General features: G+C 41.7%; 3 long non-coding RNA genes, 29 other non-coding genes and 4 pseudogenes across 33 annotated transcripts; all 36 read left to right on the top strand.

Annotated features, from left to right (window-relative positions):
* The first annotated feature begins 10549 nt into the window (after positions 1-10549).
* LOC133068244 (uncharacterized) lies at positions 10550-78568 on the top strand. Its single transcript, XR_009695479.1, has 28 exons — positions 10550-10808; positions 17371-17456; positions 38288-38364; positions 43657-45874; positions 47646-47687; positions 50606-50664; positions 51952-52659; positions 53483-53542; positions 54448-54518; positions 54917-54975; positions 55909-55992; positions 56879-56962; positions 58844-58956; positions 59085-59156; positions 60994-61075; positions 61817-61894; positions 63057-63146; positions 63816-63901; positions 66353-66444; positions 66969-67046; positions 68126-69667; positions 70468-70551; positions 71139-71223; positions 71767-71829; positions 73841-73925; positions 75261-75334; positions 76007-76207; positions 76497-78568. It is a non-coding gene; the product is annotated as an uncharacterized LOC133068244 (long non-coding RNA).
* Positions 18182-18251, top strand: LOC133068705 (small nucleolar RNA SNORD113/SNORD114 family). Its single transcript, XR_009695660.1, has one exon. It is a non-coding gene; the product is annotated as a small nucleolar RNA SNORD113/SNORD114 family (small nucleolar RNA).
* LOC133068709 (small nucleolar RNA SNORD113/SNORD114 family) lies at positions 35227-35301 on the top strand. Its single transcript, XR_009695664.1, has one exon. It is a non-coding gene; the product is annotated as a small nucleolar RNA SNORD113/SNORD114 family (small nucleolar RNA).
* LOC133068699 (small nucleolar RNA SNORD113/SNORD114 family) lies at positions 41527-41601 on the top strand. Its single transcript, XR_009695656.1, has one exon. It is a non-coding gene; the product is annotated as a small nucleolar RNA SNORD113/SNORD114 family (small nucleolar RNA).
* LOC133068706 (small nucleolar RNA SNORD113/SNORD114 family) lies at positions 44320-44393 on the top strand. Its single transcript, XR_009695661.1, has one exon. It is a non-coding gene; the product is annotated as a small nucleolar RNA SNORD113/SNORD114 family (small nucleolar RNA).
* LOC133068703 (small nucleolar RNA SNORD113/SNORD114 family) lies at positions 46113-46185 on the top strand. Its single transcript, XR_009695658.1, has one exon. It is a non-coding gene; the product is annotated as a small nucleolar RNA SNORD113/SNORD114 family (small nucleolar RNA).
* Positions 50093-50167, top strand: LOC133068698 (small nucleolar RNA SNORD113/SNORD114 family). The gene has a single exon (XR_009695655.1). It is a non-coding gene; the product is annotated as a small nucleolar RNA SNORD113/SNORD114 family (small nucleolar RNA).
* LOC133068683 (small nucleolar RNA SNORD113/SNORD114 family) lies at positions 51014-51088 on the top strand. The gene has a single exon (XR_009695643.1). It is a non-coding gene; the product is annotated as a small nucleolar RNA SNORD113/SNORD114 family (small nucleolar RNA).
* LOC133068700 (small nucleolar RNA SNORD113/SNORD114 family) lies at positions 51980-52056 on the top strand (annotated as a pseudogene).
* On the top strand, positions 52949-53021 carry LOC133068694 (small nucleolar RNA SNORD113/SNORD114 family). Its single transcript, XR_009695653.1, has one exon. It is a non-coding gene; the product is annotated as a small nucleolar RNA SNORD113/SNORD114 family (small nucleolar RNA).
* LOC133068687 (small nucleolar RNA SNORD113/SNORD114 family) lies at positions 54624-54698 on the top strand. Its single transcript, XR_009695647.1, has one exon. It is a non-coding gene; the product is annotated as a small nucleolar RNA SNORD113/SNORD114 family (small nucleolar RNA).
* On the top strand, positions 55151-55225 carry LOC133068682 (small nucleolar RNA SNORD113/SNORD114 family). The gene has a single exon (XR_009695642.1). It is a non-coding gene; the product is annotated as a small nucleolar RNA SNORD113/SNORD114 family (small nucleolar RNA).
* On the top strand, positions 56330-56407 carry LOC133068688 (small nucleolar RNA SNORD113/SNORD114 family; annotated as a pseudogene).
* LOC133068716 (small nucleolar RNA SNORD113/SNORD114 family) lies at positions 57202-57261 on the top strand (annotated as a pseudogene).
* Positions 61471-61544, top strand: LOC133068690 (small nucleolar RNA SNORD113/SNORD114 family). Its single transcript, XR_009695649.1, has one exon. It is a non-coding gene; the product is annotated as a small nucleolar RNA SNORD113/SNORD114 family (small nucleolar RNA).
* Positions 62516-62589, top strand: LOC133068713 (small nucleolar RNA SNORD113/SNORD114 family). Its single transcript, XR_009695667.1, has one exon. It is a non-coding gene; the product is annotated as a small nucleolar RNA SNORD113/SNORD114 family (small nucleolar RNA).
* On the top strand, positions 63258-63330 carry LOC133068693 (small nucleolar RNA SNORD113/SNORD114 family). Its single transcript, XR_009695652.1, has one exon. It is a non-coding gene; the product is annotated as a small nucleolar RNA SNORD113/SNORD114 family (small nucleolar RNA).
* LOC133068686 (small nucleolar RNA SNORD113/SNORD114 family) lies at positions 65810-65881 on the top strand. Its single transcript, XR_009695646.1, has one exon. It is a non-coding gene; the product is annotated as a small nucleolar RNA SNORD113/SNORD114 family (small nucleolar RNA).
* On the top strand, positions 66749-66823 carry LOC133068692 (small nucleolar RNA SNORD113/SNORD114 family). Its single transcript, XR_009695651.1, has one exon. It is a non-coding gene; the product is annotated as a small nucleolar RNA SNORD113/SNORD114 family (small nucleolar RNA).
* Positions 69015-69086, top strand: LOC133068681 (small nucleolar RNA SNORD113/SNORD114 family). The gene has a single exon (XR_009695641.1). It is a non-coding gene; the product is annotated as a small nucleolar RNA SNORD113/SNORD114 family (small nucleolar RNA).
* LOC133068701 (small nucleolar RNA SNORD113/SNORD114 family) lies at positions 70003-70074 on the top strand. Its single transcript, XR_009695657.1, has one exon. It is a non-coding gene; the product is annotated as a small nucleolar RNA SNORD113/SNORD114 family (small nucleolar RNA).
* Positions 71550-71624, top strand: LOC133068684 (small nucleolar RNA SNORD113/SNORD114 family). The gene has a single exon (XR_009695644.1). It is a non-coding gene; the product is annotated as a small nucleolar RNA SNORD113/SNORD114 family (small nucleolar RNA).
* On the top strand, positions 73298-73366 carry LOC133068714 (small nucleolar RNA SNORD113/SNORD114 family). Its single transcript, XR_009695668.1, has one exon. It is a non-coding gene; the product is annotated as a small nucleolar RNA SNORD113/SNORD114 family (small nucleolar RNA).
* On the top strand, positions 74215-74286 carry LOC133068707 (small nucleolar RNA SNORD113/SNORD114 family). Its single transcript, XR_009695662.1, has one exon. It is a non-coding gene; the product is annotated as a small nucleolar RNA SNORD113/SNORD114 family (small nucleolar RNA).
* Positions 77850-77921, top strand: LOC133068712 (small nucleolar RNA SNORD113/SNORD114 family). Its single transcript, XR_009695666.1, has one exon. It is a non-coding gene; the product is annotated as a small nucleolar RNA SNORD113/SNORD114 family (small nucleolar RNA).
* On the top strand, positions 78122-78193 carry LOC133068710 (small nucleolar RNA SNORD113/SNORD114 family). The gene has a single exon (XR_009695665.1). It is a non-coding gene; the product is annotated as a small nucleolar RNA SNORD113/SNORD114 family (small nucleolar RNA).
* Positions 78569-79315: 747 nt separating the features above from the next.
* Positions 79316-79388, top strand: LOC133068715 (small nucleolar RNA SNORD113/SNORD114 family). Its single transcript, XR_009695669.1, has one exon. It is a non-coding gene; the product is annotated as a small nucleolar RNA SNORD113/SNORD114 family (small nucleolar RNA).
* A 714-nt stretch (positions 79389-80102) lies between these two features.
* Positions 80103-83118, top strand: LOC133068511 (uncharacterized). The gene is made up of 4 exons (XR_009695518.1): positions 80103-80190; positions 81007-81092; positions 81928-81977; positions 83051-83118. It is a non-coding gene; the product is annotated as an uncharacterized LOC133068511 (long non-coding RNA).
* Positions 80449-80522, top strand: LOC133068691 (small nucleolar RNA SNORD113/SNORD114 family). The gene has a single exon (XR_009695650.1). It is a non-coding gene; the product is annotated as a small nucleolar RNA SNORD113/SNORD114 family (small nucleolar RNA).
* LOC133068702 (small nucleolar RNA SNORD113/SNORD114 family) lies at positions 82339-82414 on the top strand (annotated as a pseudogene).
* Positions 83119-83772: 654 nt separating the features above from the next.
* On the top strand, positions 83773-83844 carry LOC133068704 (small nucleolar RNA SNORD113/SNORD114 family). Its single transcript, XR_009695659.1, has one exon. It is a non-coding gene; the product is annotated as a small nucleolar RNA SNORD113/SNORD114 family (small nucleolar RNA).
* Positions 83845-85054: 1210 nt separating this feature from the next.
* LOC133068689 (small nucleolar RNA SNORD113/SNORD114 family) lies at positions 85055-85126 on the top strand. The gene has a single exon (XR_009695648.1). It is a non-coding gene; the product is annotated as a small nucleolar RNA SNORD113/SNORD114 family (small nucleolar RNA).
* A 759-nt stretch (positions 85127-85885) lies between these two features.
* LOC133068696 (small nucleolar RNA SNORD113/SNORD114 family) lies at positions 85886-85960 on the top strand. Its single transcript, XR_009695654.1, has one exon. It is a non-coding gene; the product is annotated as a small nucleolar RNA SNORD113/SNORD114 family (small nucleolar RNA).
* A 1776-nt stretch (positions 85961-87736) lies between these two features.
* LOC133068510 (uncharacterized) lies at positions 87737-93714 on the top strand. 2 transcript variants are annotated; one of them, XR_009695516.1, is made up of 4 exons: positions 87737-87780; positions 88414-88499; positions 89397-89484; positions 93650-93714. It is a non-coding gene; the product is annotated as an uncharacterized LOC133068510 (long non-coding RNA). The 2 variants fall into 2 exon arrangements; XR_009695517.1 differs by lacking the exons at positions 89397-89484; positions 93650-93714 and adding an exon at positions 88757-88966.
* Positions 87864-88008, top strand: LOC133068734 (small nucleolar RNA SNORA79). Its single transcript, XR_009695685.1, has one exon. It is a non-coding gene; the product is annotated as a small nucleolar RNA SNORA79 (small nucleolar RNA).
* LOC133068717 (small nucleolar RNA SNORD113/SNORD114 family) lies at positions 88870-88943 on the top strand. Its single transcript, XR_009695670.1, has one exon. It is a non-coding gene; the product is annotated as a small nucleolar RNA SNORD113/SNORD114 family (small nucleolar RNA).
* Positions 93715-142160: the final 48446 nt, after the last annotated feature.

Consider the following 142160-nt stretch of genomic DNA (forward strand, 5'->3'; position numbering starts at 1 on the left):
GGGACTTAGCGCTGCAGGAGCTTCTCGAAGGCCTAGACGTGCGCGGGTTGCCAGCCTGGGCAGGGAGCCGCCGGCCAAGTACCGGCCTGCCTCTCTCTGCTCGGATGCCTCCCGTAACAGGGAGCTCCCTCTCTCCCTGAGCAGCCCGGTCGGGGCTCGCACACCGAGCTGCTTCGCCGAGCCCTCCCCGCTTTCTGCATCTGCCTCCGCGGCTCCGACGCAGCCCCCTCGCCCCCTCTGCCCTCGGCTCTTTGCGGGCGGCAAGCTCCTTCTTGGAGCTCTCCAGAGCGAGCCCCCCGTCTACGGTGTGATCAGGCTAGGGGTTCCCCAGCCCCGTCCGATCTCGGCCGTCGACACCTGTCCCGGGGCGCGCCTGCCCCGGCCCGCCCGCCCGCATCCGGGACGGAGCCCTTTGCCCTGCTGTTCTGCAAACAGCCCAGGGGAGGGCGCGGGTCTCCCCTCCCGGGTCCAGCTGCTCGGGAGCTATCTGTTAAGCGGCTTCCGAGCCCTCTCGGTTTTTTATGGCCCCTCTGCTAGTTGCTAGGGAGAACGCTCTCTATGCAAACCCCCTGCCTTTTCCGCAGGAGCCGCTGGCAGCCGGGCCGGCCCTGGTCAGCCCTCAGCGGCGGCGAGAGCGGCGGCAGGCGCCCGCAGCGGGGCTGGGGGCTCCCTGGCTGCACTTCCCGGCTCTCTAACTGGGAGACCACGCGATTCCTCTTACTTTTCAGAGCCTCGGGTTTTCCTCTGTGAAACGGAGATGAGAGGGCGCTTCCGCACCGGCTCAGAGGGAGGCTAAATGAGATAAGTGCAGCCCAGCACTCACTAGACAGCTCATCAGGGCTGGTAGGGTAGACCATGGGACTCAGGGAGCGACGCACGCATGCATGTAAGAAGTGTCGCAGCAAAGAATACCGCCTGACCTTCGGAGGCCCCGCTCCGAATACAGGCAGGGACCTCACGGGGCAGAGACCCCTCTGTGGCCTCCACCAGCACAAATTAACTCAGCCAGAGGAGGCCTGTAGGCCTGTGAGCTCACAGTAGATGCTTAGAGTAGGCCGCAAAAAAGATGGGCAAGCCCACATCTGCCTTTAATATGGCAAGCATTGGCGCTGTTTACAAACAGCACAAGGGGACCCCTGGGGTAAGGCAGAGGGAACATTTTTCTTGGCTGCTCCCTAGCAGGACCAGCTTAGACAAGGCAGGGTGTCTGGGAAGAGAAACCCAGTGGAGTCCAAGCACCCCACAAACTGTGGGGTGCAGCCATCCTTCCGGGCACTCAATTCTCCAAACCACTGCAGGGCACCTACCTTCCCGGGCCCAGACTTGGCTGGAAAGGCTGGACACAGCAGTGCCAATCGGCTGGCTTCTTGTTCTCCAAGCTCAGTCTGGTGGGGGAAAGAGAAGGGAGTCAGTCACTGTAAATCAAGTGATGCAACTGACATCATGGAGCCCTGTCTTCTAGGAGACAAGCCTGAGCCGGGCTGTCTGCCTAGAACTCAGCCCCAGCAAGAACTCAGCCCCAGCAAGAACTCTTGAGCACCAGCCTCAAAAATCCCCATTGGCCTGATGGAGACACTGAGGCAGGAAAAGATGAAGTCCGATACTCACCGACTCTCAGCTGGTGTGAGGGCCAGCTAGGCTGGAACCCCAGTCTGTCCGAGACTCCCCACCACACCCTGCTGCTGGAGAGAGCTCAGCGAGGCTGTGCTGAGTGCTGGGGGCTGTGGGTGGGCAAGGGACGGAGTGAGTAGTTATAAGCACCTCCCAGCAGTGGGTGCTTGAGATCTCAGCTCCTCTGTGGCCGAATCCGCTTGAAGGGCAGATTCCGAATTAGGTGGTAGCACCTATTGGCAGAGGCTTATAAAAGTGGCATTATTAACCTGACGTAGAGGGGGCCCTGCCCACGTCCAGGCAAATTGCAGATCGAGGGGGCTGGGCCTTGTTTGCGTGGACGGGGAGTTAGAGGGAGGGGCGGGAGAGCATCCGGGGGGCCCACTAGGGGCAGCTTCCTGGGCAGGACTAGCTGTGGCCGTGGATGAGGGCTTGATGGCTCAGGGCCGAGAGAGGGAGTCCCCTCCCCCAGGCAAATGCCCAACCTAGAGCCCACTCTCAAGGGCAGGGACCCCAGCCCCTTTCTCTGACACAGACTAGGTCGGGGGGCCCACCCTGCCCCTCAGAGTCCCCCTCATCTCTGTCGGAGAGCCCTTGTTCCCGTGCCGTCCCTCCAGCCCCAACCCCGGCCACAGTGCACATCCCCGGACACCTGTCTGCTCCTCTGGAGCAGTATTCAACAGGAGACTTCCACGTCCAGGAGGGAGGGAGCCACGGGGAGCGCTGTGGATGGGAGGAAGGAGAGGGGAACTGCGCCCCCCATTCAGAGAGGCGGCTCTGCAGCTGGGTAGGAGTTTGGGCCACTTGAGATTTGTGCCAACTCACGGTGCAGTGGAAGCAAGACAGTCTTGAGTTCTTCAGACACCAGGCAAGCGTCTGTGGCGCCCCCAAGTGCCACAAGGGGGCTGCCTGGGCCAGATTTTTGAGCCCGGAAAGTGAGGAGGGGGAGGCAGACCCATGGGGACCGGGACCCTGTTTGTTTTTTTTGTTTGGCTTCTGCGGAGGCGGCGATTTTGATTTTCCTTGCCAACTCCAGATACCTGCATGCGCCGTGCGCGCCAGGGGGGCTGGGGGCAGCCGGGGAGGGGCGGCCCACCCTACCTTGGGGGTGACTGCAGGCTCTGCCCCACCCTCACCAAGAGAGGACCGCGCTGCAATGCAGCAGGCTGCGGGGAGGGTCCCGGGAGCTGGTCCGGTGGCGGGCTTTCCAAAGTGGGGAAGGAAGGCTGAGGGAGGGAGCGTTTGCGGGCGGGGCAGAGGATGCTGAGGCGCCCAGGAAGCAGACTGCAGTCTGGCAGCTGCAGGAGGGCCAGAGGGGGGAGAGGCAGGGAGGGGGGCAGCGGTGAGGGGCCCAGGGGTCTGGGAAGCTTGATTTGGACCTGGGCTTGGGCGTCAGTGAGTTTCCAGTGATGTCACTGACCGGAAAGAGGAGGGCTGGGGTGGGGAACAGGGGGGCTGGTGATGGTGGGGCCAGCTTGGCACACAGCTGGAGGACCAAAGCCACCTCCTCTTGTCCTCCCCAAAGAGCCAACAAGAAAAGAAAAAAGAAAAAAAATTTGACAAGCTAGATAGCCGAATCCTATCTGAGCTGGTCCCAGGGAAGGAGTCATCAGGTGGCCAGGTCTGCTGTGGAGAAGGGAGGCTCCTGTGGGCCCTTCAGGGGTCAGAAGAGGGTGCACGGTACTAGGAGGACCTAGGGGGTGGGCAGAGGGGCTGGGGAGGGGCAGGGGTGCCTAGGAAAGGGATCAGATGGCTCTGAGGGTCCGGGGGAGAATGGGGATGTCTGAGGGATATAGGAGGGGCTGGGAGGGGTGCGTAGGAGGGGCTGGGAGGGAGGTAGGGCGCTGGGGTAGCAGGTAGGTGTCTTGCTCTGCACCCTTGCGCTTTTTCTCCTTAACCTCCCCACCTTAGAATGGCTTGTTTTCACCCATCCAGGCCCCTCTCTTGTCCCCTTTCCACTTTGAGGCTTTTTTTTGTTTTTGCCTGTGAATCAGCCCCCTCTGGCCCTCCAGGAGTCAGCTCAGACCCTGGACCCCTTTGCTCTTTTATGTGGCTTCACCTCTCCTACGTCCTTGGCTCCTGTATTTATTTTAAGATATTGTTTATTATTATTATCTTCATTTCATGACTACTGCGCTGTATTTTTTACGTGTTGATTTTAAAAACCTTTGATTGTGATTAATTTCCAACAACATAAAAGTGGAGAAAATGGTAACGTCTTTTCATCGCAGTTTACCGTTTTCCTACTGCTGCCGGCCAACAACTCCCAGCCCCTCTCCTTCCATCCAGACCCCCTACTGTCCTTCCACGACTCCCACCTGCCCCAGACTCCTCTGGAGCAAATTCAGACACCCCATACCTTTTCTTCCAGCCTTTGTCAGTGTGCATCTCTAACAAAGAAGGACTCTTTTCTGTTTTGCAAACATAACCACAATGCCATTATCACAGTTAAAAAATTAACAGCATTTTCTTAATGTCATCCAATAGCTATTCGGCATTCAAATAGCCCCAACTGACTCATAAATTTCTTTTACACTCCGCTTGTTAAAATCGGTGTCCGAATTCTTTCCTGCACTTTCAAGGGGGGCACCAGGATTATAGGAAGTAAGTGCAGCTGCAAATCCAGGGGTTTGCATAGCTACCTTCCCCTTAAGTGAGTAACCCGACCTCAGGAAGCTTCAGTTTTCTCACTGAAAGTGGAGCAAATTCTGGGTCTCCTCTGGGGTCATTTAGAGGATTTGAGATAATTGCACATGAAGCCCCCAGCCCTGTATTTAATACATAGCAGACATACTAGCAAACAGTGGCTGCCAGAGTTGTCCTCCACCCAGCCCCCCCGGAAACTTCTAAAGAGAGGCTGGGGTAGGCAAATCAGAGTTGGCAATCATCCACAAAACAAAAGGCTCCTGGCAGTCCAGACCCTCTGAGTGATGAGGAAAGTACGTGCACTAAATCCCAACAGAGCAGCCTGCAGTCAGGGAGGCTGGGACCTCCCAGCTGGCTTGCAACTCAGCTGTCCTACAGCAGACCGCAGCTGCTGCAACCTGGGACCCAGTCAGGACCCCACCGGTTGCCAGTCCACTAGGTGGCACTCTCCGCTCTGTGTCCAGGAGGGACCCCCACCCTCAGCTGCCCTGACCACTGCCCAGTCCCAGGGGCCACAGGGGGTTGCACGCGACAAAAACGTGGCAGATAATTCCTAGAAAACATCATGCAGGATACTGTGGTGTTCTTCCCACGTAAATCCTAGCCCCATCGTAGACACAGTGGGAATGAAGGTTTTAGGAGCCTTTGCTCAGGCCAGTTGCTGGTATGTCCGTGAGGTCTTTAAATCGTTGCCCCAGCTATGTCTGATGTCGCTTTATGCCACAGATGAGAGGACTTGGAGAGGTTAGTGACTTGTCTGAGACTGGCTAGGAAGCAGGACCCAGGATCCCAACCCAGGTCTGTTGGAAGGGTGGATGTATCAAGATGCGGGAGTAGAGGGGTGGCTGGCTGGCTGATGGAGGCTGGTGAGTTGAGTGAGTGAATTAAAGTGCAGGGGGCGGATGGATGGATAAATGAGGGGGAATAGTCAGTTTCTCATCAACACCAAGGGCTCACTTGATTTGTGAAGAGAGGTCTCCTCTGAGTGGAGCTTGCTGGGAAAGCTCCTGCCTTCTGTGCTGCTTCTGAGCACACTCACTGTCTCTGGGGGCTCCGGGCAACAGGGGGACTGCCAGCCCGTGGGGACCAAGCCCCAGCTGTGGTGCTCGAGCCACTCAGTTGCAGCCTTCGGTCCCAGCTGCTTTCACGCTGCACTGAGAACCAAAGGACAGTCCCCTTGCCCCTGCCTCTCCTGGATGACTGAGCCCTGAACCCAACCCCGTGCTCCGTCTCCTTCTAGCTCCTCGACATCGTCTTCGGTCATCAGAGCCACCCTCCACTGCAACAGTCACTATCCTCAATCAAGATAAAAGGAAGTTGAAGTTTAGAAGTGGCCCATGTCTTGCCCCACATCATGTAGGGGGCAATTGCAGAACTAGGATTTGATCCCTTGTCTGCTCTTCCACCAAACACGTACCCTCTTCCTGTTTTCTTTTCTCTCTGACCGTGCCTGAAAAAAAATCTGTATTCCTTGGGGTTCAGCCATGTCAGACTCAGCTTCCTGGACTGTCAGGGAGCCAAACTTCTGTCCCCCAGATCTTAAATTTATTTCTCAGGCAACTTCTTCTCTGGTTCATCTCACTTTTAATGATCACACATGTAGGGGTCAGCCTTATCATTGACATCCTGCAGGGCAGTTATCCAAGTTATAAGTTAGATTTCTGGGAGCTCCGATTCTGACTGAATGCTCAGGGAAGCAGAGCTAGACTCCAGAAGCAGAAAGGGTGCAAGGCTAGGAGAGAGGGAAGCAGACAGGGGGGGTTGAGGGGAAATCAGTGGTGTCCCTGGAGACCTGGCTAAAATTCAGCAGTTGTGTTTTGATAATCTGCTTAGGGGCTAAGTCCTGTTACACACCCCTCAGATGCTCAAATTTCAATCCCAGCTCTGCCATTGATTAGTTTTGTGAGTTCGGACAAAGTGTTTAACCTCTGTGCCTCAGTTTCCGCACTTGTAGTGTGGGAATACCAATAGTGTTCATGGTGAGGATGCAGTAAAAATTTCATTATAATTAAAATTGCAGTTGTTACGGCTGTTTTCCATGAGATGGCACTTAGTATGTCTGACTGGTAAGAATCTTTATCCATACTTTACAGGCAGCTGAATAGGTACCTGTGTGAGGCTTTGCCTTTGGAGAGGGCAATCAGTGAAATAGAAAAACAAATATGCGTCGACGATTTCATTTCTGGTTATGTACACAGGAGTTCTATGTACCCAATGGACATGATCCATCTGATGAAAGCTTAAGCCTTAGAATAGGTGAAACTGCCCTGAAAGAATTTTCTTGGGGGTCTTGAGAGTTTTAGAGAGACTGGATGGGAGCTGAGAAGAAGCTGAGTAGGTGAAGGGCAAGATGAAGAAATAAAATTGTCTTGGTTCAGTTTCATGGCTTCTAGAAGCAGTGGGCACATTTCCCATGCATACTCTCACCAAACTTCTTTCACTATGTGTTTTTTTGGGGGGGGGGGGTGGGTGGGTGCAGGGGAGCCTAGAAAATAGCCACATTAGACATGTTTCTTGTTTGGTCTTTTGAGATTGGCCGGTTGGCACAAAGAATGGTTCCAGTTGAGTCTCACACCATGAGAGACACGAAGGTCGGGTGACTTCCTTCCATTCCTGGGCAGAACATTTGCAGCTTAAGCCTAGGCGGCGTGTGGCTGCGCATGGGGCTGGCACCAGGGGAGCGAATGCATTTGGGTGCCCTGACAACCATGTGGTAGGAGATGGGTTTAGCATCTCTGCTGACTTGCTGGGTCGTGCTGGGCAGGTTTTCCCAGCGTGACCTGATCCCAGAATCCATGCAAGTCCTGTGGGAACTGTCAACCACTGCCATCTCCTCCAAGAAGGTTCACTTATTTGACCAAAACTCTTGGTACATCCTGGGAATGCCTGTGTGGGAGGGGAGATGAACCACACGTGCATCCACACTCTCACTTTATGGGCTGACAGTTTGGTAGCAGAGAGCAAGAGCTGCTGCAAAAATGAGGTCCTGGGGTTAAGTGACTAAGAAACACTGAGGCCAGGCTCTCCACCCTGGCTGCCTGCATCTTCCTAGCTGTGTGACCACTTGTAAGTCACATAACTTCTCTGAGGCTCAGTTTCCCCGTGTGTTAAATGGGACTAATCACGTCTTTGCTCAGATATCACCTTCTCAGTGAGACGTTCTTCTCCTTCGTGTTTTCTTCTTTTTTTTGGCCGTGCTGTGTGGCTTGTGGGATCTTAGTTCCCTCACCAGGGATCGAACATGGATCCCCAGCAGTGGAAGCATGGAGTCCTAGCTACTGGACCTCCAGGGAATTCCCTCTTGTCTTCTATCATTCTTTTCCCTGCCTTCTGTCCACCCCCCACCCCCACAGTTCTTATCAACATCTTATAAACTGCATATTGTACTTAACTTATTTTGAATATTATCTATTCCTGTCTCCACCTGCAAGGATGTTAGCTCTCAGATTTTGTCTGTTTCGTTCATTGCTGTCTTCCCTGGCCTGTTTCTGGCACCAAGCGCATGCTCAAAACTTTTTGGGGGGAAAAAAAGAAAGATGCTGTTGAATTGTTCTCATCCCAGAGCATTGCCAATGACTGCAAAGTAGGCAGCGTGGTGCCTGGAGGAGAGGGTCCATGCAGTAATTGTTGGCTCATTGTGATGATCATGTCTTATTCACAGGACTGTTGTGAAGCTCAGATGGGACATTGTATGCGAAGACATGCTGCGGACACTACGGGCCAGCGCTGGAGGTACAGCGTTAACGGTCCTCTGCCGCTTGGAGGAAACTTGAAGTTTATGCTTTTCATTTTCACACCCCCTGGGAGGGGAGGGAAGCCTGGGAGATCACTGACGCCTAGGAGCAGCAGGGTGTGCGCCCCGTGCCCCGAGGTGGGGTCGAGGCGGAAGCGGGAGCCTGGATCGGGATCCCCAGCCTAGGGCTCTTCCCATGACTTCCTTACGTAGGTCCCCACATGGGTACGTTTGTGTGTATCTATTACATCATATGCACAACTGCATAAGAGAATATGTTTTAACTTGTCATTTATTTTTTATTTTTCATGCCTCAGAGTTGCTCTGGGGCCAGCATGTTGGGCTCCCACCAGGCCAGTCTGGGAGGGCAGGAAGGAAGCTGGCTGGGTCTTGTCACTAAGGGTCATGGTTTTTCGGTTTCTGGGAAACAATGTGAACATCAAGAATTTCAGGGCATGGACTCCCCCGAAGGCAGGCCCATTTCATGACATGAATTTTAGTTTTACAAAGCGCATCCCTTAGTTGGATTTCTGTTTTCCAGGGCACTTGTTTAAGCTTTGATGCTGGGTCCAAAAAAGAACAGATCCCAACAATTTCCGGCCCGAGGCCCATCCTTTCGGAAACCCTCGGCTTGGCCTGAGCATGGAGATCACTCGTTTCTCTAATCAGATCGGGGGTGTTGGACCCGCGGGGTGGGCGACGCGGGGGCGGGGGAGGGGCAGGGTGAGCGCAGGGTGGGAGCCGCTTGCGGAAAGGTCTGTGGCCCAACGCACCCCCACGTTGGACCCTCCCGGGTGTCGCTGTCCGCAGCCGACCGGCCGCACGAGTCTGGGGCACAAGGCAGAGAAGCCAGGTCACGTCTCTGCAGTTACACCGCTCACGAGTGCCTGCTGGGGTGGAACCTGGTCTGTCTGTCTGTCTAGCACCACAGCTGCTGCAGACGGAAGGAAGATGTGGGGGAGGGGCTCAGAGCCGGGGAGCGAAGGGGGGTGGGCTCCTCGGCTGACTGTGGCAGTCGGAGAGTAGCTGATGCTGCTTAGGGACTGCTGCCGTGACTGCGGGTGGGGAAAACGGGCACAGAGAGGTTAGTTCACGTGCCCGATGTGGCCCAGCTAGCCAAGACTGGAGGCTGGGTGTGGAGGCAGCAGTGTGATGCCAGCCCATGTGCTTTAACCGCTGGGCCAGACAAAGAGCTTCCGGTCCTTTTACCACCCCTTGATGAGTGTGCTTATAAGTCCATCATATGTATCTAATTCTCCCCCTTGACACCGGCCCTGCAGAGGCCCAGCCAGCCACTGAACTGTGGAAAATACTTTTTAAGAATACATATGTGATACAATTTTACATGTATTAAAGGGGAAGGGAAGAGGACACAGGGGATATGGGGGTCCTTGTTTAAGGTAGAGGGCAGAAGGGAGCTAAGTGGGGAGGCGCTGAAGGTGGGGGCCCTGCAGGGTTATTGCTTTGTGTAATCAGTGAAATATGAGAGGCATCAGGAGGAGAAGGGGTCGTGAACCAAGGATTGCGGTTAATTCTTAACAACCGAGGGACATGAGAAAGAGATCAGAGTGGTTTGTGGTCCTTCATTTTATTATTAAAAAAAAAATCAAAGAATAAAGAAATAATGGCCTTGAGTAGCGCAGTTGTGAAAATGGGTCTGCAGAAAAGGTGATGATTAATCCAGGTCTGCTAACCTGACATTAACATGCAAAAAGTTCTGGCCTATTTTCTTCTTTTTCATGGGGGTTTGTGTGCCATAGAATGGGCACACTGGGGTTTGTGTGCCAGAAGAGATCTTGGCTGTGGGAAGAGAAGTGTAGACAGATAAAAGCAGGCATTAGTGAGTGTTCGCTGCATAGTTTTTGTACAAATGAATGAATGCACAAATTGAATTAAAGAGAGCCAAGCAAGTACCACTGATGACTGTGTTTTCAAACAAGCATTATGACTAATTTAGTTCTACCCAACAGTGGTTATTAAAAATAACAAAACAAATTCCTAGTAAGTTCTAGGCTGTTGGGACTGTGGGTAGGAGGTGTATTAACAGGTCTTGGGCTGAATGGTGGCTTCTGGTGTTTTTGATATATTATTAGGAGTGAATTAGATGAGTAAATAAAATACATGCCAGGAGGAGAGCCAAGTGTGGGCCACCAAAGATCACGTTTTATGGATTTTGGCTCAAGATTAATCCATTTATATACAATTGTGGACTATTTAAAACAGCAATACAGAAACTCTTACCTCTGTGGATCAGAAGCTTTGGTCTGTAAGGACTAATCGATATTTTTGTTGTGGATTAGTGCTGAGTTCATGTGTGCTTATTGTATTTCAAAAAACTAAGTAAAAACAAGAAAAAGGATAACCAGGAAATAAGGATGAGAATATGTCTGGAATCAAAGATCATTATTATCACAATTCAGCCTAGCTGAGTCCCATTAGGAAGATCAGGGCTGGTTTTTCTGTAAGGAAGAAGCGTAGAGACAGATGTTTGTAACAGTCACTATGCTTGTTTTGATTAGGGTGGTGAATTCATGCACGTTTATTGTAATAAATACAATTATTAGATGGAAAAATATGTACAATGAGAGCTATACTTGGGCCAGTGATGAGAATGTGTCAGGAACTAAAGATTGTGATTAATTCTGTGCTGCTCACCCGACGACCGTTAGAGAAGATCTCGGTTGTTTCACCGTTTTGAATATCTGCCTTGTGTTCCGCAGCGTGGAGGCCCCAGAGTGGGTCTAATGACACTGTTGATGAAGATCTTGGCTGTGACCTCTGTGGGAAATGAGCCATGGACCAACCAACGTGAGTGATGGTTAGTGTTGTTGTTTTACGGTTGGGTGGTTGGTTGATGGGTGCATATGTGCTGTTGAACATGAATGGGCACAAATAAAATCAAAGATGGCCAAGCATAGACCAGTGATGAGACACTGTCCTGAATGCAGGATGAGGAGTCTCATTTGGCCTGTCAGTGAATTAAAAAAGAATATAACTGGGCTGTTCTCCCTGTAAGAAATAAGCAAATAAAAAAGTAATTATATATGTGGCTCATTATGTTAATTTTATGTGTGATTATATTATACATTAATAATATATATATTTATATAAATATGATTGTTACTTTCCCTTAGCCTTCAGATGAATAGTGTGTCCTTATATGTTTATTGATTTATTGTAAAGAAATGGGTGTTTATATTAGTAAAATCAAAATTAGTAAAAGCGTGGACTAAAGAAGATGATATAGTATGAGCCAAGATTTAGGACTACACAGTTCTGCAATTTTGAGGGACATTGAAACATAAATATGCTATTTATTTTAGTAGCATTCTACTGTTATGCACTATGGTTTTAGCAACATTATCCTATTGGTGAAGTTTAGACTGTTAACTCAGTGAGAGATGAACATAGAAATGAAAAGAAGTGGTAGCTTACTATATTTTGTGTAAGATTCATGAATGTCCTTTTATTGTTTTTTTTTTTAAAGGGATACATAAAATTTAAAAGGACAAACCACAGACCAGTGAGGATAATGTTTCATAAACTAAGGCTGATTAATTCAATTCTACACAAGTGAGACTCATTAAAAATGATCCAGGCTAAAAAGTTGCTTTCTGTTGCATGAAATGGACACAGCATAGTTTATTTAATCATGCAGTTTTTATGAAAATTTTGACTCTTATTTGGATGATAAGGATAAGGCAAAGAAAATGTAAGTAGTAGTTGATGTTCTTAAATCTTCAGGTAGACAGTAGTTCAAGGGTGTTCATAAGTAAGTGAATGAATGAATGAACAAATTAATAAATAAAATGAGAGGGCAAACATGAGCCGCTAATAATATTTAATTATTCCAGAATTAAAATTTTTCTGATTCTGTACATGGGGCTTCCCTGGTGGCCCATGTGGTAAAGATGCCCCTTGCCAATATACACGGGTTCCATCCCTGGGTTGGGAAGATTCACTGGAAAAGGAAATGGCAATCCACTCAAATATTCTTGTCTGGGAAGTCCCATGAGCAGAGGAACCTAACTGGCTATAGTGCATGGATTTGCAAAAGAGTCAGACAAGACTTAGCAACTAAAACAAGAACTTCGTACATCCCAGGTCCATTTAAAGTATGTGTCAGTTAAGGAGCAGATATTCAATATTCCTGTTTTTGCATGATCGTGTGTTGGATGTTAATTTCAGTGCTAAAAAAATTAATAAATGTATTTATTTATTTACCAGAATTTCAGGCAGATTCTTTACCATCTGAGCCACAAGGGAAACCCGTAATAGACATAAGATACAGAGTATCCAAAATGTAGACTGGTGATGAGACGGACCCACAGATGAAAGGATTACAGTTAATTTAGTTCTGTGCTTTTAACTACCATAACCTAGCATGTTTCTTTTTACCAGCTCTTTTGTATTTCATGGTGTATATGTGCTTAGCTTATTTAAACAGCCCTCCATGGATAAAGATCTAGGCTATTAACTCATTGAGCAAGGAACACAAAGGGAGATGAGAGACAGCGTAGGTGTTCTACCTGTGGAGTCAGAGACTGGATTTATGGATGTTAATTAAAAGTCCTTTGGAAATGATCAAATCAGACCGAGGAGAATCAGCATAGACCAATGATAAAGAATTATGATCGGTCCCATTTAGCTTCATTAGAAACAGTTCTAGCCTATTAGCTAAAGGTAAAGAATGTATTTTATGTCCAACAGAAATTTCTGTGCTGCTGGACATGACCTGTAATTTGTTCTGTTCAATACGGTAGCCACGAGCCACATGTGAGTAGTGAGCACTTGAAATGTGGCTAATGAGGATGGGGAACTGAATTTTTAATTTTACTTTATTTTTATTAATTTAAATTTAAATAGTCATATATGACTATAATGGCGACTCTATTAGTTGCATTGGGTGGTTGGTTAATGAGAATTCCTTGAATATTAGGTATGAATAATTAAATACATAAATTAATAAAAGAGGGTTAATTATGGGCCAGAGATGAAAATGTACCATGTGAAAAAGATGATAATTAATCCAGTTCTGCATGGCTGAGATTCACTGGCAAAAAAGTCTTTGGTTCATGAAAAATAGATATAGGCTTATTCATTTATTGGATCAACTATTAAGTATTACTTTGAATGCATGCCCCAAAGTTTATGTGAACATTTCTCTAATGTTGAAGATTTGTGTATTTTGGTGAGAGAGTATCAAGCAGTTATTTTTAAGGTTGTAGTTGGTAGGTTGAATAGTCATTTTGTAGATACTCATTGTAAGAATATTGTTTATTTAAAAAAAAATGAGTAATAAATAATAGAGACTCCATGTATGATGCAAGGAAGAGAATGTGCCATGTACCAACATTTGTAGTTAACATATCAATAGTAACTGTTGTCCATAAATGAAAGATCTTTACATTTGTTGGTGAGGAATGTACAGACAGGTGTTACTAATTGTCAGTATGCATACAGAACTAAACAAGGTCCAAAGAAGAAAGTATATCATGAAGCAAATATTTGTATTAATACCTTTCTGTACAGTTGAAACTAATTTCATAAAGTAAGAGTTTATGGGTAAGAATTACAAAGATTTAGCTACATTTTATATCCATGCCTAGTATATATACATACATTACTGAGAAATCCCATGGACAGAGGAACCTGGCAGGCTAGAATCCATGGGGTTACAAAAGAGTCAATCACAACTGAGTAAACAACAACAACAAATTACTGAGATGGATAGAAATTATAGTTCTTGTTAGGTTTGATGGTACCTTCATGGTGATTTCATTGACTATATTATAAAAAACCAATAAATGAAAAAATTCTTAAAAATAAAAGGGAGAAAATGTATGAGTTAGTCATTGTGATAGTGCTGCATAAGTAACCCACAATTTCATTCTCTTACAGAATAAGACTCATTACAACAATAGTAGTGTTTGTTTCTAACATAGGTGTCTTGCAGCATTTGTGCTCTAGGCTGTGGCTTGACTTCACTTCTTGCCTTCTTATTCAAAGTCCTTAGATAAAGGAGTTGTAGTGTCTGGGTCATGCTTGTCTCGTAGTGAAAACCTGAAACTCCAGAGGCCAAGTAAAACCACCTGTGTGCATTTTAAGGTCTCTGCTTGGACATTGTTTGTGCGTGTGCTTGGTTGTGTCTGACTCTGCAATCTTGTTGACTGTAGCCGCCAGGCTTCTCTGTCCATGAAATTTTCCAGGCAAGAATACAGAGTGGGTTGCCATTTCCTTCTCCAGAGGATCTTCCTGACCAACAGCTTGAACATGTGTCTCTTTTGTCTTCTACATTCGTAGGCAGATTCTTGACTACTTTGCCACCTAGGAATACAATGCTATAAATATATCCAAAAGTTTGTTCTCTATTATCTGTTTCTGTTTTGCATATACATTTACTTATGTCATTCTTTATTTCCACACATAAGTTATATCATACAGGTTTTGTCTTTCTCTGCCTGACATATTTCACTAAGCATACTATTCTTTAGGTTCATCTGCATGGCTTTAAATGGCAGAAATTCATTCTGAGTAGCAGGGCTTCCCTGATAGCTCAGTTGGTAAAGAGTCTGCCTGCAATGCAGAAGACCCCAAAATTAATATTTTCATTTTTTACCAGATATATCCTAGGACTGGAATTGTTGGATGATATCATAGTTTTATTTTTTGTTTTTTAAGGAATCTCCATACTGTTTTCCATAGTGGCTATACCAGCTTGCATTCCTTTCATATCCTCTCTAACATTTATTTTTTGGTAGACTTTTTGATAATAGCCATTCTGACAAATGATACCTCATTCTCGTTTTAATTTGCATTTCTCTGATAGTGATATGAACATCTTTTCATATACCTGGTAGCCATATGTATGTTTTCTTTGAAAACTTGAAACTTGGAATGAACTTGGAAATTCAAATCTTTTGTCTATTTTTTGGGGGTTGTGTGTTTTTATGATATTGAGTTGTGTGAGCTTTGATTTACTCTTGTTAATTATCTTTTGAACAATAGATATAGGATTAAATTAATCCATGACTAATCAAATTAAATAATAGACAGATAAATACATAAAAAGGATCGAGGATGAACACTGGTGAAATGTGCAGTGAGCAAACTTTTAGATACACTTGACTTTGTTTTTCTTTCAATTTTATTTATTTATTTATTGGCTGTGCCTCGAGGCTTGTGGGGTCTTAGTTCTCTGACCAGAGATTGTACCCGTGGCCCCTTTGGTGGAAGTTCAGAGTCTTAATCACTGGACCACCAGGGAAGTTCTAGATTAACCCAACTTTGAATAATTAAGGCCCATGAAAAGAAAAGATAAAAGAAAACGTTTCATTCATTTTACAGTTGTTTCTATTTCACTTTATTTATTTATTTTACCATGGTTGATTTACACATTCTGCCAGGAATAAAAGATTTAGACTTTTAATCTGTTGAGACTATTGAGTTGGAAAATTGTTAGTGAAGTAAAATGAGGTGTTCCTGGATTGTTTTGTTGCACATTTAAAATTTTAACAAATTCAAGAAAGAGTAAAGAACCAAGAATTGCCATTATGAGTGTGGATTTGCGTGAAATCCCACAGTGAGGTCCCTTATAGGAACAGTGTTTTAGTTCTGAGAGAAATGAGCAAAAACCAGAAGTTAGTAATGTCCTTAAAGTCTTGCTTTATGGTTATTGAAGGATATTGATTAATTATTAATGAATGAATGAATGAATGAATGTATAAATGAATAAAGAAAAATGTCCCGGGCCTAGATCGTTGATGAGTACTCCGAGGTGTTCAAACCAAGGATTTTGACTAACCCCTGTAACACTGAGGTTTTTAGAAACAAGCCTAATTTACAGCTTTGGTGAGATACGAGGTTGTCACTGAAGTTAGGAATACAGGATTTGATAGATCTTAGGTGTAGATCCTTTTATTAGTGAATCAATAATAAGTAAATAAATAAACATATTATTTAATGATGACAGAAAGATAGAGTGAGATAACTACCAACAATGACAGTTCATAATGAGATATAGATTATTCTTGAAACATTTCTTTGAAGTCGAATTCCAATAAATAAAGGGTCCAGGGTGTTTAACATGTTGATCAAGAACCTGTGTATGTATGTAAGCTCTATGTAAGAGTCAATGTTGTTATGGGTTGGTGGTTGTTAATTTTATTAAGAAAGTTGAAAAATAGAAATACAATAATTGATTATAGAACTACCTAATTAAAGAAAATCAAGCATGGGCCATTATTAAGAATTCATGATATGAGAAAAGTTATGATTTAATCAGGTTGTCTCAACCAATATCATTTTTGAAAAATACGTTTAGTTGTTATTCTTTGGGTGTTGAGTTTATGGGCAGATGTTAGTGTTATTTTGGACTCTTACCTGGGGTATGTAGGTGATATTATTGTTAGCTAATGAAGGAGTGAGTGAGTGATAGTCGCTCAGTCATGTCTGACTCTTTGCAACCCCATGGACTATATAGTCCATGGAATTCTGCAGGCCAGAATACTGGAGTGGGTGGCCTTTCCCTTCTCCAGGGGATCTTCCCAACCCAGGGATCAAACCCAGGTCTCCCTCATTGCACGTGGATTCTTTACCAGCTGAGGCACAAGGGAAGCCCAAGAATTCCGGAGTGGGTAGACTGTCCCTTCTCCAGCAGATCTTTCTGACCCAGGAATCAAACTGGGATCTCCTGCAGTACAAGCAGATTCTTTACCAACTGAGCTATCAGGAAAGCCCCAATGAAGGAAGAGGTTATTTAAAAGAGGGCAGACATAGACCAATGAGGATATTGTATCATTAAAAATCATTTATTAATCTAACGGAACTCTTCTGATGTCCATATAAATAAAAGGGGATTGGGCTATGCCCACTTTAGGTAAAGAACTGTAGAGACAGTTATATATATCTATATAGATATATATCTAAAACACTACAATAGTGTTTTAGACCACTTTGCATTTGTTTTGGGGAAAAAATGGACAACTTATTCCATGAGTAAACAAATAAAAAATAAATATATAAGTGAAGTCATAAAGTAAGGTCAAGCGTGGTGAAAAAGAATGATGTAAGTTTCCTTCACTCAAATCAAGGAAGACCTATAAAGAAGGTCATGTAGGCTCTTAACTATGTGGGTAGGGTTTGATAGAAAGAATTAGGAACAGACATAGTTCTGAATTATTATACTGGAATATAGATGTAGCAGTTGTCATCATTTAGTACATTAATAATTTAAAAAATAAAAAGAGAGCCGTTCTTGGGCTAATTGAATGTGTTTAGAAGGAGATTTTATGACAGATTTGTTTCAGCAAGACTAAGGTCTCATAAAAAAAATCTACACTGCATCATCAGTTTTCTGAAATCCTTGTTTTACTCCACAGATTCAACATACCTAATCTGATTTATTCATTACCAGTGATGACGATCTTGTCTGTCACTTCTGTGGATAGAAAGCAAAGGGACTCATGTAAGTAACAACGTTTGTATTCTTGGTTTGAAGCTAATTCGTGTGGTCCATGGAACTATTTCAAAGGAATGAGTGGCTACTGCAGACAAAGTCAGAGGAAGCCACATATGGTCCACTGATGAGAATGTGTCATGAACCATGTATTAAGAGCGATCCCTATCAGTGCAACAGAGATCCATTAAAAACAAAGTTTGAAGATTTTGCATTCATTTTTGCAGTTGCTTAATATTCCATTTTATTTTTGTACCACATTGTAGGAGTATTTCTCAGTTGATGACAGTCTAGGTTGTTAAATCCTGGAGGAGGGAGCGCCTAGCAAGATGGAAAGTATTGTCAGTCCTCTAGTTGTTGGGTGAGATAGTAAGTTCGTTGTACTACTTCTAAAACATGAAGAAATTACATGAAAGCTGAGCAAGTAGAGAGTAGTAAAACACATGGGAAGGGCATGAAACAAGGTTGTTGATTAATCTACATTGAAACACTGAGATTCAATTAAAAATAGACCTCATTTGTTAACTCGGTGGGAAATAAGTAGTTGTAAACAGCTCTCTGCAATATTCAGAGATCTTGCTCTTGGGGTTTTGTGATTCACAGAAATCAATTTTTTAAAAAATCAGTGAAATCATGAATGAAATGATAAATAATGAATGTATAAACAATCCATGAACAATGTATAAGTAAATAGATGAAGAGTATTGAAGCAAATCAAAAAAGAGTATTGAGCTTGGATCAGTGATAAGCGTTCTGGGGTATATGAATCAAGAATTTTGATTAAACCCTAACTCTGAGGTCCATTAGAAAAAAAGTTGGTGTTTTCCCTTTTAGGGGATAGAGTTTAGGGCAAATTGGGGATCTGTTCTTGGGCCTTAGTGGTTCCTCATTATGGCTTTTATTGATGTAAATGAATCAGTGAATGCATGAGTGAATAGACAAATGTGTAAGTGAGTAAAGACAAAAAGGGTCACACCTGGGTATCCATGTTGGCATTCCAAGTTGGTGGGAGGATGATATAGTCATATATTTATGTGGGTTTTAAGCCTGGTGGCAATTGTTAGCATTTTTGGTGTTCAAGTATATAGTGTGTAGATTCTCAGGTAATTGAGATAATATGATTTATCTGGAATGATTATCTTAAAAAGGCAAACTATGGACAAATATGGAGCCTGTGTTCTGAAGTAAGGTTTATAGCGAATCCTGATCTATCCTACTGATGTTCATATGAAGAAAGTAGGACCTGGTTTCTTCCTTCTAAGTCACGTAGAGACTTACACATGTGAAAATAGTGTTTCAGTTGGAGAGTTTAATACTTCATATATATATATATAATTTTATTATGGAAAATAAATCGATGGTCAGATTGTTCCATTGCAAATTAAATAAATAAATGAAAGGCTTTGTAAAGTCATCAAGTAAGATAAAGCTAGGATTATTTGTGAGAATGTGCCATGACATTAGTTTTAAAAAGGTATACAATTCTGCACAAAGTTCATGAAAATAGTTAGTAGGCCATTAACTTAAGAGCAGAGAATATGCAACTATGCACCTGTGATATTTAAAAACTCTATTCTTGAGTTGGGTATTGGATTCAGTGATGCTTATTACTACATAGCTTAAAATGAAAAGTCAAATAAGTTGATAAATAAAAAGAATTGCAGCTTTTCTACCAATTATGAGAATGTGATATGATCCAAATTTATGATTAATCTGGCAGTGCAAAGCTCACACTATAGACTGTAGAACTGGCTTTTCCTTGCTGCATGGACATACCATAGCCAACTCAATCATTCTCTAATGACCAATCTCTTAGCAGTTGCCAATGTCAGTAAAAAGCACAGAGATCAATATAAATAACTGTTGAAGCTCATGTTCTCAATTTGGGAAGTTTGTTCATGGATTTTCAAGGAATTTTTTTTTTTAAATCTGGTTTTACATATATAAATAAAATTAAAGAACACCAAACAGTGATCAAGAGGGGATGTTATGTACCAAGGTTCATGATTAATAATTTTTAGAGCCACATAATGTCCCATTTTAGGATGACCCCAAAGTATATTTAGACATCCAGTCCTTGATGGATGAAGATCCTTCCATGGATCTTCCATGGAAGTCCATGATTGAAGATCAAGATTGTTTACTTGCTGAGGATGGAGAACATAGGAAGAAAATTACATTGTTTTAGTTGTAAGGGAAGATGGCAGTTCATAGTTTTTTATTCTACCACCTTTAAAATATGAACAAATTGGGTCAAGAGATAAGCAAAAACCTATTATCAGTATGGTTTTGCTTTGAAACACACCTCTTGATTATCTGTTTGTGCAACACAGAGGTGCATTGAAAAAAGACATTAAATGTATTAGTTCTGTGGGACAAATGTAAATAGACTTAACTTAGTAACTATCATTCATCTTGTTCTTGGCATTTATAATTCATGGATATTTATTGTATTTTAATTTATTCATGTAAAAATGATCTGGAAGGATGTGAATGAAGACGATAAAAATGCCGAGTCTGGATCCATGATGAGTGTCTTGGACTGTCTGAATTAAGAGTTCTGACTAAACTCTGTAGCCCTGAGGTCGTTGTAAGAGGAGATTTAGTTATTCCCTCTAGGTAAAGGTGCTTGTGGCTTAAGAAAGGAGTATTCAGGATTTTGTTCTTAAGCTCTGTGTTCCTTGAGTATGGATTTTCTTTATAATAACTGAAATGATGCATGAGTAAAGAAAGACAGGAAGGAAGGAATGAAGACAGGAAAACCATACATTGTTCATTTATGAGAATATGTTTTCAAATATTTCTGAAGCACTGAAGTCTAGGAAAATAAATAAATCAAGATTTTACCTCTTCTGGCAGGGAGCAAATAGACACATATGCTCAACATTGAATACTGTTATGGTGGATTGATGGATTGATAGTTGGTTGCCGATTGTTTATTTTGTTAAGAAAAGGGCGAAATGTTTGCACAAATAATTAAATATCTAATAGGAAGAAAATCATGGACCAGTGATGCGAATAAGTCCTATGACAAGAGTTATGGCTAATTTAAGATGGTTGACTGTGAGTATATGATCACATGCTAATATTATTGGAAAGTTTTTGTCCAGGGAGTTATAATTATAATAGTGACATGTTATAATTATATATTGCTGCTAGTGAATGAATGAATAGATTCATATTTTACTTGAAAGATGCAAATCACACACCAATGAGGCACTCTATTATGGAATAAACATAGTGATTATCCTGTTTTAAACAGTTGACTTTCATACTTTAAAAAAAATCTAGGCTTTTCCTCTTTTGCATAATGTGCACATAGACAGATGCACATAATAGTATTTTGTTTCTGGGCTGCTGCCCATTTTAGCATTTTCTGTTTTCTTTATATAATGAGCAGCTGGTGAACTTATTCCCTGAGTAATTAAATGAATGAATGAATGAGTGAGTGAATGAATACATAAAGACAAGTCAAGCTTGGGCCATGAAAAACAAAGATTAAAATTTATCTGATTTCAACAAGAAAGAATCATTAAGAAGAAAATCTGACTTTAAGGTTCTGACTTGTGGGTTAGATTGTGGATTTAGTGGTGTTCAGTATATAGCTTAAAATGAAAATTAAATAATTGAGTAAATAAAAAACAGTGATGTTCCTGGGTCAAAGATATGAAACAAGTTTTAGGTCCCATCTAGAACTCTGCAATTAGTATCCTCTAAACATATGTAAATTCATGATTTTTCATTATTTTTAAAGCCTCCTTTTTGACCTCAGAATGAATACGCTGTAACTGACTTAATCATATCTAATGAAGAAGCATTTGGGTGATATCACTCTGTTTAAGAAGCATATATACCAAGTTGGGTAACATTGAAAGTTTATGTTCTTGGTTAGGAGTATTTGTTCATTGTTCACTGAAATATTTCAAAAAAATTAGATAGCTACATAAAAGTATAAAATTAAAGAATGCTGTACAGTACCAATGACTAGACTAGCTAATGAACCGTAGGTGATGATGTTTAATTCAATTTTGCACAACTGATGACTCCTCCAAAAATTTGGAAAATGTTTCACATATTTTCAGAGATGTTTGCTATTCTTTTATATTTACATGACAGTTGATATCAAGATTTTCCTTTCAAAAGATCTCAGTGGGAGGGAGCACATATGTCCACACTGAGGGTCATTGGAAAAGGAGATCTAGTGTTATTAGTTCTATAGGAAATGAGCATATCGATAGATCTTAGTAGCATTCAAGAATCATATTTTGAAGATTTTATGATGTGTATGTAGTGATTGTGTTATTACTGAACTAGTGAATGAATCAATACATGAAGGGGTAAAAGATTGAGGAAAAAAAGTGCTGAGCTTGGACCGGTGATGACTCCTAGAGTGGGGGTTAGGTCTGAATCCAAAATTGTAATTAACTCCTATCTTGAAATTGGTGGCCTATCGAGAAAAAGGCAGAAGGTAAACTCTTTGGGAAATGAACTCAGAAATGGATAAATAAGTATGTAAATGAATGAAGATAAGGAGGGCCTCACAGAAACCAATTATGGAATTATGCAATAAAGCAAAGATTATTAGTGCATGTTTGAAACATGGGGTTCTGTAGATGAACAGATTAAAGCTCTGTACCCTTCTACGGGAACAATTCAGAGATAACTAAGAGTCCAGGTGGCTGCTTTCATTGCTGGTTTTGCTGTTTTAATTATAAAAGAACAACAAAAAAAGTTTATATAAAGAGTTGCTTATATAGTTGTTTTATTGAGAGAGGGCCAAACACAAAGCAAAATTACACTTTGTCATATGATCAGAGTTAAGATTAATCTATCTCTAGTCACTAAGTTTTATTTAAAAAACATCAAAAGAGGATTTAGTTAGTTACGTCAATAGGCTATGAGCATTAAGAAGGATATCCAGTGCTCTTATGTAGTACTTTGGTTTTTTTCATTGATCTTGATATATTGTTACAAGAGAATAAAGGAATGCATTTTATATATAGACTAGTTATTCAAAAGAAAGCCAAAGAGGGGCCAGGGAGGAACATGTGTTTGGAACCAGAAGTAATATGTACTCCTGATATGTCCAAACATTGTCAAGATAAAGAAGGAGGACTCTGGGTTCTTCCCACTTTGGCTAAGTACACATACAAAATTTACATGGAGAAATTCTTTAGACAAATAATCTATTTCATGCCTAATTATATACAGAAATCAATAAATGAACTACTAGACATTATAACTCAGAAAAAATCATGTGAATTGGTGAGAATATGCCATAAAATAAAGATCTACATTTATCCAATGCTGCACAAGTGAGGTACATTATAAGCAATCAGCAAGTTGTTAGGTTTATGGATAGGGAGTATGTAGACACGTATTTATGATAGATAGAGGTTTGTAGTCTCACACTGCTATTCACTGTATTACTTAAAAATAAAAATTAAGTGAGTCAATAAAGAGTGACATTCTTGGGCAATGAAGAGATTATTAAATGACCGAAGTTTATATTAATAATTAACATGGAAAAACTAGCTTCTGTTAAAGAAAATTTTTTGAAAGTCTACATTTTCACCAAGTGAACATACTACAGATGATTTAATCATTATCTAGTGCTGAAGATCTTGGCTTTTACACGCTTGGTGGGTAAGGACAGAACAGAGTGATGTAAGTGATAGAGTTTATGTTCTCGGGTTGGGAGGTTAGTTTATGGGTGTCACTTAAATTTTTCAAAGTAATAAATGGGTATATTAATCAATAAAACCACCAGCGTGGGCCGGAATTGGGATTTATGACGGATAATTTTTTAATTCTCTCAAAATTCAATAAAAAAGATGCAGGTGTTTCCTTCATTTCCGGGGATGAAACCTTGTGTTTTAGTTTTGCAGTGCGTTTCAAGCGCTGCTCGACTGGTAAAGATTTAGGCTGTTAATTTTTGACAGAGGAGCACACTGGAAGATGGACAAAATTGTTCTAGTTGTGGAGTGAGATTATGGATCCCTTAGTTTTTCATTGCATTGTCTTTAAATGGAAAGGGCCAAGCTAATGGACTAATGGGACTGATATGATGCAAGGGTGCTAGTTAATTTATATGTGCAAAAAGCAAATATGTAAGGATATTGCAAAAAATGTTGTCTGTTAGCAGAATGGGAAGCGGTCATATATAGACAGTTCTTAGTGATAGTCAAGGATGTTGTTCTTGGGGTTTTTGATTCATGAGGATGGATTATATTATTATTAGTGAGTCATTATATAAGGGAATAGACAACACATAACAGAGGAAGAAAAAGATATTCAATATAGACTAATGGTGAATATTCTGAGATGTGTGAGTCAAGGATTTTGATGAAGCTTTGTAACTTTAAGATTCATTAGAAAAAAGAAATCTTATTTCCTTAGTGGAAAAGGGACTTACAGCAAAAGTCAGGAGTAATCAAAGATGCGGTTCTTGAGCTTGCTTTCTTAGTGTCTGTGAAATGTGTCCTAAGCAATGCAAGAATAAATGAAGTGTAAATGAATGATGACCAATGATCCAAGCCAGCAGTGAGCAAGGATTATTAATATATTATTTGCTGAAGCACTAATCATAACCTGAATAGATCAGGTCTTACTTAACTGTTTTCCATATAGGATATATTCTAAGAATCCTTGTTGCTTTTGGATTGGTGTTGGGTAGTTGGTTGTTAGGTTATTTAGAAAAGAAACAAACCATTCACATTAAAAATAATTGTTTAAATAAGTGCCTAATTGAAAGAAGGCCAAACATAGATAAGTATTGAGAATATGTTAGTATACATGATCAAATCACTCTGTTTACTGTCTATTATTTAAAACAAAACAAGAAAGGATCTAACAAGTTGTCTGTGGAGAATGAGTGTTTGACCAGAAACTAGTGTGAGTCAATATTCTCTTTCAGGGTCCTGGCTTGAATTCATTTTGAATGTGTTGTTAAAAGTGAATAAATGAATGAGTTCGTATTTTGGTCAATTATTTAGGAGAAGGTAGTACATGAGTCGGTGAGGAGCAGGTGTCATGAAACAAAGGTAAAGATAAACTATTTTCAATGAAAAAGGAATTCTTGTCTTATCAAATTATTCTTGGAGTATTTAAATAAGAGAAAAATAAGAGTCAATGAAAAATTAAGGTAAATATTACACCATTTTTTCACAGCCTACTCTTAGCAATGCATGAATGTAGTCCTTTGAAAAAGATGAATGAGGCTGTGAACTGTGTGGTTAGGGAGTATATAGATCAATAGAATACCAGTTACATTAATTATTCTTGTGTTAGGTGCTGGATTTAACAGCATTTGCTATATTAATTAAAAATTAAGCAGTAAACAAGTCAATATATAAAAAATCTGTAACAAGAATGTGATAGGATCCAAGGCTTATGATTAATCTAGTAGCTCATGACTCCAGTTTGTAAGTTAAATTTATCCTATTACATTCTCTATAAATATATGCATCTTATATCACAGAATGAAAGCACTATAGCTGATTTAATTGTTCAATAGTCTTAAGAGTTTAATTTTTACCTCTGGGTAGGGTATTGGGGAACTTCCCTGTAGTTCATATGGAAAAGAGTCTGCTTGCAATGCGGCATACCTGGGTTTGATCCCCAGGTTGGGAAGATCCACTGGAGAAGGGAATGGCAACCTACTCCAGTATTCTTGCTTGGGAATTCCCATGGGCAGAGGAGCCTGGCAGGCTACATACATACAGCTCATGGGGTCGCAAAGAGTCAGACACGACTGAGTGACACAAGTTATCGAGAGACTTTGGTAGATGACAGTGGTCAAAATGCATGTCCTTGGGTAAGGAGATTTGTTCATCCTGACGTTATGTCAAAGGAAAACAACCAAATACGTAAAATCAAAGAATGCCACGGGCTGTGTTCTCCCACTCAGTCGTGTCCGACTCTGCGACCCTATCGACGACAGCTCCTCTGTCATGGGATTTTCCCAGCAAGAGTGCTGGAGTGGCTTGCCATTTCCTCCTCCAGGGGCTCTTCCTGACCCAGGGATTGAACCCGTGTCTCCTGCATCATAGGTAGATTCTTTACTGCAGAGCCACTGGGGAAGACCAAAGGATGCCATGCAGTGTCAAAAGTGGTAGTTAACCAAGTTTTACGAGTAATCTGAGGTCCTTTAAAAATGATGGGGAACTTTTATTCATCTTCAGTGTTTTTATTATTATATTTTATTTTATACCATGGTTAATTTAAACCTTTCATCAGTGATAAAGAGCTAGGTCATAACTCCTTGAAAGGGGAGTAGATAGGATGAGAGAATATAGTATCAATGTCCTCATTGTGAGATATGACCTTGGTGGTTGATCATTGTATGTATCAGTTTTTTTTTATTGTGTAACAAGTTACCCTACAACTGAGCAACTAAAAGCAACAGTAAATATTTGTTATGCATCACAACTTCTATGGGGCAGGAATCTAGAGAGGATAGTGGGCAGTTTTGGTTTAGAGTCTTTTTGTGAGCTTGCAGTCAAGATGTCAGGTAGGATTGCAGATACGTGAAAGCTTGGGCTGGAGGATTTGCCTCCATGAATCACTCAAAGGCTAGAAAGTTTGTGCTGGTCGTTGGCAGGGGGACCACAGTCCCTTCATACGTGGACCTCTCCTTAGGACTGCTTGAGTGTCCTTGCAACATGACAGCCGAGCTCCCCACGAGCAATCAGTACAAGAGAAAGGGAGGCAGAAAGCTCAATGTATGTATAATTAAGATTCAGCGGTCATACACTTGTCTGCCTGTCAAGTATTCTGTTGGGTGTAGAGGCCGGGCATGATTTAGTATGGGAGGAGACTGCAAGGCAACAAGTACTAGGAACCAGGAATCCTTGGTGCCATCTTGGAGGCTGGCTACCATATGTACCATCTTTAAAACATGGAAAAATTAAGTGAAAGGAGGACAGGCATAGTAGATAAAGTATAAATATGGGATTGACATGAAGCAAGTAAGCTGATAATCTCAGTGTATAATGTTGTGATCTGCTGCAAAAAAGATGTAGAATCTTAGTTTTGTGAAAAATAAGCCTATAGATAGACCTTAGTAATATTCTAGGATATTGTTTTTAGGGTTTTTTGAATTTTACACATTGACTTTATTATTATTAGTGACTTAATTAGGGGATCAGTAAACAAAGGTATGCATGAATAGAAAGGTGCAAAGTTTGAACCAATGCATATCTGAGGTGTATGTGAATAAATGATTTGGTTAAACCCTGTTTAACCAAATTCTGAGGTCAGAGACCTAGTTAATGCCTGTACAACAGAAGTTAATGATCAGGATTTTGTTCTCAAGCTATTAATAATCATAGATCTGGATGGGATTACTGTAAGTGAATTAATAAATGAGAAAGTATATCTGTATAGAAGACAAGGAAAGCCATATGTGGTCCAATTATGAGTGTTTAATGTATTTTTGCTATTAATACATTTCTAAAGTGCTCAATTCCAATATAAATCTATTTGGATAAATAGCATACATAGATAAATACCTGGAAATCAATGTTCTGCATTATTTGAGAAGTGCTGACTGCTTATTGAAAATAAGATATCCAATTGGTTATGTCTGGGAGTAATGAATACATGAGCAGCTGTTAATACCATTCAGATTTCTGATCCAGTCTCTATGTTCAAGGGTATTGATGATATTATGAGTGAACATAGAAGTCCACTTATCTTTCAACCAAGTATTTTGAAGAAGGTAAAGTGGGATTTCTCAGCCTTGAATTATTGAAATTTTGGGTTGGATGTTTCATAGATGTGGGAGACTCTCTCGTACACTGTAGAGTATTTGGTAACTGCACTGACTTCTATTAACTAGATGCCACTAGGTGGAACCCCCTCTCCCAGTGTGACAACCAAAACTATTTCAACATTGGCCAACACCCTCTGGGGACAGTTTGGCCCCTGTTGAGGACCAATAAGGTAAAACATGGGCCAATGAGGTTCATGTGTTAAAAAACAATGTGACTCACTTGTCCTGTTGTTCCTTATTGATATTCAGATGAAGAAAAAAAGCAACTAGGCTCTTCCCACTTTATCTCAGATTCACGTGTATAGTTGTATCTAATTGTATTGCAATTTGAGTTGTTCATGGATAGATAATACTGTGTTTTCTCTGGAAAAGTAAATTGAAGTTTAACTTATTCATGAGTACAAGAGTAAATGAATAAATAAACAGTGACTAGATAAACAAATATATAATGGAGGGCCTAGCATATACTATTGGTGAAGATGTGCCATGAGGAAGTATTTAAATGAATCCCATCCTGCACAAGTGACATCTGCTATTAGGAAAAATGCTCTAGATTCTTTTTTTAAAAACATATTTTATTGAGTTATAGATGATTTACAATATTGTGTTAATTTCTGCTGTCCATCACAGTGATTCAGTTACATATCTATCTATATACAAAAATATACATATATATTCTTTTCCATTATAGTTTATACATTGATGGATTCTTACCATGTTGGGAGAGAGTATACTGTGGGATTCTTTTAATCACCATTTCATATTCTTGTGTTGAGTTCTAGACAAGTCAATAAATAATATGCTAGCTGTTCTGGGCCCTTTGATTAAAATGTGTCATGAATCAAAGTTTATGATTGATCTATTACAGGCTTACTAATATTCCTTGAAAAATATAAATTGTAGACTCAGATTCTTTCTAAAATCCACTATTAACTCCACACAAAGGATCCACCACACTTGACTTAATTATTCTCCATTGGTGGAAATCTTGGCATCATTTCTGTGAGTCAGAGTGCTAAAACAGATCTAAGTAATAGTAGAAGTTCTAGATTTGGTTCATGCTTATTTTAGAAAAATAAAAAGTTCCATGCCTCAGCCAGTGATAGGAATGTATTATGAACAAAAATAAATTAGGTTACTCCAATTCAACCTAAGTGAGGCTGTGAAAGAAAATAAGAGGGAGGACATTTTCATCTGCTTCAGCGTAGATAACCACTTCACTTTACTTTTGTACCATAGCTAATTTAAATTTCCTCAGGTGACCTTGGTAACCGAGTCTTCAGTGATAGCACATAGGAAGGTGGTTGAGATTGTCAGGGTTCCAGTTGTGGGGTGGTTCATGATCATTCAGTCTACTATTTAATGTGGGGCAAATTAAATGAAAAGGAGTAAGCATGGATCAGCCATGACTACAGAATTTCCAAGAAATGAGGAAGCTAATAAATCCATGTGTGTGACACTGAGATTTGTATGTTGGTCTTAGCAGTTTCAGAAATCTTAATTTTGAGATTTTTCTTTGTTGACTTTCTTATTGTTAGTGAATCAGTGAATGATTCAGTCAATAAAGATGCAAATGAATGAAGGAGTGGAATGCCAAGCCAAGACGAACGATGAGTATCATACGGTATCTGAATCCAGAATTTTACTTAACTAAGCTTTATAGCTCTAAGATCTATCAGAAAAAGAAAATTACCCCATTAACTCTGTGGGACATGATCATATAGCAGAAGTGAAGAAGTGTCAGTTCTTATTCTTGGTCTGTTGAAGTTCTTGAGTATAGATTATATTTTAAGTAAATCAGTATGTGAATAAAATATGTAAACGAATGAAGACAAGGAAGGCGCTGAAAAGACCAATTATGAGAGTACATAATTAAATAAGGAACAAGACTAATACCATTTGGAAGTGCTGAGTTCCAATAAAATTAAATAGATCAAAGCTCTTGTCCTTTTGAGTAAGAAGCAGAAAAGACAATTTCATGTAAGAGTCAATGTTGCGTTTGAAGAGCAGATTTTTTTGTTTCTGTTATTTTTTACATGTCACTCCCTTTTCCAAAAGGCTTTATTTTTTAAGAGCAGTCTTAGGTTCATGGCATAATTAAGGAAAATGTACAGGCATTTCCCACAGTTGCCCTGGCTCTACATGTATGTCACCTCTCCTATTATCAACATCCCACACCAGAAGGGTACATTTATTACAACTGATGAACCTTCACTGACACATCATTTTCACCCAAAGTCCATGTCAACTTCAGGGTTCACTGTTGGTTGTAGATTCAGTGGTTTTGGACAAATATATTGGGTTGGTGAAAAAGTTTATGTTTCTCTGTACCATTTTATGGAAACACCCAAAGGAACTTTTTGGCCAACCCAATATAATGACATGTATCTGCCATTATAGTATCATACAGAATATTTTGCTGCCCTAAAAATCCTCTGTGTCGCTTCATTTTTCTCTCCCTTTAACCCCCGGCGATTTCAGCATGTAATAGTGTTGGAATTATACTGTACATAGCCATTTCATATTGTCTTTAAATTTAGTCATACTAAATTTGAGGTTCCTTCGTGCCTTTTTATGACTTTGAAAGCTCATTTCTTTTTAGTGCTGAATAATCTTCCGTTATTTTGATGTAAAACAGTTTATTTATCCATCTACCCACTGAAGGATGTGTTGGCTGCTTCCAAGTTTTGCCGATTATAAATATCCATGTGGAGGTTCCTGTATGGACATAAAATTTCAGCTCCTTGGGGTAAATACCAAGGAGTGTGATTTCTAGATAGTGTGGTAAGAATAAGTTTAGTTTCATAATAAACTGCCAAATATCTGCTGTACTAGGTGAGTAGTGGTACTTCATTGTCTTAATTTGCATTTCCCTCATGACATATAATGTGGAGTGTCTTTTCAGATGCTTATTTTCCATCTGTTTATCATCTTTGGTGAGATGTCTGTTCAGGTCTTTGATTCATTTTTTAATCAAGTTGTTTATTTTCTTACTGTTGATTTTAAGGATTCTTTGTATATTTTGGAAACAGTCATTTATTAGACATGTCTTTTGCAAATACTTTCCCCCAGTCTATGACTTGTGTTTTGTTCTTTTGAAAGTTACTTTGCAGAACAGAAACATAATGAATTGCAGCTTATCAATTATTTCACATAGTGTGTCTTTGGTATTGTATTTAAAAAGTCATTGTCAAACAAAAGACCAGCTAGATTTTCTTTTATGTTTTATTCTAGCAGTTTTATTGTTTTTTTATTTTTATTTCGGTCTGTAATCCATTTTGAGATAATTTTCGGGATGGGTGTAAGATCTGTGTCTAGATTTCTTTCTTCTTCTTTTTTTTAAATGTGAACATCTAGTTGTTCCAGCACCATTTATTGAAAAGATTATCTTTGTTCCATTGTATTTCCTTCGATCCTTTGTCAAGGATCAGTTGCCCATATTTTTGTGGGCCTTCCTTCTGGCTCTCTTCTGTTCCATGGATCACTTTATGAGTTCTTTGACCAGTACCACACTGTCTTGATTATTGTAGCTTTATAGTACATCTTGAAGTCAGGTGATGTCAGTCCTCCAACTTTGTTCTTCAATATTGTGTTCACTATCCTGGTTTTTTTGCCTGTTCGTGTAAACTTTAGGATCACTGTGTTTACAACCACAAAACACCTGCTAGAACTTTTATCGGAACTGCCTTGAATCTATGGATCAAGCTGGAAAGAGCTGACATATAGACAGTATTAACTCTGCCTACCCATGAGCATGGAATATCTTTACATTTATTTAGTTCTTTGATTATCTTCATCTGAGTTTTGTAGATTTCTTCATATAATTTTTGTACATATTTTGTCAGATTTATATGTATTTCATTTTTTGGTTGTCAATTTAATTTTAAATTCCACTTGTTCGTTGCTATTATATAGGAAAGTGACTTTTATTTACCTTGTATCCTACAGCCATGCTATAATTGCTTGTGAGTTCTTATTAGTCCTTTTGTATTTTCTACACAGATAACCATGTCATCTGTTAACAAAGACAGTTTTATTTCATCTTTCACTAATGGTATACTTTTTGTTTCTTCTTCTCTTGTTATGTTTGCTATAACTTCTCATACAATATTGAAAAGAAGTGTTGAGAGAGAACATCCTTGCTTTGCTACTGATATTAGTGGGAAAGTTTCAAATTTTTTATTAGTTATGATATTAGCTATAGGTATTTTTTTTGACAGGTAAAAAGTAGATTTATTCAGATTCAGAGAGAAGCAGACTCCACAGACAGTATGGGCCATTGCAGAGGGTGATTAAGGCCTAGCCTTAGGAATTTTTTTCATAGATATTCATTGTCAAATTGAGGATATTCCTTTCTGTTTCTAGTTTGTTGAGGGTTTTTTTTTTCCTCATGAATATTGTATTTTATCAGATACTTTTTCTGCTTCTATTGATATAATCATATGGGTATTCTCCTTTTGATCAACACCCTTTTGACGTGATGTGCATGATGGGATAATAGCTAGTGGATCATACTTTATTTCTTTTTATACATTATTGGATTCATTTGCTCATATTTTTTTGAGGAATTTTGCACCTATGTTCATTAGAGATACTGTTCCATAATTTTTTTTTTTTTGTATTAGACTGCAGTAATGCTGGCTTCATAAAATGGGATAGGAGATTTTTCTCAACTTTTATCTTCTAAAAGAGATTTTAGGAGAATTGGTATAATTGTTTTTCCTTAAATATTCTGATAGAATTCACCAGAGAACCCACCTAGGTGTGGTGCTTTCTGATTGGGAAGATTGTCGTTGTTTAGTCACTCAGTCGTATCGGATTCTTTGCGACCCCATGGACTGCAGCACGCCAGGCCTTGCTGTCCATCACCATCTCCCAGAGCTTACTCAGATTCATGTCCATTGAGTTGGTGATGCCATCCAACCATCTTGTCCTCTGTTGTCCCCTTCTTCTCCTGTCTTCCATCTTTCCCAGAATCAGGGTCTTTTCTAATCAGTTAGTTCTTCGCATCAGGTGGCCAAAGTATTGGAGCTTCAGCTTCAGCATCAGTCCTTCCAATGAATATTCAGGACTGATTTCCTTTAGGATGGACTGATTTGATCTCCTTGCAGTCCAAGGGACTCTCAAGAGGCTTCTCCAACACCACAGTTCAAAAGCATCAATTCTTTGGAGCTCAGCCTTCCTTATAGCCCAACTCTCATACATGACTACTGGAAAAACCATAGCTTGGACTAGTCAGACCTTTGTTGGCACAGTAATGTCTCTGGTTTTTAATACACTGTCTAGGTTTGTCATAGCTCTTCTTTCAAGGAGCAAGCGTCTTTCAATTTCATGGCTGCAGTCACTGTCCACAGTGATTTTGGAGCCCAAGAAAATAAAGTCTGTCACTGTTTCCATTGTTTCCCCATGTATTTGCCATGAAGTGGTGGGACCAGATGCCATGATCTTAGTTTTTGGAATGTTTAATTTCAAGCCAGCTTTTTCACTCTCCTCTTTCACCCTCATCAAGAGGCTCTTTAGTTCCTCTTCACTTTCTGCCATAAGGATGGTGTCATCTGTCTATCTGAGGTTATTGACATTGTTTTGGGCAGTCTTGATTCCAGCTTTTGATTCATCCAGCCCAGCATTTTGCGTGATATATTCTGCATAAAAGTTAAATAAACAGAGTGACAATATACAGTTGTGAACATATGCTGATGACAGATCATGTAAGATAAGAAGCATTAGGATTGACCAGATTGTATTCTCTAAATTTTATTAACAACTCAAACATAATCTTGTCAGTTATGTTTATGAATAATAACTGGATAGACAGATGTTTGTGTCATAAAGAATTTATTTTCTTTCTCTTCACTGATAATGTATTGTTATAACTGAATGAATAAAAAAATGTTATCTTATTAGTTTGAGCTTTTGCTACTGATATTATAGAAAGAAAAAATTCCTAACCTACTTACATTTTTGATAAGCGACATATTATAGTACATTGTGTATAATAATATTTCTCTTCTGGAGTACTAGCTGATTTGCCATTTTGACTTTCTTCATATGATGGGCATATGGTTAAATCATACTTTGAGTAGCTAAGTAAATAAATAAATAAACATATAAAATTGAATTAAGCAGAGTCACCACTGAGAATGTGGAATAAGGATATTTTACGAGATTGTGGGTATTTTCTTTCTTTTTTCCTTAAGTTGAAGTATAGTTAGTATATGGGCTTCCTTGCTAACTCAGCTGGAAAAGAATCCACATGCAGTGCAGGAGACCCGGGTTCGATTCCTGGGTCAGGAAGATCTGCTGGAGATGGGATAGGCTACCCACTCCAATATTCTTGGGCTTCCCTGGTGGCTAAGCTGGTAAAGAATCTGCCTGCAATGTAGGAGACCTGGGTTTTATCCCTGGGTTGGAGAGATCCCCTGGAGAAGCAAAAGGCTACCCACTCCAGTATTCTGACATGGAGAATCCCATGGACTGTATATTGCTCCCATATCTTGGCAATTGTAAATGATACTGCTGTGAATATTGATGTACATGTATCTTTTTGAATTAGTGGTTTTTTTCCCTAATATAAACCCAGGAGTGGAATTGTTGGATCATATGATCATTATATTTTTGTTTGTTTGAGAAACGTTCACACTCTTTTCCACATTTTACATTCCTCCCAATAGTATATGAGGGTTCCCTTTTCTCCACATCCTTGCCAATACTTGTTATTTGTGTTCTTTTTGATGATGGTCATCTGACAAGTGTGAGGTGATATCTCATGTAGTTTTGTTTTGCATTTGTGAAGCTGAGCATTTTTTCTTGTGCCTGTTGGGTACGTGGCATTTCCTCTTTGTAAAAAAATTAAGTTTTACTACCCATTAAAAAAATTTTTTTTTATATTGAGCTATATGAGCTCAATGAGCTATATGAGCTATATGAGTATGTGTTGGGTATATACCCCTTATTGGATATATTTAAATGTACCCAAATAAAGATTTAAATGTAAACAGTTCTGCAAAAATAGCATCCATTAAAATTATCTTTTATTCTGTTAAACTGTTAAAATACAAAGATAGTTTTGATAAAACTTATTCTTATGTGGTTGTTTTAACAGTGGTTATAACATCTGAAAGTCTAATATTGGATTAATTAGAAAGATTTGAAGTTTATAACTACCTACTTCCACATAACTAAAATACATTTAAATTCTAGTTTAATTCTCCTGTTTCCTCCCCAGAACGAACATAGGACAGCACACATTCATTTTCTAACAAGCAAAATCTTGGCAGTTAGCTTTGGGGGTTAAGAACGTAGAGAAAAATGAGTAAGTAAGACTTGAATTTCCTATCCTTGGATAGGATGGTTTGTACACAAATACTTAGTGGCATTTCAAAAGCGTCAACATGTGTCTGCAGGAAATAGAAATCTCAAATATGGACCAGTGATGGGAATATGGTATGAATCAAAAGTTATGTTTAGTCTAATTCAGCACAACTGAGGCAATGAAAAGAAGAAGTAGTCATTTCATTCATTTTTAGAACTATTTTATATTACATTTTGGGGCTTCCCAGGTTGCTTAGGAGGTGAATGAGAGGTGGGTTTGATCTGTGGGTCTGGAAGATCCCCTGGAGGATGAAATAGCAACCTGCTTAGTGACCGAGCACATGCACGTGCAATATTACATTGTATGTTCCTCTACAAACCATGCTGGTATAGCACTGGCTAATAACTGCGGGGCACTCCGCAAGCCCACGGAAGACTCTGTGTTTGAGAAGTGATTAACGGTGGTGACTTCACCACTTGTTGTTGAACCCTCTTTAGAACATGGGCAATTAAATAAAAGAAGCACCCAAAGTGATCAGTGTTGAATATGAATTTTGCATGAATTATGGATGTTCACTGATCACACGTGTTCTCTGAGGTCCATTATAAAAGGAGATTTTGTTCCTGGAATTTTATGATTGTGTTGTTATTCATGGATCACTTAATAAGTAAATACAGAAAGAAAATCGTGTCTGGATCAATGATGAGTTCCATGGGGTATCTGAAACGGGAGTTTTGATTAAACCCATAAGTGATTCTGAGGTCCATTATAAAGACACGTGGCTAAATTATCCCCTCTGTGGCACAGGAGTGCTTGGCACCTTGTGTTTGTACATTTGTGGTTCTTGGGGATGGATTGTATTTTTATTATAAAGTTGACCCATAAATAAAAAGTGTATCAGTAAATTAAATATGTACCTATTATTAAGGGATATAATAAAACATGGATTATTATTAAAATCTAGCTGAGACTGTTTACTGTACATTAACAGTAAAGGATCTTCCTATTCTGGAAAGGAGTGTGTATATATATGGTCATCTGCCTATAACAGTTTTTGCTTTGTGTTGGTACTGCATTGTTGGCTGGTTGTGGTATTAAGGAAATGAAAATGCATTAACTTATATAAATTCTTGTTTAAATAACCACATTTAATTAAGAGAGAGAGACCAGTGGTGAGAATGTTTTGTAAGACAACACTTCTAATTAACCCAATCCTTTTTTTCATTGATTTTTATTAAAACAATAAAAATGAAACAAGTCTGTTCTCCTCAATGGCAATGGCTATATAGATAGACAAAAATTTTGTTCAGTGCTCTTGTCTAGTGGATACGATCACAGATACTGATACATCTGTGTAAGCGGACGAAGTTATAATTTTATATCTCAATCTTCTTTTGAAAAGGTCAGCAAACCACATACCAATTCAGAACCCATGTTTTGGTATCAGGATACTGATGCGTCTTATTTTCTGAGTTAGATATTCTAGAAAAATTCTAAGCTCGTCTGCTTTTTGAAATGCATGTTTGAGCCTTTCCGTGGCCCAGTGAATTGATTCTGGGTTGGTGTCTAACCATTTTGAGTTCTCTTTAGAAAAATAAAGATATGATAATATCTGAATAACACAATAAATCAGTAAGTGAATGAATCTCTGAATCAATATAGTGGTGGATATGTGAGATCTTGGCTCTTCCTGTGTAAGTAGGAGGTAAAGTAAGATGTCTCTAATTGCAGTTTGTTGAGCAGTCGAATTCAGTGGAATTCATATTATTTAACAGCCAAACTTAAGTAAATGAAAGAGTACCTTTCTTAGGAAAATGATGAGAATATGATATAAAGTAGAGTTTATGATTAATCTACTCCTCCCTACAAATACCAATTTTAAAAAAGTTAACTCTATTTTTAGAGTTTTTAATAATAGACTTTTTGTTTCCCTTTATAAAATGAACACCACACAGCTGACTTAATCAGCTTTAATGGTGAAGACCCTGGCTATTACTTCTGGGACTAAGGAGCTTAAAGACTGAAATAAGGAAATATCAGTGTTGGTGTTCTAAGCTCCGATGGGGATTATTAATGGGATCCCACTGAATTATTTCAATAAAATAAATAGTCAAATAGCACGTGAAGTTAAGGAATGCCAATTATGAGCCCATGATTGGAATGTGTCATAAATTAACATTTATGATTAATTCAACTCAGCCCCACTAGGGATCATTCATTACTAAAGGGATGCAAGGAATTTCACATATTTTCAGAGCAGTATTCTATTAACTTCCTACTTAATATTCTGGCCACATTTGCTAAATCCATTTCTTCATTGATTAAGATTCACTTGTTAACTGAGGCTGGAGTAGTTTGAAAGATGGCAGATGTCGTTTTTGTCAGTTGTGGGCTAAGATCATAGGGCTGTGGCTGTTGATCACCAGCTTTAATATAATGACAAATCAAGTGAAAAAGGAGCAGGTGGGCACTGATCTCAAGGAAGGGACTGATACGAAATAAGTGTGCTGATGGACCCCTATGTGTAAAAACAGAGCCTTATTGTGAAAAGTGGTTGAGTCTATTCACGCTACAGTAACAGGGCCATGAACAGATCTTGGTTGTGTTTAAGCCTTTGTTCTTAGTTTTGCGTCACTGCAGGTTATTGATTGTATATTATTATTCGTGAATCTGTAAACGAATGAATCAGTTCAGGAAGGGATAAGTGGATTAAGAAATAGAAAGTTATGCCTGGATCAGTGATGGCTATTGGTGAAAGTGAATGAATCAATAACATTAAGTAAGCATTCTGTGTAACTCTGTGGTCAATTCTGCGTAGAGAATCAATCAATATGCTTTGTAGAAATTAAGTAGTAGGAGAAGTTAGGAAAAGACAGTGTGGTTTTTCCTGGGCTTTTGTGGTTCATGGTTATGGATTGTATTTTTTTTTTTTTTGGATTGTGTTATTTCAAGTGAATCAGTGGATGAATAAAGAAAGAATTGTACATCTGAAATAGGAAGAGACCTGCTCCTGGAACAATTAGTAGAATGGAATAAAATAAGTATTAATATTAATACAATCTTGAAGTAAAATGAACAGGTTTAATTTGTAGTCCTCTTTCACATGGAATGTGTTAGTATCTGTGGTCAAGAGGCAATGTTTTGAGTTCTGGTACAATGTTTTTTCTTTTCTTTTTTTAAGTAAGAAAAGAAAAAGTGTTTGCCTCAGTCAATAGTCTATAAAGTAACCATAACTTAGAGGCTTCCTTGGTGTCTCAGATGGTGAAGAATCCGCCTGCAGTGCAGGAGACCTTGGTTCAATCCCTGGGTCAGGAAGATCCCCTAGAGAAGGGAATGGCTACCTACTCCAGTATTCTTGCATGGAGAATCCCATGGACAGAGGAGCCTGGCGGGCTACAGTGGATAGATTGCAAAGAACCCGATGAGACTGAGAGACTTGACTTTACTAACCATATACTTAAGAGATGGATATTTGTAATCATTCAGTTAAGTCGCTCAGTCGTGTCCGTCACTTTGCGACCCCATGGACTGCAGCACACCAGGCTTCCCTGTCCATCACCTACAGATCTTAATCTGGGGCTTGGTGATGGACTTAATAATGTTTATTATATTATTCATAACTAAAAATTCAATACTGGATTAGTAAAAAATTGCATTTGAGCCAAAGTTTATTGTTATCTAGTTCTGCCTGACTAACAATCATTAGGAAAAAAAACCCCAAATCTATTCTAAATCAGCTTTTTTCCTCCCCAGAGTGAACACAGGACAGCTGATTTAATCACTTAATAAAGAATTTTTATCGTGAGCAAGCAGCATAAAGTCTAATATAAGTAAGTCCCTTGGTTCACATTCTTTGTTTGAATAGTCTATTCATGAGTGTTAGCTGAAGAATTCCAAAGTAATAATTATGTACTACATACATGAAATATATAAAACACCTCCAGTGTGGACCAGTGATGGGGATGTGTCACAATGACCAAGTTGTGTTTGAGCTAAATCAGCACTACTGAGGTCACTTTAGAAGATAGCAGTGATTTAATTTAGTATTATCTTCTCTTTTCTACCACAGTTGCTTTCACCATTTGCATGTGGGTAGAGGGGCTGATAACTTTGCGGACAGTCTAGAGATGACTGCTGATGGTAGTTTCATGATGTTTTCATGGAACCATCTTTGACATATGAATGAATTAAATCAGAGAGGGCCACATAGGAAGGAGTGCTGCATGTGGGTTTGATAGAAAGCAGGGATTTTTGACCCATCCACATGTGTAGCTTTGACTTCCATTACAGAAGAAATGTTGTTTTATTAGCTCTATACGGCAAGAGCCTAAAGTTTAAGAATCTGATTTTTGGAATTTTGTGATTGTGTTTCTTGTGTGTGTGTGTGTGTGTGTGTGTGTGTGTCTCAGAAAATTAATCAATAAATGAAAAGAAATTTCCTAGCAGGGATCAGTGATGCATCTCATGGGGTTTCTCAAACAAGAACTGTGATTAAGCCCATCTGCAGCTCTGAGGTTCATGACAGAGAGTCATCTCATTATTCTCTTTGCGGGAAATGAACCTACAACACCTTCTTCTCAGGCTTTTTGGTTGAGGGTGTGACTAGCTTTATTAAAACAAATTTAGCCTATGAATTAAAAATATGTCAGTGGTCGCAGAATAAGAGATATAGGCGTCCAACTTTGTAAGGTATGTAATGAAACATTGGTAATTCTGAAAACAGTTTTTTTTAGATTCTTAATAGTCAAGGCTCTTGTCATTTTTGTAAGGAGCAGATGGTCATTTGCACACAAAACTGAATGTTTTTGTTTTGTGTGGAGGCATGTTGCCAATCAATCATTTTACTAAGGAAAGAGAAATACATTTACATAAATAGTTGATTGAATAAACTGGGTAATTGGGAGGGAGAGCATGGAACAATGATGAGACTGTTTTATTCGACCACATTTGTGTTTAATTCAGTCTTTTTATGCAATTTTATGTTGCATACAAACAAGCATTAAAAGAACCAGTTTGCTATTGTTTTGGCTAATGACTTGAAGACAAATGTAAATATTATTTAAGTTCCTTATCCAGTGTGTGGGGGTCACAGATATTGAAGTATAACTATAAGTAATCAAATGTATACATCTGTATCTCTGTCACTTTTTCAAAAAGTCAGCCAATAATAGTGCATCAGTGGAAGGCATGCAATTTGATGGAAAGATCCTAATTCATCATGTTTTACACAGCTGTTGTCCATGGGAGAATAAAACATTCTAGGCTTTTCCAATGGTGCACATAGACTTTTGTAAATAATAGTGTTTCAGTTCTGTTTTGATGGTTATTTAAACTTTTTGGAAAAATAAAGGGATGGTCTTATTATTCCATGAGTAATTAAATATAGGAATTAGTGAGTGAATTAATAAATTTATTAAGTAGGGTCAAGCTTGGACCATTGGTGAGATTGTGCCATGAGTTGCCTCTACCATGGATCCAGTTCCACACAGTTAAAGTTCAGTGAAAAAGATGATCTTAGCCCTTCATGGGTAATATGTAGAGAGACACAATCTTAATAGTTATAGTTATTTTTCTGGTGTTTACTGCTAGATTCAGTGGTATCCATCATATTTTATAAAATATAAGATTGTACAAGTTAATATATATAAAGTAGAGCTCTTTCCAAATGTTGAAAATAGGATGCAAATCAAGGATTGTGGTTACCTAATTATTGATCATTTTGATATTGTAGATTGATAATTGATAATTACATATTGTGCAATTGTACAATATGTACAACATTATACAATATTGTACATATTGTACAATATGTACAATAACTACATATTGATCATTGTAGATTGATTCTTTTTAAAATTTGCTTTTAACTGCCCAGAGCAAACATTCTGCCAGATTTGATTATTCACTCATGGTGAAGATCTTGACTTTTACCTCTTAGATAAAGAAAGAAGAGATCAATATAAGTAATAAAATTCATGTTCTGTTTGGGGCCTTGGTCATGGGTATCCACTGAGACATTTTGAAGGAATAAATGGCTACATACATGAACAATTCTAAGGTGGACATGCACTGGTAAATGATTAAAATAAGTTAGGAATTTGAGTTATGATAAATCCATTTCAGCATGACTGAATTTATTAGGACAAAAGGATGAAAAGCATTTCACTCATTTTCTGAAAAATTTCAGTTCAGTTCAGTCCTTCAGTTGTGTCCAACTCTTTGCGATCCCATGGACTGCATAATGCCAGGCTTCCCTGTCCATCACCATCTCCCCAGCTTGCTCAAACTCATGTTCATTGAGTTGGTGACGCCACCCAACCATCTCATCCTCTGTTGTCCCCTTCTCCTGCCTTCAATCTTTACCAGAATAAGGGTCTTTTCCAATGAGTCAGCTCTGCGCATCAGGTGGCGAAAGTATTGGAGTTTCAGCTTCAGCATCAGTCCTTCCAATGAATATTCTGGACTGATATCCTTTAGGATTGACTGGTATAATCTCCTTGCTGTCCAAGGGACTTTCAAGTCTTAGTGTTCTACTTAATTTTTCTAACTCAAATTTAAATTTAAAATTTTTTTCAATTTTAATTTTCATACCACAGGGGATAGAAACACTGTTTTGATATTGTTAAAGACTATGAACCCATCAAGGAGGGGAATATACAAAAATGGAAAATTTTGCCTTTTTCTTAATCATGGTAGAAAATGAAAGTTCATTGTCCTATCTTTCAAATATGGATGCAAGTCTAAACATGGACCAATGGCTAATATGGAACTGATACAATACAAGAAATGGATTAATTCATATTTTCAATGCTGGGCTGCATTGCACAAGAAGCTATTTCTCTAGCTCTGTGGGAAGTGAACTTTCACAGACTTATTTGTATCTTCAAGCATGTTGGTTTTATTTTCCTAATTCATGAACATTATATTATCATCAGTGAATCAATGAATATGTCAAGAACAACATATCAAACAAAGGCACAGAATACCAGGTCTGGATCGATGATGAGTATGCGTGGGGCATCTGAATACTATTTTGATTAAACCCAGTTTGTAACTCTGAGGTCCATTGTGTCTTTGGGAAATGTGCTTACAAAGGAAGTCAGAAATATTCAAGGATTGTGTTCTTGACCTTTTGTTGTTCATGAATATGGATGGTATTATTATAAGTAAATCGATGCATGGATAAATAAAGTAGAAATAAAGAGGAGAGCTACCCCTTATCCAGCTATGAAAGGAGCTTATGAATCAAGAATTATTGTTAACACATTTCTGAAAAGTTGAGTTCAGTAAGACAGACTAAGGGTGCTCCTCCTTTGAGAAAGTATAGATAGATATATGTGAATATCAGTGTTATTGTTGGTGGTGAGTTTCTGGTCATATGTCTTATTTTAAAAATATTCATATCATTTATAATAATAATACTTAATGTAATAAATATGATCAATAGTAATATAGCAAATATAGCATGAAATATTTTGATAAATAGTAGTTTAATATAATCAATAGTTAAAAATAAGATACAAATGATTAGATAGTTATTGAAACATGGAGAATGTTTCAGCATGAGATTTATGAATGCAAAATTATGAATCCTCTTGTGTTCACTGTTCAAGTAAATGCATGTTGATGATTTCTGTGGTAAGCAGATGGATAGATTTAGTGTCTCTCAGTATGTTTGTTAAGTGTCTTTAGGCTTCACCAATATTGGTGCCATTATTACCAGAGAGTCAAAGCATAATTTCATATCTGTATTATTTAAAAGAGTAAAAACTATGGGCCAGTGAGGAACATATGTAATATGGGAAGGAGCCCAATTAATCTTGTTTTACTTCCTGGAAGTCCACTTAAATAAAAAGATCCAAGCCCCTGCTTCTTCAGGGAAGGATAATATGCACCCTATTCTCTAAACACATCTTGCTATTAACTTTTAAATTCAAATAGTCAAAGATAAAAATTTAGTTTCTTAGTAACACTATGTGGCCAGTGCCTGCCATTTTTAAAAATTGGAGTATAGTTGATTTATGAGGGCTTCCCTGATAGCTCAGTTGATAAAGAATCTGTCTGCAATGCAGGAGACCCCGGTTTGACTCCTTGGTTGGGAAGATCCCCTGGAGAAGGAAAAGGCGACCCCTGCCAGAATTCAGGCCTGAGAATTTCATGAACTATAGTCCTTGGGGTCTCAAAGAGTTGGACACGACTGAGCGACTTTCACTTATAGTTGATTTACAATGCTGTGTTAGTTTCAAGTGTGTAGCAAAGTAAATCAGTTATACATGTACATATTTCAGGTTTGTAAGATTCTTTTCCTATACAGGTGATTAAATAATACTGAGTAGAATTCCCTATGCTATATAGTATGTGTTTGTTAGTTATCTCTTTTATATATAGTAGTATGCATAATGGGCAGTGCTAATAGAGAATATTTCCATTGTTGAAGAAAATGTCATCAGTGAGGAAACTTGAAACACTTTTGAATAACATTTAGTGTTGAGTAGTAGATGACTGTATCTGTATGTTTTTTTTTTTTAATTTTTTAATTTTTTGTATTTTATTTTTTAAAAAAGGTCTAGGTAGTTAAATTATGTTTAGAGCTATTTGGTGTTGTTTAATCACTCAGTTGTGTCCAACACCAGGCTCCGCTATGCATGGGATTTTCCATCCATTTATTAGAGCTATTTAATAAATAAATTAATAATTTATTTATAAATTAAAATATTTAATTTATAATAATTAGTGTATGGTATAGTCAGATTATTTTTTTGGAACAAAAATTTAAATTCATCAAAATTTCCCCCATTAAAATGTTATCTGGCCTTTTTGTTTTGATAAGGATATATAGGCAAATTTTAATAATATAGTTCATATATGGGGTGCTGGATTAAAAGGTCTTCATAAAAAGATATTAAAAGTTTTCACCAGTTTATTTCACACTAAAAAGTAGGTCAATAGATGAAAAGGATACCTCTGTTGGATTGACAGGTGAAAATGTGGCAGATACCAATGTTTCTGATTAATCTAGTAATGTAGAACTAACTTCTATTTTAAAAACCCAAATTTACACTTTTCGTTCTTTAAAACAATCTGCTTTTTCTTTCTGATTGAACATTCCACATTGAATTCAGTTATTGTCCAATGATGGGAATCTTGGCTATTACTTCTGTGAGTAAAGAGCAATGTAAGTAATGAAGTTTCTTTTCTTGGTTTGTGTGGTTTATTCATGTGTGGTCACTGAAGTAGCTCAAAAGAATAAAAGGCTGTATGCATAAAACCAAATCTAAGAACACCAAGTGTGGCCGTAGTGAGAATGTGTTATGGCCCAAGGAGTAGAATGAACACATTTCAGTACCTCTGAGATTCATCTTAAAAAGAGATGGAAGGCATTGAATTAAATTTTTCAAAACTGTTGTCTATTCCATATTATTTCTGCACCACAGTTGATTTAATATTTCAATATTATTAGAGACCCAGACTATTAACTGTTTAGAGGAGGCTCTTAGAAGGGGCAACTTATTGTGTGTGTTCTAGATGTAGGGTACCATTGTGGTTTTTGGATGGCTCATTACATCATGCTTAAAATTGAGTGCATTAAATTTGTATGGCCTAATTATGGCTAATTTTTTGTGATGGTCCTGATATGAAACAAGGTTACGCTCGTATCTAGTCTGTAAACTGTCAGAAATCAGCCTAGAGGCAATGATTAGAGTTACATCTTGTGACTGTTCTGGGATCCTGTGACTCATGGGATAATGGAGGTATAAATTAGCAAAGACAAAGAGTACCAAGCCTGGACCAGTCATGAGATGGGAGGGTGTCTGGATCAAACATTTTGATTAAAGTGATATCTAACTCTGATGTCCATCATTTACAAGTGGCCTTTTTTTTTTTTTTTTCCTTTATGGAAACGAGTATTCAGCAGAAGTTCAGAATATTTGGATATCTGGATCACAGACATCTTCTGGAGATAGATTGATTTTTACGAGTAAATCAATGTATGAGTAAATGAAGAAATGTAAAGATGGGTAAATATAAAGAAAGCATGGACCAGTTAGGTGAGTATGTAGCAAACACGGATTATTATTATACATTACTAGAGCACTGAATGGAGAAGGACATGAGAACCCACCCCACTGTTCCTGCCTGGAGAACCCCGGGGACAGAGGAGCCTGGTGGGCCGCCGTCCGTGGGGTCACACAGAGGCGGGCACGACTGAGTCACCAAGCACAGTGCAGCACATAGCACTGAATTTTAGTGAAATATATTCCTAAAGGCTGTTGCTCTTTTTTCAAAGGAGTATGTATGCAGATGAATTTAAGATTCAGTAGTATTGCTTGGTGTAGGTGATTTGCTAGTTGGCTGTTTAGAGAAGAGAAAAATTACAAATAAATGCTGATTGAGTAATTATTTAATTGATAAAAGAATGAACATAGCTCATCTTCAGAATGTACCTCATGAAAATGGTTATTGTTAATCCAACTCTTTTCACTGAGTTTTATTAAAAACAACAAAACCACCTCGTCTTTAAATCTCTGTAGGTATTGAAATAGACATATGAAGATAATAAATACTATTTAAGTTTCTTATCTGATGTTAGTTAGTTCCTAGATATTGATGTGTTCTTACATATAAATAGATGAAGTCCTAATCACAGTCAATAGTTTAAAAGGAGGCAAATGTGGCTCAGTAAGAAAGAATAATGACTCATCTTTATGTATACCCCTAATTCTCTGTTCCTAGTTTAGATATGAACATGTAGGCAGGTACATGAAGATCATTTCTATTTTGGGTTGTTTCTATTCTGGATTTCCATCATTTTCTTTGTGTGTTTATATATTTGAACATATGGTCACATATTCCATGAATAATTCCATACCTGAATAAATACAGCAATGAACAATTGAATTAATGTGTGAGTAGAGTCAAGCATAGACTTTGGTGAGAATATGCCATGAATGATAAATTCTAAATTCAGCCATTTCACTACAAATTGAGTCCATTAAAAGGATTATCTAGGCTTTTACTTATGTGGGTAGGGGTCTGTAGACAGGTATGAGCAGTAGTAATAGTTTTTATTTTTGAGTAATGAACTCAACTGTGCTCATTGTAGGATTTGAAAGTATTAGTTAAACCAAGTAATAAAAACGAGTGCTCTTCTTGGGTCAAAGATGAAAGTGAGACTTGAGTCGACTTCATGATTAACCTAGGATCACACAGCTAATATCCTTTATATCAGTCTACATCTGGACAGTTCCTTCTTCTGAACATTGGCATTTGACCCCACAGAATGAAGACTATGGCTGCTTCAGTCTTCTCTGAGGAAGATCTTGGCTCTTACCTTTGTGGGTAAGGATCCTAATGACAAATATAATAGTAATAGTCAAAAGATCTTGTCATAAGATTTTGGAGTGAATTTTTCATCAGAGTTTATCAAATTAAAGAGCCTGCATACAGACCTTGGTCATATCTAAGGATCTGGTTCTTGGATTTTTTTCTATTCATGGACATTGATGTTATTTCTGTTGGTGGATCAGTGAATGGATCAATAAATAAAGGTATAAATGAAGTAAAAGATTACTTACCCTGGATCGGTGATGAGTACCCTGGGGTGTCTGAAGTCAAGGACTTTGATTAAACCCTGTTACTCTGAGGTCCAGTGTAAAAAGATTCATTCCTCTTTGTTATCTCTATAGGAAATGAGCTTGCTCAAGGATTTAAAAATATTCAAGAGTTCGTTCTTGTGTTTGGGCTTCTTAGTATTATATTTTCAGTAAATCAATGTATGAATAAATCAAGAAAGTATAAGTGAATAAGGACAAAATGGTTTATTCCTGGTTCAAATATGACAGAGTGTAATATAATATATGTAATATAAAAATCATTATTAATACATTTCTGAAGTACTGGATTCCAGTAAAATAAATTTACTAAAGCTTACCATTTTGGGTAAAGAACATTTGCATAAGTGGATGTAAGAGCTCATGCTATTTTTCTGGGCTGGTTTGTTGGTTTTTGTTTTATTAAGAGAAGGGCAAAGCTTTTACGTAATTATTGATTAACTACCTACCTAACTGAGAGAAGGCTTTATACATGGATCTATGTTAAGAATATGTCACATGACCAATTATGATCAATCCAATGATCTCTGATACTTTTTAATTTAAAAAAATTATCTAATCTTTTTCCTGTGCCTTATGAGCTTTTGGACAGGCATTAATACTGTCCTGAATCTTTTTTGTCACAAATATTAATGTTACTATTATAAATGTATCAAGTAATAAGTTAATATTTTAATCAGTTACTTGAAAGTAATGCATGGTCCAATGAAGACCATTTGTTATGAAACAAGGAGAGTGATTAATCCATTTCTAAAAATTGCTATCTAGATAAAGGAACTAGAGCTAGGTTCTTAAGTTTTGGAATGGTCAATATATTTAGAGGGTATTTCTCTTCCTGGTTGTTGGTGTAGTTTCTTTAAAAAATGTAAGATAAAATGGCTCTATGTGTAGTTATATATATTCATATATATATATGAAGGTAGAAGAGGCATGGAGAATCTCTGAGAATGTGCTTGAATCTAAGATTGAGATTACCTGAATTCTTTCCACCCAAGTTTCATTTGGAAAGGTGTTATAGGTTAGACTGTAAAGAATCTGCCTGCAATGCAGGAGACCTGGGTTCAATCCCTGCATCGGGAAGGTCCCCTGGAAAAGGAAATGGCAACCCACTCCAGTAGTCTTGTCTGGCGAATTCCATGGACAGAGGAGCCTGGTGGGCTACAGTCCACGGGATTGTGACAAGGCTGAGCGACAGAACAACTATAGCTCCTATCTGACTGAATAGAGGACGTGCAAACAGACATGTGTAATAGTCACAGTTCTTATTCTTTTGTCTGATGTTGGTTTCAGAGATATTCATTATATTAATTAATTTTAATACTTGGTTCAATCAATCAATCATTATGTCATTCAGAGCTTTAATAAACAATAAGTACTAGCATTTATTCCTCATCACTTGTTGACTTGAATTCAACTAAAAAAATCCGAATCTAGGTTCCCTTATTTGTCTACCTGTCTGTCTTATCTGTCTATTTTAATATTTGCTTTGTACTCTACAGAATGGATGCTCAATGATTCAATTAAGGACTGTAGAAACTTACGTAAGTAACAGTCAAAGTAATTGCTTCTGGTTTGGTGGTTTGTCATGGGTGTTAACTCTATTATTGGAAGGGATAAATGGCTACAAGTACAAATTAAATGAATGGAGGTCTTATGTAAGCCAATTCAGTACATCTGTGGTCAATTAAGGAGAAAAAAGGAAGGCCATTTTATTTATTTTCAGAGCTAATTACTCAATTAATTAATGTACAGTGTATTATCAATTTTAATTTGAGTCACAGTTGATTTAAGCCTTCCTCTATAAAGACGTAGTTTTGTCACATAAATCTGTCTGTGCTTGAAAATCAAAAGAACTGTTAAACGACTCACTCAAGGACAGGGATCTGAAACAGTGTCTGTTTAGTTCATTTCAGCTGCTCAGTCGTGTCTGACTCTTTGCGACCCCATGAATTGCAGCACGCCAGGCCTCCCTATCCATCACCAGCTCCCAGAGTTTACTCAAACTCATGTCCATCGAGTCGGTGATGCCATCCAGCCACCTCATCCTCTGTTGTCCCCTTCTCCTCCTGCCCCCAATCCCTCCCAGCATCAGGGTCTTTTCCAGTGAGTCAACTCTTCATGTGAGGTGGCCAAAGTATTGTAGTTTCAGCTTCAGCATCAGTCCTTCCAATGAACACCCAGGACTTATGTCCTTTAGGATGGACTGGTTCATCTCCTTGCAGTCCAAGGGACTCTCAAGAGTCTTCTCCAACACCACAATTCAAAAGCATCAATTCTTTGGCGTTCAGCTTTCATCACATTCCAACTCTCACATCTGTACATGACCACTGGAAAAACCATAGCCTTGACCAGACAGACCTTTGTTGGCAAAGTAATTTCTCTGCTTTTTAATGTGCTATCTAGGTTGGTCATAACTTTCCTTTCAAGGAGTAAACATCTTTTAATTTCATGGCTGCAGTCACCATCTGCAGTGATTTTGTAGCCCCCAAAAATAAAGTCTGACACTGTTTCCATTGTCTCCCCATCTATTTCCCATGAAGTGACGGGACCAGATGCCATGATCTTAGTTTTCTGAACATTGAGCCTTAAGCCAACTTTTTCACTCTCCTCTTTCACCTTCAGCAAGAGGCTTTTTAGTTCCTCTTCACTTTCTGCCATATGGGGTGTTATCATCTGCATATCTGAGGTTATTGATATTTCTCCTGGCAATCTTGATTCCAGCTTGTGCTTCTTCCAGCCCAGCGTTTCTCATGATGTACTCTGCATATAAGTTAAATAAGCAGGGTGACAATATACAGCCTTGACGTACTCCTTTTCCTATCTGGAACCAGTCTGTTGATCCATGTCCAGTTCTCACTGTTGCTTCCTGACCTGCATACAGGTTTCTCAAGAGGCAGTTCAGGTGGCCTGGTATGCCCATCTCTTTCAGAATTTTCCAGTTTATTGTGATCGACACAGTCAAAGGCTTTGGCATAGTCAATAAAGCAGAAATAGATGTTCTGGAACTCTCTTGCTTTTTTGATGATCCAGCGGATGTTGACAGTTTGATCTCTGGTTCCTCTGCCTTTTCTAAAACCAGTTTGAACATCTGGAAGTTCACAGTTAACTTATTGCTAAAGCCTGGCTTGGGGAATTTTGAGCATTACTTTACTAGCGTGTGAGATGAGTGCAGTTGTGCGTGTGTGTGTGTGTGTGGTGGGCTAAAGTTCATGGGATCGCGAGGAATCAGACACAACTGAGCGACTGAGCATGTAAGGCTAAAGATAATATTAATAAATAAACAGTAAGTTAATTAAAAAATAAATGGTTCAAGGACATTTCCTCTAGCTAGATGTTATAGATAATATAAATAATGGCCAGTATTTGTTCTGCATTAGTAGAGTGTTCAGTGTGGTTTGTTTTCTTAGGAAAGAGTTATATATTAACCCTGGTAATATATAGCATAATCACTGAATAGTGAAATGTAGATCCAAAGATTAATAGAGAAAGCATCTCAATCATGTTATCATCTACTCTGCTTTCTGTGTTTTGGAATGGACCTATTCCAACTGATTTAAGCATATGCCTTGGTCAACAGTCTCTAAATTTGCCTATACATGGAAACCAACATAATAGTGTTCTTATTTTACTTTTGGTGGTTTGTTTAGTTTATTCTTTGAAATATTAAAAAATGTATTCTGGGTAAAAAAATACTAACCATGGTCTAGTGATTAAATTGGAAATGTATGAAACCCTGGGTTGATTAATCTATCTTTAGAATAATGAGGGTGATTAATGAAAGAAGTATACTCAATTAAGCAGTGATTGTAAAGAAAAACGAGGAAGCTACTGAAGGCTCTTGTCCCTGAGCTTTTGTGACTCAGATATTTATTTAATTATGATTAGTAAAGTAATGAACTAATCACTAAACAGAAGTAGATGGGAGGAAGAAAAAGAGGTCTAAACCTGGATCAATGATGATGTCTGATGGCGTGTGAATTATATATGGTGAGTACTTTGTGACTGGAAGTTACAGTTTCAACACAAAACAAAATCTATCTCCTCTGTTGCCAATTATTCTGTGGATCAGTGTTAGGAGTAAATAACAATATTCTAATTTTAATTTTGGATTCATGAATTTCTATATTATTAATATAAATTGATCAATGATAGAACCAATAAACAAAATATAACTAAAAACAAGAATGAAGCCTTATCAACTGTAGTGTATTTCATGGGGCCAGAAATACTATTAATCTAAGTTAGAGAAACTGATGCACATAAAGAAATGTATGGGCCAAAGGTGTTAGCTCTTTGTCTAAGGATCATATCATTATATTTCTATTTATGCTTATAGATATGTAAACCATGGAAAATGTATATACCTTTGTGACTGAGTAAATGAAGTGAAGAAAATAAGAACCAATATACAGAAAGTCTCAATTATTTTCTATCACCTCCTCTGCTTTTTACTCCTCAGAATGGATGCCTATTAGCAGATTTCAGCATCTCCCATGGTCATGTGCTCTATAGACCAAGGTGAGTAATGCAGTAAGCAAATTTGTGTCTTTGAAAGCTTTTTTCTCTCTCTGTATTCACTGTATTATGAAAAGTTTGACATATAATTAGTATTAGTAATAATGAGTTAATTGATGAACTTATACAGATGAGAATAAAGTTGATTAGTCAATATTTGCTGCATTGAAGATGATTATTGAAATAAATATATTCCATGAGCCTAAAGATAATATAGGCACAAGTTAGTCATATTGAAGGATTTGTCCTTCGGTTTTTTGATTCATAGATGCTTATTTTATTATTATTAATGAAGTAATAAAGTGATCAGTAAACAAAGGTAGATCAGAGTAAAGGAGAAGGGTCTGATGGTTGGACCAGTGATGATGACTGATGGCATATGAGTCGTATACAATGAATACTGTGTGTCTGAAACTCTGAGGTCCAGCGAAAGAAATCTAGTTCATTTCCTTAGTTGGGAGTGTCCCTATAGACAGATGTCATGAATATGTATTGATCTTGTTTTATTATTCATGGTTCATGAAGTTTTTAAAAAATTATTATAACAATATTACTGACAGAATCAAAAAGTATATAAATGAATAGAAATGAATGAATGACTAAAGATGGGTTAATATTGTTCTTTACTTAAGTGTGTAGTAAAGAGAAATGACATTAATATGAATTCAAATGGATAACTGGTGGATCAAGTGTATTATGCATTTTTGAGTAAGGACGATATAGACATTGATAAGTTGTAGCCTATTATTGATCTGAGTCTGTTGATCTGAGTTTGTTTTGTTAAGGGAAACACAATTAAATATTACCATAAGTTAATAAATACCTAAATGACTACGTCCATGAATTGTGGAAAGTAGGGCTCAATGGATAGACTGTCTCAAATTTTTATGACTGGAGTCTGCTTGGTACTATGCAGAAATGATGTCCAGCTGATTTCAGCTTTTGCTGTGATCAAGATTGTCCTATTGCCTTTGGATTAGAAGGAGAAAAAGGCGAATGATGGTCAAGTTTGTCACCTTAGATTGGGTCATTTGTTTAAATCTATTCCTTGAATTATTTGAAGTATTAAATAAAGAAGTTATGGCCAATGATGAATATGCTATGAAACATATTTTTTAATTACTATCGTGCCCTATTGACATTGGTTAATGAAAGATCATCAGTTCATGTGTGAAATAATTCTATAGCTAGATATTGGAGATATTCAGGGATCTTATTCTTGGATGGTGTGACTTTTGTGTTCATTTTATTATTACTAATGAATTAATGATTGATTTTATACAAATGTAGAAATGAATGAAGAAAAAGAGAGTCAGCATGAAGCAATGAAGACAATTGATGCCACGTGAATTATAGATGGTGAACAATATGTGTGTATGGAACTCTGAGGTCCAACGCAAAACATAATTAATCAAATCCCTTTGTTGGAAATGATCTTGTAGAGACAGATACTAGAAATATACAGAGATCGTATTCTTACCCTGAGTTCTTTGATTAAATTCATTATTGTTAATGGATCAATAATGTAACTATTAAAGGAGTATAAATAAATAGATGAAGGACCATTAGAGAAGTACTAAAGGAATAGATAAAAGAGAGTGAGGCATTGTCTAACTGTGAAGATATGTGGTGAGGCAAGAGTTATTATTAATAGAAATTGAAAACACTGATGCCTCTTAGGTATCAGTTGATCAAGGATCACCAAGAGTCAGTTTTATTTTCTGAAAATTAGAGTCAGTTTTATTTTCTATGTCAATCTTAAATTTGAGGTTATTCCTTTTGTTAAGAAAAAATTAAAGTATGAAAAATTAGTGACTACCAAGGTGCTTTAAATAAATAAAATATGGAATGGAAAATCAGTTCAGACAAGGTCTCATTTTTATTGAATCATCTACTCTGCTTTGTATTTCTCAGAATGGACCAGTTGAGCTGATTGAAAAGTTCTTTCATGGACATGCTCTCTAGGTGCCTCCATGTCTTTGGTGTATAGAGGCCCATGTGAGTAGTTAAGTTCATGTCTTCATTTGATAGCTTTTTAAAAAGTATATTTATTGGCCAGTGATAAATATGAGATTATTCCCAAGCATTTTTTAAATTAAAATTTAGAGTAGAGTAAGAATAATTAATGAAACAGATCATGTGATAAATGATTCTAAGGACAGATGTAGAGTATTCAAGTTTCTTATTCTTTGGTTTTGTATGTATGTATAATTGTAGGGTTTTAAAAACTATTATCTATGAATAAGGAATTAACGTACAGAAGAGTGAACAAAAGGAGGCTGAAATGTGGATCGATGATGACCGTTGGTGGAGTATGAGTCACGGACGATGACAACTTCATTCTGGAATCTGAGGTCTACTAAAGAGACATACAGTCTATTGCCTCTTTTTGAAATGATCCTAAAGGCTGATTTTAGGAATCTAAATGGACTGTTTTCTTAGATTATTTTCATGTATTTTGATTCTTATTATAAGTGGATAATTAATTAAGAATCAATGTATAAATATTAAAAAGTAAAGGTTAACAGCATGAGATATATGGTGAGGCAGTAAAAACTACTAAAATGTATTGAGGATACTGAATTCCATTAAGAAAAACAAGTGGTTTGAGTGCCTTAACTTCTTTGACTCATGTTAATAGAGATGTTCTTATTCTGGGTCCATAGCCAGTTCAATATTACTCATTTTTTAAAAAGGAAATTTGTAAGTATTGTCCCAAATTAGTATATTAGTAATTGGTAGGCTAAATGTAAGGCAGAGTGCACAGAATAATGGATTTAATGTCTCGATTTTGTTACATGTTGTGCTTTGTCCTTCTCAGAAAGACGACTCAGAACTCAGAAGTTCATGGTGGCATCACTATAGGAGCGTCAAGCCCTCTGTGAGTAGTAATCAAAGCTTGTGCTTGGTTTGGGTGATGTGTTGAGGGTTTCCCTGTAATAACTTAAATTGTATTAAGTATAAGGAAAGAGACCAACTTCGGTCCAGCAATTCAAATGGAAATGTATGAAACAGAATGTTGTTTAATCTGTTTTTACAATAGTGACTAATGAAAGAGCTATATTCAATTAGGCAATGATTCTAAAGAAGAATGATGCTGAGGCTCTTGTCTTTTTGTTTCTGTGATTCATGTATATTTATTTAATTTTAATTAGTATATTGATGAATTACTGTATACAGAAATGTAGAGGAGAATGAGTGAACGAAACCTAACTTCAGGTCAATGTGGCATAAGTCACATGCCACATGTCTGGAAGTCTGGAATCCAACACACAAAAATCTGAACTGTTTCCTTTCTCATCAATGAGCCTATAGATTGATGTTTGGAATATATAATCATATTCTTCTTGTAATTTTGAATTCATTGATTTCCATATTATTAATATAAATGAATCAATGACAGAACTAATAAATGAAATGCAGATAAATAATGGTGATACTGATGCCTTGTCCACCCATGAATGTACGTGGTGAGGCAAGAAATAATATAAACTGAGAAAACTGATGCATGTTGAGAAATAAATGGACCAGTGATGTTACCCCCGTTTCTAAGGATCTTGCAGACAATGACATTGATAAGTAGTTCCCAGTTTGATAAGCCTGGGTCTGTCTCAAGTAGAGAATGTCAACTTTGTAATGTTATAAATTTATATATAGATCAAATGTACATATGTTTAGAAGAGTTAATAGTTACCTGAGTAAATGAAAAAAATGAATGATTACAACAAAGACTGAGGGAGAAAAGATTTAGATATTTCATTATTTACTTTTCCTTGTGCCTCCCAGAATCAATGCACTCAAGCGGATATATGAATTTTCCATGGTTTCCTTTGTGTATTGAGAGCCTAGAGAAGAATGTGAGTAAAGGTTCAAGTTCTTGTATTTAATGAGTTTTTGTAAAATATAATTCAAAGCACCAATCATGGAAAATGTCCATGAGAATGACGAAGCGGGCTCAGATCTGGACCAATGATGACCGTTGGTGGAGTATGAGTCAGGGACGGTGACCACTTTGTGTCTGAAACTCTGAGGTCCAGTCAACACCTGCTGCCTCTGTCTGAAGGGATCTTATGGAAAGATGTTAGAATCGTTTTTCTAAGGATCACATTATTACCTTTATATGTAAACTTATATATAAGTATAAATTATGGAAAATAATACTCTCATAACTGTGTAAACAAAATGAAGAAAACAAAAGACCAATTCAGAGAAAGTCTCAATTTTGTTTTCGTCTTGTCTGCTCTGTACTCCTTAGAATGGACGCACACCAATGGGTTGAAGTATCTTCCATGGTCTTGGGCTCTATAGACTGATGTGAGTAATACAATAATTAATATTTATGTCTTTGAGAACTTTTTTCTCATGTATTCACTGTATTATAAAAGTGTGAAACTTTTTATAATACAGTGAATAATAATAATATTGGTCAACTAATGAATCAATCAATGGACTTATGCCGATAAGAATGAGGAAATAGAGGCCCCACACATGGACCAGTGATGATGACTGATGGCGTATGAGTCATGGATGGTGAATACTATGTGCCTGAAACTCTGAGGTCCAAAAAAAGTGAAAATGAAAGTCAATCAGTTGTGTCCAACTCTTTGCGACCCCATAAACTGTACAGTCCATGGTATTCTCCAGGCCAGAATACTGGTGTGGGTAGCCTTTCCCTTCTCTTCGGGATCTTCCCAACCCAGGGATTGAACTCAGGTCTCCCATACTTCAGGCAGATTCTTTACCAGCTGAGCCACAAGGGAAGCCCGAGGTCCAATAAAAACGAAATATAATCTGTTGCTTCTATTTGGCATACTATTACAGACAAATATTAGTAAAACAAAAGAATAATTTTCTTGGCTTGTGTTTATCAATTTTTTATCTTACTATGAAAAATAGCCCAAAGAAAAAATCAATGTACAAGTGTAAATAAGTTACAATGAAGATGTTGAATTATATTCACTCTTAATATATGTGGTGAGTCGATAAAAACTCTTAATATTGATTGATAATACTGAAGTTCATTAAGTTCATGCCCTTGACCTCTGTGGCTGAGAATGATACAGACAGTAAATAACAGTAATTGTTTTTATTCTTGGTCTGTGTCAAGCTTGACCTTGTTTTGTTTATTAAGAATGAATTAATAAATATGATCCCAATGTACTATATTCCTAAGCAACTATGTGAAAATTAAAATTAGTGTAGTGTCCTTCAATCTTGTTATCATCTGCTCTGATTTGTATTCCTCAGAATGGATACACCTGAATTGATTAAGCATCTGACTGTGATCAGGACCTCCGCTGGTTTTCCTGTGTATAAATACATGTGGGTCATGTAAGTAATTGTCAAATTCTCTCAGTGTGAGTGTTTGTTTATTCACTGTGATAATAAAAATAGCATTAAATGTATTCAAAGAAGAGTAGCCATGGTTTATAGATGAATACAGACGTGACATGAGATATTATGTTGCTTAATTGGTGTTGATATCAATGAAGATGATCAATGAAATAAGTATATTCCATGTGGCAAATGCCTGTATAGATAGATATTAGAGATACTGAGGATCTTTTCCTTGAATATTTGTGATTCACAGATAGTTATTTTACTATTATTAGTGAACTGATGAATTGATCAGTAAATATATATGAGAATGAAGAAAGAGTTCCATAGTTGGACCAATGATGAAGACTAGTGGAGTATGAGTCACATATACGATGAGTACTCATGTGTCTGAAACTCTGAGGTCCAACACGAAGAAATCTAGCCCAGTCCCTGTTTTGAGTCTACTGATTCTGTTGACATACGTCAGGAATATTTTCAATACAAAGATACTGTTCTTGGTCTTTGTGTCCGTGAGTTTTTACAAAATCTCACTCTAAAAGAATAAATGGCAGAATAAATAAACAAATGATTAAGTAAAGATGAAGAGGCTGAAATATTGTTCATTCTTGGAATATATAGTCATGAAAAGAATACTAATAAAATTGAAGTTGATATTAGATGGATCAAGTGTATTATATCTTTATCCAAGGATGATGCAGACAATAATAAGTAATAGTTTCTACTCTGAGTCAGGTACAACTTTGATGCTTCATTTGTTTCAAGTGAAAAATAAAGAAATATTACCATTAATCAGTAAATACCTAAATGACTCTTTGTTGGAAAAAGTGAATACATGGAGAGACTGTCTCCATTTTTTATCATCTTCTCTGCTTGGTAGTTTCCAGAATGGATCCTACAAGCTGATCTCAGCTTCTGCTCTGATTAGGATCATCATGTTGCCTCTGTCAGGAGGGCAACAAAGGTGAGTAAAAGTTAAAGTTCTTGTCTTTGTTTATTTGTTTAAGGATTTAACAGTAATAATAAAAAATAATAAATATAATGAAAATAGACTATGTCCAAATCATTTGGAACATTATATCAGTTAACTGATAATGAAATACTATGTTGAAATACTGTAATGAAATACTATCATTATCAATGAAATAGTTTAATTTCGTTGATACAGAAGTAGAAATGAATGAAGGAAAAGAGACTCAAACATAGACCCATGATGTCAACTGGTGGCAAATGAATTATAGACAATGAGTACTATGTGTCTGTTACTCCCAACACAAAAGATAGTTAGTTGAATCTCTGTTTTGGCAATGATCTGGTAGATGAATGTTAGAAATATATCAAGAATCACATTCTTATTTTGATATCCTAGATTAAGATTTACTATTACTAATGGACTGATGGTAGAATAAAATAGAAGTGAATAGATAAAGAGGAATGCCCAACTCATCTGCCAATACAGGAGACATAAGAGACACCGTTTTGATCCCTTGATCAGAAGGATCACACCTGGAGGAGGCATGGCAGTGCACTCCAGTACTCTTCCCTGGAGAATCCCATGGACAGAGTAGTCTGGCGGGGGATGATCCATAGGGTGGCAAAGAGCTGCAAAGCCTTGGACACAAATGAAGTGACCTTGGTATGCACCCACACTATTGACATTTTTCATTTTATTTAAAAACATGAATAGTTTGTCAAATTACTTCATGAATTAAAGAATGGACAGATGAAAATTAAAATTACTAATAAATAGCTACCAACAAATAAAGTCAGAGAAGACCAAATGTGGATATATGCTGAAGATACGCAGTGTGGCAAGTTTTATGAAGTCTTCGAATTCAATATAATTTTCTAAAAGTTTGAGGCTTTTACATTCTATTTCACAGCTACTTATTATTCCAGATTAGGTTTGCACCACAGTTTATAAACATTCCTTTGTTGAAAAAATCTAAGCTATTAATTTAGTGAAGCAACCTGCAGGAAAATGTAAAACATTTACAGTGTTTGAATGTGGAGTGGATAGTGGGTCCATGGTGGTTCTTTTTTACATCTTTAAAGAATGTAGAATTTAAATGAGAAAGAGTCAAGCAGGAACCTATGATGTGAATGGAATGCTTTCTGAATGTGTCTTGTGATTAATTCATTTCTGCATCATTGAAGTTCATTTCAAAAGGAGATTTGATATTATTATCCATGGGAATAAGTCTTTAGTTAGATTTCTGTAATTTTCAAGAATCTAATTCTGGGGTTTAGATAGATCCTGGGGACTTGTTACAATAGTCTATGGGAATAAATTAAAGAATCAATAGGTAGATGGATAGATAAAAATTTTTGTTCAAATAGTTCTGAAGTGCAGCATTACATTAAGAAACCAGTAGATCAAGGGTGTTACCTCTCTGTTCAGTTAATGTACAGCACTGTTCTCACACTTGATCAGAATCACCCAAAGGGCTTGTTAGATGGCAGATTGCTGGTCCCAGTGTCAGCATTTCTGACTCAATACAATTAGTGTGGGTTCCACTACTCTGCCTTCCTAATATATTCCCAAGTTCTGCTAATTCTGCCTATCAGGAAGTTATGTTTCTAGAGTAGTGGTCTTGCTGTATGTTAGTGTGGCTCAGGTGGGAAAGAGTCCACCTACAGGAGACACAGGAGATGTGGGTTCGATCCCTGGGTCGGGAAGATCCCCTGGAGTAGGAAATGGCAACCACTCCAGTATTCTTGCCTGGAAAATCCCATGGACAAGGGTGCCTGGTGGGCTACTGTCAGTGGGGTTGCAAAGAGTCAGATATGACTGAGGATGCATGCATGGTGAAAATGTCTCATTCTTTTAACATCATTTTTACAGACCACTAAATGGGTACACCTGGACTGAAAAGACCAAGATCTCTAGGCTGCCAGTATGTTTAAGAAATGAGTATATGACTACATAGATGAAGAAAATCGAATAAGGACAGATCTGTATGAATGATGAGAAATGAAAATTTATGATTAATTTGATTATGATAAATTTGATCATTTGGGATGATTTTAAAAACAGTTTGAGTCCCTGTAATCCATTTTTATAGCTCTTTAAATTTTTGTTTTAGGTTTTCCCTATACATTCCTTAGTTGATAGCAATGTAAGATATTTTCATCATGAGGAAGAGCACATTGGAGATGTAAGTATAATACTAGTCAATAGTTTAGTTCTGATATTGGGTTCATGGGCTTCCTCGGTGGCTCAACGGTAAAGAATCTCTCTGCTGTGCAGGAGACGCAGGAAATGTGGGTTCGATCCCTGGGTAAGGAAGATCCCCTGGAAGAGGGCGTGGCAGCCCACTCCAGTATTCTTGCCTGGAGAATCCCATGGGCAGAGGAGCCTAGCGGGCTATAGTCCATAGGGTCACAAAGAGTCAGACATGCACAATGTGTTCACACTATGAAAAAGAGGCCCACCATGGACCAATGATGGGAATGGAATGCATTTTGAAATATTTTTTATGATAAAAGCATCTACAAACTACTGAGGTCCATGACAAAAAAATTATGTTTACATCTGTGGAAAGGGGTAGACTTCAGTAATGTTCAGGGATTGTATTCTCAGTCTTTGGTACTTAATGAATTTGGATTTTATTATCTTAAATTATTAAATGAAAGAATAAATAAATATGTCAGTGTATAAAATGAAAAGGGTGAAGCATATCCAAATATGAAAATATGTGGTGAGGCATGAATTACTATTAATATAACTTCTACCCTCATTAAGGAGGTTCTCATTAAGTAATAAATGGGTCAGGAGGTTACAGTTTGGGGAAGAATGATAGAGGCAGGGAAACATATTATTCTGTTCTTGGCTTTGAGTCTGAGTTTGAGTTCAACTAGTTTACTTTAGAAAAAAAGAAATAAATCACTATAAACTAATAAATACATAAATGGCTGAGAAAATGCCATGAGAAAAGCATGTATTAATGGAATGAATGTCTCAAGATCTTCTTATCTGCATTGCTTATACTCAGAATGAACTGAACTAATGTAAGCCTTCTGCCATGGCAGTGAATTCTGTATTAGCAAAGAGACAAATTTGAGTAATAGGCCAAGCTCTTACCCTGGTGGGGCTGTCTTGTTTAAGAATATTCACTGTTTTGTTAAAAACATGCATTAAGTATAATCTAAGAAGTTAGCTGTGGCCCATTATGGAATTCATATGTCACACATGGTTCTTAATGAGTAGGTGCAAACCTAGACTGATTAATGGAAGAGAGAATTGCTGAGGGAAATTATTGTATGTACAGATGTTAAGAATACTTGAGACTCTTGTTTTTAAGGTTTTGTGCTTCATGTAAATTTTTTTATTAATGTTAGTCAATTAAAAATTAAAAATCGACAAGTGTGCAAATGAATGAGGAGAAAGAGGGCAAATCGTGGACCAACAAAGGACAGCTGGTAGGGTGTGAATCAGGGGTGATGGGTGACCTGTAACTGGCACTGAGTTGTACTATATAGAAAGAGACCTAGTCTATTGTCTCTGGTGGATGTGATCCCGAGGCAGGCTAGGAATGCTAGTCCCAGAACTTAGTCCTGGACAAAGTTCTTGGACCTTAGTGGTTCATGCATTTTGATGGCATTACTACTACAAAAAAAATCAATAACAAATCCATTCAATTACTTGAGTAAATAAAGATGAAGAGAGTAAAGTTTTGTTCAATTATGGGAGACGAGACAGCAAATACTATTAATTTAATTTGGAAGTATGAGTATTTTTTAAGAAGTAATTGGATCAAGGGTATTACCTCTTTAGCTAGCTATCTCATGCATAGGCAGAGATAATATATAGTCACTGTTAATGCTCTGTGCCAGTAGTGAGTTCAGAGTTGTTCTTTCTTTAGGACATGAGGCAGAATTATTAAGATCAATTAGTATATATTTAAATGACTAAGGAAATGAAATGTGGAAGCAGTGATCATTGGACATAAGGCCTGAATTATTTTATCATCTGCTATGCTTTGTACTCCTCAGGGTGGGTTCTCAATGCTGTTCAAGTTTCCCATGATTCCTGTGATCAAAAAATTTATCGCTGCATCTATGTGTGGGAACCAGTGTAAGTAATAGTTAAATTTCTTGTTGAGGTAGCTAATGGTATTCACTGTTTAAAGACTTGGAACTTCCCTGGCAGTCTAGTGGTTGAAATTCCATGGTTCCACTGCAAGGGATATGGGTTCAATCCCTTTTCAGGGAACTATGATCCCACATGCTATGCATCAAAAAAAAAATCTATGAAATATAATGATGGAAGGCCAACCAGAGCCTGACAATGAAGGTGGTGTTGGTATGAAGCATGATGTTGATTATTTGGTATATTAAACATTGAGTCTGTTAGAAGACATATGTTAGGAATTTTCCAGAAACTACTTAGGTCTTTGTGATTTACACAGATTAATTTTGTTATTTGTGAATTACTGTATTAAACAAAAAATGAAGACTAAGGGTAAAATCTGGACCAATGATGATGACTGGCGCATATGAGTCATGTATAGTGAATACTACGTGTCAGGAGCTCTGAGGTCCAACACAGAAAGAATCTGGTAGAAAACGTTGCTTTAGACATTTCTCACGTATATGCAAGGATCTGTTTTTCCACTTGTGGTCACAGATTTTAAAAATATTTTTGTAATAGAATCAATAGGAGAGTAAAGTTAATATCTGATTAAGAGAAAAATAATAAATATTACTATAAATTAATAAATACCTAAATTACTATGTATATGAATGATAGAAAGTATGGATTAATGGTTAGAATGTCTCAATCTTTTTATCACCTTCTATGCTTGCTACTCTTCAGAACAGACACTGGAGTGGACCTCAGCTCCTGCCACAATGAAGATCATCATAATGTCTCTGTCAGGAAAGAGAGGCCAAGGTGGGTCTTGATCAAAAGTCTTGTCTTGGTTTGAGTCTTCATTTAAGGGTGTGTTTGGTATTATTAAAAATTCTTAAATTAAAAAGTTAGCTATTATCAATGATAAATACCTATGAAACATGTTGATTAATTGATAACAGGTAACATTGATATTGTGGAGAAGGCAATGGCAACCCACTCCAGTACTCTCGTCTGGAAAATCCCATGGATGGAGGAGCCTGGTAGGCTGCAGTCCATGGGGTCGCTAAGAATCAGACATGACTGAGCGACTTCACGTTCAATTTTCCTTTCATGCATTGGAGAAGGAAATGGCAGGCAACCCACTCCAGTGTTCTTGCCTGGAGAATCCCAGGGACGGGGGAGCCTGGTGGGCTGTCGTCTACAGGGTCGCAGAGTTAGGCACGACTGAAGTGACTTGGCAACATTGATACTGAATAACAGAAGAGATATGGTCCATGTGGGAAATGATTATATAGATAGACTGTAGAATCTTACCCTTGGCTTTTTCATAATGAATTATTTTTTCCTTAATATGAAAAAATTAATAATTATTAATAATTTGATCAATAAAAATATAGATACCCATGAAGAAAACAAGACCCAAACATTAGAAATGAACCACATAACAGTCATCATGACTGGTGGCATATGAATTGTAGATGATGAAAAGAAGTATCTGAAACACTGAAATCCAACTCTCAAAATAATGTGTTCAAACTTTAATTTGGAAAGGATCTTATAGACAACTGTCAGAAATACACAAATGTCATGTTCTTAGGTTTATAGATTTAGGTTTATTGTTAATGGATCATAGAATCATTAGAGAAGGAGGAAGGAAAAAATGAAGCATTATTCAACCATGAGGTGAGGCAAGATATATTACTATTAGTTTTGAAAATACTGAAGCCCATTGAGAAATAAATGGATCAAATATGTTACTTCTTTGGCTAAGGATCACGTAGACATGGATAATTAAGAGTCAGTTCTATTCTGGATCAGTTCCAAGGTTGAGTTTGTTCTCATTGTTAATAGAAAAAATGTGTATGTGTAATGAAAAATTAATACATACATAAAAAATGGAGTAAGTGATGTGGAAAGGAAGGATCAATGTAGATAAGATCCTAATCTTTTTTTATAAACTAGTATGCTCTGTACTCCACAGACTGGACACACTTGAGGTGATTTAACCATCTTCCATGATCCCAAGCCCTTTGGTTGCCTCTATATATTCATTAGAAGTATGGTGACCAGTGTAAGTAATAGTAAAAGTTCTTGTGTTGGTTTGAGTATTTACTTAAGAGTATTTACTGTATGATTAGTGTGAATTAATAAGTTAATAAACAAAGAGAAATTGTGCCGGTCCTGGACTAATGATGATGACTGATGGTTTGAATCATAGATGATAAATAATGTGTGCCTGAAACTCTGAGGTCCAGGAGAAGGAAATTCAATGCGTTATCTCTGCTTGTAAAGATCCCATAGATCAAAATCAGGAACATACAGGAATCTTATTTTTTTCTGTGTTCATTCATGCATTTTCACGTTATTGTTATAACTGGAGAAATGAAATAATCTATAAATATGTAAATAAAGCTGGCTGAATATATCCTTATCCAGTTGAAAAACTGTGTGGTCATGCAAGAAATACTGTCAATAAATTTGAAAATAAGTCCAAAGAGAAGGAAATAGTGCATGACTGTTAAATTTGGGGGTAAGAATAATATAGACAATAATCATAGTCACTGCTCATTTTCTTGTTAGGGACAAGTTTTAAGTTTCATTTTCTTAAGAGAAAATGAATTAATTTAGAGTATTCTAAATTAATGATTGTCTAAATCACTAAAAATGAAATGCAAAAGCAAGGATCAATGAAGATTAGATTCTGAATTTTTTATCATTTGCTCTGCCATGTACTCCTCAGAATGGATGCCCTTGAACTGACTTAAGCATCTTCCACGGCCTGGAGCCCTGTGGTTGCATCTGTATGTTAGGACAATGGAGATCAATGTGAGTACTAGTCAATGTACTTGTCTTGGATTAAGCCATATTTTTAAAAAGATATTAAAAATTAAATATCATAAAAATTCCAGAAATCTGATGTCAAATACCATCGATGCAAAGCAATATGACAATTAATCCATAGATGAAGCACTGAGATCAGTTAATGAAAGAGTTGAGTGTCAGCGGAAATGATTGTTTAGATGGATGTCAGAGATATTCAAGGGTCTTACTCATGATTTATTTGGGTAACTTACGTGCATTTAAATAATCATGAATTAATAAACAAATGTAGATTTTGGTAGGGAAAGAGCCCCTCCTGGACCATATGACTGGAAGCATGGGAGTCTATGGTGTAACCCTGATACCTCACAAAGCAAAATCTAGTCAATCTTTTATTTTAAATAACCCCAGAGATGAATGTCAGGAAAGCACAAACATCATATTCCATTTTGATTTAAATGTATTTTTGATTTTAAATGATTTGATTTAAATGATTTAAATGTAATACAGATTTAAATGTATTAATGATAATCAATATGCAAACTGTTAAAAATGTAAAAGGACACGTAAAAAGCAGAAAGGGAAGGTTGTCCACTAGGAACATATGTGGTGAGGCAGGAAATATTATTGATAAAATTGACAGCATTCATGCCCATTAAGCTAGGCATTTTGCCTTCTTACTGAAAAGGTAATAAAGACACTGATATGTAAGAGCCAGCATTGTTCTGGGTCAGTTTCACGTTTAAGGGTTTCTTTTGTTAAGAGAAAAAAATGCTACACTAGGAAAAATTAATAAATGCCTAAATGAGTAAATGAAAGGTGGAAAACACGGATCAGTGGCGATAAGGTCTCCATTTTATCATGTTCTCTGCTCTGTACTCCTTAGAATGGGTACACTTAAACTGGTAGGAGCATTCTTCCACAGTCGTGAGATCTCTGGTTGTATTCATGTTTTAGGACTGTGGAGGCCGTATGAGTAATAGAGAAATTTTGGTCTTAGTTTCAATGTTTTGTTTAAAGGTATTGACTTTATTATTGCAAACTGTGAAATACAATCAATGAAATCCAGATAGCCCAGTGTGAAATATGGGATTAATATGAAGCATTGTATGATTAATTCATATAATGATGATTCATGATCAAAATGAATGAATGAAAGACCTACAACTGGGCCTTAGGGACCCAAAGATGAACTTGGGTAGAAGATGAGGGGTGGGCAAGTAACCCAGAGTATCTGGAAACCTGAGGGCCGTGATAGCATATCTCCTCTTGTCTACTTTTCTTTCTTCCTGTGGACAGATATTGGGAATCTATAAGTTATGTTCTTATATTGGGTTAGTGAATTTAGATTTCTTGTTATCAAAAGACAGGTCCCTTGAAAGGATATACCTACTAGATTGAGTAGAAAATGTCAGTCAGTGTCTCCTCTGGACCCTTGCGGTCCTGCAAGAAATAATGATAAAAATTGCCTCTGTGGATACACAGTCAGCAGCACATGAACCTAAGAGGTCAGCTCCTTGGCAAAGCATCATGTAGATGCTACAGGAAGAGTCACTTGTATTGTTTGTATACTCTCAGATTTGAGCATAGTTTTATTTTCAGAAAACAACATCTTTGCATTATGAAATAGGTATTAATTCCTCATGATTCAGAACATGAAATTTGGAGTGGAAGAATCAGTGGCCCTAAATTTTTCTTTCTGTCTCTTTTTCTTTCGTTTTCATGGACTGGATTCTATTCATGGGAATCGACGCCTTTGAGCTGAATAAACTGTCAGTAGTCTGTGGTCATGGACCTTACGGTTGTAGAAACCCGTGTGAGTAATGATCACATTTAAGGGGGTGTACTAGGAGAGATGTGTGGAATTAATGATTAAAGAATGTAGAAATCAGTGAAGAGAAGAAGCAACAACATTGGATCGATGGTGACTACTGGTGGCGTATGAATTGTGAATGATGAATGCGTGATTGGAACTCTGAGGTCCAATGCAAATAGAATCAGGTCCATCCATTATCCTGACAGGAATGACTTTAGCAGAGGTCAAGAATGCATGAGGGTCTCATTAATGGTCCTTGTTTGGATGCTGGGACCTTCTGTTGAATAGAATGGACAAATAGAGTAGGTCTTCCTAAACACATGACGAGATATAAAGGTGAAAAGTGGAAGACAACTGCCAATCCTGGAAGCATGGGTTGAGACAAGGTAGAATATAGAAAGGACACCTCAAATTTCAATGAGGAAGCCATGGGCCATAAATGTTAGCACTTAGGGAAAGGATGGTGGGGACAGGATAAGTAATAGTCAGCCTTTGTCTTCTGGCTCTACAGTAAGATCCAGGTGGTTTGTTTTCAAGAGACTTCCCACATACCCTAAGTTAAGGAAAGCCTGAATGGAAGCAGGGAGCTGTGGAGAGAGTCTCCACGATCCTGATGATCTGCTGTATTTTTTACTTCTCAGAGTGAATGCACGGGATCTGATGGAGGGATTCCTCATGGAGCACCGGCCTAGGATGGCATCTTTGCTGTTGGGACCATAGAACCTAGACCCATGTGAGAATCATCTCATTCCTCATCTGTTCTAAGGTGGTTTCTCTAAAAGTAAAGATTTCACTGCTACCTTAGGTGACAGAAAATGAAAGAAGGCCACTTTTATCAGTTTCTTGATGAACAAGGAAGTGATGCAGGGGTAACGCGTAAGGGGTAAGGCAGAGATGGAATGATGTGAAAAATTTCTAGAGACCTATGAGCCATATGACACCTCGTTGGCCTCCTTTTAACCCCATAGTGTTAAAATTGCCATTAGTGAATTAAGGCATGAATCAGTTACCAATATCGAATGAAAAGTCATGGTTTCTGGATCCATGATGATCCACGCCAGTGAATGAGTCATCGATGACGAATAATACGTGTCTGGAACTCTGAGGTCCAATAGAAAAGAAATATGGTCTTTCTCTTCATGAATTTTCATTGGTTTCAGTAATTGAGCCAATGAAAGTATCAAAAAGCATGAGTACACATCCATGAAAGGCAAATTTCTATCTTTGTGCTCTCCTTCTCTCCTTGGTACTTTTCAGAATAGAAGCTCATGGTGATTTCAGCCTCCATGATGATCAAGGTCATGTGCTTCAGGTTGCTACGAGACAGAGAGCCAGGTGAGTATTTATTCAATAAATAATATAGAAATAAATGAGGTGAAAGAAGGTAACATTGGATGATTGATGCCCACTAGTTTCATGTGAGTTGTGTGTTATGAATACATTTTATGGAGCCTGAGGTATTGTGTTGGAATGCATTTTTTTAGGAGCCAGGAGACCATTTTGAGCATTCCCTGCTCTTTAACTCTTTTTTGCTGGTTTCTATTGGTAATTATTTTTCCAATAAGATGTTTGAAATATAATCAAATAATGTTAGTCACTCAGTTGTGTCTAACACTTCGTGACCCCATGGACTGTAGCCCACCAGGCTCCTCTATCCATTGGATTTTGCAGGCAAGATGCTGGAGTGGGTTGCCATTCCCTTCTACAGGTAATCAAATAAGGCCAGATAATCTCCAGATGATCAAATCATTGATAAATAAGTAATGAATATGAAGCTTTCTATTGATTAATGCATTGTGAAATCTTACAATAAATTTGAGACAGTATGAGATAAGAGTTTCTGCAGAGATAGATTAGCTATAACAAGGCTTTGTTGAGTATTTTCGAAGTACAGAGTGTTAAAATTTTAATTTAGCCTTTCCCCCTGATTTTGTGCCTTACAATTGCATCTCTGTGTTAGAAATAGAAAGCTAAGTTGTCAGTAATAGCCAGCTTCTTGTCTTGGTTTGTTTGCTTATTTTTACCTGAAAGAAGTTTAGTCAAGTTTATCATGGATTTGTTGGTTTCTGTGTTTGTGTTATTTGTGTGTATCTGTGTATTAAGGTTACAGTTTGAAATTTTCATACTGAGTAACAAAAAGCCAATTATAGCTCAGTGAAAAATAGAGAATTTGATGAAATATTAGTTGATTAATATATGATTCAGAAACAGCATCTAATTTAAAAAAAGATGCTGAAATCACATTGCTGTGAAATTGAACTATTTACACAGTAGTGATGTCCTGGGCTTGTTACGTTTTTTGAATAATAGAGTTTTAAAATGTTTATGAATGGATTACTTGTTTAGTCAATAAACAAATAGAAATGAAAAAACACAGAGACACACACATGGACCAATTATGCTTATCGTTCCAGGAAGAGTCCTGAAGGATGAAAACATTTCTGAAGTGTCTTTCTGAGATCCGACACAGAATATAAGTAGTCTATGTCCTTTGTTGAAATTGTTGTCTGGTATCAAAAAGATCATATTCTTGTTACTTTCATAGTTATAGTAGTTATTAACAATGAATCTATAATGAAATCATTAAACACATAAATAAACATGTAAGGAAAACTTGTGAAAGTGTTCTCATATGAGTATCTTCTTTCTAGAAAAGGTATTGTGAATAAAAATTCAAAATTGTGACTCCCGTTAAACTGGAGAGGGTCACTTCTTTGGCCAGAATGCAATAGACATATAATAGCCATTTATTTATTCTTTTTCAGAATAAACTTAAACTTCTTTTAAGAAGTTTAAGAAATAAACATAGAATAAGTAATGAATAATTAAATGTGGTATAAATGAAAGGCCCCAAGTAAGGATCAGTGGCGATTTGGTCTCAATATTTTCATCCCCTTCTGTGTTTTGCGCTCCTCAGAATGAATGCACTAGAGATGATATAGAATCTGTCATGGGCACCAGATCTGTGGTTGCCTCTGAATAATAAGAGAATGGAGATTAATATGAGTAATAGTTGAAGTTCCATTTTCAGTATTTTTTATTAAAGAAATTCACTCAATCATTAAGAAATGTGGAATATGAGTGAAGAAGGTAGCTACATTTCTGTTTAGTATGTATATATGAACCATTGTACTGATTAATCCTAAATGGAAAATGACTATTAATGTGAGATATGTTAAACTAGCAGTAATTCTGTATACACCAAAGCTCCTGTATTTTTAATTGCACTGCTAAAATTGTTAGTGAATTTATGATTTATACAATAAAGAAATAGAAATGTATGTAGAAAAAGAGGGTCAATATTGGATCAATGATGACTACCCGTGGCGTATGAGTCATGTATGATGAATACATCTCTGGAACTCTGAGATCCAATGCAAATGGAATCTATTCCATTGTGTTGTTTGAAGTGATCCTATAGTCAAAGGTTATGAATATAAAAAGATATTTGTTTTGGTTATTATGACCATGCATTTTGTTTTCTATTTTCATGATTTGATGAATGAAATAGTTAGTTGCAAATTTATAAAATAAATAATGATGACTCTAAAGACTTTTCAATAATAAAAATATGTGGTTTTGGGAAATAATACCAACATAGACTAATACATTAATATATATTGAAAAGACTGATATCCATTAGGTAAAAAAGTCCTAGAAAGATGTTATCTCTTTGGTTAAGAGTGATGTGGAAAATGATAGGTAATAGTTACTGACTGAGTCAGTAATCGATTTGACATTAGATTCATTAAGGGAAAAAGAAGTCGATATTATTATCATTTAGTAAATGACTAAGTAACTGTGCAAATGAATCACAGAATATTGGATCAATGGGGAGAATATCTGAATATTTTTGTCACCTTGTCTGGTTGTTATTCTTCAGAAGGGGTGTTCCTGCCGCTTCAGCTTTCACTGTGTTCAGTCATCTGCTGTCTCCGTGTCAGGAAAACCCCAAGGTAAATAATGTGCCAGACTCTTGACTTGGGTGTTTTGTTTGAGGGTGCTCATGGTATTATTAAAAAGTATGAAATTAATAAAAATGTTGCCCATAGTTCAGTGGTAAATATGATAAGAAACATTATTTAAATTAATAAATAATGTGCAGGATTGAGGTTGAACAAAGCAAGAGAAAGCCTCTAAATGAGAAAATATTCTGTAAACTGAGATTATGAATATGAAGGTCTTATTCCTAGGAGATTTACTGAATCATATATTATTTTTGTTAATAACAATTAACTGATGATTTAATCAATAGAAACATAGAAATGAATGAAGAGAAGAGACTAAGTCACGGACCAATGATGATGATCGTTTCGGGTAGAGTCCTGAACGATGAAAACATGTCTGAAACTCTGAGGTCCAACGCAGAATACCTGGAGTCTCCTCCCTTTCCAAAACTGCTTTTCTAGAGAGAGGTCTGGATTATTCAAAGACCATATTCTTGTATTGATTTTCTGGACTTAGATTTGTTGTTATATATTAGTGGATCTGTGATGGAACCATTAAGTAAACATAAATTAATGTATAAGGAAAAAATAGGGTGAAGCATGGTTGAAATTGAACACATTTTCTGAGGGTCACTTATTTGACCAAGATTAGATAGAAATGCAGAAATAAGAGGCAGTTAAATTATTGTGTTTTTTCTTTTAACAAGACAAAAAAATTGAGAGAATAAGAGAAAATAATAAATACCTGAATACTGAGTAAATTTAGTTCTCAATATTTTTTATTGTATTGCATTTTCTGTACTTCCCAGAATGAATGCAGTAGAATGATTTAACATCTTCCATGGACGCAAACTCTGTAGTTGCCTCTGTATAATAGGATGATGGAGATTAATGTGAGTAATAGTTGTTCTTTTTTCCAGTTTGTTTTGTCTTTAAGGTGATTCACAGTATTATTAGGAATGTGGGATGTAAGTTAAGAAGGCAGCTGTTATCTCAGTGTTGAGTATGAATATCAGTTCAGTTAGTTCAGTTCAGTTGCTTAGCCATGTCCGACTCTTTGCGACCCCATGGACTGCAGCATGCCAGGCTGCATATATCCATATAATTGGATAATATGAGAATCTATAAATAAACATTTAATTAAAAATAAAGATGAATGGAGTAAAACACTGTCTAATTATCAAAATATGTAGTGAGACAAGAAATATTATTACTGTACTATGGAAACCCTGAAGTTCAATTAATAATGAATGGTACATGACCGATAACCATTTAGGGAAAGGATGAGGGTGACAGGATCTAAGTGAAAGACATTCTTCAGATTCTGGCATGGTGGTGAGATCCCAGTGGTTAGTTTTTGACAGATAGTGTGTGTATCCTAGGTTAAGGATGGCCTGAATAATACTGTGAATGTGGAATCTTGGAGCAGTGGAGATTGTCTCAACCATCTTGATGGTCTGCTTTGCTTTATATTCCTCAGAGTGGGAGCATGAGATCTGAAAAAAGGATTCTTCATGGAGCGCCTGCTTAGGATGGCATCTTTGTGGTTGGAACCAGAGACCCATGTGAGCATAATCAAATTCGTGGTCTTGGGTTGAATGGCTTGTCTAATGTTTTTGCTGTATTATTAATATATTTGAAGTATGATTAAAGAGGGTCATTTTTAATCCTGTTGAGAATAAAGTGATTAGTGTGAAGCATTATACTGATTATTGCCTATGTGAAAACTGATCATAGGTGAGAAAGATATAATGTATTTTTCTAGAAACGTGAGTATTGGCAGTTTCAAGTCTTTTGTTGGGTTTTGTGAATCATAGAGTTATAAATTATAATTAGTGAATTGATGAATTAATCAATTAACAATACAGAATGAGGAGCCAGTCTTCTTTTCTGGATCAGTGATGATTAATGCCGGCGTATGAGTCATTGATAATGAATAATACGTGTCTGAAACTCTGAGATCCAATAGAAAAGCAGTGTCTTTCTATTCAGACGTTTTCATTGGTCATGATAATTGAGCCAATGAAAGCATCGATAAACAAGTCTGCAGATCAATGGAGAGAAAGTTTCAATCTCTGTTATCACCTTCTTTGTTTGATACTTTTCAGAACATTAGCTCAAGTTGATTTCAGCCTCTACTGTGATCAATATCATTTTTAGGAAAGAGCAAGGTGAGTACTGCTCAAAATTTTCATCTTGGTTTGTGTTGTTTTAAGTGTTTTCATAATATTCTTTGAAAGTAGTAAATATAAGCAAAAGGTTAACTATGTCCCAGTGATAAATATGACTTGAGACCAGATGTTGATTAGTTGATAATATATAACATTGATATTTATTAGTGAAAGGTACAATCTATTTTGGTATTAATTAAAGAAGAGTCAGGGATGTTTAATGGCTTGCTCTTTGGTTTTTGTTACTAAAATATTAATTTTGTTGTTATCAGTGAAGTCATGATTTAATTGTTATGAATATAAGTATAAATGAAGTAAAAGTGGGCCCAAATGAACCAGTGATGATGTTAACCTGACCGTGGATGATGTAAGGAAGAGTCCGGTACTCTGAGCTCCAGCAAAACCCATACTCTTTTTCTTTATTTCTTCCCGTGCATTGGTGTTAAGAATGTACAAAGTTCAAGTTCCTAGACTGAGTTTAAAAATTATTACTATAATCAATGAACGCACCATTAAAGATATATAGATAATAGATGAATGAAAACAGTGAATTATTATCTAATTATGAACATATATGATGAAGCAAGAGATATTAATACAAACTGCCAACACTGATATCAATTTTGAAATGGATGGTTCAACGGTGTCACCTCTCTGGCTAAGTATCATATAGACCTGAACTATTCAGAGTTGACTTTATTGTTCTGAGTCAGTCTCACATTTAAAGTTATTCTTTCTGTTAAGAGAAAACAATGTCTGCATTCTAAAAAAGTTATAAATTCCTAAATGACTGGTTAAATGAAAAGTGCATGAAGAGTCAGTGGTGATAAATTTTTTTCTTTTCTTCTCATTGATCATGCTTTATATTGTTCAAAATGGACACATCCACACGTTTAGTCTCTTGTAAGGCACCTTATGTGTGTCAGAAGCACAGAGTCCAATGTCAGCAATGGTCAAATTTCTCATCATAGTTTCAGTGATTTTTTTCCTCTGGGTATACAGTGTATTATTTGAAATTTCCGTATACAATAACTGAAGGACAGTGTAACTCGGTGATAAATATAGAATCTTATGAAACATGAATTGATTAACTCATAGATGAATAACAGCATACTATTTATTGGGACTGACGTATATACTCTACTGGTGCTACATATAAAATAAATAATGAGAACTTACCATATAGCACAGCGAACTCCACTCAGTGCTCTCTGATGACCTACATGGGACGGAAATTAAAAAAAGAGGCAGTGTATGTATACATATAGTTGATTCACTTTGCCATACAGTTGAAATTAACACAATATTGTAGACCCATTATACTCCAATAAATCAACATATATTCATTATAAAAATATTAGTGAATGATAAAAATTTAAAATGAGTACACTGCTGGGAGAATGATTAGTGAATAAATAGATTAGTCAATGAACAAATAGAAATAAACAGCAAAAAGGGGGCTCTGTCATGGGCCAGTGATGATCATGAAAAGAAGAGTCCTGAACAGTGAAAACATATCTGAAACTCTGAGGTCCAGCACAGAACATAAGTCATCAGTTCCCTGTGTGAAATTATTTCAATAGATAAATGTCAGGAATGTAAAAATGTATATTCGTGTATTGATTTCATAGACTTACATTTGTTATTATTAATCGATCTTGTGATGCTGGAAGCATTAAGCAAACAAAAATAAATATATAAGGAAAAATAGGATGAAGCATTGTCCATATTGGAATTTTGTGAGACAAAAGATACTATTTATAAACATTGGAAACTCTGATGCCCACAAAAAAATGGGTGAGAGTTACCTATTTGACCCAGATTGACTAGAAATGCATATGTAGTTTGGTTGTTCTGCCTCCAAGTAAAGATTGAACTTTCACTTGTAACAAAATAAAAAATACTGAGGGAAAGAGAAAATATAACTACCTGATTAAATGTAATATGGAAAATAAGGATTAATGGCAATTAGGTATGAATATTTTTCTCATCTTTGTTCTACACTCCTCAGAATGAAGGCAGTAGAGATGATTTAGCATATTTCATGGACATGAGCTCTATGATTGCTTCGGAACAGGAGGAGGATGAAGGTTAATGTGAGTGATAGTTGAAATTTTTCTCAGTTTTTTATTTTATTAACATAATGCAATGTGTTATTAATAAATGTTGAATATAATAAGGCACCACATTTCAGTGTTGAGTATGGATATATGAACCATAGAGAAAGTTGAGAGTGTTAACGAGATATATGTTAAAGTAAGAATAATTCTAGATACATCCAGGCAATTTTTGTTTTTTTAATTGTACTGCTAACATTATGCATAGTGCATTTGTGGCTTATACAATAAAGAAATAGAGTGCACATAGGAAAAAGAGGGGTAATATTGGATCAATGATGACTACCCATGGCGTGTGAGTTGTGTACGGTAAATATGTGTCTGAAACCCTGAGGCTTGTTGTTTTATTTGAAATGACTTTATCGGCAGTGATTAGAAGTTTAGAAAGATCTCTGTTTTGGTTTTTATAATCATGTTAGTTCAGTTCAGTCGCTCAGTCGTCTCTGACTCTTTGCGACCACGTGGACTGTAGCACACCAGGCCTCCCTGTCCATCACTCAAACTCATGTCCATAGCATCAGTGATACCATCCAGCCATCTCATCCTCTGTCGTCCCCTTTTCCTCCTGCCTTCAACCTTTCCCAGCATCAGAGTCTTTTCCAGTGAGTCAGTTCTTTGCATCAGGTGGCCAAAGTGTTGGAGCTTCAGCTTCAGCATCAGTTCTTCCAGTGAACACCCAGGACTGATTTCCTTTAGGATGGACTGGTTGGATCTCCTTGCAGTCCAAGGGACTCTCAAGAGTCTTCTCCAACACCACAGTTCAAAAACATCAATTCTTTGGCACTCAGCTTTCTTTATAGTCCAGCTCTTACATCCATACATGACTGCAGAAAAATAATAGCTTTGACTAGACGGACCTTTTTCAACAATGTAATGTTTCTGCTTTTTAATATGCTCTCTGTTCGTTATGACTTTTCTTCCATGTATTTTCTGTTTTTATAATTGAATCCATGAAAGTCAATATAAAAATGTGTAAAATTAAAAAAGATGAATGTGATGTCTTTTTCAATTATAAAAATGTGGTTAGGCAAAAATTAGTATGATGTAGTAATACATTAATATATATTGAAAATACTGATACCCATCGAGAAAGATGTAGTATTAGGGTATCATCTCTTTGGTCAAGGATGATATAGAAAGTGACAGGTATTAGGTACTGACTGGGTCCGTTCCAACTTTGACAATAAGTTCATCAATTACTAATTATATGTTAGTCAATGCCTCAGTTACTGTGAAAATAAAGAGTAGGATATTTGGATCAATGGAGAGAATGGCTCAGTGTTTTTATCACCTTGTCTGCTTATTATTCTGCAGGTGGATGTTTCTGCTATCTCAGCTTCTGCTGTGCTTGGTGGTCACACCACCTGTGTGTCAGGAAGGAACTTAAGGTGAATAATTGTCAAGGTTGTTGTCTTGGATTGGGTGATTTGTCTGAGGATCTTTATGGTATTATTTAAAAAATATTCAGTTAATCAAAAAGTTACTCATAGTTCGGTGATAAAAAAACAGTCTATTAAAGAGAGATATATATTTAAGTAAGAATTATTCTATACCCATTAAGACTTTTTTTTGAATTTTTATTTAATCAATACAAGTAGAAATAAATGTAGGAAAAGAGAAACAATGTTGGATCCATGAGTGATATATAGTGAATACTTGTCTGGAATTCTGAAATGCAGTATTAAAGTAATCTCGTCCGTTCTCAACTTGAGAAGGCAGCTTATAGAGAGATGTCAGGAATAAATGAACTTATCTGTGGTCTTTGTGTTCATGAATTTTCATTGTATTATTATAATTGGAAAATGAGAGAATCCATAAATACATAATTAAAAATAAAGATGGATGAAATGAAGCAATTTCCAATTACTGAAATACGTGGTGAGCCATGAAATACTGTTAATATACCAAGGACACCCTGAATTTCAATTACTAATGAATGGCACACAGCTGTTACCACTTAGCTTAAGGTTGAGGGGGACAGAATAAATGATCAGAGAGGTGTATGCTTAGACCTCATGGACCAAAACCTGTCAGGCTCTTCTTCCCATGGAATTTTCCAGGCAAGAATACTGGAATGGTTTGCCATTTCCTACTCCGAGGGATCTTCCTGACCCCAGGGATTGAACCCACATCTCTTGCGTCTCCCACACGAGCAAGTGGATTCTTTACCACTTGGCCGCCTGGGAAGCTCCTAGTCGTGTCCAACTCTGTGAACCCATGGGCTATACAGTCCATGGAATTCTCCTGGCCAGGATACTGGAGTGAGTAGCCTTTCCCTTCTCCAGGGCATCTTCCCAACTCAGGGATTGAACCCAGGTCTCCCTCACAGCAGGCGGTTCTTTACCAGCTTAGCTACAAGGGAAGCCTGTGAAGCTCCTAGTCAACCTTTATATTCTGGTTCAGTAGTAATATCCAAATGGTTCATTGTCAAAAGGTTTTCTATGTACCCTAAGTTAAGGATAGCCTGAATAACACTGTGAGTGTGGAAACAAGAAGCAATGGAGAGTGTCTCTACCACATTGATGGTTCATTTTGCTTTATACCCCTCAGAGTGGATGCATGGAACCTGAAGGAAGGATTCCTTCTGGAGCATCAGCCTAGGATGGCATCTTTGTTGTACGAGCCAGGAGACATCATCTCATTCCTAGTCTGGGGTTGGATGATTTCTCTAAAAATAATGACTGCACTAATCACATGGGTGACAAAAAAATGAAAGAAGTTTGGCTAAGATTCAGTTCAGTTCAGTCGCTCAATCGTGTCCAACTTTGCGACCCCATGGACTGCGGCACGCCAGGCCTCCCTGTCCATTACCAACTCCCGGAGTTGACTCAAACTCATGTCCATTGAGTTGGTGATGCCGTCCAGCCATCTCATCCTCTGTTGTCCCCTTCTCCTCCTGCCTTCAATATTTCCCAGCATCAGGGTCTTTTCCAATGAGTCAGTTCTTCGCATCAGATGGCCAAATCATTGGAGCTTCAGCTTCAGCATCAGTCCTTCCAATGAACACCTAGGACTAATTTCCTTTAGGATGGACTGTTTGCATCTCCTTGCAGTCCAAACGGCTCTCAACAGTCTTCTCTAATACCACAGTTCAAAAGCATCGTTTGTCACGCAGCTTTCTTTATGGTCCAACTCTCACATCCATCCATGACCAATGGAAAAACCATAGCTTTGAACCAAAGGACTAGGTGGACCTTTATCAGCAATGTAAGTCTCTGCTTTTTAATATGCTGTCTAGGTTGATTCAGATAGATCTGAAATACTGGGAGTCAATTTTATTGATCTGAGTCAATCTCAATTATGAGGATGTTCTTTCTGTCTAGAGAAAACAATCTGTACATTATGGGAAAGCTATACATTTCTCAATGATTGGATAAATGAAATGTAGAATGTAAGATGAATGGCGATATGTTTCTCTCCCCTTTCTCATGGACTGTGCTTTGCATTGTTCAAAATGGACACATTTATGCTGATTAAGTATTATTCCATGGCGGTGCACCTTCTGACTGACTGCACCTCTGTGTTAGGTCCACAGAGACCAGTGTGAGTAATAATCAATTTTTTTGTCTCGGTTTTGTTCATTTCTTTTTGTTGGTTTGTGTGAGTGTGAGTGTGTGTGTGTGTATTCAGTGTATTGGCCGAATGTCCCATATGGAATAACAGAAGGCCAAGTCTAGCTCAGTGATAACTGTCGAAATTTATGACACATTAATTGATTACTGCAAAGGTGAAAAACAGTATCTAATTTAAAAGAGATACATTGTTGTAAGAATGATCTATTTACGCCTTAGGAATATCATGACTTTTCTAAAGTTTTGTAAATAATAGGATTTTAAAATTATTAATAGTAAATTACTGAGTTAGTCAATAAACAGAATTGAACAAAGAGTGGAGTCTCAGTTGTGGACCAATGATGATGGTCGTTTCGGGAAGAGTCCTAAACGATGAAAACGTGGCTAGATCTCTGAGGTCCATGATACTATTTTCCCTCTGATGAGAAACTGTTTATTTTGTGAGACTTCAGGAATATAAAGAGATCATATTCTTGTATTAAAGTGTTAAAGTAAGAATAATTCTGTATATATCATCTTTTTTAAAATTGTGCTGATAAAATTATTAGTGAATTTGTGATTCATAAATTAAACAGAAATGTATTTGAATAAGATGGACAGTGTTAGCTTGATGGTGACTCCCTGAGGTGTATGAGTTGTGTGCAATGAATATGAGTCTGGAACTCTGAGGTTTGATGCAAATGAAATCAAGTCCAGTGACCTGTGTGAAGTGACCTTTTAGGCAGTGGTTAGGAATATACAAAGATCTTTGTTTTGGTTATTATCACCATGCATTTTTTTTTTATAAGTGGATCAATGAAATAATCAATATGCAAATGTGTAAAATAAAAAATGATGAATATGTAGCCTTTTCAATTATAAAAATAAGTGGTTAGGCAAAAATTACTATTATGTATATATTGAAAAGACATTGATAATCAATAGGAAAGATATGTTATGAGGGTATTACCTCTTTGGCTTAGGGTGATATAGACAATGACAGGTATTAGTTACTGGCTGAGTCAGTTACAATTTTGACATTATTAAAAAAAATAAAAATGCTTCAGTGTACACCTGGGCTCTTTTTGCTTTATTTTTTGAATTGTTCTTGCTAAATTTATTAGTGGATTTTTATGTAACCAAAATAAAGATATAGAAATATGTGCAGAAAAAGGGGGGACCGATGTTGGATCCTCATCAATATGAATCGTATAAAATGAAAGAGTGTCTGGAACTCTGTGGTCCAGTGTTGCATTAAGCTTGTCCATTCACAGCAGAGACGATATTCTGTAGACAGATGATGGAAAGAGTGCCTCGTTTTATTATCATCTCCTTTGCCTTATACTCCTCAGAATGGGTGCACTTAGGTGGATGGAAGCATCTTCCACGGTTACACTCTCTCCGGTTTCATTTGTGTTGTGGGTATGTTAAGACCATGTAAGTAACAGCCGACGTTTTAGTTTGAGTGGTTTGTTTACGGATAGTTGTAGTTCTGTCGCTCAGTTGTTTTCCACTCTTCATGACCCCATGCACTGCAGCTTGCCAGGCTTCCCTGTCCATCACCAACTCCCGGAGCTTGCTCAAACAATCAAGGAGGGGAGAATGCCATGTTAAGTATCAGATTGACATGAAATATTATCTTTATTAATCTATAAACGTATCTTTGAGGTCAGTTTTGGAAACAGAGTTAGTCTCTGGAAAAGATTTTTGAGATAGATATTGAGGATATTTTAGTTTACTTTTCATTTGTGTGTATTTAGTAGCAAATTTATAAATAAACCCAAATGTTTATGAGAATGAAAAATAAAAGGGTTTTCTTGGGCTAGTGATGATGACTGGTAACAGATGAGTCTATATAATGAATAATATATGTCCTGATACTGAGGTCCAGCAAAAACCTAGTGTATTTCTTTTAGTTCATCCTAGAGATAGATGCTGAAATATACCCAGTACAGCTATTGTATTCATCAATTTATATGCTTCCCTGGTGGCTCAGAGGATAAAGCATCTGCCTGCAGTGTGGGAGACCTGGGTTCAATCCCTGGGGTGGGTACATCACCTGAAGAAGGAAATGGCAACCCACTCCAGTATTCTTGCCTGGAGAATCCCATGAACAGAGGAGCCTGGCGGGCTACAGTCCACGGGGTCGCAAAGAGTTGGACTTGACTGAGTGACTTCACTTTCTTTCTTTATTATTATTAAGAGATTAATTTTAGAACCAGTAAAGAAATGTAAATAATAGGTAAAGAAAAAGGTAAAGAAATAATAAGTAAAAAGGGTGAAACTTGTCTAACTATAAACAGGTGGCAAGGCAAGAAATACTGTTAATAAAAGTGAAAATACTGAGACTCAGTCAGGAAAAAGTGGCTCACCAGTATATCTTTGACTAAATATTATATCAATACTGATAATTAAGAGTCACTTACAGTATTATGGATTTGTCTCAACTTTGCTGTTGTTCATTTTGTTAAGAGAAAAATAGATCCATTATGAATAATTTATAAATACTTCAATATGTGAGTAAATGAAATGTGGAAATCAAGGATCGATGGGCAATGTACTTAAACTATTTTTTTTTTGTCATTGACTGTTTTGTACTTCGCAGACCCTACCCCCTCGAGCTGATATAAGCAGTGGTACCGTGATAGTGACCCCTGTGTTTGCATCTCCGTGTTAGGAGTACAGAGGCCAGTGTGAGTAAAAGTCAAAATCTTATGTCCTTTCTGTGATTTCTTTCAGGGCATCTAATATATTGTTGAATGTAACAGAAAAACAAAGGGTGTAAAGAAAGAGATACATTGGTATGAAAATGATTCTATACATAGAATAGTAGCTTTGGGGTTTTTTTTCTTTGCTTTTTGCAAATAATTGAGTTTTAAAATTATTATTGGTGAATTAATGAATTCATCAATAAACAATATAGAAGTGAGTGAAGAAGATAGGTACAACATTGGATCAATGATGGCTTTTCGGTGCGTGTATGAGTCGTGTACGATGAATACGTGTTTGGAACTCTGAGGTCCAATGCAAACGGAGACCCATTGCCTCTGTTCCAGGTGACCTTATAGACACCTGTCAGGAATGTACAAGTATCTTGTTTTATGTTCATACATTTTCTTTTTATGTTTATAATTGGATCAATGAAATAAAATATAAAGATGAAATTGGTGAAACTTTGTTCAACCATAGAAATGTGGTTAGGCAAGAAATTCTATTAATATACATTAAAAACAAATGTAAATTAGGAAGTTTATGGTTCAGGGATGTTTTTCTTTGGCTAAGAATGATATAGTTATTGATAAGTAAAATTTTATGTTCTCTATTTCACGTGTCTGTGATCTGTATCAGTGTCAAGATTGATATTGTTCATTTGCTTAGGAGAAACTAAAGTATAAATGATCCCAGTTCACTACCTATTTAAATGACTGAATGAAACATGGAATTCAAAGACTAATTAAAATAATATCTTAATGTCTTTTTTATCCTCTACATTATCTTCTATTCCTTAGACTTGCCACAATGGGCTGATGTTCGCCTTCCTCGTGGTCATGAATTCTGCGGTTGCATTTGATGTGTTAAGGGTTAGGAGAGCAAAGTGAGTCATAGTCAAACCTCTTCTTGGTTTTGTGGTTTTAGTTTTTGTAAGATTTTCACTGCCTTCTTTACAGTCTATAAGAAAATAATTGGTGATTGTGAACCATGGTGAAACAGTAAAAGTAGGGTTACTATGAAGCATTATATTAATGCATCTGGATAGGAAACTTTGAGAGCAGTTGATGACAGTTTCTGTGGGAAGTAATTCTATAGACAAATGAAAGAGTCAAGGACCTTCCTTGTTTTAAGTTTTTGTGACCATGAAGCAATTTTGTTAAATTGTTAATAGTGAATGGATGATCAGTAAAAAAATGGTGATGTGAAGGAAGGTAACGAGGACACATATGGACAATGATGACTTGTGGTATGAGTCTTTGATGAGGAACACCACAGGTCAACACAAAAAATCTAATACTATAGGGAGATGCCAGGCATATATGGGGATCATGTTCTTAGTCTTTGTGTACAGTAATATCTAAAATTATTATTGTTAAGAAATCAATGGCAGGATAAACAAATATGTAAGTGAATAAATATGAAACAAGGAAACACTGTTCATTATAAGTATTATAGAGAAATCTAATGAAATAAATTGGAATGGAAAATAAAATAATCAAGTGTATATGTCTTTGAGTGGGAATAATAGTGAGGGGGAATAATTTACTGATAAAGTTACAACTTTGATATTTGATTTATTGAGAGCAAAATAAATAAGTATTACTGTAAATTAATAAATGCCTAAATTACTATGCAAATGAACTGTGAAAACTCTGAATCAATGGAGAGAAAATCTCAACATTTTTATCATCTTGTCTGCTTGATCCTTTTGAGAATAGATGCTGGAGCTGATTTTAGCCTCTGTTGTTACCAAGATTGTGAGACCAAGGTGAGTAATGGTCAACATTATTGTCTTGGACTGGGTCATCTGTTTAAGAGTATTTATAGAATTATTAGAAAGTATTAAATTCATTAAAAAGTTTAATGATAATATGATAAATAATGATAAATATGAAAAAGTTTAATGATAAATATGAAGTACTATGTTGATTAATCAATAATTAACATGATTGAGGTCTGTTAATTAAAAAGGTTTAGTCTATGTGGAAAATGATTCTGCAAACTGATGTTAGGCATATCCTTGATCTTGTCCTAGAGCTTATATGAACCATGTATTATTTTTGTTTGTATCAATGCATTCATAATTTAATCAGTACAAACATACAAATGAAGAGGAATAGATCCAGTCATGGGCCAATGATGATGACTGATGATAAAGTAGTCATGGGTGATAAGAAAATATGTGTCTGAAACTCTGAGGTCCAACATGGAACAAAATTAGTCTGTTCCTCTGTTGAAATTGTTTCTGTAAAGAGATGTGATACATTTACAAAGATCATATTATTGTATTGATTGTGATCAATATTGATTATATTCTTGTATAGGCTTAGATTTGTTTTTAATGATGAAATTAGCTTCCCTCACAGCTCAGTTGGTAAAAAATCCTCCTGCAATATAGGAGACCCCGGTTCAATTCCTGGGTTGGGGAAATCCCCTGGACAAGGGATGGGCTACCCACTCCAGTATTCTTAGGCTTCCCTGGTGGCTCAGCCGGTAAAGAATCCGCTCGCAATGTGGGAGACCTGGGTTCGATCCCTGGGTTGGGAATATCCCCTGGAGCAGGGAAAGGCTACCCACTCCAGTATTCTGGCCTGGAGAATTCCATGGACTGTAGAGTCCATGGGATCACAAGGAGTTGGACCCGACTGAGCAACTTTCATTTCATTAGACATATATGAATAAATACATTAAAAAAGCAATAGGATGAAATGTTGTCCAATTAGGAATGTATGTTGTATAGCAAAAGGCATTGTTAATGAAATTGAAAACGTTGACGCCTATTCAGAAATGGTGATTGTGTCATCATTTATTTTACTGTCTGTTCTATGCTGTGCTTCTCAGGACAGATGCATCTTCCACCATCATGAGCTCTGGGGTTGCCTGTATTTAATAGGAATACAGAGATTAATGTGAGTAATAGTGAAGTTGCTTTCTTGGTTTCTGGTTTTTTTAAGTTATTCATTTAACAGTGCAAAATATATTTAGAGAATGCAACTCTACCTTAGTGATAAATATGGGATAGAGTTAACATTATATTGATGTATATAAGAAAAACTGAGGATAATTAATAAGAGATATATTGTCATGAGAGTAATTCTATATATAGATTAGGGACACAAAATGTATTCTTGAAATTTTGTGAATCATAACATTAAAAATTATTATTAGTGAAATAATTATTTGATCAGTAAAGCTATAGAAATGATTGAAAAAAGGGGGGGCAATATTAGATCAGTTATGACCAGTGTTGATGTATGAGTCATATACATGTGTGCCTGAAAGATGGTCAAACATGAAAAATTCTAGTTTATTGTCTCTGCTTCATCTGACCCTTTCAACTAAGGTCAGGAATGTATGAGGAGGAATAGTATTATTGGGAAGGTCCCCCGGAGGAGGGGATGACTACCCACTCCAGTATTCTGACGTGGAGAATTCCATGGACTGTATATAGTCCATGGGGTCACAAAAAGTTGGACTTGACCGAGTGACTTTTACTTTCATTTTCTTTATTAATGAATTAATAGACAAATATAGATGCAAATGAAGAGAAAGTTGACCAGTCACGGTCTAATGATGATGTCTGGTATGTGAGTCACATACAATGAATTCTGTGTGTCCAGAAGTCTGAGGTCCAATGCAAAAGAACTCATCTATTCAACATACTTTAAATGACTGCAGATAGATTTCAATATTATACAGTGATCTCTTTCCTGGTCTTTGTGCTCATGAATTTTAAAAATATAAATGAATCAATGGCAGAATAAATTAGCAAATGTATAAATGAATAAAGATGAAGAGGGTGAAACATTGTTCATTAATATTTAGTCAGGAAAATGAATATTAATATATTGAAATAGATAATAAAATTGACTAAATATATTATGTCTTAAATTAAGCATATTTTCAGTGATAAGTAGTAACGAGTAATTGCCCTGAGTCAGTTGCATGTTTGATGTTTGTTGTATTGAAAGAAAAATAAAAATTAGTATGAATTAATAAACACTTAAATGACTCCATACATGGAGACTGGAAATTGTGCATCAATGGGGAGAGGAGAATATCTCAGCTTGTTTATCATTATGTGTGCTTGTGGATGCACCAAGCTGATCTTGGGTCTGTCTTGGTCAAGATTATGTTGCCTATGTTAGGAAGGAGAACATGGTGAGTAACAATAGTCCAAGATCTTATTTTCGTTTTAGTTATTGTTTGAGTAAAGACGAGCCTGGTGGGCTATAGTCCACGGGGTCGCAGAGAGTTGAACATGGCTGAGCAAGTAAGCACACACACACACACACACACACATATATACACACACACATGCACACATACACACACACACACACACAGTGTATATGGGAAAAGCTTCTTTAGACAGAGTTCAGAAATATTTAAGGATCTCATTGGTGTATTTTCCTAAATAATGTGATTTTTATTAATATCCATGATGAATGATTTAATTGATACAAATGTAACACAAATGAATAAAAGGAGGGTCTAACATGGATCATTAATGATGACCAGCGGCATATGAGATTTGATCAGTATACACAGTTATGAATGAAGCAAAAGTGGGACAATATTGAATCCATGTCCCCTGGAGGAGAAAATGGCAAGCCACTCCAGTGTTCTGGCCTGGAAAATTCCATGAACAGAGAATCCTGGAGGTCTACAGTCTGTGGGGTTTCAAAGAGTCAGACATGACTGAGCACGCACGCATACAAGTAATCTAAATGTCTATCAACTGGTGAATAGAGAAACAAAATGTGGTATATCTATGCAGTGTAATACTATTCAGCAATCAGAAGGAATAAATTATTGGTAATCTGTGACTCTAAAAAGGAATACTGGATCAGTGATGACTACTGGTGGGGTATGAGTCATGTACAATGAATACGTGTCTCGAATGCTGAGGTTCAACTGGAAAGAATACTCTAAACTAATGAATATTAAATGACTGAGTCTAGGAAAGGTGGAATGCAAACAGCCAATAGATAGAAGGTCTCAAACTTTATTTTTTGTTTTTTTTTTTGTGCTGCTCAGAACGATCACTCCTGCACTGATTTTAGCATTCTGCCATGGCCCCAAACTCAGTGTTGTCTTAGGAGCAGGGAGACCAGTGTGAGTCATAGTTAAAGTTCATGTCTTGATTTGGTTGGCTTATCATGGTCAGTGCATTGTTAAGAAGTAGGAAATATAATCAAAGCAGGACAACTGTAGTCCAATAACATGGATTGATAGGCCAAATTGTGTCAAGGCATCCATGTATGAAGTACTGAGGTCAATTCAAGAAACAGATCTCGTTTCTGGGAAATGATTTGATAGGTAGATCTTAGGGATATCAAGGTTCTTATTTTGTTTTTTTTCTGATTCATGTATATTTCTTTTTAGTTATAAGTCATAACTTAATAAATCAATAGATAGAATAGAATGAAGAAAAGAGACTTCCCAGGTGGTGCTAGTGGTATAGATCCCCCTGCCAATGCAGGAGACATAAGAGACTTGGGTTTGATCCCTGCGCCTGGAAGATCTCCTGAAGGAGGGCAGGGCAACTTATTCCAGTTTTCTTGCCTGGAGAATCCCACCATCAGACAGGCCTGGATGGCTATAGTCCACGGGGTCACAAAGAGTTGACACAATTGAAGTGACTTAGCATGATGAAGAAAAAGATTCTGTGCTTGAATCTTTGCTAATGACTGGTGGTGTCTGAGTCTAGGATGGTGAATAATACTTGTTTGGATATCTGAGGTCCACCATGAGAATAAATCTAATCTATGGGTCTGCTGAAAATGATCCTATAGACAATTGTTACAAGTATTTGATTATCCCGTTTGGGGGCTTTTTTGGGTCACGGATAATGATTATACATTAGTATAAGTGAATTAATGCATGAAGGTTTAGCCAGTAGGAATAAGTGAATAAAAACGTGGCCAGGCCTAGAGCAATGATTGCATATGTCACGGAGCATGTATTATTAACCTCTTTTGGAGGAGCTGGTATTCACATTGCTTATCTTTCAGAATGCAACACACAGAGCCAGATGCATGAATTGTCAGTTTCACGTTCTGGGATGTCTTTGGTCTGCTGGTTATTTGTTATATTACTAATTAGGAAACATGTTTATAAAATTAAATAAAAGATTAAGCACTGTTTAAATTAAAGAAGGACACTGATAAAAGTTTGTTAGGCAGCACGAGCTATTGTGCTCACAGAATTCCATTACAGAGTTACACTGTCTGTGATCAGTGTGGTAATGAGCAGCGAACTGCGCATGTGTCAGTATTATTCATGCTGTGGCATTGAGCCTGTGCAGTTTTATCATTAGAGTGCATACATGAATAAGTTAATAACAATCAGTCGCTCAAAGGGACAAAGCCTGGGCCAGTAATGAGCGTGTCTTGAAATAATTATGATTTAACCAGTTCCACTCAGAGGATGTCCCTCTTAGAGCAGAAATTCTGTCTCTTGCTAGTTTGGGTAAGAAGAATATTGAGGGACTTCCCTTGTGGTCCAGTGGTTAAGACTTCACTTTCCAATGCAAGGGGTGTGGTTTTGATCCCTGGTTGAGGAGCTAACTCATGCCTCATGGTCAAAAAATCAGAACCTAAACAACGGAAGTAATGTTGTAACAAATTCAGTAAAGACTTTAAAATATAGTCCACATTAGAAAGAATCTTTAAAAACATGTTCAAAAAATTTATCATTGAACTGATTAGATTAAAAGAAGGGTTAACTTTCTGCCAACTGAAGCAAGTGGCACACCCAAAGTTTTCAGATTAATCTAAACTTTTCTCACTCTGCATCCATTAGTGTATTAGAGCAAAGTCGAAATCTAGGCTGTTTCATTCTTTTCAATATTTGTTTTGTGCTCCCCAGAGGGGCTCCTCATAGGTAAATGTCATGGCTAGGGAGTCTCTGGAGAAGAAGCCTGTAGGTCTGTATAAGTAGCAAACAGCGTTTTCACCCTTGGGCAGGTAGTCTGTTGTATGACAGAACAATGGATAAATGGCTATAGCTGGACACAAAATTTTAAAAGACCAGATATGAGAATGAATTACACATTAAGGATTAGGCTGTAACCAGTCAATACAACTGTTGAGTTGTACATTTTTTAAAAAATATCATCCTAGAGCCACACCCCTCACACTGGAAGGTGAGGTCTTAACCACTGGATCAAGAAACCAGAGTAGTTTCCTTTTTGGGGTAAGGTCATTTAAACAGAGAAGAGTCATAGTCAGTGTTCTTGCCCTCGATCAGTGGTGAGTTCTAGTTTGTTAAGAGAAATGGAAATAAATAATGAAGTAAATTGGTCAAAACCTAAATAGCAAATCAGTTGAGGGGAAAACATGAATTAGCGGAAGGAATTTATTTCCTTTGCATATTTCTCTTTTTGGGAACAAGAGATATTCTGTCATTTCGTTTAACGTTTTAATTTATAAAAGAATGCCTATTCATTTTTCCTTCCCCACGCCACCCCACCCCACCCCACCCCCTTTATTTTTTTTTGCTATTTGCTTTGTCCTTCACAGAATGGACATGAACTACTGTAATGATCAAGACCTTCATGGTTCAAGGTGAGCAATAGCCAAATTCTTGTCTTCATTGGGGGAAGCTGTTTAGGATATTCAGTGTATGGTTTGAAAGTATGGGATACATTTGATGGCTGTTCCTCTCACTACTTTAAACCTCGGGTAGTGGGATTTAGTCCATCATAGAGCAAGCAGATTTGTTTTCACCCAGAGCACCATGCGGATAGCTTGCCTATCTGATAGTGACTCCTGGTTTTTGCAAGTCTGACAGTTGGAAAAAAGGAAGGACAGGATATAACCAAAGAAGGTCACATAAGGACCAATGATAAGGCTGTGTTGTCAACCAAGGTTCATGATGAATCTGATTCAACACAACAGGCACATTTTACAAAATGAAGTTCTAACCTCTTATCAATGTCGGTAAAGGGGCAGAGTCTCTTGTCTGCAAGATTCATAGTTCTTATGTTGGGTGGCTTATTTAAGGGTGCTTATTATGCTATTAAAATAAACTGAATTCATTGGTTAATAAAATGGAGGTCCATTCATTCGTAGAGCCAGATATAAGATTGTAGTATAAATGATTGTTTACAATTAATTGTTGTCATGGTTACCTAGCGTTCACTAAACTAAAACCCGAATCCAGGCATTTTCATTTGTCAACATCTTTTCATTCCATAGATGGATGGACTGTAGCTCATTCAGTTTTTCTCCAGCCATGAAGAGCTTAGCCTAATCCCTCTGGGGAAGGAGCACCACCATGCCGTGTGAGTAATGAAGTTCTTGGTTTGGGTGGTTAGTTTGTGGGTTTCCACTGTATCATTAAAAAAGAATAAATGTAATTAAAATTAAATGCCATGCATAGACCTATGATGAGAATGTGCTATGAGCCGAAGTTTATGATTAACGCAGTTTAGCACAAGTGAGGTAAAAGGGAAAAAAAAACCCTGAGCTTTCCCATTCATTTCAAAACTGATATGTCCCTTTTTATGTTTGTCCCATTCCTCTCTTGATGATGATCTAGGCTGTTACTCATTTAGGAAGTCAGTACTCCATTTGTTGAGTAGGACAGAGGATTCATGGCTGTTCATTGTAACATCTAAAAATTGTTCAAATTAAATGCTGAAGGACCACACCTGGACCAATGATGTGAATGGAATGCATCTGAATGAAAATTATGATCAATCATGTTTGTAACCCCTGAGGTCCATGGTGAAAAGACAATTAGTGTATGATTCTTGGGGGAATCATCCCAGGATGTTTGAGAATCTAGTTGAGAGGGTTCATAGATACTGGCTTTATACTATCTGTAAATAAATGAATGGATCAATAAATATATTGAAAAGAAAAGAGAGGTCAAAACACAGATCAACTTTGAAGACATTTATAAAACAGGGAAGATAATTAGTTTCAGTTCAGTGTGAAATTTCAGTTCTGAAATATAATTATTTCACTCACTCAATTTGAAGTCTGTTGGTCCATCAAGAAGAGACACATCAAGTTGTTACTGGTTTGTGTGAGATACAGCTAAGCTAAATATATGTCCTTCTCTTAGTTTGAAGTGGGTTTGATTCATTAAACAAATGGTTAACTAAATGAATGAGTATAAAATACGAGCCGATGATCAGTGTATGTTCTTTTTTTTCATCTATTTTGTGCCCTAGAATGGCTGCACCTTGGTTGTTTTAGTTATTATTTAATAATGATGATCCTTAACGGTTACCTATGTGGTCAAGGAGAATATAGATCAACGTAAGTATGAGATTAAGTTTTTATTCTTGGTTTGGTCATTTTGTTTGTGGATGATAAGTATATTCTTTAAAAATAGAGGGTTTCATGCAGTTATAAACAAATCAAAGATTATGCTGGCACAAAGGATAAGAATTTGTCTGAGAAATGTCATGGTTGATTCATTTTGCAAAAGGAAAAAAAAAAGATTTTCATTAGAAAATAGATTTAATGCTACCTCTTAGAGTAAAAGGGGCATAGATGAATTTTAGACTTAGTCAAAGATATTATTCTTGGGTTGGTTGTGTTTTCCTTGGGTTTTAAATAATTAAATTAAAGATAAACAGGCTAGTAAAATCACAGTGGCCACTCATGACCAATGATGTGATTATTCATGAAACAAACATTTGTTTAACTCAACTATTTTACCACGCTGTTTAAGGGGTACACAGAGAGACTTAACAGGCAAAGCTTAACCTCTTGTTTATTCTTTTTATTAATTTATTTTTAATTGGAGGATAGTTGATTTACAATATTGTGTTGGTTTCTGCCATCTGTCAACTTGAATCAGCCATATGTGCCCTCCCGCCCATCTCCCCCTCCATCTCACCCCTCTGGGTTGTCACAGAGCACCGAGTTTGAGCTCCCTGCCTCATACAGCCAATTCCGACTTCCCTCTTGTTTAGAAGCAGATTCTTTGCTATTGGTTTTATTTTTGAAAATGAGTACCTGACTAAATTAATCAATAAGTAAAATTCATACATGAAGAAAATTAAAATGACCAAGAATATTCCAATGATAAAATTTTGTGAAACAAGAATTGCTGTTGACCCAGCGTTGCTTCTCTGAGATCCATTTAACCAAGAAGATTTAATCTATCAATATTAATTCTGTGTATAGTGAGGACATAGAAGTTAAAATATTCATTGCGTTTGTTCTTGTATTTTAGTGAGTTAAATCTATGAAAACCTAAGTAAGAAGAGGACCAGTGGTGAAAATGTATTTTGAAACAAAGATTATGGTTATTACAGTTCTACATTACTAAAATTTATGAAATAAAACAGTTTAAAAGACATTGGTTTTAATAGTACATAGTATGTAGTTCAGGCTTCCTGGGTAACTCAACTGGTAAAGAATCCACCTGCAATGCCGGAGGGAAAGGCTATTTACTCCACTATTCCTGGGCTTCCCTGGTGTCTCAGATGGTGAAGAATCTGCCTGCAGTGCGGGAGACCTGGCTTCAATCCCTGGGTTGGAAAGATTCCCTGGAGGAGGGCATGGCAACCCACTCCAGTATCCTTGCCTGGAGAATCCCATGGACAGAGGAGCCTGGTGGGCTACAGTCCATGGGGTCGCAAAGAGTCGGACACGTCTCAGCGACGAAGCACAACACAGTATACAGTTCTGCTCTGCGTGTTGATTGCAATTATTTGGATATTTTGCATGCAGAGATCGTAATTCATTACTTGAATTATTTTTTTACCCTATCTCAGGGCAAATATTAGTGATCTGATTGGAGGTGATGGCAGGAGGTCCCTATACCCCACATTTTAAAGTTTTCCTGGCACTTTTTATCTGAGAGAGTAGAAAAATAACCAATACTAGGGTAATAATTTCAGCTCAGCAAGTATAGATCCAAATCCATGTCAGGCTCTGTATTAGTCATGGCATTCATTTCTACATCAGATCTAGTTGCAGCCATCAGGTAACTCTTTGGGATTCGGTGGGATTACTGATAAATATAATAATTCAATGTAAGGGCAAATACATGGGTTTTCCAAAAGCACAGAAGGCAGGACCTCAGCTTAGGTATCAGATGCTTTATAAAAGAGAAGATGCCTGAGCCAATGACCGAATCCCTGGTTTGTAAGATCCAGGACATTAAGAATTGCACTCCTCGTATGCACTGCATGTAGAGTACTCATAATATATTTGTTGAATGAGTTGTTGAATAAAGGGTATAAATGATGAATGAATGAAGTAGTGAGTTAGTGAATGAATGAGCTTTTGGGTAAACAAACGAATGGAAAATTGAGTGAAAATGTGGAGTATAAGAATGAGGGAATAAATTAATAATGCACTGAGTAAATCAATATGTGTATGTTACATTCTTGAGTGGATGAGTCTCTGTGTGGGTAAAATTGTCAAGAGGTGGATGGTGAGTGACAAATAGGTCAAGGAGGGAATGAACGAAAGACTAGTAGGCCAATGGTCCAATAAGTGAAAGATGAGTGAATTACTAAATAGATTCCAGAACAAGTTTATCAATGAGTGGTTTAGTAGAAGTTAGTAATGAGGGGATGAATAAGCCAGTGAGTTGATGAGGAACCAAATGAATTAATTGACGAATAAGTCAAAAATGAGTGAGGGAATAAAGTCAGTAAAAAGAGGACAAAGTTGAATAATTTAACTAATGAGTATATAAGTCAACGCATGGCACAAATTAATGAGGGAGTGAATAGGCAAATGGATGGGGGAAGGCATATATTAGAGTTATTGAGGGAAAGGATAATTATTGAGTGAGTAAATGACTCAATGAATGAGTATGTCATCCAAGACTAAATGGAGTGCTCTGTGAATGGAAGAGTGAATTAAGTGAACAGATCAGTAAATGAGTGAACAAGTCAGTGACCCGTGTGTGAGGCAGTGAGTGGAGCAGGTCCCACTGGGCTTCCTTCCCCGACCACGCAGCCATACCCCAGCCTCAGGGCACATGCTCAATATCCAGGGCTACCCATCCTCCTCCGCTCACAAGCATTTGTTTCCATGTCTCCACCAAGGTGACCTGCCCCGACAGCCAAGAAATGGGTCAGATTCTTCTCTGTCTCCCCTGGGCCTTCCCAGCCTGAGCCTAGGAGGCACCCAGTAAATTACTGCTGAATGAATGAATGAAGAGCTAAAAATACATGTGCTTTTGTGGAAATGGGATGGCCCTTCTGAGAATGGCCAGGAGCCATTCCGCGGGGAGGTGGCGGTGTGTCAGATGGTCCGCGGCATTCTCCCACCCGTGTGCAAATTCTCCCTCAAGTCCAGCTTCCTGCATCCAGTGCCAGACAGTGAGACAGGATCCTGGCAGTTCGAACTGCCCTGGACCTTGGCCCATCCTTGGGCAACCTTGGCTCGGCCTGGTGGAATGGAGGCCCTGGGTCTTCCCGAAAGCTGCCCCGGCCTCTGCCAAGACAGGAGGTCGAAAATAACACAGTCTTGTTTTTGATCCTCTAGCGAGGGGGGCCGCTCCTCTGCTTCCTCCTGCTTTCCATCTGTGGGACAGTGGGTTAGACGGGGAACACCCTGCACCTCCAGCCTCACCATCGCCTGTTAGACAAGGATAATGATACCTCCCTGGCTGGATTTTCCTGAGAATTAATCTTGTCTGTGTGTGTGTGTGTGTGTGTGTGTGTGTGTGTGTGTTGGTGGGGGGTGGTCAGTTGCACAGTTGTGTCTGGCTCTTTGTGGCCCCATGGACTATATCCTGCCAGGCTCCTCTGTCCATGGGATGCTCCAGGCAAGAATACTGGAGTGGGTTGCCATGCCTCCCTCCAGGGGATCTTCTGACCCAGGGATCAAACCCAAGTCTCTTGCATCTCCTGCACTGGTAGGCAGATTCTTTACCACTAGCAGACACCTGGAAAGCCCAACCTTATCTAACAAAAGCTTACGAGGCTCTTCTTACCTAACATAATACCCGTCCTATACATAATGTGGTACCAGGGAGGGAAGAGATGCCTTAGAAATTACTAAGCAGCTGTAATAGATGGTGTCACCTGCATTCATTTAAAAGCTCCCAAATGGATGTGGTACCCATATTCCCCTGTCCCAGACGAGCAAAGAGTTCAACTGAGGTTTTAAGGAATGCCAGTTAGGATGAGCTCAGACTACTCCCCTTTCAGGCAGCATAATGTGCCCTTTTCCAGGGACAGACAACGAGAACCGTGAGTTGACCGCACTTTTGCACCATTTGGGGCATTTGCCCCAAATCCACCCTGCCTCCCTCTACCCCCCCGCCCCCCATCCTCTCCTTCCCTCCAGCAATTGTTTGTTCAGTATCCATGGTTTGTCTAACACTGACCACTCCTCTTCCTCTCTTGTCTTGAATGGCTCCTGACCCTGGATTCCATCTCCCGCTCCTCATGCTGCATCTTTCCTTTGAACTTGATGCTGCTGCTTGGTCATCTGGCTTGGACTATAGCCATCTCCCTCACAAGATTTGATGTTGGACCAAACCGCTGACCTTTCTCCTGCAGACTGAACAGGTAGAATTGAATCCTCTTTCCTAACCCTGGGCATCCGGGCCTCTAAATTTGAATCTTCTGGGTCAACTCTCTCCCACCTGGTTAAACTCCAGTCCCTCTGTAGAGGAGTTCAGACCATACTGGTAGCTGGTGGACCCTCCTAATGCTGAGGGTGAGCAGGACGATAAGCACTGATGGCCTTGGGCTAGAGTCTAAGATCTGACTGGCAAGTGTGTGCAAGTCCTGGGGCTGGGTTCCCTCATTTCCCCAGAGTTCCCAGGTAAATGAGTTGAGCTCACCTCCAAGCTTAACACAGACGTCCCCTGCCTCTCACACTCCCGCCATGCCCTGCACTCTCCTCCCACTGTCCACATCCCTGTGTCCAAACCTGCCCTTTTTCACTCATTCATCCTTTGTCCATACTGCTGACAGAGCCCATGTTGCCTCATTGACTATGGACTACCAATTTCTCCTAAATGGCTTTGACCTTCTTGAGTTTGGGGTCTTTGTTTTGTGTCACACTCACCCAGAAGAAGGTCTGGGCATCCGGAAGTGCTTGGTGAATGAATCATTCATTCTTTCATGTACTCAAAAAATATTGGGCCCTTTCTTTGGTGCAAGAAGCTGGATGGCAAGAAATGAGGTGTATCTCATTTCTGCTTTGGTGGAGGGTCCAGTCTTGAGTGGGAGGTAGGTTTTCCAAATTACCTAATTACAAGTGTGAGCAGTTGCTATGAAGCCCAGGTGCCTGGGGCTTTGTGAACCTGCCGTCTGGACTGATCTCCCGTCATGAGAAGCCCCCCATGCTTCTCTCCCGTGTTCAGGGAGAGACAGGAGAACAAGGCTATAGCCTTGGAGAGAGCTGGTCGATGGCTTTGGCTCCCTGGGATCAATCAGGTCAGTGGGGTCTTTGGTCATCCTTGGAGGAAAGAGAGACCAGTGTACTTTGGAGTTTGTGCAGCTGCTGGTCGGTCATTTCCTGGGCAGGTGTGACCAGCCAGCCACCACTACCTTCATGCAAGCATCGTACTTGTTAAGGAAGGCTCTGTTGCGTGTCAGGCTGTGATGTGCCCCATCAACTTTCAAGTACTTCTCTTAGGTATGTTGCCAAATGACAAGGCAAGGATAAAATGTGTTGACCCTTCTCTCTTTCCTCTACTGTATTCCACTGAGTTTCTCAAAATGGCTGTCTGGGACACCAGCTGTTGCTAACTAACATTGCTAGAATGTTCTATAGCACCACCGGTGTTGTTTTACTCACCATCCCCGACCCATCCCTCACTCTGCCTCTGACTCCAGTCCCTCCCACCTTCAGCATCTCTACAAGGAGCCCAGGAATCCACCCCTCTCGTCTCTATCACTCCATGTTGGTCCAGGCTAATTGGGCTCTCGTCTGCCTCTGATTGGTCTTCTTGCTCCTCCTCCCTATGCATCTTTCTAGAATGCCTGGAGAAGAGTCCCCCACTCCGTAGAGCCCTTTCATGAGTTCCCAGAGCCTCAGGGTGATGTCCAAGCTCCTTGGCTTCATGCTCGAGGATCCTCATGCCTTGTCCTCCAGCCGCAGCTCCTCCCACATGCTCCCTGGCCTCGTGCACCGCCCAGCAGACCAGTCCCCTCCCCACTGAGTCTGCATGCGTCTGGTTCTCCATGCCTTTGCACAAGCTCATCCTTTCGCACTCTCCCCACAGTGCTCAGTCGCTGGAGGGCTTGTCCTATGTCCCCAGGTGGGATGAGTCCCTGCCCCCCCCTGCCACACTCAGAGCTGTTGCATGGCCATGAACATCACTTCTGTGCAGAAACCTGTCCTATTGCTTGGCCATGATCTGGTTAGGCATCTGCCTTCCCAGCCAGCCTCGAGCTTCCCAACTGGGCGTGCTCAGTGTTGGGTGCCTCGGATCCCCCCACTGTCCAGTACAGAGCCTATGCAGTCTGGCTCATCTGACAGTAAGAATGCAGATGAAGTGAAAGAATGAATGAATGTTCAAAGGAATGATTGTGAGGCCATGCTGGGGGGCAAATTACCTCCCTGGCAGAGAATCGGGGTCCTTGGCACCAAGGACCGGCACCTCCTCAGGACTGAGGCTAGCCCTGCTCTTCCAGCCAGGTCCACTTTGCCTTCTGCCTGCGACTCATTAGGAGATATGTAACCTTAATCCTTGAAATTGCCTGGGATGGAACGTGTTTTCACTCAATGGCCTGAACATGGGGATTTTATTCCTTTCTTAAATAAATCTCACTCCCCCAGGAAGTTGGACAGGATGTAAGCAATCGGACCAAGGGCTTGAAACTGAATATTTTGCAAAAGGCCCATTTCAAAATTTGAAACCCAGTGGCCACCAGCCAGAACTGAGTCTGGTTTGGTGGGGGTCGCTGAGGCCTCCTCCCAAGGAAGGGAAGGGAAGATTGAAAACAAACCTTCAGCTGTCACTGAGTAGGCTGAGGGTTTGCAAGACAGAATTCCGCGGTTTGGTTTTGCTTCTCTGATGAAACTGGAGCAGGCTGGGTCAGCCTCATCAGCTCTTCTTTCAAGCTTTCGGTGGAGGCCTCAGACCCTCCGGAAGCCGGAGGGGACTTTGAACTGGTCCTGAAATCAGTGGGACACGTGTATGAGCGCTGGGGGGGCTGACAGTCCTTGCTGAGTGGACCCTGGCCCCCGAGGACAGGCGATCCTGTTGTGTCTCGTTCTCTTCTGACTTCGTCTTCTTTCTACCAGGATGGACAGCAAGGTGTGCCTGTGGACGTCACCGGACCTCTCCGAGTTCCATGCCCGTCACCTGTAAAAGGGAAGTCACATTTCATTCATTGATTCTGCCAGCATCTTGAAAGCGTGAAGAGCTGTGCCCAGGCCGGAGCACGTGGCCCCTGCGTACAGCTCCCCGCCCCGTGCAGTGTGTGCGCTCCCATGTCACATGTTCTCCTCCCGTCCCTGCCCTTGAGCCTAAGTGGTGCTGTCCGTTTTCCCTCCAGCAAGGAATCTCCCCACTGGCCTCCTCCTCCTCCTCACGTCTTCCCTCCCCTGGTCTCCCAGGCTCGCTGGGAACCTTGGTCTCCCCCAGGGACCCTCCCAGGGGTGTTGCTTCCTTCTTCTCACCACCCGAGTCTTGCAGTTGTAGCCAGAGGCTGCCTAGCCTGGCCTCAGTTTCCCCATCTGCAAATTGAAGCAATGAGGACAACACCAAGCTTTTTGCCCACTGAGGCGAGAGAAAATCTGTCTCCCCCTCTCCCTGCAGTCCTGACCCCATCACATGTATCCTTCCAGGCCCTTGAGCCTCACTTGTAATTTGGGGGCCAGGTTTTATTTTCTGTTCCCGCAGATCTAAGGCATCTCCCAGGTTCAATCCCTGGGTTGGGAAGATTCCCTGGAGAAGGAAATGGCAACCCACTCCAGTGTTCTTGCCTGGAGAATCCCATGGATGGAGGAGCCTGGTAGACTACAGTCCATGGGGTGGCAAAGAGTCGGATTTAAGGTATCTCCCAGCTTGTGTGTTTTTTCACCATGATACAATGAGCGTCCGCTAGCTTGGTGGGGGCTAAGCCGCATCCCCAGCAGATGTCCCTGGTGTCAGCGGGAGCTGCTGGTGGCTGCCTGGAGGGGAGGAAGGTAGGCCCGCTTAGATGTGTCCCTGCTGTGGCCTCAACTGTCCCCCCCACCTCTGCTGAGAGTAAAGTGGGGAGGTGCTCTGGGCACCGAGCCTGGTGTGCTGTTCCCACCTGTGGGATCGGAGGCGGTTGATCTCCATTCATGCCAGGGTTTGTGTCCTGAGAGCATGGCTTGCGGTTTGAATGTCAGAATGAAAGAACTGAACCAGTGTTCCTGGCCAAGTCCACCAGTGCGGTAACTTTGGTTACCTGCAGAGAAGGGTTATAAAAACCCTGCAGAGAAGCATCTAGAAAATGCTCCTCCTGCTCCTAAGAGTCACCCCAAACAGTTCGTTTCAAAATACAAGGATCACAGGGCCCCGCCCATCAGGGGAGCTGGTGCAGGGCCACCCTGTGTCTGCCTGAGCTCGCCCCCCACCCCAGAGCCCACTTGGTGTTCACTTGCTCCCAAACACTGGCTGCCAGGACCTCCGGGAGAATCTCGGTTGGGTCTGGTCTGTTGTTGAGACCAGCCCGTTTCCTTCCCAGCAGGGAGAGCCAGGCTGAGGCTCTCATGTCAGGAACCGTGAAGCGAGAACTGATCAGGGTGAGAGGTAGAGAGCCGGAGCACATCTCGCAAATCCAGGATTGGGAGTATCCACCTCCAACAGCAGGGCTGCACAGAATGGCCACCCAGCCCTGGGGGATGCAAACGATACTTTCTCTGGGTTGGCCCTCTGGTGCGTTTATGAATGAGCAGTACCTTCTTAAAATGTCACATAAAGAGGATAAACTGAAAGAGCCATTCGTGGACCAGTGGTGGCTGGTATTGGGATTGAAGACTGTCATCAGTCCAATTCTGTGTATCCCTGGATATAAGGATCACGACAGGGATGCTAATAATAGTGCTACCTCGATGGGCAGAAGGCTGAGGGCGCTGATCGGCTCAGCCAGTCACATGGACCCCTGTGTTTACCTTGAGGAACATCCAGGCTGGCTGAAACTCTCCATCCTCCCCTCTGCCATTTTCCAGCCTGAGTTTCTCGTCCTTCCCCCATTCACACCCAGACCCGTGCAACACCCCTGAGTTTCATGCCGTAGCTGCTTGTTTCTCATTGGATTAGAAGCATCCCAAAGGTGGGAGTGGCTCAGCTCCAGCTCCATGTCCCCAGGGCTGGCCTTGCCCTTCCCAGCACCCCTTGTGGGGATGGACGCTGCGGTGTGGTCAGACGTGCGCTCACACAGTTGGACTTGGTTTTGTGACTCAGCCCTCTTGTCTTGGAAGGTTGTCTGCACGGAGCCCGTGGAGGTGCGGTTGGCGAAGCACAAGACTTCCCCTGGGTGATTCCGATGGGTGGATCCCTTCCTTCACTGGGTGAGTCCTGCTTTTCTGGGTTACACTGTAAGAGGCATGTGTGCCTGTGACTAAGGGTCAGGCATGGTCTAGAAAAGGTAAAGACTAGAGGTGATCCTAGGAGAGCTGGGGCATACATCCAGTTCTCGGAGGGGCCCGAAGTCACGCCCTGCCCACCTGGAGCAGTGGCAGGTAACGGTGGGGCCATTTCTGGCAGCTGCTTCTCTGCATGGAGGGTGAAGCCATTCAGAAGTTACCCAGGGCAAAGAGGTGAGGTCAGCAGGGGCCTGACCCTAGACACCCGGCCTTCATCTCTGTTCCCACCCAACTGGTCACTTTGCAGCTGACTGGACACCGGAGTCCTTTTTAGGACTCAGACTTACCTTCATACCCTTGCCCCCCCACTGAATCTCTTTTACAAATTATGCAGATAATTTCATTTCTGTAGTGGAGAATGAAGAAGGGGGAGTCATGTAAGCTTTTCCTAGAAAAGACACTAAGCTGAGAAGTAAAACTTATTACATGTAATAATTCTAGAAAAAGAAACACTTTTATTGTAAAACACTGGACAGAACAAGAGGAAGAACAGGACTCACCCTAGTCTCATCACTCAAAGATGACCACTGCCAGCATTTTGAAGACCAGCTTCTGGTCTTTTGGTTTCACCTATAAATTGCAAAAGTGAGTGAGTGTGTGTGTGTGTGTGTGTGTGTGTGTGTGTGTGTACACATGTACATAAATTTTTAATTGGGTTCATCATAGCCATCCTAATTTTTCACCTAAGTATACATCCTAAACATTTCCCATGCCATTAAGTAATTTCCTATCTTATAATTTTTTTTACCTAGTATCCTAGCAAATGACTATATCATAATTGATTTAATTGACACACTCTTGTCAGATATTTACATGATTTTTAAAAGCTGGATGATAAAAGTTGGAGTGAATAGCTTTGTTTTTTCATCTGCACGCACGTCTCTTATTTGTACTCTTAACAGTGGAGTGGCCATGCCAAAAGGTGTGAGCATTTTATGGCCAAATTGCCCTCCTTGAACTTTGTACCAATTTACATTCTCAGAATTAATTTAACAAGTGACTTTCTCTGGGAATTATCAAGGTTTTTAGCATTTATCAATTTGTCAAATTTCATTCTTCTCATTTTCAGTTCTTTTATTACTGTGATAAGAACATTTCCCCCATATCTTGATTGGTTCTCTGTAGCTGAATTGCCAGTTCAGTTTCTTTACTTTATTCTGCTTTCATTAAGTTTTATTTTTGTCAAAGTCATGCATATGCTTCATTTTAAGAGTTGAATAGCTTTACAAGATTCTGTAGAAGCATCTTTCTGCACTCCAAATCCATATCCTACTCCACCTAAGCTACAGCTTTTTAGTCTTTTAAATGGTTCTTTTGACATTTACAACAATTTTTCTAAGTAATATTCTGATTTTTCTAGTTCTCAAAAAAAATTTTTTTTGACTTAGGCATTATCTTGATTTTTCAACCACAGAAAATGAAGATTTAACTCTTTCACCTTTGGCCTCAAGACACACAGGAATACCTGTCTGTCCCCTTCTTTTAATATATTTAGCTCAGTTTTGGTTTGATCAGTATTCAGTCTTTATATATTATAACAGTGTAAATATTTGAGAGTACAACAACAGCACTATGATTGTTTACTTTTCCTTACAGCTTTTGTTTTCTCTGGAGTTGACAATTGTTTTGGTTTTGTCTTTCTATTTTCCTTCTCTCTTTGGTTGGTTATTAATGAACTTATCCCAAATTTATCTCCAGCCTTTCATGACATCCAAGCACATTAGTGTTTTTTGTTTTTACTTAATGTGTTTATCTTTTTGAAGACATCTCTTCCTGGAGCCTCCTTCCCTCTTTTGTTCCGGATTGGTTCATCTTTGGGCTTTCTGCCCTTATTGTGGAATCACTTCCTCATTTCTTCCTGGGGATTCTCCTTGGTCGGATCCCTGGTTTTGTAAATCCTGTGTTATTCTCATTTTTTGTTTATTCCCTTGTATAGCTAGAGAGCATCCTCTAGCAGTTCCCTGGTAAAGGGTCCATGGGAGGTAAATTTTTGGAGATCTTTCGCATAAGAAAAGGATAATGACTGGTCCACACTGATGATGATTTGGCTTGGCATAGAATTCTAGTTGGTACCTTTTTTCCCCTTCAGATTTGAAAAGCATACATAATTGTCTTCTAACTTCCAGTGATATTGATCAGAAGTCTGAAGACTTCTGATTCCCAACCCTTGTATGTGATCTTCTGTTACCCTCCCTTTCTGGAACTTATAGTCTTTTCTCATTGTGTTTTGAATTTCATGTGTGTGTATTTTGATGTGGATCTACATTCATCTGTTTTGCCAGGCCCTTTTGATCTGAAAGCCTGTGTCTTTCAGTTGTGGACATTTCTTGGACAATTCCTTGGACAATGGCCTCCCATCTGTTTTCCCTTTCTTGAACTTATATTGTTTGTATGTTGGATCTCTTCGACAGGTTCTCTGCTTTTCATGTATTTTTCCTCTGATATTCATATCTTTCATCTCTTTGTTCTCACTGAGCAATTACTCTGTCTTCATCTTTCAATCTATTTTCACTTCTGCAATCTCTGATTTTCAAGAGTTTTTATTACACTCTAAGTATTATTTTATTGAATTTTGTTTCATGGATGCAATTGCTTCTTTGGTATTTCTAAAAATATTAATAATAGTTTTTGAAATTGTCTTTCTCTTAAAGAGTCTCCAAGCTTTTTTTTTTTTTTCTTTTTTTCCTTCTGTGTGTGTCAGTGTCTAACTTTGATTTCAGATTCTTTCTCAACTCTCTATTTGTGTAGATAGATATATAGGTATAGATGATATTGATACATATATACAATGCACACATCCAGATAAACTAAAGAGCTATTTGGAAGCTCTCAGTATGTGGTTGGATCTTGTAAACTATGGCGTTTACTGTAGAGAGAGGTAATTGGTCTTTGTACTGCGGAACCCCAGGTTTTAGCATTTTTATGTCTTTTTCTTTTAGACTGATTGGATGATCCAAAAGTTTCTGATCTAGAATTTTACTAGTTTCTGGAGCTCTGTGAGGTTTGTGAAGGAAGACTGAGTGGTCTCAACATCCAACTTAACAGAGCTTTGCCTTCTTTCTCTTTTGAATTTAGGGCTCTTGCCCTCAGCAGTGCATGCATCTCTGCTCTAGTCACCTCTGCGTTGCTCTCTGCATGTAATACCTCTTCAGGCTTCTCTCAGGGGTAGGGAAGGCTTTGCATAATGGGTGAAGACTGGGGGCTCTGTCTCTTCTTTAACAGACTTTTAGCCAATTGATCTTATTTAGGCCTAGACTTTCCTGGAGGTTCCTGAAGACTTCTGTGGGTTCTGTTGAATACACTGGCCTATTTCAGGTCTCCTCACTGCCGGTCCAGGGTTTCCACTCTGAATCAGTTCCAAATCTCCTACTGTCTTGTCTTTGTCCTGTGTACTCATGCTCAAGATCAAAATCTCTTCACTTTCATTTAGCACAGTTTCAAGAGCAAAGGCTGGTGGATATCTATATGCTATTCACTATGCTGAACTGTAAATTCGTTTACCCATCTTTCTCTACTGTTGTATCTTTTATTTTTATTTTATTAATACCTTTCAAAGTAAGAATAGTAACTTTTTCCATCCTATATTACCAATATCCTGCCCCCCCCCCATTTTTCATTTACCATTCCATTTTGTTCATGGAGCATTTAACTTTTTATTTTAAAATTTCATTTTCTGAAAAATCTTTCACTAATTTTTTCTTATAGTTACTTCTTACTTAGAAAGAAATTCCCTACCCCAGGCTCATATATTTAGTCACTTTTATTTTTTTCTAGTTCTTTTATGGTTTCTTCTTTATATTGACTCTTTAATCCTTTAACTGAATCATTGTAAGAAACAACTTTTGCTCCATTTCCACATGCTAGATGTTAGATAGCATGTGGTAGATTGAATTTACCACATGCTAGATACTTTTATAGTTTTTGTTTCTCATTGTGGCTTTCTAATATGACATTAATTCGTCTACTCTTATCCTAGTATTGCTCTGTTATACTAGATCATATTGTTAAAATATGTATTATTATTTGATAGAAGTAGTCTTCCTTCACTCTTATTTTTCAAGATTTTCTTGATTAGTCTCACCTGTTATTTTTCCAGACGAATTTTAGTGATATTGTGAAGTTAAAAACATTCCTTATAGATTTTATGTGACATCTTATAAAATTATAAATTAAAGAGAATTGGTATGTTTTGACACTTGGGCTTTGCATCTTTTATAGTTTACAATATACAGTCACAATTTGTCAAATTTGACAAATTCACAATTTGTTATTAAGTTTATTTCAAGGAACTAAGTATTGCTTCTGTTGTGAATTTTTCTTGTATTTTCTAACTGGTTATACTGGTATGTAGGGAAGAGATTATGTATCTATTGTTATTGTCTATCTCATTGAATTTTCTCATATGTTCTACACGTTTTCAGTTGAATGTTTTGGAATTTCTAGGTAAAGTGTCATACATATCTATACAATTATAGAAAAAAATTGAAAATATTTTATCTCTTTTATTTTTCTTTCTTGTCTTATAGTATTGTCTAGATCTTCCAAAACATTAAATTGTTGATAACAAATCTTTGTCTCATTTCTGGTTCATGTAAAGTATGATAACAGGTACTTTTTAAGGCTGTATGTTTTTTATAATGCTAATTAATTATCTACTTCATGTATGTGTAAATCAGGAATGGATTAGAATTTTCTGAAATACTTTTTTGATATCTGTAGAGATACTTGTGTTGTTTTTCTCCATTGATCTGTTGATGAAATGAATTATAATAATGTTTCATAACCTTGAAACATTTTTGGATCAAATTCTACCTGGTTTTCATTTATTGTTCTTTTAATATACTTCATGATTTGGTCTGCTAGTATTTGGAATTAAAGTTTTGGTCATTTGACATCAAAGTTATGCTAGCTTTGTAAAATGAATTAGGGAACATTTCATCTTTTTCTGTATTCTGTACCATATAAACATCATTTAAATGATCTATTTCATGGAAAACTTGAAAAAACTTAGCCATATAACTCTCATGGGATAATTCTGGCAACTTTTTCTATTTCTTCTGTATTGATTGGATACTTTAGATTTCCTAAATCTTTAGATTGTTTGCTTCTTTTTCTAATATAGCTTAGTGTTTACATGTGCAGGCACTGGAATCGGACAACTTGGGTTCAAATTCTTGCTCTCTCATTTCTCATGTGGCCTCAGGAAAACTATGTCTTCTCCCTAATTCTTAGTTTGTGCACTTGTTAAATGGATAATAAGAGCCTGAAGCCAAGAGGGCCACTGTACGAATTAAAGAGATAAAGTATCTCGCATTGAGTATGGCACATAGTGAGTGCGCTGTGATTCTTTTAAAGCTAATATTAATCCTAGAAAATAATCTATTTTTTGAGATGTGAATACTTCTTAATGTAGAATTATAAGTAGTATTTGTATAATAAAATTTATTTCTATATCGTCTTTATCATTCTTAATTTTGGACATGTGTACTTTATCTCTTTTTTCATTAGATGAGCTATGAGAGTGTCTATTTTAGAGATTTTTCAAGGAATCATTTCTTGGAATAATTTGTCAATTTAACTTTTTTGTGTGTGTGTGTTCAAATTCACCGATATCTGCCTTTATCCTTATGGACTCCTGCCTTCTGGTTTCCTTATTCTGTGGACCTGTTCATATGTCCTTTCTGTTATTCTTCTTTAATAATGAAAGCATTTCATAATATGAATTTGCCTCTAGTTGCAATTTTGATTGCATGTGATAAGTGTTAATATGTAGCCTTTTCAAAATTTTAAAATATTTGTAATTATGCTTTAAATTTCTTATAATTGATGCTTTTCATTTCTTCTTGTTCTTAGAAGAAATGATTATCTGAATAAAATGTGCAAAAATGGAGCTTACTTTTTAAATTATTTTCTACTTTATTTGGGTTTTATTGTTGCTTATACTTTCTTATTAAATTATGATCTTATTTTATTGTGGTTAGAGAATGTGGACACACAAATTTCTACTTTGAGAATTTATGGATGTCTTCTTTGTGCCTTCTTTTATCAATTCTTTGAATGACTCATGGACCTTTAAAAGTAAGGTGACATCTTGTTTATAGGGTACGGATTTTGATGTAAAGGCATTTCATTTTACAAGCTTTTCAGTTTATTCTTTTGGATTTTCTTAGTAGATAATTAAGTAACCTATAAAACAATCATAATTTAAACCTCACTCCAAGCATTTATAACATTTATCTATTTTTTTGCCTTTGTTATATTGATTAGAGCTTTTTGAACAGTATAAACTAATATTGAAGAAGTAGACATTTTTCTTTATTTCTCATTTTCTGTTAAATATGATGCTGCTTGTCTCTAGATTCGAGGTATTTTTCTCATTGTCTTTTTGCCCACTTGATGACTTTGGCCTGAGAGGTTTATGGAAACTGTGCTTCTATTTCCCCATCTTTGGATGCTATTTTATTTCTAATGTAAATGTTCGTGAGTGTCATTGCTGTGGATGGTACATTCTGTCTCTGAGAGGTGTTTTTCATCAACCTGTATAATGACTTTGCTCTTGGGTACTTGAAATTCAGAAGCACTTCTCCTTCATTTTCATTTGTTTTCCTGAGTTAGGTAACCCTGCTCTCTCAGATAATTGTTTCTGGAAGTCTGTATTCAAGGCAAAGTGGTGTTTGAAAGTTGAACCAGAGACTTGCGCGTTCCAAAGAATTCTGCTCCTCGAGAGCTCAACATTCTGTACCTTTCCAGGCAATTTCTAGCATTCCACGGATGTTCTTTAATTTTATTTTTTCCAAACACATAGTTGACTGCCTTAGATTCAATTATGGAGGCTAAGGACTGGCCATATTGGGTTCGCCTAAGGACTTCCATGTTTGTCTTACTTTCTTAAGTACATGTAAGATCTGTACTCTTACCACTGGTATCAGTGATTTTCTTTTTCCGTTTTCCACTTATTTTTATAAAACAATAAGAGCAAAATGTAATTAAATACTGTTTTCAAGTGCAGCCAAGCCTTTTATTCAGACCAAATATTACCCAGAAGCCCAATGAGTAAAATAGATCAGATCAAAGCTGCCCTGTTTGGAGCTGGTTGGAGACCTTGAGCTGCGGGCACCATCCTGACAGTGGTGGGGGCCCCAAGCACCCCTAAAATACCATTTGAAAACCTCCACAATGAATCATTTAAGGAATTTGAGCAAATTGCTGTATATGCAAAACTGAGGATGCTGTTGATAGGAAGTTGACTGCTGGCCGTCAGCTGCTGTATGAATTCCGTGGTTTTTTCAGATGTCGTATGATTGTGTGGGCTGCCTGAGAGTCAAATGCATGAAAATGGATGCCCATTCCTTGGGTTTGATTATTTTTAATTTGTTGAATGTGTGCTTCAAATAGACAACATAGAGTTGGCTTTGAGGATTTTTGACTTGAGTTGGAAACTCCTTTTAAGGGCGTATAACTCACATTTGTTTTCTGGATTTTCTTGTTTTAACTTCAGTTAATTGCACTTAAGGCTTGTTTTCTTTTTTCACCCTTACTTTCTTTCCGGCTGTCTTATATATACTATGTTTCTCTTGGGCTTCCCTGGTCATTCAGTTGTAAAGAATCCACATGCAGTGCAGGAGAGGCAGGTTCATCCCTGGGTCGGGAAGACCCCCTGGAGTAGGGCACTGCAACTCACTCCAGTATCTTTCCTGGAAAATCCCGTGGACAGAGGAGCCTGGAGGGCTACAGTCTATGGGGTCACAAAAGAGTCGGACATGACTTAGTGAGTCAACGGCTACAACGTTTTTCTTAAAATTGTTTTTTGATGATTCAAAAAGTACACAATCAGTTTCTAAGTCTGTTAGTGCTTACACCTTAGTTTTTGTTTTTTTTTTTTAAACAGCTTTCATCTAAGTTTCTCTATGGTAAAGATGAAATAGTTTTTTTTAAAGTGAAATGATTTCATACTCCCTCTGCCCTACGTGTAATTATTAAGTCAAGGATGTATCTGTTTCTTCCCCTTCCTCTTGTGTATCCCCTCCCAAATGCTAAGAGATGAGTGGGTTTTTTCACCATCTCCTCTGCTTACGTCCCCCACCTGCTTGCCCTAATCTTTGGGAGGAACACAGTGCTTTCTGTGGTCCACCAGCCCACCCTGCAGTAGCTGAAGCTCTGTCCTGTTTCTGGACTAGAAATCCTCATCCTCAGTGCGGCTCCGTCATCATGCATTGCCGTGTGGATTGTGTCTGTCTGTCTCCCATCCTGTGAGCTCCCAGGAGGCAGGAACACAGAAGTCGCCCCAGGGCCGCCTTGGGCTCCTCACGGGACTGGTGTTGGCACATGTGTGTTCGTGGCTGTGTGTCTGCAAGGACGTCAATGAACAGGTGAATCAGTGGGGGAATAGATGTGTGTGAGGGGGTGAGTTTGTGAGACAGAATACATGAGTGGACGGGTGGATCGATGTGTCCTTGAAAGAGTGAATGAGCCGGTGGACATGCAAGGGAGTGGAGTGATGCCTGGGGTCTGGGGGAAGTGAGAAGGGCCACCCTCTGGGGTCTGGAGGGTGGGAGGGAGAGGTGGGCTTCCTTGCGTCTCTAGTAATCCAGGATGCCAGTGGAGCGGCATGTCACTTTATCCAGGAGGACAAGGATACTTTCCGGGTCCATCTCTGCTATTCAGAGTTGTCCTTTCTTCCTTGCCCACTACTCTGTGGAATATATCTGATGCTGGGCCAGTGACCCCTCCCTGCGTCAGAGGAGCCCCCGTACCAAGGAGCGATATGACTGGCTTCCTCCCCCATCCTGGACACAGAGAACGTCAAGGCCATCCAAGTAAACCCCCGTGGCTTCCCCCCATCCTCCCCGGCCCCTTGCTTCCCTTCCCCTAGGACCAGGGGAGGAGGTGACCTGCTTCTGGCCCTGCAGCACCTGACCCCGAGCCTAACTCCATTCTTCAGCTTCTCAGGGGTCTCCCACCGTCCTTTCCAGCCCCCACTTCCTACAGCCTTCCCACGGGGTCCCACCAGACTGTTGTCCTTTGAGTCTAAAAAGTATCGAGCCACCATCTTCCTGGTGGATTCTCCATGTCTCATTTTTGTTTGCTCTCTGACCCCACCTTTCCCCCAGAAGTGCCTCCATTAGGATCGTCGGTGACCTCCATCCGATTGCCGACTCAGCATCTGGACTAGGATTTCTTACCAGCGCTTTGAACTTGGAGTGTTCAGCAGTGAACGCCTGCCCCCGACCCATGCTCGCCAGCCCAGAGGCCCTCTCCTGGCTTCTGTGACCAACACTCACCCAGAATCTTCCCACTGTCTTACGCTCCCCGTTCCCCACCCGTACCTGAGACCTTACCACGTCTCTTCCATTCTTCTTCCTGACTCTTGCCCAGCACGCCCACTTCCCCCCACGACCGTGGTTCCTCCTCTGTCCAGGGCACTGCTCTCTTCTTTGAGACTCCTGTATTCTTTCTCCCTGCTTCCGCTTTTGCCCCCAGCACTTTCTTTTCACATTCGCAAGAGACACTGTATCAAAACGCCAAACTCAAGTTCTTTATCAGCTTTTTCTTGGCTTGAGGATAAAATCCGTAATCTTTAAACTTTGCTGTTAGGCTCTAAATGATCTAGACCTCACCTGGCTCAACCTCTGGCACATTTCTGCCTCTCCATGTACCATTCCTATAGATGCTCTTTTGCTTACCATGCTCCATGCAGACCTTGCTCCACCTGTCTGGTCCAGGAGCCGTTGATCTGGCTCGTGCTCCATCTGGTCCCTGAGACATCTCTCTAGTCCACACCGCATCCGTTCCTCTACTTCAGCCCTGCATGGTCCTCTCTTGTTTCTCTTCCTGGCTGAGCTTCCTCATCCTTCATCTTTTACTTTATCCTTCTTCTGAGAAGCTTTCTCTACAATGATTAGACCTTCTTCTTACACATCCCTGCATTTTCACAACATTTTGGCCCCTTTTAATTTTGAAATCAATGCTCTGCATTAATTATTTCCACATGAGTCTCCCCTAATAGGCTAGAAGCTCCAGGAGGACAGAGATCATGTTTTATTCACAGTTCCAGCAGCTCATGGGTGCTTGACAAACATGAGCGTGTTTCTTTGACCACGTGAGTGGGGGACTGTGGAGCCTGCCCCCTGCAGGGGCAGGGGATGCAAAGGTCGGAGTTGGAGGGTGGGCTCAGGGCTCAAGGAGCCCAGGGATGAGGATTGGGATGAAGGCTGAAGCCTAGAATGTGGTTCCGGGCAGCTTGGTCGTCAACGGCTGGACTGGGAGCAGGGGTGCCGTGTGGGGGGCATTGAGAATTCAGGGGACAGCCGTGCCCCCCATGCTGCCTGGAGCCAGCCCTGCCCTTTCCGTGGTGACCACTCAACCTCACGACTGTGCCTCCCATTCGTCCAGGGTGGTTGTATCGGCAGTTGGGCTATGAGAGGGGACGGAGAGACCCTGGGAAGACCTCGGGGAGGAGGTGGAGGTGTTGGTGTTGAGCAGGATAACGAAGAGCCCATTTCACACCCAGCCCTGCGGCTCGAGTCTACAAGGGGGGTGTGGCATGTGGCGAGGACTGTCAGAGGCTGGGTGAGCGCGCGTAGGTCGGTACGCAGAAGTTGAGGGCCTCCTTTCACACATGAGCTCCGCTCTTGGAGCTTCCCGTTCTGCCACGCAGAGCAAACCACTGCCGCTCCCTGTGATTCAGACACCGCTGACCGTGCAATGGCCAAAGCACAGTCAGCATTGTGTGGTTTGCCTCTTCTCGGTCTTTCCGAGTTGGCGTGGCCTTCCTACGGGAGAAGCTGGTTCAGGAGGGAGGGACGTCTTCCCTATCAGAACTGCTTCCCCACATTTGAGGGGAGCTGTTTGTGTTCCCCATGTGCCTGCTTCCTAATGCCAAACAGGGCCTCAGAAACCTTAAGCCTGGAAGCGACACCAACTTCAGGGACAAGCCCTGATTCTGGGGTCAGCACCACTCCATGGTTCCTGCAGAGATGGTAGACTATGGAACGTAGGCTTTGTGATTTTTGACCTATGTAACATGGTCCACTAACTCTCAGTATCCAATCCGTCCTCGGAGGGCACCCCGGAGGTGTTGCCAACGTGAGGGAAGAGGACACTGGGTTTAGCCATGGCCCTCCTCTGCAGTCACCCCCGGGGCCCGTGTCTGATGTCCGAATCTCACAACAAGGCCTTTTAAGTGCATCCTCTGGGGGCTTTTCTGGAGGTGACGCTGCCTGGGGGAGAGACGCTGCTTCCAGCCTCAGTCGTGGTCCTTGAAGAGATGGCTTGCTTTGTGGCCTGTGCACGAGGAAGGACTGGGGGGACGTGGGCCACCACTTCCCAGTAGCCCAGCCAGCTCTGGAGGGCTTCATGGAACGACACCACCTTCAGGGAGACCCAGCAGCCCAGCTTCCATCACGGTATTGGAGAGATAGCCCCCTATGTTGAAGTTCCTATGTTTGTATGAAAGTCCACCTCTGATCAATATTAAATTCCTCCTCCAAGGTTTTTTGGAGGCGAAGCCAAGACTGGGGATGAGATGGAGGTTCTGACCTTAGGGAGTCTGTTTGACCAAAATGACATCTGCCTGGTTCACCGAAGATGGCACGGTGGTTACTGCTCAGATCCCATCTGGCCTGGAACAATCTCTTGGAAATTCCCTTGGCCATCAATCTTTCTTTGTGGCATATACATATATATATTTTTTTCTTTTTTTGATGCTCAAAACTAGGGCTCACGACCTGGGCTTCATGTGCCTAGAGACCTGGGCTTCATGTGCCTGGAGATTATTTGCTTGGCCTGCTCAGAACTAGACAGGTGTTCCTTGTGATGGCACACACGCCATCTTCTGTTTCTCAATCTGCTCACGACCAGCCCCTCACATGTTCCTCTCTGCCACGTGCCATGCCCACCCACCTGCCATACCCACCTACCCATTCTCTCAGATCCAACACAGTGCCTGACACCTAGTAGGCATTTGATCGATATTTTTGGAATGGTGAAACAGAACGTCGTCCACTTCTGCTCAGTGGGACTTGCAGCCTTGGAGGGCTTCCTGGAGGAGTTGCCAGCTTTGGGGATAAGCCACCAGTTCCAGCATTCGCGCCAAATCCTGACAGCGGAGACAAGACTTCTAGCCTGTGTGTGCTTGTGGCATGATGTTTGTGTTGTAGTCGACCTGCCCTCTGATTCTCTTCAGCTCTGGAAGACTTTCTGGACGTGCCCCCAGCCTCTGTCCTCGGCGTCCCTGTGTGGTACTTGGAGAGATAGTAGACCGTATAGCGTACGCTTTATCTGTGACGTATGTAACACGGTCCACTAACCCTCAGTATCAAATCCATCCTCGAGGCCCCCGGAAGTGACGCCATCTTCATGGAGGCGCCCTCGGACCCAGCATCAGGCCTCTCCGTGACACGCGAAGAGATGGTGTTCTGTATGGCATGTTCTTTTCTGCATGGTGCGAAACTGCATACTCTCGCTCTTCTTATATCAAGTTCTGCCTCGGGAAATCTCACCGTCTCTGGGGAGTGGATCTTGCTTCTCTTTCGGGATCAGTGCTGCTCTCTGGCATTCAATGACAATGGTTGACTTCGCAACTCTTCTCTAGTATGACACCGTGACCTGCTTCTTCTCAGCATCAAATACAGCCGTGAAGAGGTCCCCAGAGGCAACTTTGCAGATGCCAGCCTTCTTCCAGCGTCACTGCCACCGTGCGGTACTTGAAGAAATGGTTTACCGTCCCACATACATTCTGAATATGTATGTGGGACGGTAAACCGCTTCTTGGTATCCAGCCCAGCCATCCAAACCCTCCTGGAGAAAGCCTGAAGTTAAGAGAGGCGACCCTGCTCTCCGCACCCTCCCTGCTCCATGGTACTTGGCGGAATGGTAGACTGGTAGATGTGTTCTTAATCTGTTAATGCTTGCGACGCCGTCTTCTCCTCACTGTCAAATGCAGCCTTCAAGGGCTTCCCGAGGACAATAATCGCCTCTCGGGAGCTGTTTCCACCGTGGTACACCCCTCACCCATGGTCCTTGAAGTAACCGTGGCCAGCACCGAGAATGTTCACGGAGGATGCCACCTTCTGCGTCCCGTCAGCCTCAAGGCTATCCTCTGCTGACTTCAGGACCACGTGCCCATGTAGAGGTGGATACGGTGCCTGCAAGACGATGCCACACCAGGTACTTCAAGAGACACTGAGTCATATTTTTCGTTGACGATGCGTGTACAGTCTATCTTTTTTCCATATCAAGCTTAGTCTTCTCGGGGAAGATGTCTCGGCTCTGGACTCAACATTGAGCCTCCACGAAGATCTGATTGGCCTCAAGTGCTTTCAGACGATGTGCGGTCCACAGGCCCATTTCTTCCCCGTCTCCCATCCAGCCTTGAGGAACTTGCCGAAGATGCTGCCAGCCTGAGAGTCAAGTCGGAGCCCTGGTTCTGGCGCCCGCGCCGACCTTACGGTACCTGGAAAGGGTTCCACCGCACTGCATGTGTTTGATTAACAGCGTATGTAATGTGGTCTCCTTCTTTCCAGTATCGCATTCAGCCTCGAAAGTCTCCAGGGAGGTCATGTCCACCTCTGAGACGAGGTATCGGTTCTGGCTCCAGGACTGCTTTGAGATACTTAGAAGAAGTTGACCACGCTTCATACGTCTTACTTACAAAGCATGTGACTCAGTCCACCTTTCCGTAACAGCCACTGCACCTTGGGGGGGCTTCCTATAGGCAGTGCTGAGCATCAGGCATAGCGCTCGTCCCGGCGTCACCTCCACTGTGGGTCCTTGAGGGTTTCTCTGTGCCGCGTCCACTGCGCCTCTAGCAGACATTGCATAGTGGCCTCTTCTCAATACTGCATCTAGCCTCTGAGGGCTTCCGGAAGGGGATGCTAAGGAGAGGAAAGAGACGCCGGTTCTGACATCAGCCCTTCCCACGGTACCTGAAAAGATGGTTGACCATAGAACATGCGCTGTCTCTATGTCGTATGTAATGTGGTCCACGTCTTCTCAATATCAAATTCAGTCGCAGAGGGCTTCCCCGAGGCAAAGCCGACTTCGTGGGAGACGCGCTGGTCTGGCTTCAGCACCGTTTCGCTGTGTGTGGAGAGATGGTCGACCATAAAACGTACGTGTGCATTATGACGTATGTCACATGGTCCACTAATTCTCAGCATCAGTCAGCCTGAGGGGACTTCCTGGAGGCCACGCCAGCTCGGAAGCGGGTGGTAGGCGCCATCCAGCACAGATCATGGGCTTTATGCCCTCCGGCCAACACTCAGCACTCCATCCCAGCCTTTCCGGGCACCCTGGAGGTGGTAGTGGCGTTGGGCTTGGGTATGTGTGGTCGTGGCCACCCTTGCTGGTGGCTGGTAACTCATGATGTAGATTGCCAGGGCTTCCGGGAGGTGGTCCCAGATGAAGGGAAGCAAGGCGAGGTCGGCGTCCCTTCCTGGTATTTGAAGATGCGGTTGACCATGGTGTGTACGCTTTATTTATGACGTAGGACACATGGTCTACTTCTTCTCAATATCACATCTTCGCCTTGGAAGACTTCCCGGAGGTGATCTCAGCTTTGAGGAGGAGCCACTGCCCTGGTACTTGGAGAGAGGTGGTCCGTGGCGCGTTCGCTTTATTTATGGCGCACATTACACGGTCGACCTCTTTGCGGTATCTAATCCCGCCTTGCAAGCTTTCCTGGAGCTAACATCAACGGCGGGTGGGCATACTCGGTCTGCGCTCGGTGCCACACGGTGGGGTTTGTTTGTGATGCATTTGTCTTGTGTGTGATGATGACTGACGCGCGGCAGCCTTATTCTCAGCAGACCCCGCTGGCCTGGCGACTTCGAGGGCAGAGCTAACTGGCGGACGAGGAGAATGGCTTCACCACGTGCCTGGGTACATGAGATGGTTGACCAGAGAGCACACGCTTTATTTGTGCCGTTTGTGACCTGGTCCACTAACCCTCAGTATCTAATTCCCTCTTGGAGAACTTCCGGAAGAAGTGCCCACTCTGGGGGAAGGAGACTTTGCGGGGTCAGCCGGGCTCTGCTGGACTCGGAAGAGAACACCTTCGAGGCGCCGGCCACCTGCGTGCCAGATACTGCAAACTTGGACTTGTTTTCAGTAGGGGATCTTGTCTTGGAGGGCTTCCAAGATGTGAGGCCATCCAAACTCAGGGGAAGGGGCATGCTGTCTGTGCCACCCCAAAGTACTGGAGTGACCTGCTGACCGGGGCGTGTGGACTTTATTGATGACCCAGGTCATACACTTCAGTATCCAGGGAATCCTTGAGGGGGGAACTTGGGGCAGGGGAACCCACCTTGGCTTGGGGTGTATGTGTCCCTGTGGTAACTGAGATAAGTTTGCCCTGGGAGTGAACCAAAAATGTGACCACTCTTCTGAGCAGTGTCTCTGTGGTCTCACCAGCCTCTGGCCACGATGCCAATTTCAGGATGTTGAGGTTGCCACCAGGCCTGCTCCACTGGGGTACTTGGATGGACAGCATGCGCTCAACCAGTGGCTTAAACCAGCATTGTGACCGTCACAGAGTCCAACTCCGTACTCACAGGACGTCCAGGATTGGAGGTCAAGTCTGGGGAAGAATCAGTGGTGTTCTGGTCAGTGTTCATCCATGGTACCTGAAGAGAGGTTTTCTGGGTTTCTGTTTCTTTAATGAGGATGAAACACACCTGGTTAACCTCTTTTCCAGTATCAAATCCCATCTTGAAGGCCTTCCGGTCCAGACCTCAGCTTCCGGGAAAGACGTTTAACTGTCAGCTCCTGCCCTATGGACAGAAATAAGTGGTTGACCACAAAGCCTGTGCCTTGTATGTATGACTCATGTCACCTGTTCTACTAACCATCCGTGTGCAACCCATATTAACAGGGCTTCTGGGATTGGCTGTCAAGTCTGAGAAGAACCAGCTCAAGTCAGTGTAATTGGTGGGACTTGAGGAGAGGTTTTCTAGTTCTCTATTTCTCTCATGAGGATGAAACACACCTGGTTAACCTTTTTTCCAGTATCAGATCCCACCTTGGAGGCCTTCTGGTCCAGACCTCAGCCTGTGGGATGGGGTCCTGTGGTCGTGAATAACTTGGCCACAAGCCTGTCCCATATTTCTGATTTTAGCTACCTATTCCACTAACCATCTGTATCTTATCCATTCTCAGGAGTACTTCCCAAGGGAATGCCCACCTAGAGGAAGACCAGGGTCCCCAAGATAGCTCCATGCCTGGAACATGCAGGTAGGTCATCTGTGGTTGCATTTATCTTGGACTTAGCCCAAAGACCCATGTTAGTGAATGCCTGTTGCATGGCCAGCATGCCCTGGACAGTGTAGGTAGTCTAGACCACTGCCCCTCACTCTCTGGTTTATTCCGAAAAGATGTCCTAGACATGACATCTTTGGGAAGAAATGCCAGTTCTGAGATCAAGACAAGGCCTTGGCAGTGGGGTGGTGGTGGTGGGGGGGGGGGGCGGTCTCTAGAATTGGTCTGGGATAGGAGCTGTTTATTTTCAGTAGGAATTCTGGAGTGCATTTACCTCTTTAGGAATGCTTGATGTTACACCAATTTAGGGAAGGGGGCTTTATCATCAACTGTGGTCCAGGAGAAATGAGCAGATAGCTGACTGCAGGCCATGTGCTTTACCTGGGACACACCTGGTTCACTTACCATTGTATCTACTTCATCCTTAGGGGGCAATGCTGCTGTCAAGGAAGAAGCTGTGTGTCTGGAGGTGGCTCTTTTCTGCGGTCCTCAAGGAGAGGTTTCCTTCAGTATACTCCATCTTTTGTGACAAATTATTCACACCAAAGGGCTTCCCCAGTGGCTCAGCTGATAATGTACCCATCTGCCAATGCAGGAGATACAAGAGATGTGGGTTCGATCCCTGAGTCAGGAAGATCCCCTGGAGATGGAAATGGCAACCTGCTCCAGTAGTCTTACCTGGAGAATTCCATGGACAGAGGAGCCTGGCAGGCTGCAGTCCATGGGCTCGCAAAGAGTTGGACATGACTGAGCGTGCACGCATCAGGGGGCATCCACACCAACCTCTCTTCAGTATCAAATACCAGCTTGGAAGAGTTCCTGAATGAGACAGAAGTTGTTGTCAGCTCAAGTCCAGGGTGAATGAGCCCACACATCTGTTTCCCTTGCTTTGCATGGTGTATCTGACGTTGATGTTCCTTTCACATCCTTTCCAGTAGGACTCCATGGAGGTGACGCCAACCTTTGGGGAAGGAAGTGGTTCTTGGTCGGCTCTAAAGCCGGGGCACAGAGGTAGGTTGTCTGCACTGTGTTGGCTTCGATGGCAGTAGGCCATGTCTCGGTTCTGGGCTTTTTCGTGGCAGTTGGGGAAGGGGCATGGGTTCTTGAGAAGGCCAAGGTCTTTCCACTTCTCCCGTACTTGGTTTGATGAGTGTCAGAATGGTTGTGGTGGGAGCCATGAACAGCGCTAAAGAAAGTGAAAGTGTTAGTCACTCAGTTGTGCCTGACTCTTTGTGACCCCATAGACTGTAGCCCGCCAGGCTTCTCTGTCCATGGGATTCTGCAGGCAAGAATCCTGGAGGGGTTTGCCATTTCCTTATGCAGGGGAATCTTCCCAACCCAGGGCTCCTAAGTCTCTGTCATTTGCAAGCAAGTTCTTTACCATCTGAGCCACCAGGAAACCCTACCAGTCTTTAATATCCTGTAGCTGATGCCCAAACATCATTCCTTCCACCAGAAAAGAGCCTTGAGGGGAAAAAGAGAGAAAGGTGAGGAAGCGGGGTCGTGGTGGGGGGATTGCCGCTGTTGTGTCCAGGCAGTGGCTGCTGTGTTCTTATACTCTGATGGCTCACCAGGGACCAGAGCCAGATTGTGAGGGTGGAGGGGGACCGCCTGGGTGGTAACCCTCTTTGATCTCTGTTCTAAAGGCCAGCTACGGAGAGAGGGGAGGGCACCATTATACCACTTGACAAGAGAAAGCCTGGACTTCTTTTTCTGTGACTTTTGACTCCTAGCTCTCCAGGCCTGTTTTGGGGTGGGCCTGCCTTCTTAGTGAAATGAAAGTTTGCAGAGATCAATATTCCCCCAACAAAGAATTATGGTCAAAGGGGTTTTGCAATAAAACAGAAAAGCCAGCCCAGATGTGGCACAAATATGTGGCCAACTGACTTCCAGAAACAAAAGTTGTTTTTCTTCCTTAATTCTGCTGATTTAAATGGAAGGCAGTGGAAGGTAGTTAAGTAGTGTTTCATGTGGAAGATGGAGGCTTGGCTCTATCCCCAGCTGTCCCTCCTCAGCCTTGGCGCTCACTTTTCTTAGGACTAACTTGATATTATCCATCTGTTTTTAGAACCACAGCTTACCTGGAATATTACCTGGACCCATAGCCGATTCCATGCAGGGGCCTGGGTGTCTGTTCATGGCAGACCATAGCTCTGGCCTCTTGACCACGAAATGCAGGATTTATCTATGAATTTGCTCCTGATGCATTGACCTTGGGACGCAAACCGTTGCTGGGACACTTCCTGAGGCCTGATATATCAATACTTCCAGAAGGAGATTGCAGTTTCCCCCTCAAGGAAAGCTCCAATTCCTGGAAAGCAGTTGTAACTAAATGTTCTCTGTACTGGTGGGAAATATTTCACAAGTGACCTCTTTCCAACGTTAAGTCTTAAAGGGTTTCTTGGCTGCCCTCCGGAAGCAACCCCAAGACACTCGAATCAGACTTTTCGGTTGTACACGACACATGTCAGCTGGTCCGTCCGGGGCCACACAGACTCGGGAAAACTCCAGCATCAGCGGAAGACTGCACGATGTTTTGTTTTTTTTGGTGTGTGTTTTTGACCAGGGCTAATCTTCGATACTTGAAGGAGAGGTTATCCGTGTTGTCTTCTCTTTATTTATGATGAAACATACACGGGAAACCTCTTTTTTAGTATCAAATCCCACCCTGGAGGCACGTCCTGTTCCCGATGCAGCCTTCAGGGAAGGGACGTGGCCAGCTGCACTCTGAGTAGCCAGGAGGAAGGCGGAATGTCATGTGTCGTAGGGCGGGGGTGGAGGGTGGCCTCCAGGATCCAGCCCTCCAAGGGACAGCTCCTTGGAAGGGAAGCCACGTTTGGAGAAGGACCGGGCTTGCGGTGTTGGAGGGAGGCTGTCTGATGACTCACAGCGGGTGGTGGCGCCTCGGGGTGGGATCCGGCCCGGATGGCTCTCTGGACACACCAGCCGCTCTCCAGGGTAGCTGAGGGGATGGTAGACCGGTGACGTACACTTAATTTATGATGTAGGTCACCCGTTTGACTATCCACCAGCACCCATTCCATCTGTGGGATGACATCTTGGTGCACATGGCGACTTTGGAAAAGATGTAGGAGGATCGGGGACTGGAATGAGTCTCCTGTATGGAAAGAGGGGTCGCCCTTTGGGGGCTCCCTCTCCCACCTTTTAAAAATGAGTAGAAGCAATTGTCAGTGAATCGTCTCTTCCCAGTCAAACCTTTCCCAGGAGGATGGTTAACCTGCCCTGAAAGTGTCAGGGAGGAGGCGCAGCCCACCGCACGGGTTGAAGGCAGGACGTGTGTGTTACCTGCTTCAGGGTCCAGTCTCTCATCTGTGTGTGTGGGTGTGTGTGTGGGTGTGTGTGTGTGTGAGTCTGTGGCCAATAGTGCTGCTGTTGGGAGCACCTACTCTCGTGATGTCAACTCTATTCTGTGGGGTCTGAAAAGAGGCTGTCTGATGAGCCTGTCATGGATGAGATGAGTATCACATGGTCCATCTCTTTTCAGTAGTAAAACCACCCTGGAGGATTTCCTGGATGTGACTCCTGATTCCAGGCCGCACCATTGGTATCTGTACCGTCACCAGTGAGTGAGGAGGCGAGGGACTGGCCTCGGGGTGCTCACAGGCAGATTTCAATGTGCCCCTTCTGGGTCATCACCTATAGAATCCAACCTCTCCTTGAGTGGATTTCAAGTCCACGTTCATTACTTGGGGAGGAGGCTTTGTTGTCATCACTCATGTCTGTGTCTGTTGTTCAGCATTTTTTTGACCTAGGAGGACTCATCCAGACTGGACACTGGTCAGTGTCAGATGCTGCTTCAGATGCATTCTGGACGTGACACCAATGGCAGAGAAGGGGCCTTGGAGTTTGCCATCCATGAAGGTATGGATATGGATATCTCATTCAAGACCATATGCTCAGCTTAGCACGTATGTTTCTTGGTCCACTAATTCTGGGAGTCCTTCCCTGGTAGCTCAGCTGGTAAAGAATCCACCTGCAATGCCGGAGACCCTGGTTCGATTCCTGGGTTGGGAAGATCCCCTGGAGAAGGGAATGCCAACCCACTCCAGTATTCTGGCCTGCAGAATTCCATGGACAGAGGAGCCTGGCAGGCTACAGTCCGTGGGGTTGCAAAGAGTTGGACAGGACTGAGCGACTTTCACTTTTTCTATATCTAGGACAAGTTCTGGAGGTGAGGCTTGCTCCAGGGGGTGAATGTGGGACTCACACTCTGTCACTCTGCTCTGGGATTGCCCAGCATGACAGGGGCCCAAGAAAGTAAGGGGAAACTCAGAGGCTGCTTAAGACTGAAACTTGGAACAGGCACATCTCTGTCCATTTCTCATTGGTCAAACCAAGTCACATAGCTAAGCCCAAAGTCAAGCAATGGGCAGTCCACGGCACCACAAGGGGGTTACGACGAAGGTGGGATGTAGAGACAGGTGAGGATGTGTCAGTCATGCACATGGGCCACCAAAAACTCAGGTTTCATTCGCTGCTCATCCAGTAAGTCATTAACCTCCCATGTCCTGTCTACGCGGGGGCACTTCTGTACGCTGAGGCCGTCTGCAGTGTTGACCCTGTCAGGCCCAAGGGTGTCTCCTTTCCTTTGAGGCAGTGTTGCCCTTGAGCCATCTTCTGTGTTCTGACAATCCCAAAACATCCCTTCTGGCACCCGTTTTATGAAGACATGTCACCTGATGCAGCAGCAGGACCCATTTGCTCTCAGAAGTCTGCTGAAGTGATGCCACCGTGGAGAAGCTGGGCTGCCGGATGATCCTGACCTGTGGTGCTTAAGGAGAAGTTGCCCGTGTCTTTTTCGCTTTATATGTGACGAAACATTCGCGGTGCACTTCTTTTTCAGTATCCAATTCAGCCTCGAAGACTTCTTGGTTCCATTGCCAACTTCACAGAAGGCATGTGGGCACTTGTAGTGGACTCTGGTCAAGGTTTTTGCCCTCCGCCCCGAATCTTTTTTTCTTCCCCAGTGTCCCCTGATTTCCTTCATGTTTCAGCCCCTGAGTCAAACCTTGTCTGAAGCTTGCCCTGCCTTGACGGTTTTCAGTTGTATAAACCAATCAGTCATATGAAGCCTCTCTTTCCCTTTATTGTTTTGGCCAGTTTGAGTTGGGTTTTATCTTACTTGGGGTTTAAAGCATGGGGATACCATGCTGCTGCAGTGACCAAAAAAAAAAAAAAAAAAAAAACCCCTGCATTTATCTTTCAAGGATATATGTCTCTTGGTTCAGCTATCTTCAATTTCCCAAGGTGAATTCTTAGTGAAAAGTGACTTTTTCTTGTGGATTTACTGTGTTTGCACTTCAAAAGTGTTGTCCTCTTGGTTTAATTTAAGTGACAAGTAATCCCCAATTAATGTGTTTTGTGTCCAGGGAACGCCATTGGCATGAGCCCTCTCCAAGAGACCTGAAGGATGGTTGGACCACAGAGCATCTCCCTTGCCTCCTTCACCCCCGGACTCCCCACTCCCTGGGAGGACTTCATGGAAGTGATGCTGACTTTGGAAAAGACATCATTTCTTCATCCCCACTGTTCAGTGGCCCTGTGTGATGGATTTGCTGTATTTGTAACAAGTCATCTTGAACAGTCTGTCTTGTAGAACTAGACCATCTCTTGAAGGAACCAGGAGTGTCTGTAAGAAGGGGATGCTAGAGTCAGGAGCTTGCCAGAGACACCCTAGGGATGGTCCACGGACAGCAGATTCTGCTTCGGTGACTTGTCCCACCTAACTTGAGGTCCTTGGCTTCGCATTTCTCAAGAGCATGCTTTACAGAACCACTGACTCATGGAGGAGATTTTATTTCAGAGTCCCAGACCACCCCATTTCCTCTGAAATGATGCTCTGCATGACCATTTGTGGACTTGATCGCAAACATTACCGAACCCGTCTGTACTGAGTATTGGATTCTGCCCGTGAGCTCTCCCTGGAATCATGAGTGAGAGAGAGGTTGGGGTTGACTCGCTTTATCCCTGATGACCATGTGATCCACCTCCTCCCCGTGTCACCTCACCTGTGAGGGCTGCCCGGATGCTGCAGACACGGAGCGCCGTCTGCCTCCTCCCAGGTGAGCAGATGCCCCATTGCCTTCAAGCACCCATTGAATGGATGGTGTTGGCTGAGGCCCGGCCACCACACCCTGACGCCCAGTATCCCTTCCACGCAGGTGAACTGTGGGCTGTGAGCACGATCGTGCCCATCAGGACTGACCACTGGTACCTGAAAAGAAGTTGCCCATGTTCTTTTCGCTTGATATGTGACGAAACAAACATGGTGCACTTCTTTTTCGGTATCAAATCTCAGCTTGAGGAGCCCCCTGGCCCCCATGGCACTTCACGGAAGGGGCTCTGGTGTCCCTGCCTCTCTGGGTATGTATGTGGAGGCTGACCCCTCATCCACCGTGTGTTGGTGGATTCAGGGACACCTAGTGTCTGACCATCCTTGGCTTGATCACAGGCCATGCCTGCCTCTAAGAATGGGCATGACTGTGAGAGGCCTCAGTCATGTTCCCATTTCCTGCTGCAAGAGAGGCTGGGTAAACATGTCCAGGTTCCATAGTGAAGAATTTCACCCAACATTTGAGGGAGAGAATCAGATGAGAAGAGGCCCCCTTCCCGAAATAATACAACTAAACAGTGGTAGTGACAACTACAGGAACTCAGAGCCCATGAAAACGATCCACCAGCACTCTCTGGAGGTGGCAGCTGGATGGTGCCCAGGTGCATGATGTTAGCTGTGGTCGTCACCTGGGGGACCGTCCTCCACACCTCCCTGGGAGGGCTGATCAGGGACTCCTGCTGTGGGGGAGGGCGGTGGTCCCTGGGGTTCTGGGAGAGAGGTTTTCCCGGGACAGCCATTTCACTGGGACTAATTCTGCTCAGCCACTCTTTCTGTGTTCCAGTCCTGCCCCGGAGGGATGTGTTCCCAGCTATCATTGGCAGAGCAGGGACATTGGTGTCAGCCCCCTGGTTGGGACCAGCGAGTGGACAGCAAGTTGATGCTGTCCGATCTTTCAGCCTCTGTGCTCTGTGCATTCTGCCGCCATCCTCCCGCAGGAGGCACCATGGGTCTCCATGGACCCTTCTATTCTGTGGTCCTTGAAGAGAGGTATTCCCAGGTGAATTTGTTTTATTTATGACGAGTTGGTCTTGGCCAACCTCTTGGCAGTATCAAATCTGACATGGAGGAAGGGCCGTTGGAGCTGGGACTGTTGGCGTTGGCAGGTCCAGAGGGTCAGTGGCCAGTTGCTGTCTAGAGAGTTCGAGTGGCAGTCCTGGACAGCCGGGCTTAACCTCAGTGTCTGTCTTCTCTAGGAGGAGTTTCTGGAGCTCTTTCAGGCGGACCAGAGGCCGCAGGGTTGGTTTCACTCAGTGCTCTGTTTGGTACTAGAAAAGAGGTTACCTGTGTTTCTTAGCTTTGTTTATGATGAAAAATATGGGTGCACTTCCATTTGAGTATCATACCCCATCACGGAAGCCCAACTCCAGCTTCCAGGAAGAGACATTAATGGTGAGCCCCATTTGTGGCACTTGGGAGATGCTGGACTCAGCGGCTGCCTGCGCAATGGTTGACTCCTGCCCCACCCATCCCCGGGGGCCTGTCCTCCCTTAAGAGACTGTCATGGGGGCACAAACAACTTTGGAGAAGAAGCAGCTATCACCAGAGGTCCATCAAGAAAGGCTGTCCCAAGATGTGGCTCATGGAGCTTACCTGATTGACCAGGTCAAGCGCCACCGTCCCGGATGATGGGAAGGCTCAGATGCCGAAACACCTGCCAGGGGTTCTGAACCAAGGTAGAGGGCAGCTGGTCCTGGAGCCCCAGAGTCTCTGCAGCCCTGAGGACCTCCTGGAGGGCGGATTCTGGTTCTGAGCCACCCATCGGATGTGAAGTCGCCCAGTGGCGCCTTTGTCCTATGCCCAAGGAAACAGGAAAGCTACAGCTTTCAGAACCGAGCTTCCGTTCTACCTGGGAGGCCGTCCGCATCCTGCAGCTGATGTCATGGAGGGCCACTCATACCTGCGTACCCAGGTAGGTCAAAGGCAGGCTCGGAGGGAGCGTGAGGTCTTTGATGGCATCTGTTCTGTGTGTGTGAACGCTCACCATCCATTTCTTTTGCAGGAGGATGTCCAGCGGACGGAGGAGAAACATGTCACAGAAGCTGGTCTGAGATGTTCGAAAGGAGGTTGTCCGTGATGTATTTGCTTTATTTGTGGCAGATATTGCACGGTTGATCTCTTTTCTTCATCAAATGCCTTCTTGAAGGATTCGCTGCATGTGGAGGTCAGGTTCCGGCATGGGGAATGGGGAGGTGTTAGCCCCCGTCTGAGGGCATGGGAACAGATGGTTGACCAGATGGCTGGTGTTCTCCCTTGTTTTCCTTTTTTTCTTTTCTTCTTTTGTGAATTGAGAATGTATTAAAGAATACCCTATCATCCTGTTTTTTACAGTAAATCTGTCAATGTGAAAAATTAGGCTGTGTAACACCAATTTCTTTTAAACAGTTGACAAATAAATGTGAACAAAAGTTGTTTAGCACTTTTTTTTTTTTGGATTTTTAAAAGAATCCTGAAATATACAACCTCCAGTGTTTTGGTTTCCAAAGTGTAACCCCTGAAAGAATAGATGAGCCACCAGACATACGCTGAACAAATTATAATGATAAAGATGAGATGATCATGGGGATTGTTATGACTGTGTGGCAGGTATACCGATGTTTTAGTACAAAACTTATTTTTTCAGATGGTATTATTTTAATAATAACTTTTTAAGACAAAATACCAGTCTTCTTGGGAAAGTTACAGTTTTAAAATTCTTAACAGAAAGAGACTACAAAGTCTTTACACAGTCCTCAAGGGCCCCTGTGCTTTATCTCATCTAATTGCCTCTGACTTACCTTTTTGTAGTTTTGTTGGGGGGCAGAGTTCTGTTTTTGATATGTACTTTCATCCTAAACTTGGAGAAGAGTTCCTCAAGACTTGTGGGCAGGTGGTTTATTCAAGGAGAGTTCTCCAGGAAGACCGTTCTAGTGGGAAGTGGGGGTAACAGGAGAGGGAGGGGTTAAGCCCAACAGTGAGCAGACACGGTTATCAGCTCATGGATCCCTGGTAGCTCAACTGGCTTGTTATCTTCAGCAGGAGACTCAGGGTGTGATGCCTGCTTCTTGGAAGAGACAACAGGTAAGTTGACATTGATTCCCCAGGGCCCCTGCAGAGGAGTTTTGTGGCTAGTCACTACATCTCTTCCAAATCTCAACTGGCTAACTACATTTCAATTAAAAAAAAATACAGCCCGACTGGGAATTATTCCTTAAACAGCATGTCCTCCTCATGCATGACCATGCTGGTAAGATCCACTCCTGGGTACATGAGTGATGTTGGTCACAAACTTAGACCCTCTGATCCCCTAAACATCCATGGCCCACTTATTCTGGACAAGGCTTCATGGACCAAACACCAACCTGGATGGCCTGGCATAGCTCCCGCTGGCCCGTGAAAAGCACTGGGCTATGTATGTTTGCTTTATTTATGACAAATGATGCTTGGGGGGGTGTCGGGGGTTCAGGGTTGCTTTCTCAGCAAGCCAAGGCTCTAGGGGAGGGGCTCTGGCTCTGTAGATGTTGGGGGTGACCTGGGCCCCTCCCCTTGGGGTCCATTCATCTCTAGGAGGAGTGCCTGCCTCTACCCTTGTGACAGGCCCTAATTTCCCAGGTCAGGGTTTTTTTGAACCAATTCGAACTTTAGAAAAGCGATACTAGTGTTGGTGGCTCTTTGTGGAATTTGAGCGGAGGGTCAACCACAGACTGTGTGCTTTGTTTCTGAAGAGTGCCTTTTGGCCCATTTGTCTTCAATGTTAAGTCTGTGTTTAGGAGGACTTCCTGCAGGTGGTGGCAACTTTGCAGAACAGAGACTGAGTCTGGGGTTACTGTTGACGTATTGTTTGCTTTAGGTCGGGAAGATCCCCTGGAGAAGGAAGTGGCACCCCACTCCAGTATCCTTGCCTGGGACGTCCCATGGACAGAGGAGCCTGGCGGGCTACAGTCCATGGGGTCACAGAGAGGTGGACACGACTGAGTGAGGAACAGTTGCACTTTCATGTTAGGAAGCACGCTTTCCCAGGAATTCACAGCACCTACTTTGGTAAGTCTCGGTTTCCCCTGGTCCACCTGAAAAATGATTTTTTGTAAAATTTTTTAGTTGGGAGGGAGGGTGGCTGGTAAACATCCTGTTTTGCTGCCTCTTGGTAGGGTTTCAAGTGATATTGTTTGTGATGTGTTTGTCTAATGCACCCCAACAGCCTATCCTGTCGATTTACCCAGTCCTGCCTCTTGAGACCTTCCAAATAAAATCTCAGTTTCTAGAAGGTTCTTTGATGTCCTCATCCCTCCAAGGTATGAGAAAGGATGCCTAACTACCCTGCACACTTTGCCGCTCTCTGTGTTGTAGGATACCTCAGGAGGGCTTCACGGAATTGACCTTGACTTTAGAAAGGTCATAGGATTTTACTCTTTTTCTATGATATTTTCAGGACTTACTGAAATTATGGTTATTCCTACTGTATTTGCTTTATTTATGGTGATTTTTTGAAGCCTGTTCACTTTTCCGGAATGAGACTCTGCTTTTCCAGACCTGATTGGGGTGGAGACATCAGGGTTTCCCTCAGCAGGGGGGCTGACAGCAAGGCAGACCCCAGGGGGCCAGGGTCTGATGTCATAGTTCCTTCATGGAGTTTAGAAAGGACTTGATGGCCTGCAGTTGCATCTTTTCCAGCTGCCTCACGTTCTGGCTTGTGCTTCCCAGGGCTGCTCAATGTTTGATATTCAAAAGGTGGATATTCCTTCTATGTTTACAGGATTGACAGCTAAACATAGAGGAAAATCCACATTTTAAGTATCTAAAGTTGCATTTGAGACATTTCTGCAAACAAAATCCGCCCCCTCATTGAAGAGAGAGGAAGGTTAACTGTCCCCCCTGAACACAACCACACACCACACACGCACACACACATACACACACGGAGGGAGTGAATGTACTCCACCTCCTTCCCCCTTAGTGATGGGACAGGCGACCTTTCCGGCCGCCAGATCCAGAGGCTCATGCCTAGTGGACCTGTCCTGTGTTATCTCTATTTTTGACGGGTTGTACTCAGGTTCATGCTTTCCGGGACTAAATACTTCTTTGGTATTTAAAAGGTGGATATTCCTTCTATGTTTATGTTATTTATGGTTAAACATAGAGGAAATTCCACGTTTTCAGTATCAAATGCTGCTTGGAAACTTTCCTGGACTGAAATCTCCATCAGGGGAGCCAGGTGGGGCTAAGCCCCTCCAGGGTAAGTGGAAGTCGGTGGACCCCAGCACATGTGATCCATTCCTGGCACATGTCTGCGGACCACCCGCTTGTCTTGGGGAGACCCTCCCGCTGAGCGGCCAGCTCAGGGGGAGAGGCTGGGGTCCCGGTTTCTCCAGGGCAGCTCAGCAGTTTTTGCTATGTGTCTCTCATTTCAGATGGATTGTGCCTAGGGTGACGCTTCCCAGGATCCATCCTCTTTGGTATTTAAAAGGTAGATTTTCCTTCTATGATTGCGGGTTTGGTGATTAATCATAGAGGAAAATCCACATTTTCGGTATCAAATGCTGCTTTGGAGACGTGAGTGGGACTGACGCGTGGGCAGGGGCAGGAGGCTGGGCTGAGCCCCTCACCTGGGTTAGTGGAAAGGTGGTGGGCTGCAGAACATGTGCTTCCTTCGTGTCATATGTCTGCTGACCATCACCTTTAGAAGCCCTCTCTCACTAAGGAGCCCGCCAGCCAAGGAGGCCGTGGTGTGCGGCCGCAGCTCTGCCACAGGACCGGATACAGCTTCCCTGGTCGTCTTGCTTCCATTTTCGGTAAATTATGCACGCAGGTCCTTTCCAGAACTCCATCTTTCTTTGGTATTTAAAAGGTGGATATTCCTTCTATGTTTACGTGATTCATAGATAATCATAGAGGAAAATCCATGTTTTCAGTATCAAAAGCTGCTCTGGAAATGTTTCTGGAAGAGACTGGAGAGCCAGGCCTGCTCCCAGGACCCCGGGCCTGGGCAGGTGGGAAGGTTGGGGGGTGGATGGCATGCCGTGTCTTAGTTAAGGACGGGGGTTAAGGACTTAGTTAAGGCCTGGGGTTCATTCATACTCGGGAGGCATCTCTGACCGAGCAGCCCACTCGGTGAGAGGTACATTGTGGGTCTCTCGTCCGCCCATCTGTGGAGGCTTGTCCACTCGACGTGACTTTCATGTTTGATGAGTGAAGCACAGATTGGAGTTCTCCTGGACAGAATCCTTCTTTGGTATTTAAAAGGTAGATTCTCCTTCTATGAGTACATTATTTACGATTAATCATAGAGGAAAATCCACGTTTTCAGTATCAAATGCTGCTTGGAAACCTTGGAGGATGCGACATCGCCGTCAAAGAAGGAAGAGGGTGGTCAGGGGTATCCTGGGCTCTGTGTGAGGTGTGCCGTTCAGCTGACTTACCCTCGGTCTGGTCGTGCGGTCCCAAGACTGCTCTCAGGATTACTTCATCGAGTCTGAACGAATTTTGTTCTCTGTGTGTTCGCCATGTTTATACAGCACTTTCCAGAGCCCCCTCTTCTGCAGTAATCTTAGAGATTACCTGGGAGTCAGCATTAGGAGGGGGCCCTGGTGGAAGTACGACTTCCAGGATGTGGAATTTACCCACAGCCAGGAACTCTGCCCAAAGCCCCGTGTTGCCTGCCCACTAACCCTGTCTGTCCAACCTGTTTATCTTCGACTGACTCCTGGAGCAGAGGCCAGCCCTGCCACAGTGCGAGTGGCTTTCCTACCAGTGCTGGTGTTTGCTGCTTGAAGAGAGATTATCCTTCTTGGGTTTGCATTGATTGTCATGAACATGCAAAGGGCAATCTCTCTGAGAAGCAAGTGCCTGCCTGGGAGGACTTCTTGGAGAATCAGAGGTCAGGACCACCACAAGGTAGGCAAATGCATGCTGACCATGGTGTATGCGCCTCTCTGTTGCCATCTGTGACCTGGTCTCTCGTCCTCTTCATCCCCTGCATCCTTCCAAGAACTTGTGGGAAGAGATGACGGCTTTGGAGAGGATGCAGTGGTTTTCTGTTCAGTTTGGGATGCGGTGTCTCCCTTGGTGAGCCTGCCTAGTGTGATGCTGCAGCCACCTTGAGCTGTCACTCTGGCCAGTCTCCCCAGCCCCAATGCCAGGCTCTGGAAGGAGACCTCAAGGTTGGTGTGTCTCCCAGATACGAGAAAGAAGGCTCAACAGCAAGTCAGGGCCTGGCTCATCCTTGACTTACCTGGCCTACCCCATGGACTGTAGCCCGCCAGGCTCCTCTGTCCATGGAACTCTCCAGGCAAGAGGACTGGAGTGGGTTGCATTCTCTTCTCCAGGGGATCTTCCTGACCCAGCAATTGAACCCACGCCTCCTGCAGCTCCCACATTGCAGGCAGATTCTTTACTGTCTGAGCGACCAGGGAAGCCCCACCCACTCTACACACCCAGGCACCCAGGCTATTCTTGAGCTGACTTCTGGGCTTTAATGTCCTTTTGAGGGAAGGGAGTAGGTGTGGCCACTTGTCTAGAGGAAAGGAACCAGGTAGTCCTGAGTGCCGTAGTTTATGGTACTTGCCCTGGGACCATAAGCCCAGTGTTCTCTTGGTCCATAGTCCTCCTCTTGGCCTTATAGCTAATTGTGATGGGAGGACCCTGGGATGTCTGATGTCATTATCTGTTTCATTGGAGAGAGTTGGCCACTGGGGATTCCTTTGTCCTTTGGTGAATCTTGCCCTAGATGAGTGCTTTTGAGTGACAGCTCAGGTGACTTTCTGGACACAATGTCAGGTGCAGGTGGAAGGATGCTGGCCTTAATGCTGCCATACAATTTGTGAGTGAGGAGCAGATCATGGACTGTGTTGGTTTCCTCTTTGCTTTTGCTTTTTAGTTATGCATGCAATTGTGTCTTCTAACCCCTGTCAGCCCACCTGTCACCACGGGAACTTCCTGAAGGGAAAGACTTTGGGTGGAAGGGCAGTTTTGCAGGCTCTGAACAATTGTCAGTCATCTGACACTCGCTGTCAAGTTCTACAGGACAGCGCTGACTTTGGGAGGCAGTCCTATCTTGGAGAGATGCTGGGAAGCACAGCCATCCCAGGGCCGGGTCACAGTGCGCAGGGGTGGGGGCCTCACCGGCTCCTCCCCCTTGGTGTCGGGGCCTGCAGGAGGCGAGCACCCTCTGGGGAGGCTGTGGCGTGGTCTTCATTGGAGCTGCTCTTTGGTACTTGAAGAGAGGATACCCTTTGTATGTTCACTTTATTAATGGCGAATATACAGAGGGAGACTCTTATTTGCGTATCAAACTCTGACTGGGAAAGCATTCGGACCCAGCTCCACCTTCAGGATGGAGACGCTGCTGTCGGCCCCTCACAGGTATGTCCTCGCTTCCCAGGCCCAGATATGGGCTCTGGCCATGACGTCAGCCCCAGGTCCTCCTCTGGGGGCTCCCCCGAGGCCGCGTCAGGCTGGTGGGGGACAGCACTGGCCTTTTGTGCATGCTGTCTGTTGTCTACACTGAGTCTAATGATGATTTGCTCTTTTAAAGGCACGCGGACCTGCCCTTTGTCACTGTCAAGTCCCACCTGGAGGCTTCCCGGTACCATGTCTAACTCAGAAGAGAGACCTTGATGTCAGACCCTTTTGAGGGAGACACATGAGTGATGGTGGACCACAGGGCTCTGGCTTTATTTATGATGGTTCCAAGCAGGATGGACCAACACCTGCAAGTCCATCCCAGAGGGCTTCCTGGAGGTGGCGCCCACTCAGGGGAAGAGGCTGAGATTTTCTGGCCAAGGCTCCTCTTCAATGTTTGGGACAGCACCCTCCTGCTCACAGTCCCCAAGATGAATCTGTAAGAACTCTTTCTGTTTGTGATTCGTGGTTCCAGTCCTGCCTGGAGACACTGTCCTCCACAGGAAGCACCCAGCTCCGGGGAGGAGCATGGGAGCCATCGCCCTGGACCAGGTACGTGGATGCTGAAGGTCAGAGGGAAGTGCTTCTCTCTCCACGTGTGTTCTCCGGTCCTCTGACCTTCCTGCATCCCGTTCATCTCTAGGATGATGGCCAGAAGACAAGGGCTCTGGCTCTGCATTTGTGGAGACGTGTCTTGGGCTATGTAACCATCCACTTGGTACAGCCTGACCACATTGGGGGTCCCCAGGCCCTGAGGCCAGCATCGGGGAAGACGCATTGCCGTGGCCCCATCGAGGAGAGCGAGTGTCACCTGCGAGAGGTGGGTGCCTCCCCTGGAGGGATGAGCTAGGTTTCCTGCTCACCTGTGGCCTTCAGTTTCTGCTCCTTCCATAGGGCCTCCTTGGGTTTGAGGCTGCCGTGGGGAGCTGGTCATGGTCTGCTGAATCCATTTCTCTGTGGTACGTGGAGTTAGACTCCGTTGCAATGTCAACTCTTCTAGCACGGCTTCCCGGTGTGATGCCAACCTCCGGTAGGGTGTGGGGAGTGTGGGGAGGAGGCTCTGGTGGGAGGTATGATGGTGACCATGGGGCCTTGACTTCATCCATGATGTAAATTCACCCAATCCCCTCACCCTTGGTGCGTAATCAGGAGGATTTCCTGGAGGAGGTGTCCATGCTGGTTCCACCTCCAGCATCATTCTGCAGAAAGCAAGAAGCTAGCTGAGCTCTGGGGATGCCCTGGAAGGCTGTGGGGTTGATCTTTTCAGGAATAAGCCCTGATTTGGCGTGATTCCTGAAAATGATATTGATGTCAGAGAAGGGGCACTGGCTTCTGCCCATCCCCAGGCTGGGATGGAGAGCAGTCCAGCAGGCACACACCTGGCAGGCGGTGTCTGCCTCCTGGTCTGCCGATGCTACATCCCCCACCCCCTCCCTAGGACGTTTCCCGGGAGAGGAGGCCAGCTCTGTGAACAGTAGCGATGGACCTGCCCAATGCTACTACTGTTTGGTACTTAAAGCGAGGTTGCCCTTTGTATATTCGGTTTTTTGACATAGAATATACAAGGGCAAGCTCTCTGTGAGTATCAAACCTTGGACCCAGTCCACATGCAGCAAGGGATTCGGTACGTGTGTGCATGACCGTGTGACCAGTGGTGTGTGGCAAACGGCTTCAGGGTCACCACTGGGCAGAGGTGACATCTCAGGCACACGGCTGACTTTAGAGAAGTTGATGGGCCCTGGGGAGTAACACCCCTCCCGGTTCTGTGTGGGGTGGGACCAGGGGCAGTCAGGAGGCATGCACTCTGCGTGTACGACCCAGGTCCTGAGACAGCCAGGTGGGCCCCGGTGTGGGTGGTGGCTGCATCGTCACTGCACGTGTATGCTGGGTGCCCATGAACTGATCGACTAACCCTCAGCATCTAATTTGTCCCCAGGACCGTGCCTTGAAGACGCTCCACGTCCTCCCAAGGCAGTGGCTTTCTTTTCCATGCTAACCTTTGGTACTTGGAGAGTGGTTATCCCTGTCCTGTTCGTTTTACTCATGTCGAATCGTACAGGGTCATCCACTTTTTCAGTATCAAGAGCGCAGACCGTAGAGTTCGATTTGCTGTGTTCGGATCCCGCCTCTGACACTTACTAACTGGGCAACCTTGGGCAAGGATATTTCATCGTGCCGTGCCTGCTGTCTCATGTGGAAGTGGGGCCGGAGGGCTGTGGGGGGGCTGGGTGAGTTAAAACTTGTACATGGCTTAGAGCAGAGTTGTAGTCGGGACACTGTGTGCTAGGAAACGCTTGGTAATGGTGATGCGATTATCAAAATTTCTCCTTGGCATTTTGGAGTGGTGTTGAGATGTGGACAGCAGATAACCCTCAGGTATGTGAGTGGATGCTCGAGCCCAGAGTTTATGCTGTGTTCAGTGAGGGTGGCCGAGGCTTTGGAAGTGCAGCCACTAAGCCCTTCTCCTGATGGCATTCAGAAAAGCAGGGTACAGTGGGGCCCTAGGCTGTGACAGTGGGCCACTGAGAGTGTTGGCTCCAGGGAAGGCCGACAGTCCTTGGCTACCTGCGTGAGCTGCCCTCGGCAGGACACTAGGGCGTGGTCACCAAGCAGAGCAAGGAGCAGTTCAGTTCCACCTCCCCAGTACCTGGAGACGCATGGTCCGTGATGCATGCGTGTGTGTGTGTGGTATGTGCTCGGGTTTGCTGAGTTGCAGTCACTGTCCATTCTTGAACCAAAGGCCTGGAGGTGCCAGTGCTCCTGTCCACGTCGCTATTTCATACTTGAGGAGAAATTATCCTTGGTGTGTTCGCTTTATTTGGGATGAATCATACAAGGACAATTTCTTTTTGAGTATCAAATCCTGCCTCGGCGGACTTCCTGAACCCCATGACGAGTTCCACAGAGATGCGTGTGTCAACTCCTTGGGGGGCTCTTGCCTGGCTGGGGGCCGAGAGCTTGCAGGGGCTCATGCTGGGGAACCACTGCTCTGAACCTTCAGGAACCTAGCGGCGGGGCCAAGCTTGGCCAGGGGCCACCGGGCTCCCTGGTGCTGTCTCGACCTGCATTGGTCATGCCTGTGTGTTATGAGTGACCCAGCATTCAAGGCTCATCAGATCCTGCTTCTGGAAGGCACTGCTTGGACACGAAGCCAACTTGAGGATCAAGTCATTGCTGTCGGCTCCCCTGTCCCCTGCCTGAGGATGTAAGCAACTGTCAAGTAAGCGGCTGACTCAGCGTGTGAAACTGACCCACTAACCCTCATTGTCTGGACCACCCGAGAAGAACCTTCTGGAAAGGACACCGACCTTGTAGACGATGCCCAGCACTTCCGGGTGGCACAGTCCTTTGATGCTTAAAGAATGGCTGTCCGCAGAATGGTCTCTGTATTTGTGGTGATTAATATCGGACAGCCATTGTTTTCAAATCCAAATGTCCAGATGGGCTTCACAAGTTTTTCTTGAGGGGACGGTGCTGACTTCAGCAAGAGGACACAGGGGCCTAACTCAACCACGGAGCATGTTTTTGTTGATGATCTCTGACCACTAATTCAGTTGGGAATGCAAGCCTGCAGTGTGATGCCCCTTGAACTGACACCAGTTTTGGGGTGGACAAACAGTTCCGGTGCTCAGGGCCATTTGGACGATGCTGGTAATTATTCATCTGTCTTTTTCTTTTTGTTACTCAATCTCAGTCATGAGGAATTCCTGGAAGAGACACTGCTATCAAGCATCTCTCGAGGCAGCTGAAAGATGGACTGGGTCATTTGGTTCCCCTGCCCTCTGATCTCTGACATAAATTTGAGCATGGAAGATGTGCTAGAGAAGATGCAAAATTAAGGAAAACACAGTCCATTTCCTGCCACTGCTACTAAGGAGCTGTCTATTGAATGTCTGTCTTATTCTTGGTGGACATGGCATGGCTATGTGCCTGTTACTGGACCCACTTCATCTCAGAGACTCTCCCATGAGACATGTTGTTATTGTTCAGTCGCTAAGTCGTGTCTGAGTCTTTGTGACCCCATGGACTGCAGCACACCAGCTTCCTCTGTCCTCCTCTATGTCCTGGTGTTTGCTCAATGCCATCCAACCATCTCATCCTCTGTCACCCCCTTCTCCTTTTGCCTTCAGTCTTTCCCAGCATCAGGGGCTTTTCCAATGAGTCAGCCCTTTGCATCAGGTGGCTAAAGTATTGGAGCTTTGGCATCAGTCCTTCAAATATTCAGGGTTGATTCCTTTAGGATTGACCGATTTGATCTCTTTGCAGTCCAAGGGAACACAGACCCTGGGAATAAGACATTGTGGTCAGTGGCACCTCTGGGGTGTGTGTGCATGTGTGTGTGTGTGTGAACTGTCAGCTAGAGGGGTGTTTCTCAAACTCTAGTATGCTTCTCAGATTTTCATCACCTAGGGATCTTGTTAAAAGGCAGATTCTGATTCAGGGACCAAGATTCTGCATTTTTAGCAAGTTCCCAAGTGATGCTAATGCTTCTGGTCGGTGGACAACACTCGGAGAAGCTCGGGGCTGGAGAGGATGTGCTTCCTTTGTGATGTGTGTCCCATGCGCCCCACCTTCCATATCGTGAGAGCACTTCCCAGGCCAATATACCGCTCTTCTGTTCGTGCACAATGGTTATCAGCCCCAGGCTCTCATGCATAAATGTCATGAGATGACTCTCCGTTAGAGTGAAATTCCACCTCCCAGGTCTTCCTGGATAGAAGACCCTCGCCGTGGAGAGGCCTCCAGGGTCAAGGCTCATCAGGTACTGGACCATCAGCGGTATTGATGACTGGGACTATGAAATTCTGGAATCATCCATTTCCAGTCAGTCCGAAGCAGCATTCCTGCTTTGAGACCAAGGCCATCTTTGGGGGACCCCTGTCTTGGGGATCTGTGATATGCTTTGTTTTATCAGAAAAGGTATCATCAGGATGGCTTTGCATCACCTGTGACACAATATCCCTCGGGTTTCTTCTTGCCATCAAATTCCAACTCTGAGGAATCCCTAAAGGAGCTTTCACTGTCATTGTTGTTGTTTTTGTTGTCCTTGTTGCTGTTTTTAGGATCGAACCTGCTTTGGGAGTGTCTCTGAGCACGGTTCCAGCTCTGGGGTTTTGGACTCTGGTGTCAAGGCCAAGTGCAAGCCCTGGGACCCAGGTATGGGGGATATATGATTGATGCCCACATGTGGGCTTTCTTTACAGGATCTGAGTGCCTAGCTCTCTGAGCCTTGGATTCGGGTCTTCCTAAGAAGAACCTTCCGGAGCCAGAGATGACCAACACTGGGGAAAAGGCCATGGTTTTTGTTTCAGAACTGTTCAGGGATATTTGAGGAGAGGTTATCCGTGTTATGTTCGCTTGGCTCATCATGAATAATACATGGTTAACCTCTCTTTGAATATCAAACTCTGCCTCGAGGGCCGCCCGCACAGGAGACGTGAGAGCGTGTGCCTGGTGTGAGCTGTGACCCCGGGGCTAGCTGCACTGCGGAAGGCATGCTTCCAGGAAGGGAGGCCGGCTGGGGGCGGGGCCCGGGTGCTTTGCAGTGGTTTTGCAGTGAAGTTGGTGTGTTTCTGATTTGGACAAGGTCGCCCCTGCTTTCAGTCCAGCCTGCCTGGGGGTGAGGGGCTGAGACAGGGCCCCTGAGTCCGTGTTCCTGCGGGGCCGGTCAGTGGGGGCCTGATGGCTGAGCCTTGCCCACAGCGAGAACTCTCCACAGCCCTGACCGTCCAGACCCAGACTTGCCCTTTGCAGGGCAGCTTCCTGGAGGCTACCCCGCCCCCTGTGGAGAGGATGTGCTTTCTGCTCCCCCGGGACCTTCCAGGAGAGGTCACTCCCTTCATGAAAGCTCCTCTGAGGGCCATGTTTTCAAGGGTCAGGTCCCACCCAGGCCGGCTCCCCGGACACACACGGTCGCCATCTGTCTCCCCAGGTGTGCGAAAGGCAGGCCTGCCTCTGGTTGCCTCACTGACCCCCCAGGTCCACTTCCTGTCCAGGCAGATTTCCCCGAGGCGCTGCTGGCAGAGCCTGCAGAGTTCCTGACCCCTGCTTGGCACACGAAGAGACCCGTGGAGCCACAGCCCCTTCCCTCGGGAGGAGGACCGCCCGGCCGACACCTCTCCGTCTCTGCAGCCTGCATGCAGTGCTCTCTCTGAGACTGGATCCCCCCTGCTTATGGGGACGGGAGGCTGACCCGGACCCCCCGTTTGCTGGAGAATGGGGGCCCCCGTGACCCGCCACCCCCAGAGTCTTGACTGGGACCTCTGGGGGCTCCAGAGAAGCCCTATACTCCAGTCTCTGTGACTTTCCTGGCCAGCCTGGTGGAGTCCTTTCATGACTTCAGTCCACCACCCACTGGTGACCCCAGCTTTCCAGTAAGAGAGCTGTCCATCCCTCAGGTACGTGACTGCAGAGCTGCCCCCAGGGTGCGCCCAAAGCATGGACACGGCCCCCATCCATGAACCCGAGAATGCCTCAGTGACACCCAGGAGCGACCCAAGCTTGGGAGATGGGACGCAGACGCTGTCAGCGTCAGCGCGGGGTCCGTTGGGCGTGCATCCATTGTCTGTGGTGGAGGTTCTGGTACCACGGAAGACTGAGTTGTGGGGTTCTACCTTCAGGGCAGGGATATATGGCAGCCCCCTCACTGGGTCCCAGTGAGGACCCCTGGGCCCTCAGAACATAATTGTCCATAGGGGATTTGGGGGGCCAGGCCTTTTGGGGGCTCAGGTCCACCCCATCTCCCTCGAAGAGAGAGTTCGGTCTTGGAGTGTGGTCTTTATGGCTGACCATTCCTTCAGCTCTGGTTACCCGTACTCTGTCCAGGATGAGTTCCTGGAGGCCACCTCTGATCCAGAGACAGGTTATGGCTCTTGGTACCAATCCTGAGTCTAGGGAGAGCTAATGCGACCCCTGACCCTTGGCATCTTAGTCTGGGTCCAGGAGGAGGCAGGGTGGGGGAGGGGCGTCTACTCCGCCACACCTGATCAGGTGCAGTCCATGGCGGGTTGCTCTTCAGTGCTTGCTTGGTCATAAACGTGGAGCCTGGTTACACCCTGCCTGAACCTGATTCCACCTTCAGGAAGGAAGTACCTCCCGCGATTCTTGAAAGGATGGCCCGTCTCAGACCCTGGGCCTTTGTTAGGATGAAGCCCCCCATCCCCCAGCTGTAGCATTGAGGTCTTAAATGCTTAGCCCCCAGGGCTGAGCATCTGCAGGGTTCATGGTCATGTCATCACAGCCTGTGTGGCTGATCACATCCCAGGTGCTGTTTTGCAGGACAAGCTCCCACCTGGAGAGGTGCTGCGCCAGGACTCCAACCTGAGGGCAGGGCGTGATCCGTGATAGGGGAGTGGATGGTTGATCAGAGAACATACATTTTGTCAATGATGTATGTCAACTGATCCACAGTCCCTCGCTATCCAGTCACTTCTCAGGACAGACTCTGAAGAAGAGGCGCTGCTTCCTCCTCCATGCTAATACCTGTCCTTCGAAAAGACCTTCTCCTTGCTGCTTGGCTCTCTTTATGCTGAGTCACGTAAGGGAAGGTTGGTTTCTCAGTATTGATCTTGCCTGGAATGCTTCCTGGGAAGAGCTGCTGGCCTCCACCCCTTCCCGAAAAACAGGAGTGCATGGTTGGCTTTATTTACGAAGGGCCACACCCAATCCTCTTAACCCCCAGTCCCCAATTTGTCCTTAGGAGGATTAGCTGCAGGCAAGGCAGACTCTGGTGAAGACACGGTTCATCAGCGTTAGCCTTTGGTACTTGAAGAGTGGTTATCCCTGCTGTGTTCGCTGTATTTATGACGAATCATACAGGGAAATCCAGTTTTTCAGTATCAAATACTGCTCTGGAGGGCTTCCCCGACAGCATCCCACCTTCCAGGAGGAGGTCTTGGTTTTCATGCCCACCCGAGGTATGTACGTAGCTGGTGGATCACAGCACAGGCGCATCCTTTAAGATGCTTGTCACTCTTTGCCCCCGAGACTGGAATCTAACCTAGGCAAGAGGTGGCTGCCTAGTAGGGCTGTGATCTTCTGGAAGGGATGTTGTCATTGACACCAAACCCATCTGAGAGACTGACCCCTAAGAATCTCATTCTCACAGAACACCTGCCACCTGTCCCAAGAGAACCAGCTGCTGCTGCTAAGTCGCTTCAGTCGTGTCCGACTCTGTGTGACCCCATAGAGGGCAGCCCACCAGGCTCCCCCGTCCCTGGGATTCTCCAGGCAAGAACACTGGAGTGGGTTGCCATTTCCTTCTCCAGTGCATGAAAGTCAGAAGTGAAGGTGAAGTTGCTCACTCGTGTCCGACTCTTCACGACCCCATGGACTGTAGCCTACCAGGCTCCTCCGTCCATGGGATTTCCCAGGCAAGAGTACTGGAGTGGGGTGCCATTGCCTTCTCCAAAGAGAACCAGACCTTTCATAAAATGAATCCCTGGAGACCATCTGGAGAATGAAATCCTGGAGGCCATGCTCTATGACGATGTGGGGTGATACTGTCTGATAATCTTGCTGGTCATCCTTATGGTATTTGCTCCAGGAAAGACTTTTTGATGGTCCACTCTTGCCCGGGAAGGCATTCTGGAAGCAGTGCCAACCTCAGGAAGACGTGTTGGCATGGCATCTTTCCAGGACATGTGGAGAGTGAGTTGAGCAGAGTCTCATTTTTGTCTCTGGTGGGTCACACTTGGTTTCCTCTCCCGTAAGACCCAGCCCATTGGATAATTGCTTTGCGGAAGGGATGTCTGCTTGGACCGTGATACTTTTTCAACAGGGCTCTTTCTCTGCATTGTCAGATTCTCTTGTAATGAGCATAACCACTTTGCTAATGAATTTTCCATCAGTTGATCAATCAATGCGGAATGTCATTCCACAAATCATGATCGCGCATACTATCTACTAGATGATTCTAGACCTTAGTTGGGTCCGCTCAACTGGGTAGTACAGTGAACAAGGTAAAGTCCTTATTCACATGAACTTGGCAATCTGGTGGGAGAGATAGAAGATAAAGGCCAAACAATATCATTTCTATCCACTGCAGAGTTACGAAGGAAAGGAAAGCAGGGTAAGCTGTGAGAAAGAGGCACAGATAGAATAGACATTTATATTAAATACAGGGTCTGGGAAAGTCTCTCTGGGGAGGGGAAATGGAAATGAAGTAGGGGTGGGTCAGAAAGAGATTTGGGAGTCAGGTTTTTAGGAGAAGCTTGTGGCATGTGAAAGCTCTCTGGCATCTTTGAGGAACAGCAAGAAGGAAGGTGGGGCTGGACTGAACTGTGGGTGAAAGAGGCAGCCTCTGAGGCTTGGGCACCTCCGGACTTTCTTCTGAGTGTGGTGGAAACTGGGTGGATGCTGAGTGGGGAGGGAGGTGTGGTCCGTATTGAAATGGTCCCTCTGACCACAAGGGTGGTGATGCAGAGCCCACGGGGATGGCTGTTGAATTGATCTATGAGTTGCTGATGGAAGGTAGGAAGAGGACAGGAGTCTCCACACGAAGAACTTGGGAGGTCCCACAGGTGGAGCCAGCAGGCCCAGGGATGGGTTGGATGAGCCCAGCCAGGGTCAGGAGTGACAAAGAGGGGCAGGGGATGAACCAGAGGGTCTACAGGTGTGACCACTGCTGAACTGGGGCTCTGGAGTGAGTCAGTGGGTTCCTAGGAGCTTTGGGAGAAGTATCATTACCAGTATTGCTAAGATCCAAGCTGAGGCAGTGACCATGAGGCTTGAGGGTCAGGTAGGATGTTGGCAGAGGCAACTGGAGGTGAGGCAGCCTCCAGGCCAATGCTAGAGAGTTGGGAACAGCATCACTGGGTGGTCATTACCAGGAAGGAGGTCAGGAGGTGTTCTGGGAGGAAGATGGTGAGCCAGGAGGAGGATCCTGGGGGGCCGTGATCTAGGTAGTGGGCAGTGAGGTCTGATGAAAATGCTGTGAACAAAAATTTTAAAAGGAAAAGAGAAGAAGAATGATCTGGAGGTGAGGTTGAGCCGGGAGGCCGTCTACCCACAAGTCTTCAGTGTACGGGGTGGCGGGGTGCAGATAGCCCTCTATGGTGGACAGTGAATCTCTCTGGAGAAGTGAGAACATGGTGATGAGTCACGGTTCCAGATGTGGAAGGATGTGGGATGTGAGGACTGGGTGGTCAGTCTGGGGAACTGAACCTGGTCCTACTGGTCCCAGTGATGCTGGCTTTCTGGGAACTGTTTTCCTGGGTGGTTCATTGGAATGAGACATGCGGAGGGATGGTGGGGCAGGAAGGGAGTTGGGGTCTTCCGGGGTCTTCTGAGGGGACCTCAGGGCCCAGGGCTGGGCAGACTCTTCAGGAGAACCCCATGGTGGCTCTTCTGGAGCACCCCTCATCTGGTAGACCCCACAAGTCCCATGAAGGAGCTTGGCCAGTGCTTCGATGTGCTTGATAGAGAACCAAGTGCGCTCTGCTGAGAAGTCCAAGGTCCCTATTCTGAAAGCCCAGGGTCCACACCCACACGGAGTGTCCTGAGCTGGAACGAGCTGGCACTGTGAAGCCCCTCTCTTCTCGTTTCTAAGCCCTGCCCCCGAAGACTCGGAAATGCCATCACCGCTCCAGGGAAGGGGCAGGCAGGGCATCAGCCCCGCTCCTGGGAGGTAAGTGGCCAGCTGCCTGGGCCCTGGAGTGTTTTCAGGACATGCGTCATCCGTCTCACTAACACCCGGTGTCCCATCTGCCCGCAGGACTGCAGTCGGAGGTTGCGCCCCTTGGAGAAGTGGAAGGGGACCCTGCTCTGTCTTGCCTCTGCCTTTCTGTGGTACTTGAAGAGAAGTTGTTCGTGGTGGATTCGCTTTACTTATGACGAATCATTCACGGACAACACTTTTTTCAGTACCAAATACTACCTCTAAGGATGCCCCAGATGGGACGGCCACTCTGGAAGAGAAGACTCCGTGTTCTTCGTGGAAGATGAGACTGGCTGGCCGGCCGGCCAGGGCCATGGGCTTGTCCTAGCTGTAAGTCATCTGGGCCACTCACCTGGGCGTCCTCCTCCTGCAGGAGGCCTTCCCAAGGGCCACTCCACCTCGGGGGAAACAGCTGTGGTTTTGTCACCAGTGTCACCTCATGAGACGTCGAAGAGAGGCTTCCTGGGCCCCAGGCCACCTTCCCGAGGAGAACCTGGTGTCAGCACCGTTCAGGGTGTGTGACTGGTTGACCAGAGGGGCAAGCACTCTGTTCACCCTCTGGGCCACCTAGTCGCCAACCCTCAGCACCAACCCCAGCTGCCTGGGAGACGTGGAGGAGGTCCTGCCGACTTTGGGGACAGCAGTGGACGTGCGCTGGTGGCTGCTCTGTGGATTCGGACAACCGTGGCAGGGAGGGCGCGTGGACTTAAAAAGTGATGCGTCGTGGTGGTGGCATCCGAGTCACTGCTACAGCCTCCTTGACGTGCTCCTGGGACAACGCGTTGCTTTCCACTGAGGGACCGGAAGCCAGTGGCCAGCCACATTGGGGGTGTGTGACTGTTCCCTGAATACACGCTTACTGATTAGATCTGATACCTGGTCCTCTAACTCCTGGCCTCCCATCTCTCCACAGAAGGGTCCACAGAGGTGATGCCCACGGGGAAGTAGCCACGGTTCAGCCAGCACAGGATTCAAGGGGCTACCATGACGTGCTGACGTGATGATGGCAGTGAGATGGCAGCCCTCCTGGTCCAGGAGGATGAGCGGGAGTCACCCCTGCTTAGGGTAAGTGTGTCTCGGGTGAGCATGCAATGAATGTGCTCGCATGTCACTCGGCCCACTACCCAAGATTGTTCCACCCCTTCCTTACAGGCAGCCACCTTGGCAAGACAGGCAGTGGATTTCTCACAAGTGTTCACTTATGGTACTTGAAGAGAGGCTGGCCGTGATGAATTCGATTCATCAAAGCGAGTCATACACGGCTCTCCTCTCTTTTAGTGTCAAATTCTGCCTCGGAGGGCTCCCCAGGCCAGTGCTGCTTCCAAGGTAGGTGCCTGGATGGCTGAGCCCATGTTTGCTTCCCTGAGGATGCCTGCTTTACTGACGCTAACCCCTGCTGACCCTGAGGCAACTTCCTGGGGGTGCTGTTAACTTTAGGACAAGCAAGCCAGGCTGCGGGAATGCCCTAATTAAAAATATTATATATATATATATATATATATAAAACAATACACACAGCCAACCTAGAAGGGGCAGCTAGAAGCATCTTTCAATAGTCAGCTCTCAGGACAGAGTTGAGGACAGGAGACTGTGTGACCCCTGGTTTACTAACGCTCTGTAACCTCACACCCTCCAGGGACCTCCTCTAGGGTGAGGCCAGGTTTACCAAGGAGGCAGTGGTTTCCCAAACACGTGGTCTTTGGAGAGCTCTTGGCTTCACTGGTGACGCCTCACATGGGGCTGACTTTTTTGCATTGCTGCGTGTTGCTTGCATGGCATTGCTGTCCACTGGGATCCTGGGTTGGTGAACCAGGGGCATGGATTTGACTTGAGGACTGACCCAGTTGGCCCACGCATCCGTATCCTCAGCATCCTGTCTGCCCTCGTGGCCACTCCCAAGCTGCCCAGGCCGTGTGGATGTGGGAAGCCACCAGCAGTGCTGCCCCGTGGTACTCGGAGGGAGGTTGTCCGTGGTGAGTTCGCATTATTTAATGATGCCCAATACACGGTCGATCTCTT

Source organism: Dama dama, chromosome 13 (genome assembly GCF_033118175.1).
Source record: "Dama dama isolate Ldn47 chromosome 13, ASM3311817v1, whole genome shotgun sequence".
NCBI lineage: Eukaryota > Metazoa > Chordata > Mammalia > Artiodactyla > Cervidae > Dama > Dama dama.